This window comes from Hemicordylus capensis, chromosome 2, assembly GCF_027244095.1.
Source record: "Hemicordylus capensis ecotype Gifberg chromosome 2, rHemCap1.1.pri, whole genome shotgun sequence".
Lineage (NCBI taxonomy): Eukaryota > Metazoa > Chordata > Lepidosauria > Squamata > Cordylidae > Hemicordylus > Hemicordylus capensis.
In genome coordinates this window covers 173,613,998-173,744,000 of record NC_069658.1, presented here as the reverse complement: position 1 = coordinate 173,744,000, position 130,003 = coordinate 173,613,998, and the positions used below count along the sequence as shown (strand labels likewise).

The window sequence follows — 130,003 nt, the reverse complement described above, 5'->3', positions numbered from 1 at the left end:
TATTGGAGGACTAGGAGCAGGGAGACCCGAGTTCGAACCTCCACATTCAGCCATGAAACTCACTGGGTGACTCTGCCGATGACTCTGAGATGGGCGCGGGGAGGCTTCACTTCCCTCCCTGGTGCTGCCGCCGCTACTCTCCCAAACACACCCAAGAGCAGCAGCCAGGCACCAAAGACACAGACAGCGCCTGCCTGGCTGTCAACAAAGCAGGAATGCAACTGGATTGAAGATGCAGTGGGTGGAGGCAGGTGAAGAGGGCCTGGACGCTGGATCTAGTGGGGATGGAGGATCCCACTGCCAGTGGCTGCTTGGCTGGCTGGTTGAGAAGACGCTCCACCCCTCTACCCTTTACATCTGCATTTCCAAGGGTTTTTCTGAAGGTTGTGTGTGTGTGTGTGTGTGTGTGTGTGTGATTTCTTTCCCCACTGCTGTCTTGTGCCCTCTGCCCACCACCGGCTCCCTCCCGTGGGTCTCTGCCATTGCCCCCCTAAGCAACTTCTTTCTTCTTGCTGTATTCTTGTGGGGAGCTTCTGAAACTCTGCCCCCGCTCAATGGAAGCCAGACGTAAACCGTAAGGTGTGCTTTGCTGGAGGATCGGGATAACACGGGTCCGTTCAGGGGCGTAACTAATGGTAGGGCAGGCAGGGCACATGCCCAGGGTGCCACTTGGTAGGGGGCGCCAAAAAGTGCCATTAAAAATTTTTTTTTAAAAAAAAAAAATAATTTAATGACAGTGCCAGTGCAGCAGCAGTCCACCCTTTGTGCAAAGGAGCACGTGGCGCCCCCTCCCCCATGAGCGGTCCCGGCATGCCCCCCCCCATTGCCTGGCTCCGGCTGGCTGCTGGGTGCCGTGGGGTCCTTGACTTGCCATGGCAGATGTAACACAGAGCTGCGGCGGATGTAACACAGATGCTGAGGCCTGCCATTCGGCCCGGTGCCGCCCACAGCCATCCCTCGCCTCGGAGGAGTCGGAGGACACACGGCAGCAGGCAGAGGGACAAAAAAACTTTAGGCGCCCGCGGTGGTGCCGCGGCGGATGTAACACAGGTGCCGTGGCGGATGTAACACAGAGCCCGACGCCGAGGCCTGCCATTCGGCCTGGCGTCGCTTCTGAACTGCAAGGCGCGCCTGCGCGCCAAAGCTTGAAACTGCGCAGGTGCGCCTTGCAGTTCAGAAGCGATGCCGGGCCGAACGGCAGGCATCGGCGTCGGGCTCTGTGTTACATCCGCCGCGACTCTGTGTTACATCCGCCGCGGCACGTCAAGGACCTTGCTTGCTGCTTGCTCACCCCCGCTCCTGCCCCATCTCAATTGGTTAGCGACGCCGGGCCACACGGCAGACCTCGGCGTTGCTCTGGTGGCAGCCGCTGCTATGGGGACGAGTCCGGACTCCGTTTGCTCCCCCGCCGCCCACAGCCATCCCCTCGCCTCGGAGGACACACATTTGTGGTATTTATTATTATTTTTATTACATTATTATGACTACTATTTTATTTTATACTACTACTATTTTATTACTATAAAATACTACCGCCCTATCCATCCAAAGGCTCTGGGCGCTTGGGGGTGGGGTGGGGGGGCGCAATTTCAGTCTTTGCCCTGGGCGCCGTTTTCCCTAGTTACGCCCCTGGGTCCGTTTAATTCAGCATCCGGTTTCCAGCAAGTGGCAACTTAGAAGCCACTAGCAGGCATGAAGGCAACAACCCTCCTAGTTGGTTCTGCTCACCATCTAGTATTTGCGGGTAGACTGCCCCTATAACTGGAGGATGCCTTTAGGCGTCGTGGCAAATGGGGGAGACTGAGGCAGCTGGTGGGTCTATCTGTCAGTTTGGAATAATAGCACTTTTCTTCACTGTGTGTGTGTTGTGCTGATGGTGAGTCCTAAATGGCTGTTATATTTGAAGGTTAATTTATTATTTCTTGTTTGCACAGTCAGACAGGTGTTATTGACTGGTTTGTTTTATCCAGACATCGAGTCCCTCCCAAGGACCTGGGATGGCTGAATTTTATCATCAATACTGTTGGTTATTATAGATATTGTCGCAAAATATAGGCTGTTCCCAGTAAAGCTGCTTTTTGTAATTGGCTGATGGTGATTTCTGTGGCCCCTATGGTGTTGAGGTGCTCTTCAAGGTCTTTTGGGACTGCACCCAGGGCGCCAATTACCACTGGGATTATTTGGGTCTTTTTCTGCCACAGCCTTTCAATTTCAATTTGTAGATCTTTGTATTTGGTGATTTTTTCTATTTCTTTTTCTTCTATTCTGCTATCCCCAGGTATTGCTATGTCGATTATTTTGACTTGTTTTTCTTTCTTCTCTACTACAGTGATATCTGGTGTATTGTGTGGCAGATGTTTGTCTGTTTGTAGTCGGAAGTCCCATAATATTTTTACATCTTCATTTTCTTCAACTTTTTCAATTTTATGGTCCCACCAATTCTTGGCTACAGGTAGCTTGTATTTTTTGCAGATGTTCCAGTGTATCATCCCTGCTACCTTGTCATGCCTTTGTTTGTAGTCAGTCTGTGCGATCTTCTTACAACAGCTGATCAGGTGGTCCACTGTTTCATCTGCTTCTTTACAAAGGCGGCACTTGCTGTTTGTTGTGGATTTTTCGACTTTTGCTCTTATTGCATTTGTTCTTAGTGCCTGTTCTTGTGCAGCCAGTATTAAACCCTCTGTTTCTTTCTTCAAGTTGCCATTCTTAAGCCATTGCCAGGTCTTGGTGATGTCTGATTTTCCACTTATATTGTGCAAATATTGACCATGCAGGGGCTTATTTCTCCATTTATCTGCTCAGTTCTTGACTTGTTCTTTCTTGTAGGCCTCCTTTGTTTCATTGGTGTTGAATAGTTTCTCGTTCTTGACCATTTGAAGTGCATCTTCTTCACTTTCCTTGATATATTCTTCAAGGCCTCTTTTCTCCTCCTCTACTGTTTGATGGACTTGCAGCATTCCTCTTCCACCTGAGCTCCGAGGGAGGTATAGCCTATTGACATCACTGCGGGGGTGCAGAGCATGATTGATGGTCATGATTTTCCTGGTCTTACGATCTAGCGTCTCTAGCTCTGCCTGGGTCCAGTCTATTATTCCTGCAGTGTATCTGATAACAGGTATAGCCCAGGTGTTTGTGGCTCGTATGGTGTTCCTGCCATTGAGTTTGGACTTGAGGATTTTTCTAACTCTCCTGATGTATTCACTTCCAATTTTTCTTTTAACTTCAGTGTGTGCGATGTTATCAGCCTGGAGAATGCCCAAGTATTTGTAAGGTTCTTTCTCTTCCAGGTTCTTGATCTTGCTTCCATTGGGCAGTTCTATTTCTTCTGTTTTTGTTGTTGTTGTTGTTGTTATTATTATTATTATATTTATTTACACAGTCAGACAGGTGTTATTGACTGGTTTGTTTTATCCAGCCATCGAGTCCCTCTCAAGGACCTCGGATGGCTGAATTTTATTATCAGTGTTGTTGCTGTTATTATTATAGGTATCATCGCAGAATATAGGCTGTTCCCAGTAAAGTTGCTTTTTGTAATTGGCTGATGGTGTGATTTCTGTGGCCCCTATGGTGTTGAGGTGCTCTTCAAGGTGTTTTGGAATTGCAGCTAGGGCACCAATTACTACTGGGATGATGATGATGATGATGATGATGATGATGATGATGATGATGATTGTAGCTCTACCATAATTAATACAAACTGGCTTTCTGCCCACACTCCTTATTTTCAAATTAACATAAATGAGAATCTCCCTTAAATCTGCCTTTTGGAATGTGTTGAAAAAGTAGAAATACCCCCATAATCTTCTCCTGTGATATTGGATCAAGGTCCACATTCATACGTTACTTTAGTCCTGTGATTGGTAGTGTAAGTCAAGTGGTGGTTGTGTGAATCTCAAACTGTGTCACGTCATGTTAATTGAAACGTGGTAAAAAAAAAAAATTAAGGTTGCATTTTCTTTGCTTCCTGGCCTTTTGGAGGGAGAAGATTTCCTCCTTAACAAGAGCCTGAGTGGCAGGGAGAGGTGGAAGCATGGGATCTTGCCCAGAGCTTGCTACCACAAGACCGGCTCTCCGTTGTGAGGATAAAATGGGGGTGATCCCCATAGAGTCATTCTGTGTTCACAGTCACACATATTTCTACATCCCTTATCCCTTTACACTTGCTGGAAATTGCTGGACACTTTTTGCTCCTTTCAGACATTCTGATGAACCCAGTGAGAGGAGTTGGATCAAATGCCCCCGTTCTCCATGCATGCACCTGAGTGTCTCTAAAGAGTCCTCGTGTGCACATGCATTGGGCTCGCTCCACATGATTGGGAATGCTGCTTTTTCAGGTTTCCTGATTACTCAAGGAGAGCCCACTGTGTGTACAGTTATGTATGCAGTTATGTGCAGTGGCCCTCTCACTGTTATGCACAAGGTCACTTGATGTTCCGGTCATTAGGTGTTGACTGCATTTGTGAAGCAGGCTGATAATGCGTCTTGGGTGATGAGCAGGATCTTAGTATGCTAATAAAACAGCACAAAGATCCTTGCAAGGCTGGCCCCGTCACACACATTTGGTGAGGGCAGAGCAGAGGCCAGATTACCATTCTCTCTAATTTTTTCCATCTGTGTGTGGTATGATTTTTGTTCCAGGTGACAGTGTGATAATGCTATTTCCACCATACTAATTTGAATATTGAAATATTATCACTTTCAGTAACTGTTTGTTGAAGTATTGCCTTGTTTTTACTATACTTTGTAATACAATAGAGTAGAATTGTAAAATACACTTCTTTTTCCTTCCATATTTATGGTGCTTAGTCATTAATAACTAGTTTCAGTGTTGATTAATAATCTGCAAAAGAAGAGAGGTGAGGGCTTGGGGGTGGGTGGGGGGAGATTAAAAAAATTTGTGCAATGTGCTTGCACAGCACATTCATTCTTTATGTGTGTGTCAGAGAGGGAGTTATGTGCACACACTGCCTTGATACTGCCGCCCAGAATAAAACTCTTTCCACTCACTCATGATAAAAATTAGAGGGAACACTGCCCAACACTCTCCCCACATACATTCCACTGTCCTCTCAGTGCCCCCAGTCTAGCCCGGCCAAAACGGTTCTGCGAACCAACTTGCAAGCCGGTTCGAAGGTGAGGTGTGTGGATAACGTTAAGGGTGGGGGAGGGTGCTCTTACCCCTCCCGCTGCGTTTCCCCTGCCGGCACTGTGTATTGTAAATAATAATAATAATAATATTCAAACAGCCTGGTGGGGCGGCAGCATACCTCCCTGCCGCCCTGTTGCTTCCTCGAACCAGAAGTGACTGGAAGTTCCTGGTGCAGGTGCGCACGTCTTACATATGTAAGACCCCTGCCATTAAAGTTATCCCCCACCCCGCCTTCGGGCTGGTAGGCGCCGGTTCCATGCACATCCCAAGTTCTTGTGAGGACAGACATAACCATGTCTACATTCTGGGCTCCTTGAAGGAAGAGCGGGATATAAATGTAATAATAAATAATAAAAATATGCCTTTTGGCAGCATAAATTTTGGGATTCAAACAGTGGCCCACATGTTCCACAGTGTAACATAGGTTGTTCCGAGCCACCTGCTCAGCTGCAGGCTCCTAAGAAACTGCGGGTGGTCTTGTGCAAGTGTGCAATTAGTTGAAAGAGTGTGCCCACACTTCAGGAGTGCAATAGTTTTGATCTAAGTAGCACTCCTAAAATGTGGACATGCTACTTTAAGTACCTGTGCTGTTGAACAAGACTGCCAGCAGTTCCTTAGGAGCCCACAGCATCACAGGCAGCATCAGAAGGAACCAACCATGTTACACTACAAAACAAAACAACAACGCACATTTTTATACTGCCCCGTACGCAACTCCCTGAGCAGTTCACAATCTAAAAACACAACAATTAAAACATTAATACAATTAAAACAGTTTAGAATACAAATAAAAACTCTAAAACTTTAAACTTTAAAACTATAAACTAAAAGCTTGACTAAACAGGTATGTCTTCAGGTCCTGCTTAAAAAACATCCACCTCGAAAGGGTCCTGTGGGCAATACATAAATCAACTGTGACAATTCTGGTTACACTTGTTGCTTCCATAATCTTAATTGTAACTGTTTAAAACTGCAGACTCCCCCCTGCCCTGTCTAAACTCTTTCCCTTCTGTTCATGTCCCTTACATTACCCTCCCATATCCCTTCAGCTGACTGTTCTAAACATCCAAACCTAACTCTTTCCTCCAACTGGCAATTCCTAACAGACTTCTCTCTAATCTTCTTTAAGGGCTTTTCCATACAGTGCATACCACTGTCTATCCAATTTCCTAACAAGTGAAATAACCATAACACAAAGCACACTGGCTGACACAAGGAAAATTGCTCAAAGTAGTCCCATTGACAAGCTAGGCATTGCCTAACATTCAATTTCAATGGGCCTCCTTTGAGTAATTTTCCTTATTGTCAGCCATTGTTTTTTACACTAAACTCCAGAGTCATCTTTTCATTGTCATTATGCCAACACCACACTATATCAGTATGAGCACCACTGCTGTCAATGCTACCTTGCAGTTAGTGCCAGGCAAAGCTGTCATATGGAGGGGCCAAAGGTCTCATACGGAGGGCTGAGCATACTTTACATGGATGGAGAAGACCCTGGGTGGTGGCTGTGGTTCTCACCCATGGTGGAAAGGCACTTATTGATACCTTGTGGGAGGATTGTCCCTGTTGCAATACTGTTAGATTTGCTTACGAAAATAAAACTCATACAAACTCAGGGCAATCTGCCAGCATAATCTCATATATCTTTGCAAGCCAGTCTAACAGCATTGCAACAGGAGCACCTTTCCCTCTAGAAAAGTGCTTGTACTGTTTGGAATTACACACTGCACCCTCATGTGGGTTATTGCTACAGCTACTCTGATGTGCTGTTAGTGCAGATAATATATGCAACTTCCCAGTTAGAAGTGCCAGTAGCAGGACACAGAACGTCCAAGGCAGGTTGCAGCATAGCCCAGCCCACACCCAAGGAACCTCCAACCGCCTCATCCCAGCCCACATACACATGTTGGTGATTCGCAGTGATGCTCAGTGGACTCAGTCAGGCCACTTAATGACTCCTCCCCTCACTCCACTTGATTGGCTGGATGTCTGCACAGAAAAAGGAAAGTGGGAAGCAAATATGCAGAGAATGTGCGGTATGCCCAAGCCCCTAACAACAGCTGCAGAAGATGGCCCTCAGCTCAGATGCTGCAATGAGGCAGGAGTTTTTACTTCTGGAACAGTCCTGGTGTGTGAAATGCAAGAGAGGCTGCCTTATGCATTTGCAGGAGTTTTCCCAAGTAGCAGATGGGCTCCCTGGCTGTGCTTTTTTGTTTGTTTCTTGGGGGCTCCCTGGCTGTTCCCATTAGTTCTTCCCTTTAAAGCTTATTTTATCCTCTGGACACCTCCAACCTATCTGGTTCCTCATTACCCAGGGGTGGAGCCACCACTGGGTGAATGGGTTCAAAGAACCCGGGCCGCTGCCAATCAGGGGCCGCAAGAGCGGCCCCAGACACACACCCCGCGTCTGACATCAGACGCGGGGGTGCTGGTTTAGCTCCTGAGCGGGGCCGCGCGGCCCCATTTGGGAGTTAAATGGCCGGTGTTGCAAATGCAGCGCTGGCCCCAACCTAGCTCCTGAATGGGGCCACACAGCCCCGTTAGGGAGTTGGATGGCCAACACTTTAAGTCAGGGAAGAGCCGCTCCGGGCCACGCTGCGAACGCAGCACCGGCCTGGCCCTAACTCCCAAATGGAGACCACACACACTGTGTCAGACGTCAGATGTGGGGTGGGCCGGGTCGCGGTGGCAGGCACACACAGGCCACTGGTGGTCTGGCTCCGCCACTGTCATCACCTCTTCAGTCTCTTGATAAATAAAGCTCTTGTTTATGAAAACTGAGCCCCCAAGAAACCAGTCAGTCAGATTTCAAAGTGCACAGGACTTTGGGGGATGGTCCACATACTCACCTGTCCATAAGCCTAAACGTGATGTGTACGTGATGCAACATGGTGTGAGGACATACGCCCACTACTGTGCACCTGACAGAAAGTTACATGTGCTTGCTTAGTTCCCATGATCTTTCTGCTCAGGGTGAATCTAAAATTGAGCAGAAGTTTGCAAAGCACATGGGCCACCAAGTGGAACTAGGGGGGCTGCCATGCTCCTCCTGATGCTCATTCACCTCATCCCCGCCTCCACCTGCTGCTCACTTTCATGGCTCCCATTCAGCCACCACCACCACTGCCAGCTTGCCTCCCTTGGCTGGCAGCAGCCCAGCCTAATGATGTCGCTGCACAGCACCTCTTCTCACTGGGATGGGTGGCGATGATGGGAGTTGTAGTCCAACTGCAGCTGGAGAACCTCAGGCTGGCAGTGACGTCATTAGGCTGCATCATGGCTGGCAAAGGGAGGCAAGCTGGCAGTGGCAGTAGATGAGCAGTTGAGCAGTGGCCACAAAGGCAAACAGCAGGTGGGCGGGAGGTTGTGGCCAGCAGTGGCGGGGAGGGGGCCTTGGCTACGGACCTTGGCCAATGTTGCTATGCCACTAATTCTGCTTCTTTTTCGAGGCTGAAGGCAAGGATCCGGTGTGTATGGGTTGTGTGTACACTTTGCTTGCTTGTTTATTTATTTGTTAAGTGTATAAGTGTATACACTTTGCTTGCTTACTTGTTTATTTAAACATATATCCTGTCTTAAACCATAGCATGATAAAAATACAACATACACACTAGAAAAGAAACAATATAAAACATAAAAAAAAACCCAACACCCACAAAACTGCATTCATTGAAACTATTTCTCAAGCCTCTGGCAGGCTTTTGCTGCTTCTTGATTCTCCAGAAGAAGTGATTGACATCCTGACTACCGAAGTGAGGGCATAAACAGCACCTCCAAGTATGTAGTGGGACTCACAGCTCTACCATGTGTTTTTGCACAATGGAGCTAGTGGACCATATCCAACCCCTGCACAGCATCCCTCCAGTGGCTGTTGCTGGTATCTGCCTTATGCTTCTTTTTAAACTGTGCGTCCTTTCAGGACAGGGGACCATCTTATTTATTTTTCAGTGTAAACCACTTTGAGAACTTTGGTTGAAGAGCGGTATATAAATTTCCACAGTAGTAATAGTAGTGGACACTTCTCCTGGAGCTCTCTCCCAAAGCTCTCTGTAGTAGTGGAAACGTGTTGCTTCCCTCGGTGACATGTTTCTGCTGCAACAGAGAGCAGGGGGAGCCGAGAAGTGCTCCAGGAGATTTGTCCACTGGCTCCATTGCACAAAAACATATGTGTAAGGGAACTGGTGGATTTGCAGGGGCTGTCCCACTAAATGCTCGGAGGTGCTGTTTATGCACGTTTCAGGAGTCAGGATGTCAGCCAGCATGTTTTTAGTATGCACTGTGTTTTGGAGATGCAGCTCCTGCATGGCATCGACTCTTGGCTCCAGCAACCCTATGGACCAATAGGGGCATTTGGGGTACAGCCAGCCAGTAAGGGCATTCCCCCTCCGACCATGCTTTCTCTACTCTTGATTCCCCTTTGTCAGACGAATAGTCTCAGGTTTCATTCTCTCACTTGGAGAGACAGACTTCCTTCTTCTCCCTTCCCTTTTCTTGTATGTAGTTAGCAATGAGGCATGTAGGTCTTGATCTATCTCCCCGATGGATTTCCCAAATAAACTTCTTTCTTTGGCACTTTAACGCCATATCTCCAGACAATATTAATTAGCAGTGCTCTCTTACCTGTGTACATCCACTGTACCAGGGGCAGATAAAGAACTATCCCCTCCCAAGCTCCCTAACACTGGAATGTCATCAGCAAGGGGCGAGCTTGAATCCAAGGTGCATTGCAGGGCCCTGAAACTTCTCACCCTTGGGGAAGTGGAGCAGTCAGAGGCACTTCCAGAGCCATAATATAACATTGTGATCTGCTGCCCCTGAAACTGAATTACTATAGCATTATTTCCCATTATGTATGAAACAGTGAGTCGGGATTGTCTTCAGGCAGGCTGCCTGGCTACCCGGCCCATATGGCAATTTTAGGGGTCCCACAAGTATAGCTAGGGGAAAGGAGGTCCATGTTTGCCCCTCTCCCTGGCAGCCCCTTGGAGTGAGGGAGATTGATTATTTATTTATTTAGTCAGTCAGATTTGTACACCGCCCCCAAACGTTTGTCTCTGGGTGGTTAACAATAACATAAAACAAGTTAGAACTGATGCAAACATCTTAGAACAATTTAGACAATCTAAAAGTCAAAAACACATTAAGACTTAAAAATTTAAAAAGCTAAAAAAAAAAGCTTGGGTGAAGAGGTGGGTTTTCAAATGCTTTTTTAAAAACTGTCAGAGATGGGGAGGGTCATATTTCAGTAGGGAGCACATTCCACAGTCTCGGGGCAGCAGCAGAGAAGGCTCGTCCCTGTGTGGCCACCAGCTGAGCTGGTGGCAACTGGAGACGGATCTCTCCAGATGACCTCAATAGGCAGTGGGGTTCATAATGAAGAGGACGTTCTCTTAAATATCTGGGGCCCAAGCCATTTAGGGCTTTATAGGTTATAACCAGCACTTTGTATTTTGCCCGGAAACCTATTGGCAGCCAGTGTAGTTCTATCAGCAAAGGTCTCTCCAAGATTACTCAGAGACCAACCTGGCTGCTGCATTCTGTACCGTGGAGTTTCTGGACTATGTACAAAGGAAGTCCCACAAAGAGCACATTGCAGAAGTCAAGTCTGGAGGTTACCAGCATATGTATCATGAAGAGAATACGGATGGATGGAGCTGGGTGGGGCTCAGGAGCTGGGGCCCCTGGGTTCTTTGAAACCATCCACTCAATTATAGCTACACCCCTGGATATCAGCTAAGGCAAGAGCTTATCTTAGATATCAGATAAGACAGGAGTGTGGGGGAGAGGGAGATACTGGCTTACATATACTGCAAGAGTATATCTGGCTAATAACATTGCATTTGCACAATTAGGATAAGCTATCTAAGCACAAAAATTGTGTGAGTTGCATTATACAAGGGTAAGCCCATTATGCAATCCAATGTGCAAACACAATGTTATGGGGTTGAGCAGGAACATCTGATTCCTCCAACCCTCAGGAGACTGGAGAATCTGGAGCATGGAGCCCATTCACTAATTTAACAGCTTAAGAACCAATATCTGCCTTCTCTAAGGCCAATGTTATTCATTTCCAATTTGGTGGTAGGCTGTTTGCTTTTCATTCCCAAGGTGGACTTGGGAGTTGTCACTTTTGATGAGATATCCCTGACTCCAAGGGATCTGAAGGAATTTCTTACCTCTGTTTTGGTATGCAGGTCACTGCAATGTTTTCTCAGTCTCAATATTTTGGAATGCTTCTCAGCCACACCTCAGCTCTGTACCCCTCCACTTGCGCAAACAAGATAGGATGGCTTAAGAGTATGCAATCTTTTGAGTTACACAGAACTCCACATCAGCCTGATGAATGATTCTGTGTACTTTGAATGCTTGCATCTTTTCACCATAATACAAATTGTCCCACTAAGATACCATTTCATCTATTTTCTTTTCATGTGTACAGTACTCAAACAAAGCAGCCACAAAGAAAAGTTAAACATGATTTGGTTAACATCCACCACCACTAGTATCTGAAAAGGAATGGAACATTTAGAGAGATACTAAGCTTTTCCTTCTTGGACAGATTGGTTAGCAGCCCTGTTGCTAGAACAGTCTGTTTGGGGGCTACAAACAGTACCCCACCATGTGATTTGGAACTACAGGCTTGCAGTCGCCATCTTGGCAATGAGCTCACGGGACCATGAACTTTACACATGCCCATATTTGGCAAAACTCTCAAGTTGGTTGCTTAGCATGAGCAAACATAGTATTACCCAACATCAGTAAAACAAGTGACTGAAAGGCATAACCCTATGGCCCCTCTTTATTCAGAGAAGGAAGCTGGCTGAGCAGACACGCGTTAAGGAGAGAGACTATTTCTCAGATAGTAAATAGTAAAATCCCCTTTCCTTGGCATAAAGGATTAGTTTCACTAATCGTCTTCACAGGAACTCAGATAAGGTTGAATACTCATACTGCATTATTGCTGCACTAATGGTCTGGCATGGACCAGAGGGAACAGTCTGGTTTCAAAAAGAGGGAAATAGTTAGGGTCATTATCTCCCCACCTGGGAGGTCTTCCTGGTGTGCAAGATAAATGCTGAGCTTGCCCATTCACTCCAGCCCATACAGGTAGTTCAAACCATTTCACTTCATTGAGTTCACACCTACTAGTGATTGAATCAAGCAATATGAATACTTTTGTCAACCACGGACCTTAGTGTATTATATGTGTGTGTGTGTGTGTGTGTGTGTGTGTATTTTACTGCCTCTTTTATCAATTTTTCTCTTCCTGTACCCCTAATTCCCTAAATAAACCTGATTGTATCACATTTCTGCCTCTTCATTTCCAGACCAAAATGTTGCACAAATTGATATGTTCCACATAGTCACATTGATTCCCCCATTCTAGTTTAAAAGTACCCTTGGAGTGTTTAGCCAGCAGCCCGAAACAGTTTTATTAACAGCCCTGAGAAGCAATAAAGGATGGCTTCATTCTATTTCATTGTGAATAGAAGAGCTTGAAAAGAAAAGCTTGGTGGGTGTATATCTGGGAGAGGCAAATAAGAAACATTTATTTTCATGTGCCTTCCTTTTTACCCATCATATGTTAGGCTATATGGAAACATATGTAACTTCACAGATTTTTGTTCACACACACAGCTTGTTTACAGAGACAACAAAGTGTGAGGGAGTAAATAAATACTTGGCAATACCTCTGCACTGTCTGGGGTGAAATATATGTATTGTGTGCATGTGGTGTGGGGTTAGAGTGCCATAAATTGTCCATTTCATCCTGTGGTTCCATTTCTTGCTCATTGTCAGAATGTGACAAAACCCTGAGAAGCTGAGTTTAGATGTCTGCTGTTGTCAGTGGCCTAGACTAGGAAGAAGAGGCACCAGAGTTCTGGGTGGGTAGGAAAACTATTGTTTCCTTAGCCACTCAGGATGTAGGTCATGATGCAGAGGAGTTGGGCACAGACACCAACATGAATACCAATGTGGGAGCCAGTAATCAGGCTGCTGATTCACACACACCCCTGCCCCCTGGGAACAATCACACCCTCCACTGAAAACCTCACCATCTCCCAGCCTCTCTAACCCACAATTGCACAGAAACTAACTTGACAATAGCAAAATGGTGCTGAATTTCGAAAAGGTCAGCTTGTCAGAAAAGGAGCAGAACTTGGGACAGTCTGGGGCTTGGAATCAGTCTTTGAGTAGTGGTGTGCGTGGTTCGGTTCGGGGGCCATATGGAACACCGCTGGACCGGTCCGGAATTCCGGAGGTTCGGAAGGGCGGGGGTGTGTGACTTTAAGGGGGGGTGGTAGTACTTCCCCCCCCCGCCGCTCTTCCCCCTCCGGAGCTGGTGCATTTAAGAAGCTTCTTGGGGCGGCAGAGTTCCTCTCTGCTGCCCCTACCCCCATCGTTGTTCATTAATGCCTGCAATCTCGAAGAGCTGGCGGAGTGCACGCACCCTTCGCGGCGCTCGCCCGCAGCGGAGACGAGCGCGCGCGCCGCGAAGGGCACATGCACTCCGCCAGCTCTTCGACATTGCAGGCATTAATGAACAACAACAGGGGCAGGGGCAGCAGAGAGGAACTCTGCCGCCCCAAGAAGCTTCTTAAATGCACCAGCGCCGGAGGAGGAAGAGCGGCCGGGGGGGGGAGTACTACCCCCCCTTAAAGTCACACCCCCGCAAGTGCCGGACCACACTGCATTCGGACCATGCACACCACTATCTTTGAGCTGTTGGAAGTCCTGCAGCTTTGTCCAACTAATCTTGGGCTAGATGAACCAATTACTCATCCTAAGGCTGCTCTGGCAATTCATCCATCCTCAATGTTCCCTGGCTGTAAAATGGAGCTAATAGTTGGTGTGTTTGTGATTAAATTACTGCTGGATTAAGTAATGTTGTTTAGAGGAAGAAGGCAAAAGGGCAAGCCAAGGAAGAAGCTTGTGAGTCCACGCCAAATCATGACCGCCAAATCATGACAGCCAAATCATGGTTATATATGAGTGAAGCCAAACCTTGAGGTGTTGTGATGAATGTCACTGAAGAAAAGAGGTCAGAGCTGACAGGCTCTTGGCTTTGCTACTGAACCCCACATCTGCCATTGCCTAGGCAGCTGTGGTGCCATGGAATACTCAAGAATATTCAAGAAGTACAATCTCAGGAGTTAGCAGGCAGGCACTGGCTGAGGGACAAAGGACCCATGGCTGACCCTTGCTACTCTGGTGACAAAAGATGTTAGCTGTCAGTGTGGCAGCCAAGAAGGGCTTCAAGCTACAGCTGCTTCCTCCAAAGTAATGCTCCCCTAAATCTTGTGGGGGTCTACCACAGTAGCAGTGCAGAGCCACTTCTTGGCAGCCCTGGTTCTTCTTTTACCTATGCTGCAATGCTTATTTCATCACTGAACACAGCAGTGAGGGTGCAGCAGGTGCATTGTATTCTGGAGGGATTGTATTATGAGGGCTGCCAGCAAATGTGGTGGAAGGACCTGCCTTAGCAGCAGCAGTCAGGAATGCTCTTCAGTCACTGATGGCCACCATCTATCTATCTTTCTTTCTTTCTTTCTTTCTTTCTTTCTTTCTTTCTTTCTTTCTTTCTTTCTTTCTTTCTTTCTTTCCAACAATGCAATGCCCCTCCACTACATCCAGTGACACAATGGTAGGACTGCTGAATACTAAGTTAATACGTCAGAGATGCAATGCTCATATTAACTCCAAACTCTCAACAAAAAGTGCTTTTATTGTGCAAACAAAGGAAAAAACCCTAAAAGTTGTTAAATATAAAACCTCATTTAAATAAAAACAACTGAGCACAGATGAAGACCTTGGTTCCCCAGCTGTTAAATTCCTTAGACATAATAACACACAGCCCCCTGTTTGGTGGAGAGATAATGAGTGGGGGGGGGGAGAAGGGGCAACACCTGATTCTTCTCAGAGGCTAATAAACTTCATGGCATCACCCAGAGCCTCCTGAGCATTAATGTCAGGTCTCAGTTTCTCTATAAATAATGCTTCCTTGATTTTCCTTCTGTGTAGGTTCCTTTCAGTCCCTAAAAATAGATATTTTAGTGGACACTAATTGGCCTTCATGCTTAATCCTCATATGCACTGACCAGGGCTTCATTCTCTTTGCACAATGCCTCATATCTGCTAGATGTTCTTTATATCTTTTAGATTGTGAGCCCTTTGGGGACAGGGATCCATCTTGTTTATTTATTATTTCTCTGTGTAATCCCTGAGCCATTTTTGGAAGGGGGGTATAGAAATCGAATAAATAATAATATCTTTCAATGACCTGCTGGATTCCCCAGTATAGAATGAAGTGCAACCTAAGCATTGAATTTTATATATCACTAGTATTTTTAAGCCCGTTATAATAATGGGCGCTAGCTTTTTTTTTTGCCCCTTTAATTGTTCTTCCCTTCTATTGGGTTTTTTAAAAAAATTTCTGTCTCTCTGTCTTTCTTTCCTTTCCTTCCTTTTCTTGCTCTCCCTTTCCTTCTCTCTTTTTTCTGTTTTTTTTTAAATTTTTTTATTCTTTTTGTTTTCTTTTTCTCTATTCTTTCTATAATGGGTGTGTTCTTTGGGGCTGTTGGGTTTGTTTGTTGGTTTTCCTTTTTCTCTTTTTCTATCTTTTGTTTTTCTCCCTTTGTTCTTCACTTTTATCTCTCTTATTTTTCTTTCCTCTCTCTTTTTTTTTTGTTCTTTTCTTTCCCTTCTCTCTCTTCTCTCTTTTTCCTTCTTTATTTCTTTTATCTTATCTATTGTTCTGTCTCCCTCCCTCATTCCTTGTTTTTGTCTTTCGCTGTCTATCTGTCTTTCTGTCTGTCTGTCTCTCTCTCTCTCTCTTTCTCTCTGTCTTTGTTTTCCTCCACCCTTTTCTAATTTTCCCTTCCCTCTCTCGTATTTTTCTTTCTTTCCCCTCTCCCTTGTCCCTCTGTCTCTCCTTTTTCCCTCTTCCCTTTGTTCCGCTTTCTTTTGCTCTTTCATCTCCCTTATTTAGTTCTTACATACTTATGAAGCTATTTTTTGTTTAAATAATATTCTTTATTTGTTCAACTATTTTTTAAACTTAACTTTTTTTTTGTGTCCCCCCCCCCAACCCTCATAGTATTTCTTTATACAACACATTTCTTGTGAATATTTGTTCTGAGCTTGCTAATAGTCTTCCTTGTTCTGGGCCTTCCAGCACCTTGACCACAGCGTCTGTAAAACTTCTGACTCTCGATAATGCCACATATAACTGTCCGTGGCTGAATACTGGCTCAGGCAAATAGATTCCAACCTTTTCTAGGGTCTGTCCCTGTGATTTGTTTATTGTCATAGCAAAAGCCAATTTTACTGGGTATTGTCGTCTTCTCAAGGTAAATGGTAAGTCTGTGCAGGATGGTGCCAAATCAATTCGTGGAATAAAGACCATGTCTCCCTGTGCCGATCCTGTAATCACTTGCGCTATGATGAGATTTTTTTCTAGGTTTTTCACAATGAGGCGGGTGCCATTGCATAAACTTTCTTGGTGTTTAGATTTCTGAGGAGCATTATTATTGCGCCTACTTTCAGGGTGAGGTTATGCTTAGGCATTCCTGTTGGTGTTTGGTCATTGAGGAATTCAATAGGGTAGTTTTTTGAATCCTCTTTGGTGGAGTCATCTATTGTGTCTGCGCTGAGATACGTGATTTTTTCGCCTTCCAAAATGTTGAGCACCTGGTCATTGATGGTGTCAACATCATTGTTCTTAGGGCAAAGGATGGATCTGTTTGCTATTTTGGGGACGTTGTCCACAGGAATGTTGTCTCCGAAAATTTCTTTTACGATATCCTCTGTGCATATTATTCTCGCAGGGATTTCTATGATGTCTTCTGGTAATCCCTCAATGCGTGGTGTCTCTCCATTGCCTACTGTGATTAGCCACTTGCTGAATTCTGTGTCATTGGATCGTATATTGTTTTGTAGCTTGAGGATTGTGAATGTGGGCCACAGCGTATTGAATTTTATGCAGGCTTCAACGATATGTGTCTGGCTACCGTGTGGCACCACCAGAAGTGTTTGTCGGAAATCTCCTCCCAGTAAAAATACTTTACCGCCCATGGGCTTGTTGTTTTCCATGATCTCTCTCATTAGTTTGTCTACTGTTGTTAGTGCTAGAGTGGGTGCCATTGTTGACTCATCCCAAATGATTATTTTTGCTGTTTTTATATTTTTTGCATCTGTAGAATTGAGGCGCATGTTTGACACAGAGTTTTCAAGTATAGGTACTGGCAGTTTGAACTGGGAGTGGTATGTTCTGCCTCCTTGTAGTAGGTTGGCTGCTATTCCTGTGGAGGCTACAGGGAGTGCGACTTCACCTTGGCCACGCACTGTGCTGAGTAAGGTCTTATATAAGTAAGTTTTTCCACTGCCTCCTGGCCCGTCCAAGAAAAAATAGCGGTGGCTAAGCTCATCATTTTGGCTTGCTGCTATTATTTGCTCCATGGCTGTTTTTTGCTCATCATTGGAGGTTCTTGCCATTTCCTCTGCTGTTTGATTTTCATAGGCTTGGTTGTATGTATCTGTAAGCTGTTCTGTATTTTGTATGGTGTATGTCAAGCCAAAGTCTGTGCATTTTTTTCCATGGAGTGTTAGAATGTTGGCTATTTCTTGAAGGGCGAGGTCATGGCATATTGTGCACTCTTCATTGTGTTGTATATGTTTATGGACATAATCCTCAATGAGGTATTGTTCATATTTTTTAAACAGTTCCTGCATGTTTTGGAGGGATGCAAAGACACAGATATAGGCAAACAGTTCTCTGATTTGTTTGGGCATGCTGTATTGTGCAGCATCTTCTAGTGTACTTTCCCACACTTGCTCATCATTTATGAGCCCTCTTGTTTTGGCAGCTTCTTGGAAAGTTGGGTAGTCATTTCCATTTACGCTTCTGAGGTTTTCGTAGGATGTTGCTCCTGGTACATGCAACACTAGGAGGCGTAGGCAGTAGCGCTCTGGGTCTGATGGTAAATTTACAGAATACATTCTCCCGATCACTTTGTCTGCACCACGTTGTCGTAATTTCCAAGTGCAGTTTGCAGAGTCAAAGACATAATGTAAAGGAATGTCTGCGTATAATATGCTTCTAGCTTTCTCCTCTTGTTGATTTAATTTGAACCATGCTGTCAAATGTGTTTCGCGACTTGTTGCTCGCTCGGTTGCTGCGCCAATGTCATCGGGGTTGAAAATTACTGCCTGTTCGTTTGGGAGATGAACTGCTAGCCTGTGAACTGTATGGGATTGGTGATGCATCTCAAATCCATTTAGACGCCATGCTGCTTCTGGTGCGCTGACATACCTTGAATCCATGTAGGTTTTGATTTCATCGTGGTTCAAAGTGTCTTGTTCTTGGATTACTACTTTTGCGCAATTGTGGCCCTTGTATACGTATTTGAAAAGGTATTTTACACTCTTAACTGAAGTGCAGACTTCAACGTTGATGTGGCAGTTATACTTCAGGGCTAGAAATGGATTATACGGTACAACCCAGCTGTTAACAATTGGTTTTCCGTTCTGCATTTTGCTTTTGCCAGTGTTTCTTCTTCTGTATTTGGGGTAACCGTTTCTGTTTGCAATAGTTTGTTGCTGGTATTCTTTTGGGAAGTCCTTAGTGCATTTCTCATTTGACATACATGGTGAATGCCGATTGTGTGTTCCACATGGTCCATGGATCATATGCTTTGTTATGATTGCATATAGTTGAGGAGTTTTTTCAATGTTTGGGATTTCTGCAGATACTATGTTGTCTATGAACGCTTTGGTTTTTGGTTTATAGTTTTCTGTTAGGATGAGCAATATGTGTGCATGTGGTAAACCTCTTTTTTGGAATTCTATGACATACACAATGGCTTTGGGTGGCCCAAAAATATGCTTCTTGCAGATGTCATCAATTAGTGATCTTAGTTTTAGGTGGAAGACTCTTGCCACTAAATCAGATCGTGCTGCAGCAGATTGGCCATGTTGTAGGTTTACAACAATTTCTTCCCACTTGGGGTTGCATGTCATGGTAATGAAGAGATCTGGTTTTCCGTACTTTCTGACAATTGCCATTGCATCCTGATAGTTTTGGAGCATGTTTCTGGGGCTACCTGCAAATGAGGATGGCAAAATAAACGTCTTTCCGGGAATTAGGCCTGTTGCATTGGCTTCTTCATTTAAGTGGTCCATTAATCCTGAGTATTTCTCCACTCTCAATTTGGGCTGATTTTGCCGGACAAAATTGAGTCTGTTGGCCTCTGTTTTGACATATGCATCTACTATGTATTGTTGCGTTAGGCGTCCAGCATTTAGGAAGGCATTAAAGTCGTCTCTGATGGATAGACGGTAGCCATAGTACTGCATCTGGCTGACTCGTACTCTTGGTGCTCGTGGCTGTTTTGTTAAATCTTTTATGGCTTGTGGCCTAAGTTGTAAAGGTATGTCTACTCCCCAGCTTTGTTCTCCATAGGGGAATAGCAATGGGTACACCATGGGCTCTAGATTGGGATCTAGGACACTAATCCTTTGTGTTATTTTCTGGTCTGGTTTGCCTGCACTTGGTTTGCAGTGTATTAGTAGATCTCTTTCCAGTGGTGGTTCTCCGTCGTTATTTTGGAAAATAAGCACTACCTCATTATGCTTTGGTGCATTATAACGTCTTGGGTCATTTTCACGATCTTGGACTATTGTCAAGGTCACTTCCTTAATAGCATCACCTGTCTTGTTGGCATCCTCTTGACACTCTCTTTCTACCTGGTGTAGCATTTTGCAAGCTTCAGCAAATGGATTGTTTTCTGCCATAAGTGTACTTAGTGCTTGCGTAAGTTGAGGTTTTATTTTTGTGTTGGATTTATTTTGCATTCTTTTTTCTGTGGCCTCAGTGGGATCTAAGATGTATAACTGCGCAAATTGTCTTTCTTGGCCCTGCTGTGGGTGCAGCGTGCCTGTTCTGTGGCAAATTGAGCCATGTATCCGGAAGCAGTGCGGCCCATGGCCAGGTGGTGTAACAATGTTTGCTCCCATGGAGGCAAATGCTAGGGCACTATTTACTGATCTGACATTTTCCATGAAGTTCCTGCTGTGTTGATCTTGGCCTGTCATAAGCTGCTGGATGTATGGATTTGTTTTAATGGGGGGTAGATCTGCTTTTCCCTTTGAGCAGCAATGTGTAAATTTTCGATCTGTGGGTCTTTCTCCCTCAAAATGTTTTGCATTACAGAATGCACATCTTTGATCTAAGTTGCCACATGTGTGTGGTTTTATGTTGTTCTCTTCAATATTTGCAATGTCTTGTAGAATTGTTGCTGTGTCAATTGCTTTTCGTGATTCTTGGGTGTGTATTCTTTTCTTATTGGTCAGTTGGTGTCGTTGCTCCTATTTTCTGGCTCTCTGGTTGTCAGCGTGTTGTCTTTGTTGTAATTCTCGTTCTTCCGGAGTCTGGTTTGTTCTTTTTTTCCCCCGTCTTTGTTTTTTTTGTGATGTTCATTTTTCTTTTGTTCATCTGTTCTATCTGCTCGTCGTTGTTTCTCTCTTGCGGCCCTTTTTTGTTTCTGCTGTTCCTGCTTTGTTATAGTTTCTCCCTCAATATGCTGTCCCTCTGTGCTTTGTTGTCTATGTCTTATGCATTTGTCTTTCTGGTTATGTTTCTGTTTTGCGGTAGCCTTGTTTCTCTGTTTGAACTGGTTAATGTGGTCAGTTGTTTGTGCTAGGTTATGTCTTTGCTCCTTGTAGTTTATATTGTTGATGTCTTTCCTCCGTTCTGACTTTCCAACTGTGTGTGGTTCGACATTGTCTTCCTTAATATTTGTGTTGTCATATGGAATTGATGTTGTACGTAATGATGCCCTTGGTTTCTGGTTTTGGACCCTTTTCACAAGGACCACTTGATGTCGTTCTAAATGTCGTTTTGCCAAAGTCTGCTCTCTTATTCTTGCTCTTTCTTTTTCTGCATGTTGTTTTCGTTGTCTTTGTTGCTCCTCTGGGGTCTGGTTTGCTCTTCTTTCTATGCGTCTTTGTGCTTTTTTGAGTTTATCATTTTCCTTCTGCTCTTCTGTTCTATTTGCTCGTCTTTGTTTCTCTCTCTTTTTTTGGCTCAACTGTTCCTGTTGTGCTATTGTCTCTTCCCTGATATCCTGCCCGTCTCTTATTTGCTGATTTTGTCTTCTGGGTTTGTTTGTTTTTTCCTCGTGTTGTTTTTGGGTGGCCATGTTTGTCTGTTTGCTCTGGTTCATGTGTCTTTTTAATTTGGAAGTTTATGTTTGTTCTCTTTTTTGACTTTTTCCTCTTGTTGCTGTGTCTTTTATTTATGTTTTTTTTTCTATTTTGTTTTTATGTTCTGTAAGGCAGAGGCACTGCTTTATGTGGTGTTTTTTGTTTTAAGTTATGTATCCTTTATTTCTATTTTTCCTGATGGGTGTGTTGTGTAGTTGATATGTTTGGCTTATTTTTTAATCTTTGTGTATGGCTTTTGGAATCTGCTGGTAATTAGGGGTGGTCTGCCCTTCCAAATTTCTTTCTTTTTAAAGGCTGAGTCAAAGTCTCCTGTGCTTTCACTGGTTTCTGAGAGGAGGAGTTTGGCCTTAAGTGCTGAAGTGTAAAATGTTTTATATTAATAGCTGTGGTGTGTTATGTCATGGCCTGCAAGGCAGGTTAATTTGGCTAGTTTTTTTCCCTTTTTCTTCTAGTTTTTAATATATATGAATGACCTGGGATTTTGTCCCTTCATGGGCATTCTACAGTTTTCCTGGTTTTTATTTATTTTATTTTTAATAGCTTTCCTTCCTAAAGCTTCTCCTTTTCTTCTTTTGCTTCTAGGTTTTTCCCACTATTCAAGTTATTTCACCTCGTTTCTGTGAGCCTCTGTGGCCTTCTTTCCTGTGCTGTTCTGTGATGTCTATGAAGCTTAAGAGGCAAGGAATGGCACTTTCTCTGAAGGACTTCCCTTCTGGTTAGCCTGTTGGCTCCCCACAGGGGTTTTTGGCACCTGGCTGTTTTTATGGTTTTTTGAGGGCAATGTGGAAATGAGGAGTCGGATATCGTGGGCAGCTGCTCCTGTGCAGTATTGGCGGTGAGGTAGTAGCGACCGTTGGTCTGCTTGTCTACCACGCGCCGCCGTTATTTGTGGTGACTTTTTCCCCGCCCTTGGCTGCTGGGGAGGGGGGGGCATTTTTCAACATTGCTATTGGTCGGACAGGGAGAGGGGGAGGGAATGGCGGCTGTGAGCACTTTATTTTATTACTCATTTGGCTCTTGGGCGGGGGATGTTGTGTGTGTGTGTGTGTTTTTAACATGTATGCTTGTAGCTTTGTTTGGTTGGGGGGGGTGCTTGTGTGCGACTTTGAGTGGTGTGCTTGGGCGCCAGGCTGGACGCGCCATTGCTGCCTCTGGGCTCTCCGTGGCCGGGCTGGACCCGCTGCCGCCGTTGATTCATCGCCAATGCCTCCCTGTGGCTGGTCCGGGTGCGCCGTCGCTGCCTCTGGGCTCCCGGTTGGGTGGTGAGTGACGGCCCCGCCGCCATCAGTGCCGCCCACACCCACCGTCTTCCCCTTGGCCCCGGCGTCCAACTTTCCCGGCCCCGGTGTCCTCTTCCCTCCCACCTCCCAGAGTGCCACCCAGAGTGCCGTCCCCGCCAGCCAGATTGCTGCCCGCCCGGCCCCGGTGTCCTCTTCCCTCCCGCCTCCCAGAGTGCCGGCCGGCAGCAATAGAACCAGCCAGCATGGCCGCCTGGTGTCGGCGGTCGTGTCTCCCTGGGACTGTTCTGGGCATGCGCTTCGTGCATGCCCAGAACAGCCCAGGGAGACACGGACGCAGACTCCAGCGTTCTAAGGCACGAACACACACTCAAGCTTCTTATTATAGAGGATACCTTTCTCTCCACAGTTTCCTCCCCCCTGTTCACAAATTTCACAATCCTGTACATCACATCTCCTATCATACACTTTAGAGTTAACTAACAATTGTTTAAGTGTCATTGGTGCTGTGCAAACCACATTCACCTTAATTCCCTGTCTTTCTAAGATTCTCTGGGTTTGCCGTGTAAATCTATCAGTAATGAATGGTATTTTAAGTACTGGCAAACCCTTAATGAATCTAGCTCTTTTCCACCACTTTAAAACAGGCAGTTCATACTCATTCTTCCTAATTAGGGTTTCTCTCTAGATTCCTTTTGATGTTCAGCCATAGAGACATCCTCTGCCCTCTTTATCACATTTTTCATAGTTTGTATTTTCACTATTTTAGGGTGTGCTTTTTGATTCTTTAATAAAATGTCATTTTTGACCAATTTTCTGTACCATTTGGTCTCTAAATGATTAATTTCCATATCTAGAAAAGAAAGCCAGCCCTCCTCACTTGGTTTTTCCCTCATGAGTCTTATACTCCCTCCCATATTCAAGTTCTCAAATATTTCATCTGCCTGCTTTTCTGTGGAAGTAATAATCAACTCATCTATGTACCTTTTATATAAAATTACTCAGAACAGATGCTTTTTCTCTCAACGGTATTCATATATGAAATAGCCAGTAAAAGTGCTAATCTATTGCCAATTGCTAGCCCCTGTCCTTGCACATAGTATTTTCCATCAAATTTAAAGGTGCTACACTGCAGGCATACAATAACATTGCATTAATATCATTAATCGAAAAACCACAGTTGTCAATTACATCATAATTCTCTTCCAATAACCATAAAAGACTCTGTTTTGCCCCTTCAATGTCTACATTTGTGTACAGTGCCTCAACATCAAAACCGTGAAGTTTATTAGCCTCTGAGACGAATCCAGTGTTTCCTGCTTCTCTCTCCTCTCCCCCCACTCCCATTATCTCTCCACCAGTCAGGAAACTGTGTGTGTTATCATATCTAAGGAATTTAACAGCTGGGGAACCAAGGTTTTCAACTGTGCTCATTTGTTTTACTTAACTGAGGACAGTATGTCACACTGAAACGTCTTACGTTTTTGTTTACCAACTTTTTGTTTTTTTCTTTGTGCAATAAAAGGTCTTTTTGTTGAGAGTTATTGAATAATAGTTAAAGAAAGATGATGACACATCAGCACAGCTGCCTACTCCCTGCCATTAAGGGGGATCACAAAGGCACATGTCTGGGATGAGGACCTTCATAAATCTGGTGCTGGCACTGAGTAATCTAAGTGAGAAACCCAGGCGTGGAGCCTGACCGCCAGCGGGCCGTGTGCAGCCGCGGCAGCAGCCCTGCTTACCCTACCCCCTGCGTCTGACATCAGATGCGCGGGGCGTGGTCTGGCTCCCGAACGGAGCCCGCAGCCATTTAACTCCCAAACGGGGGCTGCGCGGCCCCCGCTCGGGAGTTAAACCAGCACCCCCCGCGTCTGACGTCAGATGTGGGGGACCTGTCGGGGCCATGACGCCCAGCCCCTGATTGGGTGCGGCATGTGTTCTTTGAAGCCGTTCGCCCAATGGTGTCTCTGCCCCTGCAGAAACCATCAGCATAAAGGAGTCCAGGAACAGAAAAATATGTATTTGAGCAGTTGGTGAAAAGGGATGCAAAAAAGCAGGACTATCACATCATGTTAGGCTGTGTGCATGAGGAACAATAAGATAAGTAGAGTGTGTGTGAATGGCAAATGGAGAGAGACAAAGCATCACAAACAGAAACTATGCCCACACATTTTACTGTGGAACAGGGTCCTGGAGTAGTCATCCCTCACCAACTGCTAGGGTTCTGTTCTGGCAAAACCTTGCCATTGACAAATTCACAGTTGGCAAGGAATTAAAGTATATGACAGGGGTTCTCAACCTTGGGTGCCCAGATATTGTTGGACTTTAACTCCTATAACCCCCAACCAAAGGCCACTGGGGCTGGGGATTCTGGGAGTTGAAGTCCAATAACATCTGGGGACCCAATGTTGAGAATCCCTGGTCTGTGAGAGGGGGTTAGGGGAACTGCGGCCACAAAAAGACCTAAAAATAAAGGGGTGTTTTTTTTTAAAAAAAAGGCTAAAAACCCACAAACAAATCCTGTAATATTGCCAAGAGCCACCAAGAAGAATGAGCAGTTGAACCTCTGGAAATTTTTTTAATCCACACCCCCCACCCCCACCCAATCACTCAAGGGCATTTTTAAATTGGCAAGAGACAGCAAGGTCTGCAAGGGTCACCAAGAGGAATGAGCAGATCAAACCTCTGAAAACACCCCCTCAAATAATTGAAACCTCCCCCAAATCACTAAGTTGGTATGACTGTGGTTGGCAAGGGATGACTGTACCTAGCACTGTCCTTGGGGCTAGTGCCTGTGTGTAGGGATGTGCACGGAACCACAGAGGCGTGGTCCATTGCCGGCGGGGGTCTCCCTTTAAGGGCGGTAGGGTTTGCACTTACCCCTCCTGCTGCTTTCCCCCTGCCGACACTCTGTTTCTGTGAAAAGTTTTGGGAGAGGCAGCGTTCCTCCCTGCCGCCCCTGCCCCTGTTCTTGTCCAGAAATACTGGAAGTAATGAGTGCGCACACACCCGCTGCCGCATGCACCGCACATGTCACATGATGTGTGCGTGACGTGCGCGGTGCATGCGGGGGTGGCGAGCACACACATGCTCGTTACTTCCAGTATTTCTGGACAAGAACGGGGGCAGGGGCGGCAGGGAGGAATGCTGCCGCCCCCCAAACTTTTTACAGAAACAGAGCGCCGGCAGAAGGAAAGTGGCGGGAGAGGTAAGTGCCCCCCCCGCCCTTATATACCCTCCTGCCGTCGGCCCGGCCAATTTCAAACCAGTTTGGAGGCCTCTATAATGGGCTCCGGACTGGTCCATGCACATTCCTACCTGTGTGTTGCCCTCTGCTGCGAGAAATATCCCTGGTGGCATGAAGGTGCATGACGCAGAAACCTCATTGGTTTGGGGAGGGGGCATCAGGAGGCTCTTTTAATTCCCTGACATTTTCCTACAAAGATAGAAAAACAGTTCTCCTTCCCTGAACTGACTCCTCCTGCCGTTTTGTATCTTCAGAACCTCCATGTAGTTATTGAGGATTACAAATAGGTAGATCCATTTCCTCCACCACCACTGAGCCCTATTGGGAACTCAAGAAGTTAAAAGCTGCCTTTCTTAAACAGTGGTGCTGAACATTAAATTATATTTCTAGAAGCAGGGCACCCCCTATTGTTTAAAGGGGGCACTGCATTCTGCAGTTTGCACTGAATTTTTGTGCACAAATATTTTGGGGATGGAAGGAGTGTCACAGAATGTCCACCACAACATTTTAATAACCTTTGTTCTCTGCTGCTCCCAGTTTTTGTAGCCCCTTACCCTGTTTCCTTGGCATCACTGCCCCCCTCCCAGCTTTCTTCTTCCTAAGTGATCCCATCCAATCATGGAAAGATTGTGATAATATCACGGCATCATTTAGCCAGTCAGATTTGGCTACAAAACTATACCATTGAGGGCATATAAACAATGCTCAAATTATGCGGCTTAACTAAAACCTCTGGCCACTGTTCCACCCTGACTCTTATTTCCTTCATGCACGTCTTCTGCTTCTCTAGCAGAATCTCAGCCTTCCTTTGTGTGCCTCCATGTCGTTCCCTTCGTGGCAAATATATCAGCTCTAGTGGGGCAAAGCTGGTTCAGGGCTGCAGCATAGGGGGGCGGGGAAGTTAAACCCCCCTTCCACATGCCATAGCCCTGGTCCAAATTCTTCTCCCACATACAGTAGCAGCCTGTACTAACACAAGCTGGAAACAGTAGTGGCTGGTGGGCCTGGGAGCAGAGGAGAACCCAGTCACCGAGGCAGGGGCCTACCCCCCAACCCCTTGCTTTCCTCCATGCCAGCAGGTTTGTGTATTTACCCAAGCCTGCCAGCACAGAGGAAAAGAGAAGGGTGGGGGGGAAGCAGAAAAGCCAGGGCAAAAGTAGAAAACAATGTTTGCTGGGGGGGGGGGGCAGAAAGCAGGGAGAAAAACAGAAAGAGGGAGAGAAGGGAGAAAGCAGGGATCGCATCCCCCATCCCACCAAACAAACAAGCTAGTAAAAGGGCCGACTTTCCAGCAGCCAGGGAAACCTTCAGAGCTGGGAGCTTCCTCCAGCCCCGCCTCCCTTGCCTGAAACCTCTTCTTCTTTGGGTCTTAGTGGCTGGAACAGCTGCTACTCAGGCTGCTCCAGCCAGTCTGATTCCTAGGGGGCTCCTCCTGGCACTGCCCCCAGGAAGAAGCGGGGGAAACACATTAAAGATTTACTCCCTGAAACAACCAGGAAGGACATTTTTAACCCATTATTTTAGTTCCTCCTGGGAGCTGTGCCAGGAGGCAGGTGCATAGCAAGGTTGGAGGGGGCCCAGAGACAAGATTTTAAAACGGGCCCCTCGCTGATATACACACACAAACACACTTCACAATATATCGTGCACTCACACTCACATCCCCATTATGAATACGTTGAATATCTAGTTCACATTGAATCTAGTTGTTTTACTCTCTGCTCCTGCCGATCTCCAAGAGACTCAACATAATTCAAAGGGGGTGCAACATGGGCGGGTGGGGAGTCGTGTGATGTGCCTCTGGGGGGGGCCTCGAGGCAGTAGGGCCCGAAGACAACTGCCTCCCCTTGCCTAATGGTAGTTATGCCCCTGCCAGGAGGAACCTCCTAGGAATCAAACTAGCTGGAGCGGCAGCTGTTTCAGCCAGTAAGACCAAAAAAAGAAGTTTCAGGCAGGGGAGGAAGGGCTGGAGGAAGCTCCCTGATCTGAAGTTTTCCCTGGTTGCTGGTAAGTCTGACCTTTTACTAGCCTGTTGTTTTTGTGTGTGTCGGGGGTGGGGGGTGCATAGCCCCTCCTGCCCTTACTGACTAGCCACCGCTGGATGGAAGGGTGGTAAACATGCCCCAAGTGTTTGTGTAATGGCAGCCACCCCCCGCCTCTGCCTCCTGGCCCCGCCCCGGCTGTAACTGAGCCCTGAGGGCTGCTCATTCGCCTGGTTGGAAATTCTGCTGCCCTACTGGATGAATGACCAGCCCACATAGCTGTTAAAGCTGGGGTGGGGCCAGAAGGTAGCAAGATTGCAGTTGCTGGTAGCCAAGCAGCTGCGGCTCATTTTCTGCCCCTTCAGGCTCGGACTGGCCCACAGGGCAACAGGGCATATTCTCGGTGCACCCCACCTGTGGGGTGCCCCTGTGTCCCGCCGCACTCAGCAGCAGTGAATACTCCCACCCTTAAGTACCCGTTCTGCTCAAAACCCGGGGCCCTCCCCACATACATTCCACCACCCTCTCAGTGCCCCCAGTCCGGTCCTGTGCCCCTCTAGCTTGTTTGTACAGGTTCCTACTGCCCACACCTGGTTTTATCACAAACAAAAACAAGAAGCACTGGAGTGTGAATAAATGAGAGCTGCGGGGAGAGTTCAGTGTTCTTCACCCCTGCTCTCCTTCCATATCTTAAATCAGACCCCACCCAACTTCCTATGTGACTGAGGAAGCTCCAGGTTAAAACAAAACACACACAGATCTGCAGCTGTTGTGTAGTATGAGGGAAAAACCATTATTTTAAAGCAGAATACAAAGTCGCCCTTGAAGATGGAAGGTCAGGGTGGCTCTGCTGCGAAGGAGAGAGGGGGATGCCCTCTCAGGCAGGGCTGGCCACACAAAACTGGAAATTAGGTAGGGATTAAGCGGCACATGGGAGTGGCAGAGTTCCTGGTGGGGGTTGTCTGCTGAAGGACCCCTCAGAGCTGTGCACACAAGGACCCTCCTTGGGGCGGGCAGGCAGAGGGACACTCAGTCACTTGTGGCCCCTGCAAGATAGGTGGCTCTTGTTCTGACTAGGAGGAGAGTTCTGCACAGGATTTGCAACACACATTTCTGTTTGGCCCTTGGAGTGGCAAGGGATCCTGGCTAGGTCTCATCCCCATTCTCAGCCCTGTTTACCCAGACAGGCCCTGAGAGTGGTCGCTGCAGTGCATTGGGTTGCCTTCCTCGATATCCCAGCATCTGGCTGACAGCCTGGAGAAGCTGGTCGTGGTCCCTCTCCATTCCAGACAGGCGGTGCTCCTACAAGAAAGAAGAACACTAGAGGGTGAGTTGCTTGTGCCCCAGCATCTCTCATCATTAAGCACTGAGCAAGTGGAGAGGGCTAGATCTTCAGTTGGAACTGCATGCCCAGAATGAGGTTCAACAGAACACCCAACAGAACTGAAATCCTTGCAGAGTGGTGTGCAGTGAAACTGGCTGGTGACCATTTTGCCAGTAATCATCAAATGGGGGTGTCATGGATAAACACAATACTGGACTAATCTGGCCTTCCTGCTTGACATGAGAGGAGCCATTTTTGTGCCAAAGCTACTTGGATGCTGGAAAGAATAAACTTTGTGCATATGAACTGTTCAGCAGTTTCTCTGTACATATATCAAGGCTTTACATGCCCCTGATGAGAGACCAGTCTGACCTTAATGAGGAGAAAGGACACAAATAAGCAAAATAATATTTCTGTCTCCACTCCGAACAACATGTCAAGGACTGAGTAACAAACTAAATGGCTTGCTTTGAATCAGGAGGGGCAGGTGGAGTGGAAGTTCTCCATTTAGGTGAAGTGCTCCAGAGCACACACAGAAGGAACTTTAATCATTAGCTGACCAGATAGTCAGCCAGCCAGCCTAGGGCTGGCTGAGAAACTGGACTTTTAAAGAAACAGGGTAGACTAGTCACCTGTTTCAAGATGGAGCCAGTCTCTTTTGAGACTAGAAACAATAGCTTTGAATTGTACTTTTTATTTTAAAAAATGCTTTTTGAAATGCCAGAGCACTTCCCAGATTATACGCTCAACAGTGGCAAAATGCTTCGGTTTGGGCAAATCGCATTCAAAAGGTAAATAGCAAAGCGCCCAGCAGGGGGAGCAGTCTCATGAAAACTAACAACTGGAAAATACAAACACCTTTTCATGCCAGACATACAACGTTATAGCAATAAATTGCAGCGATTAAATCTGGAAAAAAGGCATTGGAAATGTGAACGGCACCCTGCTGTCATCGTAGGGACGGCAGTGTCATAACACAGGAAGTGTGGAAGCACAAGGAGATACGTCGTGACCCCACTGCAGGGTCTAATCTGGAAAGTGCCCAGGAGGAGCTAAAGAACTATCTTTTGTATGGAGCTAGAGTGAGCCTTTTGGGGCCAAAATATTGTTTCAAGTGTCTTTTCAGACTAGGGGAGAGGGTTTTTCAAGCCTTGATTGTTTACTGATTGTTTGTTTTCAAAGAAGTTCTGTTTTAACTTTTGCATTTATTTTGATGCAAGCCTTTTTTGCAATGACAAGTTGTTATTTTGATGCTAGCCTTTTCAATGTAAACCGGTTCTTCTTTTCTACAAAGAACCTTTTATACCAAACCTCTATATTATGATGTTTGTATTTGATTTTGTTAGACAATAAAAGCTATGTAGAAAAGAACCCATGCCTATAATATGTCCAAACAATACCCTGGCAATGTCCAGAAGGTGTTTGTCTGCATCAGCTGTGGGGCTTGATTGGGATAAAACAAGTTTCCTGCAGGTAAGCCCTCCCTATGTGGAAGAGTCTCTTCTCAACATGTGTGAATTGATTTCTGGAGTGAGCCAATCTGCACCCAAGCACCAACATGGAATTCTGAGGCTTCTGAGCTCCATTTTTTGGCATGTCCTTCTGCCATCTCTGGACCTCTGTAGGAAGTGCTCTGGAGTGGTTCTCCATCCCTTTTCTTCTTCCCTTGACCCCTGGCCTGATCAACAGCCTTGAATGACAGAGGGCTCTTACCAAGTATTTGGTCTTCTCCTCACTGGCTTGAAGCTTCTCGCAATCCTTTCTCCAGCTGCCCTCCATACTGTACAACCTGAAACAGAAAGTAATATTGGTAGTACTTACTTTGAAGGCTCTTTCTCCTCGGTGTATGGAAGGTATCCTTTAACATGGGTTGTCACTTGCTTCCATTAATCAGAACAATCCCAAGATGCCCCGGCTATGTTCTTCCCAGTTCCGGGACCGTCTGGCAAAACTGCAACTAGGGTAGACTCCAGAGGTAGAAACACAAGAATATGAAGAAAGGACACAACGGAACACTCAATGAGAGAAAGAACTATTACAACCGTAGAACAACAGGCAAACATGAAAAAGGTGCCAAGGGCAATAGAACAAACAGGTGTTCCACCACAACAGATAACAGGTGTTGCTCTGCCCAGATGAAAAGCTTGTCGGATTCCTCCATCAAGTAGGAACGCATGCCCCCTTGGTGGTTGATATGTGCTTTGGCAGCCATATTGTCCATCCTGATGAGCACATGCTGCCCTTGTACAATGGTGTCTATGCACGAGATCATGTTTCCCAACAGTCTTGCAAGCATTATCAGGTCTACTGAGGGCAGAGCTAGGATCTGGAGTGTCTGAGATTGCAGTTTGGCTTTGGGGTTCTGAGAAAAAGCCATTCATTCTCTGTTGTGTGTCTGTGGTCACCCCTAGATGATCAATTCAGTGCGAAGGGAGCAGCAAACTCTTATGTCTGATCAATAGATCATCTAAGTAAGGATAAATGTGCAGCATTTGCATACTTATGTGAGCCACAAGCAAAACCAGGACTTTGGTAAACACCCTTTCTCTGGGTGTCAATGAGCTACTGAAGGGGAGGGCTCAGTACTGGAAATGTTGCTGTGGATTTGAGAATCTGAGAAATCAATGGCCTGAACTATGGGATAGGAGAAGGCCTTGCAGGCCAGTGGGTATCAGGTGGCCTGTCCCTGCTATGATGCCTCCTGGGGAGATCATCTGCTCCTGTCCTAGGCCCTGGCACCTCTGGCATGGCCACATGGTTCTGGAGACTGCTGGTCCTCAGAATCAGACAATCTGTTCCTGAAACTGTGTCGCCTCATTGGGGGTCTGGGACAGAATCTGCCTCTTTCTGCAGAGCTAGATAAAATGGAGGATTGAGGCCTTTCCTGCTTAAAGTTGGAGCACCCCCTGGAGGGCATTGGAATTACCCAGTCATGGGAAACAAACACTGGTGGGCACACTGTCTCCACTGGCAAAACTGGGGCTGGTGGTTCCCTCCTCCATAGTTCTGCAGCCACCAGTTCCTTAATTTATTAAGAGAGGTATAGTGATAGCCTTTCCCCATGCAGTGGAGGGCGGGCGGGCAGAAAACAACTCCAAAAGGGCCAAGGGGAGAAGGCCTTGTGGAGGAGGCAATAGAGGATGGGCTGAGGGCAGACCATCGAGGCCACATTTACTCACAAGTAGCTCCTGAGTAATAGAAGTAATGAGTGCTGTGGTGATTATTATAGGCCGCTGTGGAGGAACATCTGCCTCTGACAAGGAAGACTCTGCATGGTCATCTTCCTGCCATTTGTCATTCTCCGGCTCCGACAAGGCCGGTTTGGAGTGATGAGAAAGGGCAGCAGCGTCCTCATGCTCCAGCTACTGGAGGTGCACATCTGAGTTGGTGGAGTCTCCGGGGGCGGCTTCATCCGGCGAGGCCTTCGTCGCGCCCAATGTGGTGGGGAAAGCGGGCTCTGATTGGGAAGGTGGGCTCTGTCTACGCCACGGAAGCCCCTGCTCTACAGAGAAGAGTGTGCAGCTGAGAAGCCTGTGGTTGGGCCCAATGGTGCGTATCACAACCTTTGCAGTCCTCCGAGGGCAGGCTGCGTGTTTGCTTGTGGGCCATTAGGATGCAGTCCCTTCTTATAGCACATTCTCTTTCCCACTCTGCAGCAGCCATTCAGTCCTGCTCTTGGTCCTCGGATAGCGAAGCCATTAGCTCTGTGCGCTGCATGGCACGTACAGGTGAGGAATAGAGAAGTAGAAAAAAGTAAAATGGGGTGTGTGTTTTTTGGGGAAATGAGGCAGGAGCCAGTGAGGAGGAAATGAAAGAGAGACAATGTGAAGAAAAGCTGAATTAGAAGAGAGAGAGAGAGAGAGAAAAAACAATGGTTACAGACTGGAGCTCTTTCCAGGTCCTGTGCATGGGAGCAAGACAGAACACTGGTTCAGAGAGTTCTGGGAGGATTGTGGCCAGGGGCATCTTGAGATTGCTCCAAATTTGCATAAGAATCTAATGGAAGCAAATGGGTATGACAACCCATGTTAAAGGATACCCTCCTACACTGGGGGAAAAGAGGAGCCACTATGGTCTAGAAATATCTGCGGGGTTCAACCCCCCTTACACACACAAACACACACCTCTGTGAAAGGAAGGATCCCCATTATGTGGGGAGCTAATAAAAGATATGAATGGAATTTCCAAATACCAATTTATTCTAAAATGAAACAAATTTCTGTGAGAAATATTCCAAGGGATCCAGGTGACTTCAAAGGATGCTATACTATTTCTTAGTGCCATTTGCTCGTCATTTGTTGACAATCCATGAAAAATCCATGGAAAACACATTTTGAAAAGAGATGGGTTTTCAGTGGATTGTCATAAAATGGCCAGAAGATGGCACTAAGGAACAGGGTGACATTGTTTAACATTATCTGTATCCCATGGAATGTATCTCATAGAGATTTGCACTCATGTTAGAATAAATTGCTGTCTGGAAATCCCCAAAGACAGTCACCAGCTTATCAGAGTCTGTAGCCATTTAGTATTAGCAAGTTAAACTCAATTTTTTCTGGCCTGTAATGACCTCTATTTCTTCTTCTTGTATTTATTCTATTCTTCCATTATATTACCAAACTCCTATATTGCGTACATGTGATTCATCAATTTAACCAAACTAAATCCACAAATTCTTCCTCTCCATGCAGTGGCGTAACTAAGGAAAACGGCGCCCAGGGCAAGCACTGAAATTGCGCCCCCCCCGCCACCACCACCCCCCCAACATACATCTGACTGACACACATGTTTCAGAAAACTTTTATTTTAAAAATTTAAAAATTTTAAACAATTACCAATATTATACATGTGGTCAAGCTCCTACCTACCACTTCAGATTTATTTTTTTAAACTATCCAAATTGTGGGGCTATCATTAATTTGTTTGGATAGCTCAGGTTAAAATGCTGGAAAACGACAAATTTCAGTATGCTGGGGCTCATGAAATCCCCAAATATTATGCGGAGTTGTACTTGGAAAAACTAAAAGAAGTGCCTGTCTAATTCTCTGCTATGCATTGTAGCATCACGATTACATAAGTTTTAAAAATAAATGGAGAATTTGACTTTTTCCAGATACTCTGAAAATAATTAAATGATATGCAGAGTAAACTGTGTCACTGCTTGGAATATATTCTAGTATTTCAGAAAGACAGTAAAAATGAGAGAAAGAGCAAGAAACTCCCAGTGGGCCTTAATACTAAGGATTTCACATTGATTCAAAGACAAACTGACCATTAATAGCCATATTATTAAGACATCACATTTAACTCACTTATCACAAGAAGCAAAGTAAGAGCAAATGGATACAATCTTAGCTCATAAACTTCAGCTCAGTATTCACAAGCCCTTATTCTCTGTACATAGTGCCAAACTGAATATGTGTACAGTGACATATTATATTAATTTTTTTTAAAAAAAAATTACATGTAGCCCCTTCTGGGGACATCTTAAAGGCTGTGGGGGGTCTGCAAAGTTTCCCCCTCCTCCCACTGGCCTCTAGGGCCTCACAGGCACCATTTGAGCATGTGCAGTGGTCATTTTTTTAAATATATATTTTTTAAAAATGGCTGCTGAAAACAAAATGGCTACTGTGCATGCTCAAATGGCCTCTGCGAGGCGTGGCATGCCCTACGGCCTCACAGAGGCCATTTGAGCATGCCCAGTGGCCATTTTGTTTTTGGTGGTCATTTAAAAAAATTATTTAATTTTAAGAAATTGCGCCCCCCCTTCAAGTGGCGCCCGGGGCACGTGCCCCCCCTGCCCTCCTATAGATACGCCCCTGTCTCCGTGTATCCCTTGACCGCATCTCCTCCAAATCCCAAGACATGATGATGGCAGAAAATCTAAATAGGATCTCTTACCTGCTGCTAAGCTGTGCAAGGCAGCTCTCAGTCTCCTCCAGCCTCTTGCAGAGGGTCTCTTCCTTCTCTTGAAACTTGCCCTGTTCCTCTAGAAGCATCTTATTCTGGGCAGTCAGTTTCTCCAGCTGCTCTTCAAAGACTTGCTGCTTCTCCCTGGCAGCAGCCAGCTCTGTCTGCAGCACTTCCATTTGCTTCCCATACTGTACAAAATACAAAGTCAGCATGTTAGATTAGCCAGGGCCTTGCAATTTCCTGCCGGGCTGCCCTACACGGCTGCTGATGGGGCAGAAGTAGGACGTCATGGTTAGGACAAGGGGCTTAGGAATCCCAAGACACACTCCTAGTCCAAGCAGAGGACTGGGAGCCAATCAGCAGCCACAAGAGAGGAGAAGAGCAGGATGGGGAGCAGATGCCTCGGGGTCTGGTCTGTTCCATCTGAGGGATGTTATGGGCTTTTTTGCCCCAGTGAGAAAGTGAGAGTGAAATCTGCTGGCCTTGGTTGCATCCTCTTAATGGTGTTTGCTTCATTAAGATTCCCATTGGTTCAAAGCTTGTTTCTGCCATGAACACACGAGGAAGTTTTAGGCCACTTTTCCTAAACCCCTCATCTGTAATATGGGGATTACATGCCCTTATAGCAGGGGTTGCCAACCTTGGCTCCCCAGATATTGTTGGACTAATGCAACCAATGGCCCCAAAGACCATTGTGGCTGGGGATAATGGGAGTTGAAGCCCATCTGAGGACTCAAGGTTGGGAAATCCTCACTTACAGAGTTGTTGAAGGATTACCAGGTAGTGAAGCCATCAAGCAATCTGTTGCTTTTTTATTTTTGCCTAATGGACCAGCATGGCTACCAGCAATTTTTTGCCATAGAAATGCTGTTATCATCATGAGTGATAGTAGTAGTAACAAAATTAGGAATTTTACTTATTTGTTTGCTAGAGACAAAGAGAGAAGGCCTACGATTACCAAGAATTGTGTGGAAGAAAAGGTCTGTAAGAGCAGGAGGGTCACCACCAATGTTACATGTTGCAAATGGTAAACTGCCCTTTGCACATGTTTCAGTAACACATGTGAATGCATACCTGTGATTTTGGTTTGTGGGATATACATGCTTTTTAATGCAAATTAGCATGCAGAAAAATCATATTTCTCAAGATGTGTGCCTTTCATAATTCTGCTTGCCAAATGTCACAGACAGAAGCTCCCACAAGGTCTTGAATCTGCCCACAATCATATCCTGCCACCCTTCTTGGTGACAATTTCCCACATGTAAGATTATGAAGTGGGTCACCTTAAGTGGTGCAGCGGAAAAATGCTTGACTAACAAGCACAAGGTTGCTGGTTCGAATCCCCACTGGTACTATTTCGGGCAGCAGCAATATAGGAAGATGCTGAAAGGCATCATCTCATACTGTGCGGGAGGAGGCAATGGTAAACCCCTCCTATCTTCTACCAACGAAAATGACAGGGCTTTGTGGGTGCCAGGAGTTGAAATCAACTTGATGGCACACTTTACCTTTAAGATTATGAAGCACCATCATGGGGAGGGCCTCAAACTTAAGTGGGTAAGAGTTTTCGAAACGTTGCGAAATGTGCAAAACGTTTCGGATACAAAACGTTTTGTACCCAAAACAGCCTGTTTCGGGTGTTTTGTAGACAAGACAAAACACCCATTTTCCAGATCCAAAAGTTTTGTATACAAAACAAAACGTCCCTGTTTCAGCTACAAAATGTTTTGTTGTTTCGGACCTCCATTTTGTGGTGATCTCTAAGTCAGTCTCCATTTTGTGTTTGACATCTCTTTGAATTTCCCACCCTTCCAGCCTTTTGATCGGTGACCTAAATCATGGGCTGACCTGCTGACAATTCCCTCCTTGTTCCCCATTGGCTCTTTTGCGTCTTGCCACTCTTTACTGACCCCACATTGGCCAGGGGAAGGGTTGCTAACCCATGGGGTGCTGGGTTCTGTTGTTTCTGTGGTGTTCTGAGTGTAGATTCTCTGGTAGCATATGAGAGTGGATTCTTGTTTTTCACTCAAAATCTCATATGCTACCAGAGAATCTACAATGAACACCTCAGAAACACAAAACCCAGTACCCCAAGGGCTTGTGGGTATGGAGGTGGTTGGCACCCTATGTGCACTACACAACCCCTCGCTCTGGGAAACCCCAGTGCCCCCCAAGTGGAATTATGGGGCTGCTGAAACTTCCATTATTCCCTATGGGAGAAATCTTAAAAGACACATAAACTTCAACAATTCACAAAAGATCAGCCCTTTGCCCAATGGAGAGGAGAACTGGTCTTGTGGCTGAGCATGACTTGTCTTCATAGCTAAACAGGATCTGCCCTGGTTGCATATGAATGGGAGACTTGATGTGTGAGCACTGCAAGATATTCCCCTCAGGGGATGAAGCTGCTCTGGGAAGAGTAGAAGGTTTCAAGTTCCCTCCCTGGCTTCTCCAAGATAGGGCTGAGAGAGATTCCTGCCTGAACCTTGGAGAAGCCTCTGCCAGTCTGTGAAGACAATACTGAGCTAGATAGACCAATGGTCTGAATCAGTATATGGCAATTTCCTATGTTTCTAATTCTTTTGAGATAATTCTGGAAGTTTCCTTACCCCCACTGGACATTACCACCCAACACACTCCACTCTGGGTCATCCCTTTCCCCTTGATTTGAAGCGATACATTTGCTGGAATCCCCATTATTCCCTATGGGGAAATTCTTAAAGATGTGTAAACTTTAAAAATTCACAAAAAATCAGCCCTTTGCCTAATTCCTTTGAAATTTGGGTGGTAGCTTCCACCCATTGGACACTACCACCACCACCCACTCTTTTTGCCCTGGGACCCTTTTTAAAAATCCAAATCGATTCGGATTTGGAAAATTCGGCTACAAAACAAAACAGGGCTGATTTGGATTCAGAAAATTTGGGTACAAAAGAAAACGGGGGTGTTTCGATTCGGATACAAATCGAAACAAGAAAATTCCAAAATGCACACCCCTAGCTGCAAGCATATTATTCCAGAACTTCATGAGCTGCAATGGCTCTCAGTCCATTTCTGGGCCCAACTCAAAGTGCTGTTTTTTTAACCTTTTAAGCCCTAAATGACTTGGGACTGGGTTACCTGAAAGAGCACCTCACCCCATATGTCCCTATCCATACCTTAAGATCTTCTTCAGAGGCCCTCCTCTGGGTGCCCCTGCCAAACGAAGTGAGGCAGGTGGCTACCAGGGAGAAGGCCTTTTTGGTGGTTGCACCCCATTTATGGAATAGCCTCCCCAGTGAGGTTCGCTTGGGTTCATCACTTTGTTCTTTTAGACACCAGGTAAAGACCTTTTTGTTCACACAGGCCTTTTAAATTTGGGTTTTCAGATTTGTTCTGATTTTTAACTAATTTTAAAATTAGTTTTTATGCTGTTTTTTAAATTGTATTTTGTATTTTCTTTTACCTTTTTTGTCTCTTATGGTTTAATGTGTTATGTGTTTTTATTGTATGTTTTAATCCTTCACTGTGAGCCACCCAGAGAACAATTTGTTATGGGGCGGCTAACAAATAAAGTTTATTATTAGTATTAGTATTATCATCACATATCAGTTGTTCCAGCTACATGTTACCAAAGAAGGAGAGTTGGTGGAGCTAGTGGAGTTATGGTGAGCTCGCCCATAAAATGTGGATTGGACCTTACAGTGGTGCATGCAGTCAGGAGCCTGCCTGATTCTCTGAGAAGACTTCACTACCTGTTCCAGTGGCTGCATGGCATACAGCACCCTTTGCGTTGCAGCAGCCTCCTCAGTGTGACGCAGCCAAGGCACTGTAGGCTTCCGAGGCAGTGAGGCAGATGGGTGGAGCTTTGAACACTCCTGGAAGACAGGTACAGTTATCAGGTGGATTTTGAGAAAGGGTAGGGACATGACAGAACTTCAGATCCCTGTTCCATGGCAGAATAGAGCATCTCTGATGGACACCTGCTCACAGGGCTGCACCCAGGTAATTTTGGTGCCAGGACCTGAAGGGCTTCAGAGGCCTCCCCCCGTGCCCCTTGCCACGAGTTTAAAAAAAAGTTAAAGATTTTTACAGCGGCGCCAAAAATGTCAATAATTCTAGCTGCCATGTGGGGGTGGGGTGAACCAAGCAGGCCTCTCCGACCCCTGTGGTGGCGGCGGCGGTTGGAGTGGCAGCAGCCACTGGGCCCGACTGTTAGGCCCAGCGGTGCTTGAGAACTGCGAGGTAATCCAGCGCGCCTGTAAAGTTGGAATAGAGTGTCACACAAACCCTCATGTCATGGGCTTGTGACACTCTATTCTAACTGTGCAGGCGCCCTGGAGCGCCTCGCAGTTCTCAAGGGCTGCTGGGCTGAACAGTCAGGCCCAGCAGCCACTCCTGCTCCACCTGCTGCCGCTGCCGCCGCCACCACGGGGATGGGGGAGGCCTGCTCAGCTCACCCCCCCACCCCCGGCCACACACATGGCAGCTGGAATTATTGAAGTTTTCAGTCCCATGGCTCAGCACTGAGGGGCAGGCACGGGGTGGCAGCAGGAGCCCCCCCCGGGCCCTTGGAGGCCCCCCTAGACCTTGGGGGCCATGGACCGGGGCCCCGAGGTCTGGGGGTAAGAGTGCCTCCGCCTGCTCAACCTTTTCTGGAAACCGGAAGGGAGTAATGACTTTCCTGAGTAATTTGCTTCTGTGCATAGGAGCTAGTTCTGCAGGGTCAACTGAGACAGGAAGCTCATGTGGAACAATGAGACCGGATACCCTGGTGCCCAAATCTTTTCTCCTAGAGTTGGGTGAGATCTCTTGGCAGAATTGGGGACAGACCCTGCCCAGCAGTCTGGGATGGAGAGGTGCTGCTTGGGCTGTGTGTTCCCCTCCTCCTGCCAGTGCGGCAGAGAACAGCAGAAGTCATGAGATGCACTTCACTCACCCACTAGCAAGGCTGCTGGCATTAAGGGTCAGTAAATTCGGACACTAGCTGAGGGAACAGGGCCATCAATGGGCCCATGGCTGACCCCTGAAACACTGGTGAGAAAAGATGGCAGTTGCCAGTGCAGCCACTAAGAAGCACTCCAAGCTGCTGTTGTTACTATCAAGGTAAGTCTTCTTCAAAGCCTTGGTAGGGTTTACCTTAGTTGTGGCTCAAAGTGCTCTTCAGCAGCAGTGCTGACAGCTGCCATCATGTTTTACCTATAATGCCCCCACAGTTGCATCCAATGATGCAGCAACAGGGGTGGGAGCATTCGGGGGGGGGGCAGAATATGGTGGCCTTCGGTGCAGCTGCCCCCACTCACTAACAGAGCCCACAAAGGCACTTGGCCAAGAGTCACTATGAATCAGAGGTCTGGAAAACAGGACCTACATATTGAAGGAACTGGGTATGTTTTGTCCAGGCATAATAGCACTCTTCAAATACCTGAAGGGCTCTCACACTGAAGAGGACAAGGACTTGTTCTCTACCCTAGAGGGCAGAACCAGATCTAAGAGGCTTCAGTCACAGCAAAGTAGATTTCAAGGTCATGTTTGATCAGTTGAGAAGTCCAGCTGACACCCAGGTTACCTGAGAGGTCTTGTTGCTGCTACTTCCATATGGGTAGGAGGTGCCAGGCTGAGGGCTGCTGCCAGGGCACTCAGCCACATGCTCTGTGCTGCTCTGCTTCTGCAGCCGCCTGGCTGCCTTGCTCTGGGTTGGGACACTCTGGGTACGCTGCACCTTGCTCCTGGGCTTGACTGGCTGCAAAGGGACCAGTGGCTCCTCCTTGCCTCGGCCCTTTTGGATGCTGGTCATAGAGTGGCTCTTGATCAGAGGGCTGTGTTTGCCCAGCTCCCGTGGGGGCACAAATCCTGGTTTCAGGTCTGTCTGCCTGAAACATAAAGGTAGGGCTAGGCAGGTAGGGAGTAAACAAAGGGGCATAACTCCAAAGCATAAGAAAAGCTCTGCTAGATCGGGCTCAAGACCTATCTGGTCCAGCATCCTGTTTCACACAATGGCCCACCAGATGCCTCTGAGAAGCCCACAGGCAAGAGATGGAAGCATGCCCTCTCTCTTGCTGTTGCTCCCCTGCAACTGATATTCAGAGGCATCATGCCTCTGAGGCTGGAGGTGGCCTATAGCCACCAGACTAGTAGCCGTTGAGAGACCTGTCCTCCATGAATTTGTCTAAACCCCTTTTAAAGCCATCCAAGCCTCATGGCCATCACCACATCTCATGGCAGAGAATTCCATAGATTAATTATGTGCTGTATGAAAAAGTACTTCCTTTTGTTGGTCCTCAATTTCCTGGCCTTCAGTTTCATGGGATAACCCCTGGTTCTAGTGTTGTGAAAGAGGGAGAAATATTTCTCTGTCCACTCTCTCTACTCCATGCATAATTTTATACACCTCTATCATGTCTCCCCTTAGTCACCCTTTTTCCAAATTAAAAAGCCCCAGATGCTGTAGCCTTGCCTCATAAGGAAGGTGCTCCAGGCCCCGATCATCTAGGCCCCTTGATTATCTAGGCCCCTGACCATCTTGGTTGCCCTCTTCTGCACCCTTTCCAGTTCTGCAATGTTCTTATTAAGATACAGTGACCAGAACTGAATGTAATACTCCAAATGTGGCCGCACCATAGATTTCTATAAGGGCATTATAATATTTGCATTTTTATTTTCAACCCCCCTTAATCATGATTCCTAGCAAGGAATTTGCTTTTCACAGCTGCCACACACTGAGTCGACACTTTCAGTGAGCTGTCCACCATGACCCCCAAGATCCCTCTCCTGGTCAACCACCGATAGCTCAGATCCCATCAGCATATATGTGAAGTTGGGGTTTTTGGCCCCAATATGCGTCACTTTACACTTGCTAATATTGAACCGCATTTGCCATTTTGTTGCCCATTCCCCTAGTTTGCAGATCTTTTTGGAGCTCCTCACAATCTGTTGTGGATTTCACTACCCTAAATAGTTTAATGTCACCTGCAGATTTGGTCACTTCGCTGCTTACCCCAACTTCTAGAAGATCATTTATGAACAAGTTAAAGAGCACTGGTCCTAGCACAGATCCCTGGGGGATACCACTTCCCTCCATTGTGAAAACTGTCCATTTATTCCTGCTCTCTGTTTCCTGTCCTCCAATCAGTTATCTAGCCACACATGAATCTGTCCCCTTATCCCATGACTGCTAAATTTACTCAAGAGACTTTGGTGATGAACTTTGTCAAAAGCTTTTTGGAAGTCCAAGTATACTATGTCAACCAGATCACCTTTATCTACACACCTGTTGACACTCTCAAAGAACTCCAAAAGGTTGGTTAAGCAAGACTTGCCCTTGCAGAAGCCATGCTGGTTCTCCTTCAGCAAGGCCTGTTCTTCTATATTTTTAACAATTTGGTCCTTAAGTATGTTTTCCATCAATTTACCTGGCACAGAAGTTAAGCTAACCGACCTGTAGTTTCCCGGATCTCACTGAACCCCTTTCTGAAAATTGGAGTTACATTAGCTACTTTCCAGTCCTCTGGTACAGATCCTGATGGTAGGGACATGTTACATATTTTTGCTAGGAGACCAGAACTTTCACATTTGAGTCCCTTGAGAATAGCTCAGGCCTGAACTGAGCTGCAATGCATCACCACAAAAACAGTCTTCCTTTGTCCCCCTGACTCATAGCTGGGCTTACCAGAGGGTAGGTGGTGGTGGTGGGGGGAGTAGTTAATGTTTCTTTTTAAATACTGCCAAAACTTGCACTGAGCTTGCACGAAAAAAATAGGCTACTGCTCTGAGCGAGAAGGGCGAAGACTAGATTCCAAATGGGGGGTGGGGGGGAGCTCCTTCCACAGGGCTCAATGAATTTGCTTCCAATTGGCCCTGTCTCTAAACAGGTGGGAGGATCAACCCATCAACAGGATACACTCCCCCACTGAAGAAGAAGTCTTCCCTTTTATAGCTTCCCTACCTTTACTTGTTAGCTATGCTGGCATCCTCCTGAACTTGATGGTACTTTCTCGCCTTCTTGGTATACACTCCAACTGAGCTTCTATTTCTTATGGTTTTAAATAAGTTCCATGCTTTCTGGAGGGATTTGACCCTATTGGCTTTCCCCTTCAGTCATTCTATTTCTATTTCATTCATTCGATTTCTATACCGCCCTTCCAAAAATGGCTCAGGGCGGTTTACACAGAGAAATAACAAACAAATAAGATGGAACCCTGTCCCCAAAGGGCTCACAATCTAAAAAGAAACATAAGATAGACACCAGCAACAGTCACTGCAGGTACTGTGCTGGGGGTGGATAGGGCCAGTTACTCTCCCCCTGCTAAATAAAGAGAATCACCACATTAAAAGGTGCCTCTTTGCCAAGTTAGCAGGGGTTAATTTTTCAGCTTCTTTCAGCTTCCTTTTTACCAGTTCCCTCGTTTTTGAGAAGTTTCCTCTTCTGAAGTCCAACACATCTATGTTGGATTTCCTTGGCAATGCTCCACTCACATATAAGCTGAATTGGATCACTCTATGGTCACTGTTCCCTAATGGTTCTACAATTCTGATATTTTGCACCAGGTCCTAGGCAAGACTCACGATTAGGTCCAAGGTCACCTTTGCTCTGGTTGCTTCTGTGACCTACCCTTCTAAGGCACCGTCATTTAGCATGTCTAGAAATCTGGCCTGTCAATACCGGCTTGTGAATTTACCCAGTCTATGTGGGGGTAATTGAAGTCATGCGTTCTTATAGCTCAGTCTCTTTTTGATGCCTTTCTAATTTGCTTCTCCAACTCCAGGTCACTCTCAGTCTCAGCACTTTGATCCGGAGGGTGATAGCACGCCCCTAGTAAGACATTTCCTTTCAGTCCTATTCAGTCACCCATAATGATTAATAATCACCCACAATCATTATGTCACCCATAATGATTCTGTTTGAGGACTCCAGTCCATATAGGTTTTCTAGCTTATTGGAATCTATCTCTTCTTTAATATAGTGCTACTCCACTTCCAGTCGTCTCCTCCCTGTTCTTTATGTCAAGTTTGTATCCAGGAATAACAGTGTCTCACTGGTTCTCACCATTCCACCAGGTTTCCATTATGCCCACTATATCTGTTTTCATTAGCAACCAAGCACTCCAGCTCACCCAGCTTGGCTCAGAGGCTTCTGGCATTGGTATATAAACATCTATACACCAAGCCACTTGCCTGGTGTTAGTGTGTGCTATCTCCCTTACTGTCATTTGACCTTTTTGACCAGCTGTCATGTGCTTCCATCTGCTCTACTCTGTCAATATGCATCATCTGAATCCTGAATCTGAGCTGCTACTCCAGTGTAGCACTAACTGATCCAGAGGGACAGCTGACTTTACTTTCTCATTCTAGTAGACATGATGGGTACCTACAAGCAGTATTTTGCTTGGGAGAAGAGAAGAAAAACTAAATTTTGTGTTTAGAGCACGCAAATCAAATGCAGTATACAATTGCTTTTTTGGCATAATGGGCTCAATGCTGCTGTTTTTAATTCTAAATCAGATTTTTATCTCACTTTTTTCAGAAAAGGAGTATGGGCAGGGGTGAGAGGTGATGTAAGAAAAATTTGAAAACACCACCTTGCCCCTACTCAAAAGTAGGCCTGTCCACCTACCACTGCCCAAACCACAAGGAAAGGAACCCACTTAGGGTAACTGAGTCAGTATCAACTAGAGAAATGCCACCTCAGCACCAGATGTGGTGACCAGGCAAACCCCAAACTCAGTTAAAATCCATTTGCTGAGCCTTCTAAAAGGCAAACTATCTTCTTATTGTCCTTCTTGTCCATAGTGAGCCAGCAACTGTCCTTACACCTTTGATGTTCAACTTGAGAACTTTTGTTGAAAAGCAGTATATAAGTAGTAGTAATAGCAGTAGCAGTAATAATAATAATAATAATAATAATAATAATAATAATAAGTGTAGCTCTCCCTCACAAGAGCATTGATAGTGTGTCCCACAAATACAGTCCTTACCTCTCCTCTCTGTTGGGGCCAAGAGGTACAGAGACAGGCACTGGTGTCCCTTCCTGGATGGCACGGAGGATGGTGGGTAGAGGCTCCAATCTTTCTTGTGTCCGCTTACAGATAACAGAGCAGAAATGGTTGATGCAAAGAGCCCAATCACAGTCCAGGGAGCTTGCAGCAAGGAGGTAATTGGTACTGCTGGCCTGGCCAGACCAACAGAAGAATTTGCAATCTGTCTGGCCATGGCCAGCTCTGGCCACTGGCAGTGAAGGGTCCCACTCATAGCATGACCAGCTGAATTTGGCAACTCCTATAACATACATTTGTATGTTGCATTGAAGTCTCTCTCTCTCTCTCTCTCTCTCTCTCTCACACACACACACACACACACACACACACCCCTCACCTTATTTTTTAAAATACCCCCATTTGTGCAAACCTCTCACTTACAAGGTATATTTTTGAAACAAATTTTAAACTTCAAAATTTCAAACCTGATATTTCTGTGTCTTCACCCCCACTCCATCAAAGCACAAATGGGGGAGGGGGAACCCAATTGAAAAAGAAGAACAAAAAGGAGACAATCTCCAAGTACATTGTGCTTTGGGGAGAAAAAACCTTCTTCAGGGGCTGTCTTAGTGGTTCACACATTCTGATGGGATCCTACCTACAGATCTATCTATCTATCTATCATCTATACATACACACACACCCCTCTTAGTGGCAGTTTAAGCTTTTTCTCCTTGGAATATATTGGTAAGATCCCAGTAGAGTGTGCGAGCCATTCAGATACCCTGTTGAAGGATTTTTCCAAAACACGATGGGCACAATAAAATAGTGGCACTTGGAGAAAGCATTGTCTCCACTTTGTTTTCTCCCCCGCCCTACACCTCAACACAAAAACTGTCCCCCTTACACACATGTATCCTCAGGTTCCACTGTTCCCATATTGCTCTCCTTGTCTGACCCACTGCCATTGATTGCCTATCCTCCAGGTTTTACACCCTCACTCCATGACAACATTGGCCAAGTATTGGCACCTTTGTGTGAAGGAACCAACACAAGCCATTAATAAGCTGCAGCAGGGAAGGATGCAGGACACACAAGCAGCCTGGGGGACCTTGATGGTGGGCTTTGAAAGATGCAATTTCCCTTGTAGATTCAGCCCCACATGTTGGCTCCTCCTGGGTTGCTGTTCCCTTTGCCACCTTGCTATCAGGGAGCATCAAGTTGAGATACACACACAGGCAAACACAAAGGCAAAAGCAGCTAGTACCTTGTCCAGAGTAGAGAAGATGTTGCAGAGTAGGGAATGCAGAATGGACAACTCCAAGGCTAGGTCAATGGAGTCACCACAGGCAGCCATGTGGATGGCACTGCCAGGGCTCGAGACACTAGTAAGGAATGACTTCATCATGTCCCAGTTGCGCTCCAGAAATGCATTCATGAAGCTCATGTAGGCCTCCTTCTCCCCAAACCTGCAGGAAAGGGAATGCCACACTAGGATGATGGTGTCAGGTGTGGCCAAACCCTGTGGACCAAGCAGTGGCTTCCTGTTCTACCAGGGCTGTTGGGCATGGATGAACAGTGGCTCTGCAGAGTACAAAAGATCCCCACACCGCACACTTTCACTGGTAGTGTCACTATCACAGAGGCACATCCTGGCCTCATACTTTGTGACTTACTACATCTCTATAACTATGAAGGCCAGAAGAGTCACTTCCCTGAGTGGTGAGATTCCAGGGACAGCACTCATGGTTTTAGTTTCCTGTGGATGAGAGAGTATTGCCTCTCTTTAGCTCTATTCACAATTGTATTAAATGTATGTGCAGTCTGCATACATATATACCACTTTGTACACACACAGTTATTCACACATTATGTTCAGTACACAACACATACTTCCTATCTGTACACTGCATTTGGGGGCCCCGGTAGCCAGGTTCACTTTTCACATGACTAGTACCGTCATTCATATAAAAACCATGTGCATGTGTATAGATAACTGTATACATGTACAACATAATATCTGGAAATTTCTTTAAAATGCGCTTTTACCAAGATGTGTACACCTCTGGAGAGAAGTACAATTATGCTTTTTGTTCCGTATTCTGCATGTGCACAGAAACATACCTAGACATATATATGCTCATGTCCTGTCTACAAATCTGATTTGTTTCCTTGGCACCCAGCCTAGATTGGTACCCAAGCCATTTCTCAATCCCCCTTCTTGGACACAGCCAGGAAGCAGTTACTTACGTGGTAAAGTTTGCCAGGTTCTGGATAACCTTGGCCACCAGGGTGAGGGTACGGGAGGTGTTGTCATCTGGATATTCCTGAGTGAGGCCAAAGAGGCTGGGTGACATGATGGCTGGACACAGGAAGCGCAAAAAGAGGGATGCAGAGATGAGCCGTGGGCCAATGTCTGCCTTGCCTCGTAACTGGCATGCCTCCTGCCAGGCAGTGAAGACCTCACTAAGCTCAGCAGGAAAGGAGCTGCAGAGAGAAAGCAAGGGCTGACTCACAAGCAAGTCCAAAGGCAGACATTTGGTGCTAAAAGGACCTATGGGTACTCAGACATGGGGTGGTGGGGAGGCATCAATACCGAGCCTAAATACAGATAGCCTAATATGTTTACAGTTATTTAATGGTACTAAGCACTAATCAAATAAAAAACAATCTTAGAGAATATTATATAAATGTAATATAAATAAAGAAAATTCAGGGGTCTGGAATCTCCCTGATGGGCAAAGTCACCACAGGATGCTTTTTGACTATGGCCCCAGCTGATACCAGCACATCCTGAAGAGAACAGACCAAGGAAGGACCCTTGGCTAGGTCATGAGGCCATTTGGGTGTGGTGATCTTTTGCAGCAATGCACCAATTGTTGGCACAGTGACTGGTCTCAGGAATTCTCAAACAGGAGTCATCATCACAGCTCCTCAAACTGGCTTAATCCAATCTGCTGGAAACCCTTCTCCTCAGTCCCAGATGAGGGTGAACTTCTTGGCTTGCACAGTGGTAATAGAATGGCATTCTGCACATGCTCAGACAAATTCTCTTTATTACTACTAATTCTGGCCTTCACACCACAGAGGACCCTTGCTCAGAGCATTGCCGTTATTTCACTGGACCAGCAGGCTGCCCACTAGAGGGGCCACAGGGGTTCTAAGATTCTATCTTCTTTGGCCCAGTAGTCTGTGCAAAAGAAGCATAGGTCTTCCTGTGCAAAGGAAGCCCCAAATGGAAGCCCTCCATGGGGCCCAATGGGGAGAGTTTCTCGACTGCTCAAGCACTCACTGGCTAGACACAGCAATCCTCTGAAAGACTTCTTCACAGATCTGCTGCAGGTTGCTGCGATTGTCAGCCAGGTCACACGATTCACACTTGCTGGGGTCCACTTCACAGTTGTCCTCCAATGTATAATATTGGGCTATAATGTCACCTGCAACACACCCACACGCATGTCAGCTGCAGTCACATGCTGCAAAGATGGCTGTTGATGCCACTGGGTGTTTCCAGGGCTACAACCATTCCGCACCAGACCAATGGCATTTCTAAACCAGTACCCTGTCACCAAGAGCAAACACCTCAATTCTTCACTGAGTCTACCACAGCACATTCAGAACAGGGGGAGTTGTCTTATACTGAGAGAGATAATTGACCTATCTAAGGGTCAAATGACGTTTCACATTAAATGCACAACTTGGTCCTGTGTGTGTCTTTGTTCGCATAATCATGGAGGGATCAGGACCGCTGCATGTGTGTATGTGGGAGTAATTAACCCTTTACCGAGCCCACCACATACGCAAAACTGCTATTGGGCACATTAGCACCAGTGACAGCTTCCTTCCTGAGGCTAGTGGTAGGTTGAGGGGGAGCATTTTTACTGGGACTATTATTATTTGCATTTATATCCCGCTCTTCCTCCAAGGAGCCCAGAGCAGTGTACTACATACTTAAGTTTCTCCTCACAACAACCCTGTGAAGTAGGTTAGGCTGAGAGAGAAGTGACTGGCCCAGAGTCACCTAGCTAGTATCATGGCTGAATGGGGATTTGAACTCGGGTCTCCCAGGTCCTAGTCCAGCACTCTAATTACTACACCACGCTGGCTCTCCTTGACTATGGCACAAAGGGAAAGGATTAAACACACCCTCCCAACATGCCAGTTCCAATCCTAGCAGATAAAAATATTTCAGTTCTGGAGAAAAGGCGAGTGTGGAAGCAATCATGGACCCTTGTGCTTATCAAGCACACTCATGTCAAAACAGAGGTGCTGCAGCCACCTTCAATTTTCCCATTGGAAACTAAGTGCATTTCCTGTAGCAGCTGTTGTCCTTCATTGAGGGGGGTGTTGGGTGGCAGGAGTTTCTAAGAAAAGCAGAAAGAGGTTCAAGTGTTACCCTTTTATTTGTTGAGAGCCAGCGTGGTGTAGTGGTTAGAGTGCTGGACTAGGACTGGGGAGACCTGAGTTCAAATCCCCATTCTGCCATGAAACTAGCTGGGTGACTCTGGGCCAGTCACTTCTCTCTCAGCCTAACCTACTTCACAGGGTTGTTGTGAAAGAGAAACTCAAGTATGTAGTACACCACTCTGGGCTCCTTGGAGGAAGAGCGGGATATTAATGTAATAATAATAATAATAATAATAGATTTATAGCCCACATAGGGCCTAGGATTTGAAAGTGGTATGGGGACCGGCAAGTGATTAGAGAGGGGCCCAAAGTTTATCTTACAGCACCTGTCTGTGCTATCATTAGTTGCAGTGGTCAAGGTTTCCACATACTGATTTCTGCATTGGGCAACAAGAACTACAGCCCAAAAGAACACTCTGGAGCTTTCCTTCACAATAAGGCAGCCTCCAGGGAGACAGAAAAACTCACTGGTTCCTTCCTCCTGTAAATGCCAGACTTGGTCAGCTATTGCCAGTCACCTGGCCACCCAACTTACTCAGTGTGGCCAGCAGGTATGGCCCTCCCACCAGCTTCATATACTCATCAATGGCCTTGGTGGCAAGTGTGTTCTCACGGAAGATCAGTGCTTCCCGTTCATCAAAACGATCCAGCTCTGCTATGCCCAAGTCTATGAGGAAGGCCTGCAATGTCAGATGGAAAAGAGTTAGTAGGAACAAGCCCTGCTCTGTTTTAGACATACTCTGGCCCTCACTCCTGCAGCAGCAAAAAGAAAAAGGGGGAAAAAGGAGTGCATGGAGCAGGGTGGATCATTCAGTGGGCCTGATTTCTGAGACACCTTAGCAGCCACAAGGAAAATTCTATTTCACTTGAAATCCTAAAAGTAAAGCATACGGTAACTCAGTGACAGAGTATCTGATATACATACAGGCCCTGGTATCTCCAGGCAGAGATGGGAAGGACTCCAGTCTGAAATCCTGGAGAGCTGCTGCCAGCCACAAAGGCAATACTGACAGAGAGAGCAATGGTTTGATTCCAAATAAGGAGGTTTATAGGCTCAACATTATTGTAAAGAACTTCTACATATCAATATGTTCTGGAATGTTTATGTTCTGGAATTGTCCCAATGTTGAAACAGTTTGGAATGAAAGATTCCAAATATAGAAGAAATAACTAGTTACCAATGACCTATAGATCCACTGAATATTCTGTTTTACAATAGGGCTGTGCACGGACTGAGGTTCGAGGGCCGGTCTGAATTCGGACCAGTCTGTAATCCGGCAAACTGGTTTGGCCAAACTGTGAATCAGTCCAGTGGTTTGTAAAGACAATCAGGAACTCATAATACATTTAACTGCTGCCAAATGGTTATTACCCCACAAAATAGAAAAATGTCAACCCCCACAACTTTGGGTGAGTAGTGAAAGTTTGAGTTACTGTGAAATTTCTGAATAACATTGATTGAAGACTGTGAGCCCTTTGGAGACAGAGAACAATCTCCATTTTTTATTTATTTTCCTATGTAAACTGCTGTGAAAACATTTGATGTGCTAATTGTATCAGCATCGCTCCATCGTGGTTATGATTATTAATTGTCTTAATATAGACCTTTCTTTGATAAAATGATACTTGCTTAATCACCTATACAAAGTCTTATATTACCAAAAGAAAACCACAGGGCTCTGTGGGCTCTAGGAGTTGAAATCAATTTGATGGCACACTTTACCTTTACATAAGAACATAAGAACAGCCCTGCTGGATCAGGCCCAAGGCCCATCTAGTCCAGCATCCTGTTTCACACAGTGGTTCACAAGATGCCGCTGGAAGCCTACAGGCAGGAGTTGAGGTCATGCCCTCTCTCTTGCTGTTACTCTCCTGCAACTGGTACTCAGAGGCATCCTGCCTCTGAGGCTGGAGGTGGCTTTTAGCCCTCCAACTAGTTGCCATTGATAGACCTCTCCTCCATGAAGTTATCCAAACCCCTCTTGAAGCCATCCAAGTTGCTGGATGTCACCACGTCTTGTGGCAGAGAATTCCACGAGTGGATTATGCGTTGTGTGAAAAAGTACTTCTGTTTGTTGGTCTTAAATTTTGTGGCAATCAATTTCATGGGATAACCCCTGGTTCTAGTGTTATGTGAGAGGGAGAAGAATTTCTCTCTATCCACTTTCTCCACACCATGCATGATTTTATAGACCTCTACCATGTCTCCCCGCAGTCTCAGGTGCTGCCAATTAAACTTTCAAAATCTACTATAGGTAGATGGCAAAAGATTTTAAACCTTTTTATTTTTGCCGGGAAAAGATCTAGATTTTGTAACAATGCATTATATATGAAAGTACAACTGGGTGGTATTGGAGTTCTAAATTTAATGGCCTACTATGAAGCCTCGCATCTTAGGGATATTTTGTGGTTAATAGTAGACCCGGAATTTAAATACTGGGTGAAGGTGGAGGTTCCTGAAGAACATCTAGGTAATATTAAAAATTTAGTATTGATATTTGAATTTATTAAGAGTTCTAAATCTGTCATAAATGCGTTTTTATGAACCACTTTTAAGATCTGGGGGAAATGGCATAGAATCTTTGCCCCCCCCCCCCATTTTCCCTCTTGTTATCCATTTGTAGTCATTCTAAATTTCCAGCTTTAGACTCACCCTCTCAATTACTTGGTGTCTTTGGAGGTGTTGCAAATAGATTAAAGGATTTTTATTATTTGGATAAGCCAATTGATTTTGAACCAATTCAGGAGAAGTTTGTGAATAAGCATTACTCTTGGTTAAATTTTCTTCAGTTTCAGTCCTTTATTTTACATCCTGATATGGTTAAGCAGGCTAATAAGAATTTGACTATGTCTGAGGAATTAATATTAAAGGCTTCAGAAGATTCTAAGGCATTTATTTCTAAATTATACAAGATTCTAATAATTCAAACATCTGATCCATTAATTGGCCTTAAATTGGCCTAGGAAAATGACCTACAACAAACTGTTAGTGACTCACAATGGAATGGAATACTGAAATGGAAGCTGGTGTTTTCTACCTCTTCCTGAATTAGAGAGAGAGAATTTTGTTAAGCTCTGTCACAGGTGGCATTTGACACCTTCTAAATCATCCCACATTAATAAGAGTTTGTCCCCGCTATGCTGGAATGGCTGTGGAAATAGGGGAACATACTTCTATTTATGGTGGTCTTGTTCCAGTATTTTGTGCTTTTGGGCAGAGGTATTTTTAGAAATGGGTAAAATTACACAACAGAGGTTAGATATGAGACCAGAGTTGGCTCTATTAAATGTATTTTTCAGGAGCTAATTTGGCATTATTGTCTAAGAATCTTATAGTTAGATATGGTCAGATTTTATTCTGTTCACAAATCAAGATAATTTTAGTCATTCTCCTCCATCTAATTATTTACATACCTGGAAGGATGGTTAATGGATGTCATTATGTATCAGTTTTACTGTTCATGTTTATGTATTGTCTTATTAAAATAAATATTTAAAAAAATGTCTCCCCACAGTCATCTTTTTTCTAAACTAAATAGCCCCACCAGGTGTTGTAGCCTTGCATCATAAGAAGGGTGCTCTAGGCCACTGATCATCTTGGTTGCCCTCTTCTGCACCTTTTCCAGTTCTACAATGTCCTTTTAAGATGTGGTGACCAGAATTGTACGCAGTACTCCAAGTGTGGCCACACCATAGTTTTGTGTAAGGGCATTATAATATTAGCAGTTTTATTTTCAATCCCCTTCCTAATGATCCCCTTCTGCACTCTTCTTAACCTGTCAAAAAGTGACAGGTTTCAAATACTTAAAAAGAATTAACCATGCTAAAATTCTTCCATTTTATTAACACAGTCAAAACTCTATTAATATTGTCCTAATTTGTTGTTATCATTTCCCACTTTCTATTATGACTTTTGTTAACTGAATGCAAAAAAGTTTTTAAAGGAACATTTATATACTGCTTTTCAACAGAAAAAAGTTCACTAAGCCGTTTATACAACAAAATAAATATAATAAAAATCAAATAAAACATACTTGGTGGTAGAGTCAGCACAAGAACAAAAGGGAAATCCCAAACCCTATTGAAATTAACTAGCCCTTTAGAGTAACTACCAAGTAGTACTACTCAGTAACTTCATCCAGATGTCAGCCAATGAAAATACTGGGAATGGGACCATCGCTCGGTGGTAGAGCATCTGCTTTGCCTGTAGAAGGTCCCAGGTCCCATCTCCGGCATCTCCAAGTAGGGCTGAGAAAGACCCCTTGCCTGAAACCTTAGAGAGCTGCTGCCGGTCAGCATAGACAATACTGAGCTAGATGGACCAATGGCCTGCTTTGGGATAAGGCAGCTTCCCATGATCCTATGTAAGCAAGCACTGGGCTTTCCTAGAAGTCCCTCCCAAGGCTAGATATGTTATTTGGACATAGATTGTTGGCCAAAGCAGGCTCAGACTGGTGGTTGCAGGGGAGTGGCAGAGACAGGGCTGCTGTGCCCCAAATCCTCCGCAGCTAGCACATTCATCAGCAGTGAAGGATACCTTGGCCTTGCCTGTGCTGTGCAACACACGCACCAGGACCCCAGTCAGCTCCTCCTTGTCCCTGGCAGTGAGGGTGTGCTCCAATCCAGCGCACAGTTCCCGATAGTGGAAGGTGAGATACTCGGCAAACTCTTTGTACCGCACAATGGGCAGCACACAGATGTCGCAGTAGCGTCCTCGTAGCCGGATGGCGGGTGAGCTGGATCTGTCCCTGCCCAGGGGGTACCATTTCTCCAGTGGCTGGCGTGCAGCAGCCATATTCTTCAGGGGGATGGCTGGGCTGGCCAGGGTGCTGCCCTTGTGCCGCTGCCCCTCTTCCTCCAGCACCAGGCAAACTTGCAGTTCCGCAGTGGGTGGCAAAGTCTTCAGGTCAAAGTGCTCGCCCCAGAAGATGGTTCCAGTGGAGCTGACATGCTTCGTGGTGGTGCGAGCATAGAGGGCCCCATCCAGACGGAGCTCACAGAGGTAGTGCTTCCTGGGAGGCAGGTCCCGGGCTTCATATACCCAAAGGCTCAGTGTACGTTCCATCCATTCACTGTTGTCCTGGGAAAATGATATAGGGAGGGAGTTACTAAATGGAACCCGGTGCGTAGTTCATGAAAACAAATCCAACAAAAAATAAATAGGAATAGATGGAGGCTTGGGCTCCTTAATTTTTGTGATGGCCCCTTTTGTTAGTGACTCACATACAATTCAGAGAAACATGGGTGGTTCAGCATGGCTGATTTGTGCCTGCACTGTTGGAGATGGAGTTCCAGTGCATTGTCCTTTTCACCAATTATCCTAATGACCACTACAGGCATTAGGAATAGAGGTAGCTAATCAAGCTTTCCTTACCTGTCTCTGCTTGCCTCTACTCTATGACCCCCTGCTTTGACTTTTTAGGTACTTACTTCCTGTAGTGAGCAAATCCTCTTCCTTTCCTCCTAGAGGGAAGGTGGAAACATCTCTCTCTCTCTCCCTACCTATTCATTATGTAGCTGATAGATAGGATAGGTTTTTCCTGTCTCAAATGTAGGGATGTGCACGGATCTGGGTAGGGGTGGGGTGCATCTTTAAGCGTGGGGGAGGGTGCACTTACCCCTCCCTCTGCTTCCCCCCCACTGGTGCTCCGTTTCTGTAAAGTCCATCAGGGAAGCAGCATACTTCCCTGCTGCCCTGTTGCCCCATTTACCGGAAGTACTTGGAAGTATCCAATGTGCCTGCGTGCGCCATGCGTGTTGTGGGCGGGCACATACATGGTGTGAGCGTGCGCATGACAGACACAATGGTTATTTTTGGTTAATTCCAGTAAAGGGGGCAACGGGGTGGCAGGGAGGTATGTCGTTGCCCCGAGAGACTTTTAAAAAATGGGGCACCAATGGGGGAAAAGCAGAGGGAGGGGTAAGTGCACCCTCCCCTTCCCTTAAAGATGCACCCCCTCACCTTCGCACTGGTGGAACCAGCTGCTGTTTGAACCAGTTGCGTGCACATCCCTACTCAAATGTACTTCATCAATAAATAAATTTAGTTTAGACTCTTCAGCGAGCTCCATGCGTGCTACTTAAATAGCTGCAACAACTAAACTCTGCACTCTGTAACTGGTGTGGTAGCTTCCTTGGTGGTTTGCTAAATAACCACAAACCCCAACAGGGTTATGGGCTCAGCAGCCCAAGAGTCTGCAGCGAGATTTTCCTTTAAAGTGCAGCTGAGTGAGTTAGTAAGACAGCATGGATCTACAGGGGAGCCACGCTGCCCTTTCCAAGTGGAATGGAAGGAATTACGATCAATGGATTATGCAAAGTGATGCCCTCCTAATGGCAAAAGGATTTAATGGAGCTCTCACAGAACCAGGACCAACTGATGGGGCAGCTGCCCAAAAGGAGTGGGATTCAAAGAATGACAGAGCATATGGCTTGATTCTCCTAAATGTAAGTGATGATTTACTAATGCATTTCAAGAGACTAAAGTTGCCTCAGAGGTGTGGGATAAGCTCAAGAGGCAGTTTCCCCCAATGCCGCTGTCCTTTTAATTCAAAGGATTTGCAAAATGCAGCTGGAAGGAGGAGGGAACCTTTCAACCCATATAAATGGCATGCAGGAGACTCAGAGATTACTTAAATGACATGGATCTACTTTGGATGATCAAGTGTTAATTGGTTTGATTCTGAGATCTTTGCCACAGAGTTATAATCATGTGAAAATGGCACTGGAGGTTTCAGATAGTAAGCTTGAATTGGAAACTGTAGTTACACGCTTGCAAGATTTCAGCCTGAAACAAGGAGATAAAGATTCTGCAGCCTTCTACAGCAAACAGAAGCATTGTTTCAGCTCTAACAAAGTAGGGCATTTGCATGCTAATTGTCTGGAGCCCAAAGGTGGGAAAGGTAGAGATAACTCCAGAGGAGGGAAACCTGGTTACCATGACTACAGTGATGGCACACAGTCTGTGAATGCAAAAGGAAAGAGAATAAGCTTTTCTAACTGACAGAGAAGCAAACAGCATGCTGGTTTGGAAGAACAGGACACAGAGAGAGACAGTCAAATGATCAGGACTTACAATGTAGCAAGCAGGAATGAAAGGTATGATTTTATTGTTGATTTAAGCGCTACCCAAAATATTCTGAATTTCACATGAACCTACTTCCACATATACACCAGAACTGAATGGTGCAGCAGAGAGGAAAAACCGCTCTGTATTAGAAATGACCAGATGCATGTTACATGATGCTGGCTTTGTAAATAAATTCTGGGGAGAAGCAGTGATGACTGCAAATTACTTGCAAAACAGATTGCCAACCAAAGCAATAGACAAGACACCGTTTGAACGATGGCATGGGCACAAACCCTTTCTAAACCATATCAGAATATTGGGATCAAAGGCTTATATGCATATGGCCTTTCTGGCCAAAAGGGATACAGAATCCTTGATCCTGTAAGTGGAGAGGTCAGAATTCACAATGTGGTATATTTTGATGAGAGACAAGGGCCAAATGGAGGTGATGTACCAGAACTTGTACCAGAATCCCAGGTGAAAGAGGAACCATGTGAGTGGATCCTCATGAAGCTAGAGCCAGACAGTTAACCCCAAGAATCTGTGCCATAACCAGAAGCAGGTTCAGAAGGGGCTACAAATTCAGAAGGGGCTGCACAGCCTGAGTCAGAACTGAGGCGCTGCCAGAGGCCCAACAAAGGGGTTCCACACAAAAGACTCTCACTCATGACAAAAGAAGGAAAGATACAAGAACCCACCATGTGGCAAGATAATAGAAATGATGCCTGCAGCTGAAGCATGCAAGGAAGCAGTGTGGATACACCAGCTACTATTGGACTTTGGGATTGGGAACCAAAGCCGACAGCAATATTTGAGGATAACCAAAGTTGTATCCAGACCTCCCAGATGGAGAAGATGAAGTCTCAAACTAAGCACATTCCCATGAAGTATCACTATGTTTGAGACATGCAAGAAAAAGGGGTAGTCCAGTTGGAGTACTGCCCAACAGAAGAGATGGTGGCAGATGGATTGACTAAGCCACTGCCCAGAGACAGATTCCAGATGCTTCATGAGAAGATGGGAGTCGTGAGCCAGTATGACAGGCAATGAGAAGGGTGCTGGATATGGAGTTCCAGTGCATCGACTTTTTGCACTGCCTATCCTAATAACCACTATAGGCATTGTATTTCACCAATAAATCAATTTAGTTTAGACTCTACAGTGATCTCCAGGAGTGTTACTTAAATAGCTGCAACAACTAAACTCAGCACTCTGTAGCTGGAGTGGTAGCTTCCTTGGTGCTTTGCTAAATAATCACAAACCCCAACAGTGGAACAGTCTGTTCCACTGGGACTTAAAATCATACAAGTGCAGATGACCAATACTACTTCCATTATTTCTAATCATTTTCATTATTTCCACTGCTCACAACGCAACTAACTGGAACTAGTTAAACCAGCCTGGACCTGGCATCCCTATGTGATCACATCCTGTCTCACTGCTTGACTTCTGAGATGAGTCCCCCTTGAACACATATCATCCAAGCACAAGACCTGTAGTGCCCAGGTATGAGAAGGGCAGGGAGGCATTCTTAGAGGCTGCCCAACAACTGTGAACCTTCATCCCCTGGAGTTCGAGCATGAGCTGAGATCTGCAAGGTTTTTTTCTTCAGTCTCAGACTGATGAGATTATCCTTCTATGTTGCATTTTTAAATGTTTACTTAATATTTTATCTGACTTTGCTTTGAAGTATGGTTAATTCTTTATCAGACCTTGGGATGGTCAGGATAAACATTCAAATGTTGCTGCTCCAGGTGAGACAGGTTGTAGTGGCACTGCGAAGATATGCAAGGAGGTTCAGTGGTGTGGTCCACTTTTTCCCTTTGGACAAAAAGGGTTTTATAGGATTCTTATACTAATACATATAAAGAGTCTCATTTTAAACCTTTGTAACCTTGTAACCTTGTTTTTCACAATGACCTTGTAACCACCTGCATGCCTGTATTCATATTTTTCATACCTGTATGAACCTGTTTTGCTCTTCATATATCTTTGTACCAATTAGTACAGCAAGGCAGAGACAATGTTTTCTTAAAAACATACTCCCTAGTTGACCATTTGCCGAAGGGACGATAGAGAAGATGCACAGCCAAGGGCATTATCTTGATTGGAAGGTTTTTGGCAGATGTTCCAGTGTTTGGGTCTCACCGAAACTACTGATAAGGTGTACCCACCAGAACATCTTCAAGTGTTGTTTATGAGTTCTGTAAAAATATAAAAAGGCTGCAGGACACCCCAATAATTTGAACCTCGGCGTAGACCAGGAGTCTCAGGAGGTGCTATGCAACCAACCAGCTTCCGGGGGTCCGTCCATCGTCATCTGGGGTTCCTGATGAGCAGAAGGGATGTATGGGTATATCCTTTGTTCTGTAATCCTCTTTGGGTATTATCCAGTTTTATCTAATAAAACTTCTTTGGCATTTACCCTGGTGTGAGCTTATTGCCTCTGAATCCTAGAACCTGTTGGACACTGGTTGGCCACCGGTGCCAATACACAGGTGCAGAGTGTGGGGTGAAGAACAGGGAAGGTGGCTTTATGCAGGGCATAGGCTAAGGTCATACTGTGGGTGGGGAGGAAAGAGAATGGGGCAGAATCAGGAAATATGGCAAAATATGGGGTCTGGTTCAAAGAACACACAATGAGGCATGTAACATGGTGTGAAAACAGCAAGGCGTGAAGAGGTAGGAATGGGAGACAGGGTTTGGGGCAGAAACAGGACAAAGAGGGGGACAATGGCAGGAACAGAGCAGAATGAATTAGTGAGGCCACACCATAGGGAAGGTGGGGGAGCGGACCACATTGAGAGCCGGGGTATGTACTGCAAGCAGCACAAAGCAAGGTCAGGATGCTTTTACCTTGCTGGGCTGGGCAGTTCGGCGCAAGTCCTCCATCCAACGGGTCCTCTCTGCAGCAGATGCGCAACTGAAGCAACGGCGCCCCTCAGCACTCAACACCTGGGAAGGGGATGATTGTGTTTAGGGCCAACCCTGGCTAGCTTGCCCTCTGCTCCCCTGATGTGGCAGAGCCCCAACTGGAACTGCACTCTGCTAATGGGGGACATGGAGAGCAGCAGAGAGGAAGCTGGACTGAGTTCCTGTATCAGTGCTAGAGCTTAACCCTCACCTAGGCAGGGCTGTCTAGAGCAGGGATTTTCAGCATTGGGCCCCCAGATGTTCTTGGACCTCAACTCCCATAAACCCCAACACTGGAGCTGGGGATTATGGGAGTTGAAGTCCAACAACATCTGGGGACCCACACGTTGAGAAACCCTGCTCTAGAGAGCTCTGCCAGGGTGTGGAGCCTGGGGCAAATCAGCCAGTGCAGGGGCCTCTCCCAGTTGATTATAATAGGGATTAAAAGAGCAGGGCCTGGGGTGATCACCCTGCTTTCCCTGCCCTAAGGACAGCCCTGCACCTAGGAAAAGGTGTTTGTATGGCTACATCCTGTGAAGGAAGGCAGTCCCAGTGCCCTGATTTTATACTTTCTCCAGATGGTGTTCTGCCTGTTCTACTGGGCTGCTTTCTAATTCTACCAAGGTTGGCTCTAAGCTAATTGATGTGCTGTGTGAAAACTGAAATTGGTGACCGCTGCCCCACGAGAAATACAAGTTTTATTGGTTTTGCCCCAAGTATGGTACCCCTGAAGTGTGATGCCTTGCTCTATCACACAGCTCACACACCCCTAAAACTGGCCCTGAATCCTATGGGTCCAAACCCAGCAGAGAAACTTCTCATAGCCTCTCAGGTAGCCAGTCAGTCCAATGGACAGAACAATAGCAAAAGAATGTGCTTCAGCTCTGAAGATAGCTTGTTTGGCCTGGAAACTGCGTTCCCCATATTTTCCACAGCTGTGGAAGAAAGAGCCCCTGAGCATAAGCCGAAGCCATTCACATTGCTAGGTCAACTGACACAGCTCTCACCCATCTGAAGTTAGGAGGGTGTGGCTTCCAGGCAACCTTCAACCAGCATCTCTTCTCTTTCAAAATGATGCCAGGCAGACAGCCAGGTGGGTCCTCAGCTCCAAGGACCACAAGATTCCCTTACCTCAAAGCAGTACTGCTCTCCCAGAAGGCTGCTGTGAAGTGGGCGGATCAAGACATCCTTCTCATTGCCCAAATCCAGGATGAGAGCTGGGCCAGGCTGGGCCTCCCTGTAGGCAGTGGCAGAGAGACCAGGAAAGATGAGGAACAGATAGTATAGACATGCTGTTGATTCTGCATCAAGATTGGCTGGTTTTTATACTTAAACATCATAATATTATAACAGATTCCTGTATTTCTCCAAATGCATTTTCTAGGATATGCTTGGTACTTTTTTGTTTTTAAAATTTAGTGAATTATTTTGCTACTAATGTGTAGTTTGAATGTTATTACAGGTAATCACTGGCTGCTGAAGTCTATTATTTATGCTGCCAAAATATAATTTACTAAGTACATACAATGGGCACTTTTTCTATTATATTTGATAATATGCTTGGAGGCACAATATGTATGCGAATTGTCATTCATACACTTCATACAATTCATACAATTAAATTGTCATTCAATTTTTTAAAAAATGAATGACAAATATTTGTTTGTTTGTGTGCTGCAGTTGTATACCACAAGTATGTATTTATGCATGTAACTACAGCTGTTGCTCCTTGCTTTGTGCTGAGTCAGTTGACCTTCAACAGTCAACTGATCCAGGATCAGTCCAAAGCCATCATCCATCCCAGCCACATGGAGATGCTGCATTCATTATGAAAAAAATGATTAGTCATTTTTAGCGCTCATTTGTAAAAGGAGTCTCCCTGCCTTCTAGGGTTCTTGTGAAGACAAATACGGGTTGAAAATGAATGGGTGCATTAAAAAAAAACCCCATTATCAATGAAAAGCAGTTTGGTTCTTCTCCAAAAGCTGAATAGGGTTAGGCAGACCTCTGATTCTGCTGCGGCAGCAATCACTCTCTCCTTAGTCCTTCCTGTGTAAAACATCAGCTTCAGGGCTTACCTGTCGCCATCAGCAGAGAGCCCAGCTGAGGAATTGGTCTTGGCCTGCGTCCGCCCCTTCCGGTCTCTGATACGTCTTAACAGCATTCCCTGGAAATGAGGTGAAGGTGAGGGTAGAATGAACTATGAGGAGCGTCTCTTGCATGCTGTTCTGCCCTTGGACACAGCAGGGAAAGGAATTATTGGTGTAAGGCAGGGTTTCTTAACCTTGGGCCCCCAGATGTTGTTGGACTGCAACTCCCATCATCCTCAGCCACAAAGGCCATGTCTGGGGAAGATGGGAGTTGTAGTCTATCTGGGGGCCCAAGGTTAAGAAACCCTGGTGTAAAGGATTGATCAAAGCCCAGCACGCTTTCTAAGATGGGGCTCCCCAAGCTACCCACATCCCAGCTCTACACAGGTCAACTTGTGTCATATAGTCCATCCTTTTCTGAGAGAGAGAGAAAGAGAGAGAAATTAGCATCTCCCTCCTCCACCTTCTTGAGCACCAGCCTGGGCTCCCTAAACCTACTACAGGCAGGCAGAGGATCTTGGTACCTTGACATTGCTGAGCTGCAGCCCAGAGGATGCCTCTTGCAGGGGTCTTTTTTCAGAGGCCTGTGACTCTGGGAAGCTTCTTCTTTCCATGGACATTTCTGTTGGGAGCAAAGTGGTCAAAGCGGAGTTGAGCCAAGTGGACTGACTGGCTGCCAAATGTCATGTGGGCTTCAGGAAGCAGTTCTTGGATGGCGGGGTGGGGGTGGGGATGCCCTGGCACAGACTAGCCCATAGCATTCACCTCTGCCTTTGTTTTGTGGTCTAGAGCAGGGATTCTCAATGTTGGGTCCCCAGATGTTATTGGTCTTCAACTCCCATAATCCCCAGCCCCAGTGGCCTTTGGTTGGGGATTATGGGAGTTGAAGTCCAATAACATCTGGGGACCCAACGCTGAGAATCCCTGGTCTAGAGCCCTTTCCTAGCCTTGTCTGAGCCATGTGGTCAGAAGTGCAAATGGAGGTTCACAAATATTCTCTGTCTCAGAGCTTTTGAAAAAACATTTATCACACAGGGTTGCCAGCTCTCATCATATGCCAGGGAAGACGGCCCATTCCACCAGCTCATTAAAAGATCACATTGGCCAGGTTTAGAACTTACTGGTGCAACTTTATACTACTGAATAACGCATCGTTGCAGTTGGTTGAGCAGCTCCATAGCACCCTAGTGCTCAGATCATGTGGGCTGCCTGGCTCATATGGTTAGGACTGCCAACTTTTGATTTCAAAAACAGAGGCTCTTTGAGGGTGAGGCTGGGACAGACTATAGTGAGTCTTGGACAGAGACAGGATCAAACCTGGTGCTGTCACTTGGCAGGTAGAGTCTGGAAAGTCTGGAGACAGTGTCAACTGAAAAAATCTTTAGCACTTTATATTTATATGTATTTATTTATTGTTGCATTTATATACCGCCTTTCGTTAAAAGACAACCCCAAGGCGGTTTACAAAAGTTAAAACATACAATAAAAAGACAATTAAAATATTAAGCTAAAAAAATATATAAACAAACCAAGTTTAAAATCTATAAAGTACAAGCATAAAAACAATACAACAGGTAAAAACACACAGAAGCAGCAGTAAAAACAATTATGTAAAGGCCTGGATAAGCTTTCTCAAAGCCGTGATGGATTCCGAGGAGCAAATGGCCACTGGGAGAGCATTCCAAAGTTTTAGACATGACACTGAACACATGGCAAAAAGGAGGAGTGAGATCACATGTGCCTCCCTGCTCCCAGTAGCCATGCACTCAATGTAATGTGTGCATAGATCCCACATGCATGTTATGTTTCACCTGATGTTATGTTGCACCTCTACCACTCTCCCCCACTCCACCCACACATTCCATGTCATGCCTGAAAAAGTCTTTGGTTGGGCTGGTTCTTGTACTTGCTGTGTCTCCCCAACTCTAGTTAGATGCCAGCAGAGTCGGCCCAAGGATTTTTGGAACCCCTCCCCACAACATCCCCCCCCCATTCAGACAGATACATTTTTTTGGAATCAGCGGGCAAAGTTTGTAATATAAACTTTCAGCATGTAAAAGTAGTGACAGTTAAAAACTTAAAATCTGCTGAATTCCTGCTCGTCACATAATGGTGACACAGGAGCCTCGATAAGGAGCCCAGAAAAAGAGGACAACCCTAAAAGAGATACAAAGCTATTGTAAACTACCAGCATTACAGGAACAACAGTGATGCACAGTTCAAAATCCTGTGCAAAGGGATTTAGGACGCACATGGGTTATTGGAAGAAGCAAAAACAGGAAAGCTGACTTTTGCATGTCAGTTGTTCCTTAAACTTTTCCTATTATTTGTGAAAACAAATAAAATGATTGTTTGGTGGGGATGTGGGTGGGTTTTTTTTGTTGCTCTAAGAAAAACCTAGTCTTACAGGTTGGTCCATTTCATTCTCTTGAAAACCACATATGGCCACTTACAGCAAGACATATTGCTGATCTTTGTTGAAGCCAATCTCAGTATGGGGATCCTCCCCTCTGCAGTAGTTAGTAAAAGTGCAGTTCCTACGACTGGGAGCCAAACTATTTCAGTTACCACTGTGACCCACCATATTCTGCATGGACAGTTGTGCCTGCTGATCATGGAAGCACCCGCCATCAAACTTATGGCGTTCGCCAAATGTTTTAAGCATGAGTGACCTGCCAGGGAGGATGAGTGAGTCTGGGGAGGAAGTCCAGCCTCCAAAAATAACATCTGAATAGGGCTTTTGTTCACTAAAAAACTATTCTAAACCTTTTCTCCCAATATCAATTAGGGATCAGTTTTCCCATTCAGAAACTCCTGACAAGAAGGGACTGGTGAATGAGGCACCCCTCCGCTAGGATCAACACAGGCTAATCTTCTCCATTAGGATTTGCTCCGTTATTAATGCCCTCTCCTCACATCCTCCAGTCACTTCCCTGCTCCCAATCCATCCAGAAATCCACTGAAGTCTCGGAGTTCCCCAGTGGGACCCACTGAGTGTCATGCTTGTCCCCCTCAAAAATGACTCCACTTTCAGCAAAAGCCCCTGCCCCATCAGTTCCCTAACAGATCCCCATTGCAATTCAGCATTCAAAGAAAAAACAGATTTGAAAACTAACATTACAAAAAAAAAAAGAAGAAGAAGCCTGTAATACTGAGGAAGAACTCTGTATGACATGCAGGCTTGCCTAATTGTACTTTGAACATGGTCGAAATAAGATGGCACTGCCCTTCTGTTCTGTGATCTGTAGTGTGCTTGACTGCTCCATTCTGGTCTTTCCCACATTAGCAGCCAAGCTTAGCTGGGGCTAAGATGACAATGGCACAACAGCTAGCTAACCAGCACATGAGAAGAACATGCATGGGACAGGAGTAGGATCCTGGAACGCTACAAGACAGTGCATTGGCACGATTGCAAGCTAAGCAATCACACATGTGGGCAAGTGAGAGGGCAAACAAATGACAAGACAAATCCTCTCCAGGAGGGAGGGCACTTTGCTGAGGCTGCATTGGGAGGGCTAGGGTGATTCGCTTTGGTGAAGTGGCACTAGTGCCCCTTAAAAGTTGGTGCTTCAGGCAGCTGCCTAGGCCACCTCTATGGACAGGCCAGCCTTGATTGTGGCTTGTGGCTGGTGGGCATCCCTGCTTGAAGTTGGTTTCTACGCTAGTGCTGGTGGCTCTTGTGGAGGTTGTGGTGACTCAGGTGTGGGAAGTTCCAGGTTAAGACTTGGCCTAAGGCCTAAGACTAAGACCATGTCAAGACCTAAGTTGCCTGCACTATTCTTACTATAAATCCTGGAGTTCTCCTGCCCCAGATTCCCATTTTGCAAGTCCTCTGGGCAGGAACGCTCTCTTTCACTTGTTTGCGTAGTCTAGGTCTTATTCAAAATTTATTACAACATTTTTACTCTGCTTTCCCACATCTCAAAGTGGCTTACATCCCACCCACCCCCCCCAAAAAATTACAAAACAAAATAAATACTCTACAAAATCCATCTAAATGAACAACTGCATCTTAAAACTAGCCATGCCATAAGATATGCAAAGCAAAAAGCTTACACATATGTCAGAACAGGTGGGCATTATATCCCTTTCTAAGAGCAAGGAGGGGATGTCCTATGGGGTACGTGCAAGGCTGCAGAGGGATTTGGGGACAGGGAAGTTGGGTCCCCCCTTCTATTTTTCAACAAAGATAGTTGGGGGCCCCACTAGGGCAGGGGCCCCTTGGATTCCCTGTTGGCTAAGTGGGCAGCTCAGATGGTTAGCTCACAGGGGGTATGGACCAGCCATACCCCAGCAGATTGGCCCACTCATGAGAGTGATAGCTTACTGGGCAGAAAACTGCTTGCAGTGGCTTTGGGATGGGCCTGGCTGGGGTGCTCTGCCAGGGTCTCCCCATGGCAGTTAGCTAGCCCAAACAACCTTTGGGATAGCCCATGTTATACTAACTTCCCACAGTGAAGATACCTGAAGTAGGACCCTTGATGAACATTTTATTTAGCAAAAGGGCTCCTATAAAGAGAGACTGTTTCTACGGCATATTGTTTCAGTGCTATGCAATGCAGGCTTTTAACTTGCCTGGTGGCTGGTAAGTGCTTTTTAGATTATTGCAATTGTTTTATTTATTTAGGCACATTTTAATACCGCCCCATACGCAAGTCCCTGGGCGATTCACAATCTAAAAACACCACAACACAGTTAAAACATTTTAAATTACAGAAAAAAACTCTAAAACTTTAAACTTTAAAGCTATAACCTAAAAGCCTGACTAAACAGGTATGTCTTCAGATCCTTCTTAAAACCACCCAGAGAAGGGGAGGCTAATTTAATCAGGAAGCACATTCCAAAGTCCTGGGGCAACCCTAGAAAAGGCCCGGTTTCAAGTTGCCACCAACTGAGCTGGTGGCAACCACAGTTGGACCTCCCCAGATCTTTATTTAGCACATTTTTGTTTTTATTTTGACTTGAATTATTGCATTGTGTTTTAGTTTTTTTTACAAGTCATCTTGTTAGTTTAATAATGGAAGATGGAGTATATAGTAAAATAAAACAAAGGGATCAACAAGGAGTGTTAGCCTTCATGAAGTAGTAATGCTGCCACCTAGTGGTGCTATTCTGGAAAGAACATAAGGTTTCAGATTCCCTCTCTGGCATAGTGCCACAGGAAACTGCCATATCCTAAGTCAGTCCCTTGGTCTATCTGGCTAGCTCAATATTGTCTACACAGACTGGCAGCAGCTTCTCCAGGGTTGCAGGCAGGAATCTACTTGGAGAAGCCAGGGAGGGAACTTGGAATCTCCTGCCCTTCCCAGAGTGGCTCCATCCCCTGAGGGGAATATCTTACAGTGCTCACACTTCTGGTCTTCCATTCATATGCAATCAGGGCAGACCCTGCTTAGCTAAGGGGGCATGTCATGCTTGCTACCACAAGACCAGCTCTCCTCTCCTCGGCATCTCCAAAATAAGGCTGTGTGTGAGAGAGAGATTCCTGCTTTTAACCTTGGAGAAACCACTGCCAGTCTGTGTAGACTGGCAATACTGAGCTAGATGGAGCAATGGTCTGACGATGTGTAAGGCAGCTTCCTAATGTTCCTATGGTAGAAAGCAATGCTCCCCTCTAGTGATAGTGATGTGTTCAGAAAACCAAAGAAACTCCATGTTGGCCCAGAATACCTCATTCTAACTTAAAGTAACCTGGCCCAGCTCAGGGACATCACTGCCTCTCATGATTGGCGTCATTATCTCTCTCCAGCTAAAATGTATCTATGAAACTTGCTGAGACAGCCAAGCTTCCCATTGTAAGAAAAACAGATATAACCAAATAAGGAGAAATCACCAGATGAACAATGAATCATTCGCATGCGTACTAGATACTTAGACCACCATTTTATTGCCACGTACACTGTGTCAAGGGTGTCAGCATCATTCAGATTGTTTGTATAAATGTAAGATGCACCTGTAACCAAACTGTAATCGGTTTGAGAGCGTGAGCCTATTGATTACCTATTGCTAAACTGCAGTAGCAATAAAGCCTCTAAATGATTCCCACTGAGTCTGTTTGATTGACTAAGAGGCAGACCCAGGGACAAACCATATTCACATCAATTGCGTCAAAGTTAATCTAATCAGTGAGGGTGTGTCCAGACTGCAATAAATTGTGGGCCTCCCGCAATTTGCCAGCATGGTGTGACTGGCACGAACAGGCTCAGACTGGCCCACAGGGCAACAGGGCATATTCCCGGTGCGCCCCACCCAGGGAGCTTGCATGATTCTGGCAGTGCCACTAGCCAGCTCTTGCATTCCGTGATTTTAACCATGCTGCTTTTGTGGCAATTATTACAGCTTTAATCACTAGATGCAAGAACTGCCCAGCAGGTGGCACTGCCAGAATTGTACATGCTCTCTGCTTTATGTGCTGTCAAAGAATAAGAAAACAGAAAGGAGGAGAGTAAAAGTCTGTAGGACTGTGTGTTCAGCCAGTCAGATTGCATTGGCAACTTGAAAGAAAGCCTGCAATTTACTGAGGTCTGCACATACCTGGAATCTATGTGGGGCTTATTAACGGGTTCAGTTTTATTGAAGTTTACTAGTAAACTACAGCTGGACATAATGTATGTATGAAAAACTGCTGCAACTAACAGAAAAGTACTGTATAATATTATGATGGCATTACTCACCCTAGACTCTGAAATACTGTTGCAGTTACGGGGATGAAAGGTTTGGGATGGGGGGAAAGTGTGCAGGGGATGAAAGCAGTGTTGGGGAGGAGTTGGATGTTTCTATCTGATGAGAATGGTAGGAGAAATACAGAAACAACAAACGTTTTGTCACATCTTGACTTGAAAAAAGCACCCCTGGATTTTAGATTAACACCTAATTCCACTGCTTCTGTTTAGGGAAGGGAGCCCATATGAACCATGTGCTGAACCCAATCTGAACCCTTTCCGGTATTTGAAGAAAAAGGTTTTGTGACTGGAGAGGGGGTGGCCTTTTGGGTACTCAGGCACACACATCTGTGTGTCCATTATTCTCTTGGTGATTTAGTAACCATTAGACATTAAAACTTGACTCTTGTTGCTGCCTGTGGTCTCTGGCAGAAGGGTTATTACCGCTGTTAGATTAATTTGATCTAACGAATTAACCTGTGCTCAGTCCTAGGGATGTACACGAACATGTTCAGGAGGCAGCGGGGTTTCCTTAAGGTGCAGGGAGGGTGCTCTTACCTCCCCTGCCGCATTTCCGACAGGCACACGTGTGTTGCCACTGGCTGGGGCTGCAAGGAGGGATGCTGCAGCCCCGCAGCAGCATTTTTTGGGAGAGCGCCAGAGGAGGAAATGCGGTGGGGAAGGTAAGAGCACCCTCCCTGCGCCTTAAGGTAACGCCCCCCCCCACCTCCGAAATGGCTCAAATGCCGGACATCTGAACCGGTTCATGCACATCCCTATTCAGTCCTGATACGAAACAGGGATTTCCCCTAACTTTGAGATTTCAGTTGGTCATCAATAGCTAGAGTAACAAGAATTGGCACTTTACTACAATTTTTAGGAAAACAAACATGGCTGGAAAACTGGAGAAGGTAAAAATGCTCCCTATTGGCTGCCATGATTATGACATCACCGGTCTGTAGCTCCAGCTATTGCTAGCGAAGTTACAGCTACTGACTCAGTTCTAGTACTACCTTCTGCCTCTACCAAACTTACTCCTATTACACACTTCTAGAGACCCTAGAAAGGCAAGGAGGGATGGAGGAGAGATCCTTCATGCCTGCCATTTCCCACCCACCTAAAAACTACTTTGACAAGTGCTGTTCCACTTTGATCTCTGAGCCTGGCATGAATGGGGGACTTGCAACACCTTGCCCTTGCCCTTGTGACCAACAACAGCAGCAAACATTTACATACCGTGTTTCCCCGAAAATAAGACAGTGTCTTATATTAATTTTAGCCCCCCAAAATGCACTAGGGCAATTAGCGGTACATCAGAAATTACTGCTAGGTCTTACTTTTGGGGTAGGTCTTACTTTCAGGGAAACAGGGTACCACTTTTCAACAAGTTTCCAAAGCTGTTTACAGAGAGAAATAGTAAATACATAAGATGGCTCCCTGTCCCCAAAGGGCTCACAATATAAAAAGAAACATAAGATAGACACCAGCAACAGTCACTGGAGGGATGCTGTGTTGGGGGTATGACAACACATGTGTTGTCACTGCCCCTTCAGATCTGGAAGTGCTAGCAGAAGATGGACTGCAATATTCTATTTTGAATTTGACAGAGCAAATAATATGTGGGTGGGTGTCACTGGACATGAGGACAACTATGTTAAAGATGGTGAAACTATGTCATTGCACACAAGTTCAAGTGTGTGTGTGTGTATATAAATACATACAGCAGCCTCTCAGAACTCACCACAGTTGCCCAGTGAGTACAATAAGCTTGTCTCTGAAATAGAACTGCTGGTTCGTTTCCGGCCCTGGAGCAGACCCTAAAACAGTAAACAGAACATCATGCACAGAACCTGCCCTCTTCCCTATTTAAGTGCACTACAGCCTGCCCTATGGTCCAGTGACATTTTTGTGGTGCCAGAGAAGAGTGCTCAAAATGGATTTCCATGCCTTAGGAAGGAGGGCAGCATTAAGGGCAAGAGGACTCTCCAGCTATTCTGAAATCCTGGTAAGATCTCTTTAGTAGCTGGCAAACTAAGGTAATCTACAACCACTGCTGCAGGACTCATGTCCAAGGGTCAAAGGACAACTTCTCCCAGGTAGCAAACTGAGTCCCTGAGCTGAGGATGCTTAGCCTGTGTATTATACTGCCTCCTGTACATGACCCATTAAACTGGCTGGGTGTGCCCAGAGAGACCCCCGATCTCCTTCATTCCCACAATTCTGTATAGAGATGGCCTCACCTCCTCATCTCTGCTCAAGAGCACTAGTTGTCGATCTAGAAGAGACACATTCGATATATCCCAGAGAGGAGCCTCAACAGCTGGAGTTGGAGCCAATTGAGTCAACTGGACTGCAGAATCCTCACCTGAAGGAAGAAAGATGGAGACATTACGGAGAATAGTTGGAGAAACTCTAGCTGGAGAGCCTGACAACATAGACCAAAGTCATGGAAATGGGTACTTGGGTGACATAGCACTGCATCCATGAAAGCTTCTTTTGAGATGGTTCAAAGGATGGGCTTTTGTTATGCTTGTGATCATTACTTATGGTGCCATATGATCTAGACTGTATGGGCTAAATGATCATATGGTGGAACCAGGTTGGATGGCCTTCTGGTAGCTCCACAATGTTATGGAGGCCTGTCTTCTTACTAGATTTGTCTTGAATAATGAAGCACAGCCTGGCATTTTCTGGACTACGTGATTTGCAATGGGTAAAGCATTACAAAGTGCAATGGAATAGGGCAATGTTGTGAAATCAAGACTTTAGAGTTGTCCAGTGCTGTGTTGTAGGCTGATGGCCATTCATATTTTCCATCCAATGTGTTTTCAAGGCAGGGGTATCCATATTCTCCTTGAAATGCATATATCTGCCCAATTTGGGCCAATTGAGTTGCGGGGAGGGTGAAAGGGAGAAGCGTTCCCTGGAACAGCGTTGCAATTGCTCCAAATAATAAAGTTCCTTCCATCTGTTTGGGCGGGTTTTTGGACAGCTGGGCACAGGTGGCCTCTCTTGGATCTCCTGGGTTTGCACAAGAAAAAGTTTCCCATTTCTACTCCCCACCTCCTCTTCCTCTTTCCTAGGACCAATAACAAGCAGCTCTGAGGTACAGTAGTGGCAGAAGGGGAAAAGAGGAGGAGGAGGAGGAGGAAAGGGAAGCAGCAGCATGTTGTTTCAGTTTTGGGACAACCTGTGGAAGGAGCAGCTTCAAATTTCTCACCTCTTGACCCCAGCAAGCCTTTCCTTTTGCCCCTGCCCCACTGCTGAAGTTTGGGGTGTGAAGACCTGAGAGACTGTGTGTGTGTGTGTGTGTGTGTGTGTGTGTGTGTGTGTGTGTGTGTGTTTGCAAATCACCTGGAGAGTTTCTGAGATCTTAGAAAGTGCAAAGGTTGTGGGCCGGGGGGGGGCAGTGAAGGTAACAACAACAACAACAACGAATAAAATCCTACACTTGGGTGGTAAAGCCACATAAACCGATGGAACAGGACCGGTGGCGGAAAGAGCCGGAAACCCGGACCACAAGGAGGGAGGGTGGCGGGAACCCCCAGGAAATGCCCAAGTTTTCTCTCTTGGAAAATGCACCATTCCCTAGACTTTCTCCCTTCCTTTCAAGACAGGAGGCATCTATATTCTCCGAAACAGATTTCAACTGGAGCCAATGGAGTCACAAAAATATAAAAGGAAAAACCCAGGGAAGGCAGAGGGGGAAGAGGGGGGAAAGAGAGCGTGGGGAGAGCCTGGGGGCAGATGAGGAGCAAATGCCAGAGCAAGCAAGGAGGCGTCTCAGATGGTGAGCTTGTTTAGTTGCTCCCATTTCCTCCCCACAGCTGCCTTGCAGGAATGAGCCTCTCTAGCTCTTAGCTGCCTCCAGTGTGCGTGGCCGGGGTGAAGAATCAATGGCTACTGCGGTGGCGGCAGCAGCAGCTGCTTCGCCGCCTTAGCTGTACAGTGTGAAGCGCCCGCTGTCCTACTCCCTTCCCCCCGCCACATAGTCAAATAAAAATTATTTCAGGAATAAAAATAACCGTCCACACCACACCCTGCTACAGCACACAAACTATGGGGTAAGCCTCCCTAAAATGGAAAAATACAGCTAGTTTCCTGCAACACATTTACAATGTTGTAGGGCTAAAATGAAAAAATAAAATCCAAAACAAGAAATATGAACAGTACCCTGCCAACACTGATATCATAACATGGGCAAAATGGAGGGGCACTTAGTGAACACGTTACAAATCTGTTGTGGCACGTAATCTGGAAAACGCCCCTGAGACTTGCCTTAACTAGGTCACAATTGCAAAATAAGTGAAGCTGTGGGCACTGAAGAGAAAGGCTTCAGGACTAGTACTTAGCTGTCCTTGACTGTTGTAGCCTTCCTCTTCCTGGGTGCTTTCCAGGTTAGCTGCTCAGCAACAGCAAAATGCTTCCATTCAGGCAAATCACATTTAAAATGTAAATAGCAAAGCACCCAGCAAGGGGAGCAGTCTCGTGAAAACTAACAACCTGAAAAAACAGCAACTTTTTTATGCTGGATATACGATATTATAGCACTATATCTCAGTGAATAATTCCGAAACAAGGCATTGGAAATCTGAATGGCACCCTGCTGTCAGCGTAGGGACCGCAGTGTCACAACACAGGAAGTGTGGGAGCACACTTCAAAGAAACATCGTGACCCCATTGCAGGGTCTAATCTGGAAAGCGCCCTAGCTGGGATTTCCAATCTTCATCTCAGCAGCAGCAGCCACTCAAGCAAAGGGAAAGGAGGGGGTGGCTCCCTGTGGGAATGTTCAGATAGCGATTGGGAGCTGGGAGGGGTTGGCATCACCATCTACAGCAGAAAAGCACAAGCCCATAATCTCCTCTGCTCCCTCCAGATGCCTTCAGCGATTTAGGATGGCAACCCAGTTTTGGCCCTGGGCAGTTGGTGCCAGGCTGACAGAACAGCAGAACCGCCTGCATTCTGACACTGAAAACATCACGGAAAAATCTTTGAAAGACAGCTCCAGCCCTACCTACTCCCACACCAGCAACCCAGCCCACCCCACCCTCTTCCATGGGTGGTGCTTGGCCAGTTTAAGGATCCTAAACAAACTTTGCATAATCCTGCCTTTGAGCAACTGGGTGCAGTTCGTGGAAAGGAAACTCATATACCTGGAGAGTATACAGAGCTGTCTTTATATATGATAACTGCTGTTAGAATGCTTTATGCTTCTTATTGGAAAACTCACTCATTACCGACGCTAGAGGAGTGGCATCTTAAACTTTGGGAATATGCCTCAATGGCTAGAGAGCCAGCGTGGTGTAGTGGTTAGAGTGCTGGACTAGGACCGGGGAGTCCCGAGTTCAAATCCCCATTCAGCCATGATACTAGCTGGGTGACTCTGGGCCAGTCACTTCTCTCTCAGCCTAACCTACTTCACAGGGTCGTTGTGAGGAGAAACTCAAGTATGTAATACACCACTCTGGACTTCTTGGAGGAAGAGCGGGATATAAATGTAATAATAATAATAATAGAATTACTTCATATATTCAAAATAAATCAGAAGATAAATTTAGCTTTACTTTGGAACCTTTTATATGTTACAATTTGTCACAGGGTCGGATACCTCATCCGAGATTCGGATTTTCTCTGCTATTGTATCCATGAATGGCTCTTTTATAATCTCAGCGTTGCTTAACTTTTTAATTATTCACTTGTTTGGACATTTTTAAGTGGTGTTTGAAAGTTCTAACTGGACTGTGAGTGATTAGGGTATGATGTTGATATGATAGAGAGTTGACTCCTGGATTGATGTTCAAAACATATATGAGATGTTAGATACTACATATGTAGTATCTTTTCTCTGTATTCTTTTTTCTTGATATATTAATAACAAATTATTTTTTTAAAATGAAATCTACACCAACTAACACGTAGATTGAGTTCAAAATAAATGTTTAATAGAATGTTTTTGCATAATCACCTTGCTTCACCAGCATACTCTCTAGATACTTTGGAGTATTACCAATACTTGAGCATTTCTTGCTGACATGGGACAATAGGGGGACAAAAAAGAGATATGGGTCTTTTGAACGGGTGTCACAGTGGGATGTGAATGTTATCATGAGACCAGTTTAGTTTAGTTTATTACTATTAACGATCAAAGATCAGCAAATTATCACGAGACCAAGAAAGAATAACAGTATCTATGCAGAGTCCAAACGTTCCTTACCCCCTCGCCCCCACACACACTCTGCCTATCACTAGCAACCTTTGCACACTGGCTATATACTTCGAGATTTTTTTGTGATCATTATCTCCATAATTATGAAGACCAGAAGCATAGTGCTTTGTGCTCCCCATTTACCTGAGTGGTGAGAGATTCCAGGGGCAGAACTAATGGGTTGTTGCCTGTGGACGGAAGGACACTGTTTCTCTTTAGCCCTTTTCACATGTTATGTTCATCATACATAGAATCTGTATACAGTGTACAAATGTACAGGTCTGCCCACACACACACACACACACACACACACAGTTATTCACACATTATGTTCAACACACATACACACTTCCTAGGTGCACCCTATCTTATCTGAGAGGGCCTGTATCCAGGTTCATATTTACAATGGATACATGTACAGTCATTCACAAACAAATGCATGTTAGCAGAGTTGGGTTTGGGATAAACCACTCAGAATCATAATTCATAACTGCAAGAAACTTTACTTAAAATAAGAAAAGCGTAGCTGGGTTACATGTCTGTTTGAATGGAAAGAGAGAAGTCTGTGTGGGTCTGCCTATGTGACTAAAAGCTGGTATATACATAATCCACTAACATATGGATCCCTCCACCTTCCTTCAGGTCTAAAGGTAAGATTAACCCTTTACTTTCTGGCTAGGAATAAGCCAGTTGCTACTGAAATCCCAACAATACATGCGTACAATGTAATGCCTGAACAGGGCTTTTCTCTCAGTGGAAGATTTATTCCAAAAGCCCCACTGAGGGGTGGCTTGTGGAATGAATGGTCAGGAACTGACATCCTGCTGCTGAATAAAGAGATGCATATCTGGACTCTCACCAGCCACTGCTTTCAGAATTAGTCAAGGCCCAGGTGTCATGTGGTAGCAAGATGACTCAGTTGGGGGCCATCTGCAAGTCTCTTGAGGCTCCGTGCTGCAGTGGCATGCACAATAGCAGCTCACGACACTGCCATTTAGAACGATGAAGCTGTGGATGGCAAAGCAACCTCATTAATGCTCTAACTTGTGCTAAAGTTGTAGCTAACCATGTCTCATAATCTTAGCCATCTTTCCCTAGGATATCCCTTGGAATGGGAGCATTCACAAGCTTAGTTCCCCATGCAAATAAACCCAAAGCCAGTGATTTCACCACATAACTACCATATTTTGAAAAACTGACTCCCTATGAGAGGAGATGAGGTGGCAGCTTGTGTGAGAGAGATCTCTGCAGAGTCTTTGGAAATCTAGACAGTGTTTGTCTATTGGAGCAGCTATGCAATACTGATTGTGTTACCATGGTACCCAACTAATGCCATCAATAACTTGTAATAAAAGTATAGATACGAATGTGGAGTGTTCCAGTGGCAGCACCAGCAAAGAAATTGAAGGGGGCACAGAAGGGGCAAAGTGCATGTCTGGGTGGGTGAGCTGTTAGATTTCTGAAATAGAAATCGGAAATAGAAATTAGGGAACAGTGACCATAGTGTGATCAAATTCAGCATATATGTGAAGAGAGAATCACCAAGGAAGTCTAACACAGACACTTTGAACTTCAGAGGAGGTAACTTCTCCAAAATGAGGAGTTTGGTGAAAAGAAAACCGAAAGGGAAAATCAAGCAAATCACTTCACTCCACAATGCATGAGTTTATTTAAAACCACAATAACAGAAGTCCAGTTAGAATGTATACCAAAACAGAAGAAAAGTACTACCAAGTCCAGAAGGATGCTAGCATGGTTAACAGGTAAATTCAAGAGAAGAAGAATTCTTTCAGAAATTGGCCTGACCAAATTAAGAGAACAGAAAGGAACTCTGGCAAAAGAAATGCAAGGAGACAATAAGGAAAAGAGAGTTTGAGGAACACTTAGCTAAAAGCTAAAAGGGGGATAACAAAGACTTATTTAAATATATCAGAAACAGGAAAACTGCCAGGTAGACAGTTGGCCCATTAGATGATGAGGGAGTAAAAGGGATTATTAAGGAGGATATGGAGACTGCAGAGAAGCTTAACATGTTCTTTGCATCTGTCTTCACGGTGGAGGACACTGAGCATATACCTGTGCCTGAACCGAGCTTCTCAGGGACAGAGGCTAAAGAACTGAGTCAGACAGAGGTGGAGAGATGACATTCTAAACTATCTGCAAAAATTAAAAAATTAACAAATAACTATGGCCAGATGGCATCCATCCAAGGATCATTAAAGAACTCAAATGTGAAATTGCCGACCTCCTTGCAAAAATATGTAACTTATCCCTACAATCGGGTTCTGTACCAGAGGATTGGATTGTTGCCAATGTAAAACTGATTTTCCAAAAGGGATCCAGGTGGATCCAGGAAATTACAGGATGGTTCGCTTAAAGTCTCTGCCAGGCAAATTGATGGAAAACATTTTCAAAGATAAACTTGTTAAGCATATAGAAGAAAGGACCCTGCTGAAGGAGAACCACATAGCTTCTGCAAAGGTAAATCTTGCCTCACCACCCTTTTGGAGTTCATTGTGAGTGTCAACAGTTATGTGGATAAAAGTGATCTGGCTAACATAGTATACCTGGACTTTCAAAAAGCTTTCAGCAAGGCTTCTCATCAAAGACACTTGAGAAAACATAGTAGTCATGAGATAAGGGGATAGGTTCATTTGTGGATTGGTAACTGGTTGAAGGACAGGAAACAGAAGGTAGGTATAAATGGGCAGTTCTCTAAATGGAGGGAACTAAGAAGTGGTGTCCTCCAGGGATCTGTACTAGTGCTTTTTAATTGATTCATAAATGATCTAGGTTGGGGTAAACAGCAAGGTGGCCAAATTTGCAGATGACACCAAATTATTTAGTGTAATGAAATCCAAAAAAGATTGCGAGGAGCTCCAAAAGGATATCTCTAAACTGGGGAGCTACCTGGGGCTTTTTAGTTAAGAAAAAAGGACAATATTTTCCAACATGATAGAGGTCTCTAAAATCATGCATAGTGTGGAGAGACAGCAAATTTTCTCCCTCAAGCATAACACAAGAACCAGAGATCATCCCCTCAAACTGATTGCCAAGAAATGTAGGACCAACAAAAGGAAGCACTTTTTAACACAACACAAAACCTGAACTGGCAGATTTCCTGGACTGTCAGAAACAGAAGGGAGATCAATGTAGTACCAGCACATCCATATGTATGATCAGATTCACTTCTGGACTGTTTTCATAACTTTTGTGCAGGAATAATCTTTATTTATACTGCCCATTGGCAATGACATGATCAGTAGTAATGATTAGCATTCATATAGTGCTTCTGAGAGTTTGTCCCACTTTGCACAAGCTACCTGAGAAACTCTTACAACAATCCTGTAAGGTAGGTCAGTAGTAGAATTATATTCCAGAAGGCAAGGGACTGAGACAGACTAAAGAATCTAAGGCCAAATAGTGAACATGGCAAAGATGAGATTTTCTGGTTCACAGCTCAATGTTTTTCCCACTAATACTGGCTGACATCCTGACTAAATTTACTTGAGAAAGTCCCATTGAAATTAATTTTCAATTAATTAAAAGGAAGTATCTCAGTGCAGATACTTCCATATATTGAGCAACAACATCAGCTTTATACTGGTCCGTGTTCTTCAACCCTCTTCTAACAAACAGGAAACAATTGATTCTAAGTCTCACTTCCTTTCCTCTTTTTTTGAAATCTCTATCTCTTCGAAGCAGCAAATATAACCTTCATTTGCAAAAGACCCAATACCTTACAAATGGCTTAGTTTGGGTTTTTTACAAGATTTATTTTATTATTATTATTATTATTATTATTATTATTATTATTATTATTACATTTATATCCCGCTCTTCCTCCTAGGAGCCCAGAGCGTGTACTACATACTTGAGTTTCTCTTTCACAACAACCCTGTGAAGTAGGTTAGGCTGAGAGAGAAGTGACTGGCCCAGAGTCACCCAGCTAGTTTCATGGCTGAATGGGGATTTGAACTCAGGTCTTGAACTCGGGACTATTGTATTTATATACTGCCCCATCTAAAATCTCTGGACAGTTTACAAATTAAAACACAATAATTAAAACCTTAAATCATATAAAACAAATTAAAATAACCATCAATAAAACTTTAAAACATTATAAACTAAAAGCCTGATAAAATAGGCGTGTTTTCAAGAGTCACTTAAAAACATTCAGAGATGGGAAGTTCTGATTTCATCTGGGAGCATATTTCAGAGCCCTGGGGCAACCCTAGAGAAGGGCCAGTTTTTGGTTGCCAGCAAATAAGCTGGTGGTAACCGCAACCGTACCTCCCTAGATGATCTTAATAGGTGGCAGGGTTCATGAAGAAGAAGGTGTTCTCCTATATACTTTGGGCCCAAGCCATTCAGCTGTTCTTATATACCCTAGGCCCAATGTAATAACAAGCACTTTGTATTTTGCTCAGAAACCTCTTGGCAGCCAGTGTAGTTCTTTTTAAAAATAGGAGTCCCTGGTAGCCCAAAAGACCAGACATTCTGCACCAGAGTACTCACAAAGCCAGCCCAACTTAGAGCGCATTGCAATAGTCAAGCCTGGATGTTACCAGCATATGCACTACTGTTTTAAGGCCTCAGCTGACATATCAGCCAAAGCCAAGAAAAAGCGCTCCTGGTCACTGCTTCAACCTAAGATATCATGGAGAGTTGTGTCCAGAAATACCCCCTGACTATGTACCTGTTCTTTCAGGGAGAGTGTAACCCCATCCAAAACAGGTAGGTCTAAACCACTTCCTAAGTTCCAACCTCCCACAATGAGCACCTGTCTTGTTTAGATTCAACTTCAGTTTGTTCTCTCTCATTCAGCCTATTACTGATTCCAGACAGGCATGTAGGGTGTTATCAGTACACTGATACCACCTGCACCAACTCTCCTGATGATCAATTCCAGAGGTTTCATGTAGATGTTAAAAAGCATTGGAAATAGAACGGAGCCCTGTGGGACTCCATTCACTAGCTCTTGCTTTGAAGAGCAACAGTCTCCAAGTGACACCATCTGGAACCTACCCAAGAGGTAGGAGTGGAACCACTGCAAAACAACCCCATTCCCAATCCCTTCAGGAGGTCCAGAAGTATACAACAGTTGATGGTATCAAAAACCACTGAAAGATCTAACAGAACCAACAGAGTCACACTCTCCCTGTCAATTCCTAATTGGAGATCATCCAACAGGCCAACCAAAGCAGCCTCCACCTCATAATCCAGTCTGAAATGGGTCCAGATAATCTGCTTCTTCCAAGACTGACTGATGATGAGAAGTCACCACCCTCTCAGTCATGGGTGCCCAACCATGGGAGGTTGGGAAAAGGTCTATATAACTGCCTGACTCTTGAGGGATCCAGTGCAGGTTTCTTCAAGAGTGGTCTGACAATTGTCTCCTTGAGACAAGGAGGCATCCTGCCATCCCTCAGAAAGGCATTAATGATTCTAACAAGACCCTCTCCAATAAGGGTGGTAAAGAGTCCCAAGCAGCTTGTCTACATCCTCACGAATCACAAACTGATGATGTTTTATCTTAATGTTCGTGAAGAGCTGTATTTTGAAACATTCATATTCCTATAGAAAGTTCAGCTTTTCTCATTTGCAAATGACTCATTTAGGACGTTTCCTAAGGCCAAGTATGGAAACGAGAAGCCCTCCTATAAAGGTACTGAAAGCCACAAGTGCCTTAGCACTCATATGCAGTACTCTCACAAAATGGTGTCTCAGGCTGTGTTCAGATGCACATAACCTGAGTTATGGAAGGTTATTTCCTACTGACATACAGTACAGTTTTCTCTTCAAGACTGATCTCAGGCAAATCCATTTTTCATACTTGCAGCAGAAGCAGGCCATACAGAACAGACATTCTCTGATGACACAAAGTTATTCTCCCATGCCTGCCCCAGCGGGCTTAGCCTGCTCTCCTCGCAAACCCCCTCATGGCTCTTCTCACCGATCGTGAGAAGAGCCTCAATGACTGCCTGAATCAGGGGTAGAAACGTAAGAGAGACTACTACATCAGTGTTCAATTTGCTAGCCAGTATGTCTGTCAGAAGGGTTGCCGACAGGGGAAAGAAGCTGAGCAGGAGCTATGTGGCGGGGGTGGGTGAGAGATCAGTAAGCTTCTATTCTAAGCTACATCTGTATGTAGACTCAGTCACAACATAGAATGTGATGGGAGTGGGGGATAGCCATTTGTGGACGAAATATTGTGCTGCTGTGTGCCACATTTTTGAAAAATAAAATGGTTAGATGTGAGTCCTCACACTGGAGTTTAACAATTGAGTAGAGCAAAACTCCCCAATACTTTGTTGTTTTAAAACCTAAAGAATAAAATATAAGCTTTTAAAAAGTTCAGAAAGTGATAGTAGTGGCAAAGGGAGAGATTGGATTACTCATCATTAAATCCACTAATATCAAAAACATCACACACGCCACACAACCACATCCCATAAAAGTTCTATCTCGAAGGAAGATGTGTGGGCAACATGCAACACATGGAAAACAAATGCTGATTAATGAAGCAAAACATGGATCAGATAGAAACAGCCTGTCAATGAAGTGAGCAAAATCACTGCCTGTCATTTATAAGGAACCAGTAGGTGAGGTAGAAAAAGCATTGATGCTTTTGAACTTTGGTGCTGGAGAAGACTTTTGAGGTTACCATGGACAGCCAGGAAAACAAACCAATTGATCAAAGAACAAATCAATCCAGAATTTTCACTCGAGGCACAAATGAACAGGCTCAAACTATCATACTTCAGACACATTATGCAAAGACCCAGCTCCCTTGAGAAGTCTATAATGCTGGGGAAAGTTGAAGGAAAGGAAAGAAGAGGACGACCAGCAGCAAGATGGATGGACTCGATTACGGCAGCAATGAATGCACCACTGAGAGACTGTAAAGGCCAAGCTGAAGACCGATCATCTGGAGAGAATCTATCTATGTGGTCACTAAGAGCCGACACCAACTTGATGGCACTTAATCAAACAGTCAGTCAGTAGCTGAGGTCCGTTGTTGACTGGGCAAAGTCATTTTTGCGTAGATGCACTTAAAGGAAAATTCAAGAAAGAGAAGTAAAAGAACACTTGGAAATTTGTAGGATTTCAATTTCAAATATTATCCATTTTATTGAATAATGACAATATATGGCAGGTGTTCTCAAGCTGGGAGCCCAGTCGGGACTCCTGGGGTCCCAAACAACTCATGGGAGAGCTATTGGGAGGGCAGGGGCCTTGCCCAACATATCCAAGGTGTGGAGATGGTCAGGGATAGTGGGAGGCAGATGGAGACAGAATCCAACAACTACTTGGCTCCTCTGCCACTCACAAAGCCAAGGCACAGTAGTGGCACTTATTTGGCTGATGGCCCAGAGGAGACTGAGTTAGAGAGAGAGAGAGAGAGAGAGAGAGAGAGAGAGAGAGAGAGAGAGAGAGAGAGAGAGAGACTTGCTAAAGCTCATCTAGCAAGTGACCAAAGAGGTGCCATTGCTGTGCCTGTCCTTGATTCTGTGAGCAGCGGATGAGTTGGGTGGTTATCAGCTCCTGTCCCCCGTTTGCACTGGTGGAGGAAGCCACCCGTCGGCCTGTGTCCCTCGTGCCAGCGGCCTCCCAACCACGTCCCCTACGTCTGACATAAGATGCAGAGGATATGGCTTCATTCACAAATGGGGCCGCATTCCCTGTTTGACAGCAAATACTGGCCAGCACTGCGTTTGCTGAGTGGCTGGAAGCTGCTCTCCTTGCTTTTAAAGGCAGGGAAAGCGTTCCTGGCCGCGCTGTGAACGAGGTGCTGGATGATATCTGCTCCCAAACAGGGGGTGCGGACCTGTTTGTGAGCGAAGCCATACCCCCTGTGTCCATCTGATGCAGGGGGAGCGGCTTCGATAATGAACAGGGCCACGCCCCCCATTTGGGAGCAAATACCACCCAATGCTGCATTCACAGTGCGGCCAGGACTGCTCTCCAGGCAGGGAGAGCAGCTCCCGGCCATGTTGTGAATGCAGCGCTGGCCGTTATTTGCTGTCTTATGGGGAACGCAGCTCCGTTTGTGAATGAAGCCACACACCCTGCTTCCGATGTATGATGCAGGGTGTGTGATTGGGGCACCAGGCACGGCTCCTGATTGGTGGCGACCTGGGTTCTTTGAACCCATTTGTTCAATGGTGGCTCCACCCCTGAGCATTCACCTCGCCATGCCTTGAAGAAGCTTGAACAGCTCTTTGCTTTACATTCTCAACAGTGTCTCTTCCTGAATTTTGGATTTGCATGCAAGCAGAGTACAAAGAATTAAGTGAGAAAGGCACGAAAATACTGACTCCCTTTGCTTGATTCCTACTTGTATGAATCAGAGTTTTCGTAGTTGCTGCTGCTAATGAGCGAATATCTAGTAACTTGGGGTCCCAAATTAGATTGGCAGTCTCAAACATAAAACTCAGGTTTGAAAAACTAAGTAGGAGCAAGCAAGCTCATTCATCCTCATTTAAGAAGTAAATGTGCTTTATTTATCTCTACCTAATCAAATCAGTGGCTGACATCCTGACTAACAAAGTGTGTGTGCTCCTAACATCAATGAAGTACTGGCCCCTGCACTGGTCTGCCCTGCTACCAAAGGGTAGGCACTCTTCCCCTCATGTGCAAGAATGCAAATACTTTTCAGAGCTTTTCTGCACTCTGGGAGCACTCCAGGAACACTCTGCTTGACTGGAATTGGAAACACATTGCTGCCCTCAGCAACATGTTTTTGGTCAATGCATCATTAGTCAGGATGTCAGCCTGTAACTTTAAAATGGCAGAGGAGCAGGGAGAGAATGTTGCTTTATATATTATTTTAGGTGATCACAGTATCAAAAAGTCTGAGAACCCCGATATATAGTAAATTTAAACCATAGTAAACTTGAATCTGAGAAAGATCAGCTTTTCTTGGGCAGGATGTCATTTTGGAATTATTCATCTGATTATTGAGTGTTAAAAATGTATTGAGAACAATAAGTTAAAATATGATTATATTCAGAATTCTGTTTGGTTTTTTTAATCAAATTTCCCCCCAGGAATATGCCAGTGTTAAAAATAGTGCATTTAGCTAATTTAAGTGGCAGGAGTGTTCATGCAAAATTTGGTACCTGTAGGTAAACAGAAAGTATGCTATTCAGAATTCCTTCAAAAAGCAAACAAAAAAATCTTTTTAAATTTTACCTGAGTGTATTCTGATGTAAAAAGTAGAGCTTCAGCAAATTTCATTGGAAGGATTGTGCAGGAAAAATTTGGTATCTGTAGGTCATTGAGAAAAGTATGACTTTATTTTACACAAATTCTTCAAAATATATAATAGATTGTTGAGGCCACAGAAAGAAAAAAGAGTGCATATTTTGCTGTGATATCCAATCAGAAAACAAACAAAACTGAGGCATGTTACACATACCTGGGACATAAAGAATTGCTGGGAAGACAAATGTTGCTGCCTCCCAGTTAGTTATTCGCATATGTAGGAAGTATTCTGCAGAGCTCACTCAAATATTCTGGAACAGACAGGATTGTTTTTTTAGTGGTCCATGCTCATGAATTACTCACTTTTATATGCTGTCAGACAAACATACTTCTTTAAGGCTTAGCACATGCTAACGTAGAAAGAGAAAAGGGGTGGGGGGAGGAAGTCTCAGTGGTGTCCAGTGTTCCCTCTAACAGGGATACCCAGATGTTGTTGACTACAACTCCCATAATCCCCAAGCAAAAGCCATTGCAGCTGGGGCTTCTGGGAGTTGTAGTCAACAACATCTGGGAATCCCTGTTAGAGAGAACACTGGTGGAGTCTGACTGCAGCTCATAAAAGAAGAATCTAATATTTAACTCTAATGTTACCACATCTCCCTTCTAAAAGTACAACCCTTAACATAAGCCTCATGCAGACATTACAAAATCATCCCGCTGTAGCCGTGTACAGTGGGGCGAAGCAGAGAGGGGGGAGCCCTGCCTGCTGGGGATTGTCACCGGGGCGGGGCAGAGAGGGAGCGGGGGCTCTGGAGAGATGGAGCATGGCGGTGTGGGGGTGGGGGACCTGCTAGGGAGTCAGCCCTTTTCCTCTAGCTAACCCTCTCCCTGTCAAACTCCTTTAACGGAAGATCGGTGAGTTTGGAAAGAAGCTGAATTATCGGCAATGGCCCCTCCACACATCACAGAAAAGCGTCAGGGCATAACGCTTTTGTTTTTTTAAAAAGTCGCTGAAGATAGAGGATTTTTTAACACCGGACATAATTCAGGCTAAGTCAGAATGCACAGCCATAATTTGGGGGGAAACTGGTCTGTACTGGTCCCTGATAGCCCTCAGCGACTTCGGGGTAAATGAAGCTAATATGTGGACTGGCACACTTCATTCCGGAGAAGATTCGAACTAACAGCCATGTGTGTAAAAGCTCCTGGCTTCTGAGGTTGGAGTATGTTTTTCTCTGCCAGACACTGCTGCCAATCTTCTCTTCTGGATCAGACTCCTCAGTTTTTCCATAAGATGCCATAGATAGATTTTCTTGTCATCATTTTATATAGTGGTTAGTGCTCTAGAAGAATTACACTCTTACTCACTTTTATTTCCAATCAAACCAACATGCTTATTTATTGCTGGGCAGAACATATACTTAGAAACATAAAGGAAAAAGAAAGACAAATCCAAGGGTGGAATCCATTGGTTATGGCCAAGCCCACAATAGAAGGTTCTAGTGGTCATATTAATGCAGGGATAAATGGATTTTAATTTGCAGCTCAAGAGTTGGAATCAAACCCAAAACCACATTGAAATGATAAGGCTAAAGGATTTGGTTATCAAGGGCTGTGCTACGTTGATGATACCACTGATAGCTGAGAATGCGGATGATCTGCAAGCCCTAGTAATGAAAGTCAAGAAGCACAGTGAAAAAATGGGACTACGACTAAATGTAAAGAAGACTAAACTAATGACAACAGGTACAGCAACCAGTCTCAGAACTGATAATGAAGATATCGAAGGGGTAGATAGCTTCTGCATTTTAAGATCGATCATCAACAGTAAAGGATCCAGCAGTCAAGAAATACGCCGCAGACTACCACTTGGTAGGGTTGCAATGAAGGCCTTGGAAAGGATATTTAGATGCCGCGACGTGTCTATACCCACAAAGATTAGAATCATTCGGACAATGGTTTTCCCTGTGACACTCTATGGATGTGAAAGCTGGACTTTGAAGCAGCAAGATAGAAAAAGTATTGATGCTTTTGAACTGCACTTTCCCCAGCACTTTTTTGGTGTTGGAGAAGACTCGAGGCACAAATGACCAGGCTCAAACTATCATACTTTGGACACATTATGTTAAGACCCAGCTCCCTTGAAAAGTCCATAATGCTGGGGAAGGTTGAAGGAAAGAGAAGAAGAGGATGTCCTAGGTGGATGGACTCGATTATGACAGCAATGAATGCACCACTGAGAGACCTTAAAGGCCAAGTTGAAGACAGATCATCCTGGAGAGAATCTATGTAGTAGCCAAGAGCTGACACCGACTTGACAGCACTTCAATTATTGGTAGGTTCAAAATGCTGCTGCCACTACCCCTCTTATCAACAGAGCTTGAACCTCCCTGAGCTTGAGGTGCAATCTCAGGGAAAACTCTGTTTCTTTTGCTATTGGATAAGTACAAAAATCTTCCATGTGCAAGCCTACACGTGGTGAGAAAACTGAAAGCTTCTGAACATTTGAGGATGTATTTGCACCAGAGAAACCCCCTTTGCCCACTTCACCTTTTCCTGAGTTAAAAACCAATTCAGAGAGGCTTGTAAAAAGAAAAGAACTTTAAAAAAAAAAACCCAGTTTTATTCCATTACTATAGACTGCTTCCATCTGAGGTTTTCTCAGCTTTTAAATATAGTTAAGAATTCTTCGTAGGGTTACAAAAATAGGTTGCCTTAATGCATGCTTAAATGTATATAGAGTCTTTTGCAATGCCCTAGGTAGGATGGGTATAGGCTCACCAATCTCCTAATGAGAATTCAAGCTTCCTGCCCTCCTGTCTTTCGAGGATCTGCAGAGTTATTCTTCTGCAGCCAAACTCCATGGCCACATGTCCTCCTGTGCACTTCCAGCCTAGCTTCTTCCAACAAAGAACTCCCCTCTTCCTGGCAACAGCTTTCTAGGTCTCACCCACATGGCATGCTGATTGGCTGAGCCCTGGTGTTCACCAGCCTGTCAGCCAAGACAAGGGTTTACTTCTGGTTAACTCTTTAGAAGGAGGGAAAGCTAGTCACTACACCATGCCACTACCCTTCCCACTGCATCCTGAAAGAGACCTGTTTGCTTCCTGCACAATAAGGCCTAAACGTTATTATTCCTAGAACCTAAGAGGAGGAGAGACGTTATTGTGCAGCTGTAGAGGTTTATCCTCCAAGCATTGGGTGTGGGGGGGGGAGATACAGGCAGTACAGATACAAGATCATATTATTTTATTCTTGACATATTAATCCAAAATGCTTAACTCCCTCTGGTTGCTTTTGTACAATAACTAATACAGATTAGAACAGTTCAGGGCATTGTCAGCTCAGCTAAACCAATCCAAAGCCTGTGGCATGATTAAAGGGCGCAAATAAAGCAAATGTGTCTATCTCTATGCTCTGTTCTGTAAAAGTAGACCTGGATTTAAAAAAAAATTCTGCTGACGATGATTATACTGAATCATGAACCTTAGTCTTCTATTTAGGTCAATATTGTCTATACTCCAGGGTCTTTTCCTGGCCCTTCCTAAAGATATCAGGGTCTGAAACTAGGGCCTTCTACATGCAAAGCAGGTGCCCTATAACCATCCCAATATTGTATTTTGATTGGGTGTCCAAAAGGATGCTAACGTTTGTTAAAGCATAACTGCACTGGACTGGGGATGAGGGAAGGAATATTTATGGGCCACATTTGGTCTTCAACCAGCTCTACACCTCAGCTGGGCTGTTCTTGTTCGGTCCAAAACAATGCAGCAGCTCAGCCCAATCTATTGCAAAGTTGTCCTGGGGTAGAGTTGTCTTACCTTTGCTTGCTTCCTTGGTCTCCCTTTCAGATCGGGGTGTACCCTCCTGGTTTTTCCGATGGGACATGGAGCGCAGATACTTCCTCAGACTCAGCTTACTGCTGCTCTCTTGGGCCTTGGGCATCTTGGTAGGAGCAGAGAAAGCCCTCTGGAAGACAGACCTCTTAGCAGTGACTTTGCTATCCAGGTGGGCCACTGGGGCTGGCTGCTGGTCATGGCTGGGCACAGGAAGATCACTGTCTGGCTGGCTTTGTGCTCGCTTCCACCTCTGCAGCTTGCCTCTGTGCCTGCTGCCCCCTGATGCATCATGAGGACTTGACTCTGGCACCTTCTCCCCATTCTGGGGAACTGTCTGCCACCTGTAGGTCCGCAACAAGGATGGGGCCTCTGTTCCAGGCCTGGGTCTATGGGGTGACTCCATCTGCCAAGCAAGAAAGGAAAGAGAGGGGGTTGAAGAAAAGCAACATCCCCAGAGCCTCACATGCCATGTGACTCTTTTCAGGACACCACAAGCCAGAAGCAACCACAACCTTCTCACCTCCACCCCCACCCCCCAGCTCTTGCTGTCTTTTCTAACTCTCTGACTATCTGGGCAATGACCCTGAAGACACAAATTCTCTGGAATCTATGTACTGAGCAAAACAGAAACAAAGAGATACCTGCCTGATCAGAGTAATGGAAAGATGTCGTCTTCCCCACCTTGTACCCAGAAAATGAGCTTTTCTGCCAAAGAATTGCTCTTCGTAGTGTTGGAGGAGTAACACAGCGACATCCTGCTCCTATCCATCCATGGCATGTGGCTGGGGGAGTTCCCTGACTGAAAGATGCTGCTGCTGCTGCACGATATCAACTACATCTAGGTTGCCAACTTTTTTCTAACAGGGCTTCTGTGCCTATAACAGCAGAAACAGAAAACTAGTGGGCAACTCTATATTGCCATTCACTTGCTTGGGCACTTCCTGTGATGAAAGAGCTTACACTGCAGACTTGCTGATTGTAGCCTGCAGACCAAGATCCTTCAAGCTTGCAAAGCCTGGGAGTGGAGTCTCACCGGAGCCCTCCTGCCTTGGGATGGTCAAGAGGAGGCTCAAAGTGTTCCTCCTCCAAACCCTGCAGATTGTGGCTGAGCTCCAAAGAGCCATGGGTGGAGCACTGTGTGAGGCTTCCCTGTTGAGCAACCAGCTCTGCCCTGCTTAACAGAACCTGTCTTACCACATCCCTTGCACGCTGGGAATCTGTACTGCCTGGCCTCCTTGTGTGGTGCCAGGACCCGAGAAGAGACTGCTGACTGCACAGCGGCCGGGGGGGGGGGGAGAGTTACGTGTACTGACAGTTCATTTCCTGCCCTCCTTCCTCCCTGCTGTGGGGATTGTTTCCTGCAACCTCACATCCCTGCTAGGTTTGCAAGCAGTTTGCTGCTAGAGATAAAAATGACAGGGCTAGAATGTGGGGCCCATAGGAATGGGGGAGAGGCACTTTGGGCTCCTCTCCCCACCCCCTAATTTTCTAACAGGAGAATCTTGGCTGAGTCACATCTGCTAAGCAACATGCTTAAGGGCATCTCTGTGCAGGATATTGCTTAGAGTTTCAGATGTGCTGTGCTGAGCTGATCCTGTGCTGCATGGCAAGCCCGGAAGCCACTAGCTGTTGGGTGGGGAGGAGTATAAGTAGCACAATGTAGTAACACAATGTAGTAGCAATAGCAGTAGTGTGGTGGATTTTTTGTCCTAGAAATTTCTGCACTTTCACTTGTCCACTAACGCCCACAACCCAAAGCACAAGTTGCTTGTAAGTGGACATGTCCTTACTCACTTAGGTGTAAAGTAACTTGGGTAGGTACTCTTCAGTGGAAAGTGCTCCCCCTACAAACTACATGGACTAGTGCAAGTCCTTGGCATCTTCTACTAACTAGATCTTCTACCCCTAGCAGAGGGGTTGCCAGCCTTGGGTACCCAGATATTGTTGGATATTTACTCCCATAATCTCCAGCAACAATGGCCATTGTGGCTGGGCATGATGGGAGTTGTAGTCCAACAACATCTGGGGAATTAAGATTGGGAACTCCTGGCCTAGTGATCCCACACAGGGAGTCTAACAATTCTCCTCAGAAGCATCCCCTGCCTAATTGCTAAGTTTATTCAAAGTCCAAGTTTACAAAGTCATCCAGATCACCTTGCCAGATGTCTCTTCAACAGCTCCTGGGCTGAGAGTAGTATTTCCTCTCAGGCTAATGACATGGCCCACACGAAGCAATGGGATGGCCTCTTCCAGGAATCCCGAAGGATGGCTCTAAAGAGGCTGATTCACATCTACAGTCTCTCTGCACTTGTGCTCTTCAACTTCCCTCAGGTCCCTCAGAATTCACAGTCCCCTTCTCCCGATACCTGTGCCCACTTGGGTCACTGGAGATGCTGCAGCAAAGGGTTATATGCTTCTACTGCACCCTCTTAGCATACCTTCAACACCTAGCCCTTGAGACACCCCACCCCCCGCAACAGCTAACCCCTGCTTGCCGCTGTGGCATGGAGCCATCCTTTGGTTACCTTGGCTTCTTGCTGTGCTTCTCTGCCTGCTCTGTCTTCTCCACCTCTCTGTCTGACTGATTTCCTCTCCTGTTCACTCTGTGCTTTGCAAGTCTCCAACCATGTGATCTGCAGCAAGATGGTAATCTCCTCACCTCACCCTGCCTGAGTGTGAGGCTGTCTTTTCCAGCGTGGGTGCTTGAAGCTATGTTCTGTCTGTCTGGTTTGGAAGGTGTATGGGTGCTCTCAAGCCATGGGATCAGGCTGCTGGAACGGAGCTAACCGATCCTTCCACCAAGTCAACATCCTCGGCCATCACAAAGCCGGTTATACATTTCACATCAGTCCCCTCTCCACAGTGGCCTAGCAGAGCTAGTATCTTGCTGACAGAACCTGGGCCAGCCTGTGTCCTCAGGCTTGCTGCACTATGGGTGCATTGATCTTTAGATAGCCACAAGCACATTTCCAAGAAATGGCGAGAGATTTTGCTTGGGCCTCTGCGATCTACCTCCAGCCTAATGGGCACTTTTAAAAGTAAACAGGATTCTTGAGAGTTTGGATGAGTAAGATACTGGAATGAGAGCTAAGATTCAGATTATCTAAATTAGAGCTCAAGTTTGAAGTGAAATTCACTGGTGAGTGAAGATCCATGACCTGATGTTAAGGAACGAGGCCTAGACCTCTTGGGTTTCTGTAAATAAGCCCCTGTATTGTATCATGTATTAATATTCCCAAACCTCTTCTTGTAAATAAGCCCTGATAAATGAATTGTGTTATATTATATTCATCAAAACTCTACAGTATTGTAAATAGGATTTCTGTGTTTGCAAATCCCTGTGCACAGAGTAGGATGCCACAGTCAAAAATTCATTCTTGGTTTTCTGTAGTTTCACTTTTGGTTTAGCATTTTGACATTTGATTTTTGGAGGGAAAGGAGATTGCGAGAAATGGAGGGGGTTTTTGTTTGTCCTAATTGGATGGCTTAAAAAACTGTTGGGTCAGAGAAACTGTATATTAATTTTATTTATTGTTACATTTATATACCGCCTTTCATTAAAACAATCCCAAGGCGGTTTATATATTGGGAGTGCTTTGAGAGGGAAGTTAGTGAAGTGAACAGAGAGCTGAGAGACAGAGGACTGGAAAGAGATGTCAGGAGAGTCCGCTTGAGATGGAGGTTGCTGAAGAAGAGAGAGTCCTGGAAGTCAGGGAGAAGGCGAGAGAGTCTTGGAAGCCAGAGAAATCAAGTCTGCTTGAAAGAGTCAGAACTGAAAGTTGAAGAAGACCGAGAGTCCTGGAAGTCAGTCTGCTGGAGGGAGAAACCTAGCTGAAATCACGAAGAAGAAAAAGAAGAGCCAGGCTGGATTGAGCCCCAGACCTGTGCTGTAATCAAAACCACCCAGCAAGCCAGAAGCTACTGGCTTCCACACTACTGAGGTTTTTGTTGTTGTTTTTGAAGAGCTGTTGTAGTGGACCAAGGCATACCAAAGGTCCACTTGGTGGCAGCAGTAAAAAGGTTAGGCGGAATAGCGGGGCTGTTCCTCCACACCTGATCAAGCAGAATGCAGAGGAGCCTGAACTGGATCAGGTTTGCTGCACTGGAGCAGATGGTAGTTAATGGCCTGCTGTTTTCCCATTCTCAAGTGCTTCCCTGGAGTTATATATCCTGCAGGAAAAAACAGAGGTACTCATGAGACCCAATACTACCTGCAGTACACAGAGTTTACTGTGAGATCAGTGAGTCACACTTCAAATGTGGGTTCTACGTTGGGAGAATCTATGAACCATGCCATTAAAGCTGTATCTGAACTGGCTCTAAGGAAGTATTCAGAAGCTCACCTCCAGTTCTCCACGCTGTTAATCACACATCTCCATGCTGAAAATCATATCCTATGGGAACTTCCCTGCATTGACAGTCACCATAAGTGGAAAGCTTCAGATGGCCAGGCTATCATGCGAGGGTACAAAGCATACAGGTTGCATGAGCCTCTGAGGATCTACCCCAATTTATACCAATTTAGCACTCAAGTGTCTTCAGCCCTCAGAGCTGCCATTCAGAAGAATTTATTTCTTGAAAAAAGAGGTGTTGGAGCAAACGCCTCCCAGTAAACCACAGACTCTGGCCCAAAGCCCTCCTCCAGAACTCTTTGGTAATTGAAAGGCTTTCTGTACATGTTCAGATGCACCCTGATGTTGAGTATTACTTCAACATGCTCCTGGCATTGGGTCTAAAGAGCTGCAGTTCAGATTAAGCCCTGTTAAGTAGCAAGTGGCTTTCATCCTACATGGAGTGCTAAATCAGCCAGGATACCTTGAAGACTGCTGATGGCAACAGCAAAAAACAGGGTCTTACACTTTTACTGGAAGCCATAGAATGTGGACCCATGCATGTCATTGAACTTGAGAAAACAGGAACTGCATTTAATGGAAGCAGAGACTGTCCCACTCAACACTCTAAACTGCACTCTGCATTAGCCATAGAGTAGGGATGTCAACAAAATGGATTTTGCGTTCCATTCTGAGCTAGGAATGGAATGTAAAATCTGCAGGATGTTCCGTCAGAACAACCGCTCGAGCGGTTCTGAGTTGGAACCTACTGAGTGCCATTTTGGGATCCAAAATGATGCTCTTCTGGCCTCTGCACACGTAGACAAGAGACGTGAGTTTTGGGCGTTATAGAAATATTGTAAATAAATAAATAAATATTTGTGTGGTAGTGCTGACCACACAAATGGCTGCCACGTGTGCACAGAAGCCAGAAGAGCGCCATTTTGGATTCCAAAATGGCACTTGGAACACTCGGAATGTTCCAACTTGGAACAGGGTCATTCTGATCCAAGCTTGGATTATTTGAAGGGCATTCTGTTCCGAAATCAGATCACTTGAAACATCTCATTTCGAGTCAGAACATTCTGGCTGCAGAACATACTGCATATTCCTACTATAGAGCTGTATGAAATGTGTTCAATGCAATGTCTAAGACTTGAAAGTTTTTTTCCACTGAGTGCACTGCATGATTTACCTAAATTGTTGTGGCTTGCTCAAAATAGCTGTGTGTCTGTTTCCTCTAGCAGTACTTCACTGCTGGCATTTTTTTTTTTTAAAAAAAGCACCTCGGTATTTCCAGCAATGTCGAGACAGAACAGCAGAGCTTCAACAGTTCCTTTCTCTGCCTGTCACTAGCAGCAGCAGTTGACTATGAAGTGATACTAGATGGCCATTCTTTTGTTTGCTGAGCGGATTTCTTGCTGACTTTTGACACATCCCCCCCCCCACTTTGTTTGAGCAGTAGAAGTGACAGGAGCGCATAGGGAACAATAGAGAAATCCAGGACTTCATTGTTGAAATGCACAACATTGTCAAAGGTGTCCCATCCCCAAAACAAACCCCTTAGAAGCAAAGATATCATCATGTAAATATCACCAAGAGTTACATTGCAAGCTGTGAGTGCTGAGACTGGGTGAGGCTATTCTCATGATGGGAGAAAAATGGGCTAAAGGAACCCAGCCCGGTTTTCTCCCATCGTGAGAACCACTGGGCTTGCGGGCGAGCCCAGTGGTTCTCTGGAGGATAGTTAGAGTGCTCCACTAACTCAATTTCCCCAATTGTGGGTCGCCACGTGTGGCTCCATGCCGCAGTGACTTGTGAGGAGACCCCTGCCGGGAGGCGAAAACAAGGCTCCCAGTGTTGGGGTCTCCCCAGAATGTTCCGTACACACACGCGGGGCATCCTGGGACTTCTGGGCCCCCGATCCCTGCAGCCCCTACCAGCTCCATGATGGAGCCGGTAGTTGCGTGGGCGGCCAATCCGGCCACCCAGCAACGAGTGGCTGCTCATCTGTGGGGAGAGTGGGCTAAACGCACTCTCCCTTCCGAACCCTCCCAGGCTCTACACATGGATCACGTGTAGAGCCTCAACCACCCAGCAATACAATACAGTGTAATGGTTCCCTCCACTAAATTTTAGAATTCAATGATGCTCTCCTCATGAGCAGCCAACCCCAGGCTTAGGCAGTGAAGCCAGGGCTTGGCTGCCCATAATAACTGCCAGGATCCACGCAGATCCCCGTGGTGCCTTGGCGCCAAAGCCCAGCTCTTATCTGAGGTTAAGGGCACAAATGCACCCTTAACCCAGCTGCCAGGATTGTGTGTGTCAGTGTGAGCACCTAGAGCATCCATACCTTGGGAGAGTCCCGCAGTGCACTGTGCTTGTTGCACTGTGGGATACCCAGAGGCTGGGACAGCGGGTCCCTCCCAACCTCAGAGCAATCCACACTGCTCCGTGATGCATAGAGCAGCAGGGATTGTGTGGAAGCATGCTCTGCACTTCCGCCAGGCAAACCATAATTGTCTGGGGGGAAGGCAAGGTTTGGGAAGCCTCCTCACCCCTGCCCACCTGGATGGGCGTGTGAGATGCCCCACTGTTGTTGACTGTTACTCATGCAATACCTGGGGGCGGGGGGCAGAAGCAGTGCTCTGGCTGTTACAGTTTTCCTTAAAAAATACTTTGAAGTTAGCTGAAAACTGCATTCCTGGAAAGAGTCTGAAATGCACTCTCATTGGCAGATGTGGATAAAAATAACCAGGAAGCTGGAAACTGCAGCATTCCTAAACGTCAGCAACAGGTTACTGCTGTCAGCTTGGCTCACGTCTCTTCTAGTCTCTTCTAGTCTGTTAAAATATTTTCCAAATCTGTCATCGCTAGAACACTTTCACTCATACTACGGGTGGGGGGAGAAAATGGGCAACCTTACACCCTGCCTTGAGCCTGCTGTGATGCAGGAGAAACTAAGGCATGTCTTGGTTCAGGATACCTCGGAATCATGAATAGAGCTATTAAGAAACCAGGATCCTCAAATTGTTAGCCAGAACTATTAACTTCAGTGTGCTTACGCAGCAGGGAAATTACTTGACTAGCAAGCCAGAGGTTGCAGGTTCAAATCTCTGCTGGTATGTTTCCCAGACTATGGGAAACACCTATATTGGCCAGCAGCAATATAGGAAGATGCTCAAAGGCATCATCTCATACTGGGCGGGAGATGGCCATGGTAAACCCCTCCTGTATTCTACCAAAGAAAACCACATGGCTCTGTGGCCGCCAGGAGTCGACACCGACTTGACGGCACAACTTTACTTTACTTACTTAACAAAAGGAGATGGCCAAGTTGCCATTTTGTAACAACACTGTGTTGCAGGGATGGGCAAACTTGGCCCTCCAGCTGTTTTTGAACTACAACAGCTGGAGGGCCAGGTTTGCCCAGCCCTGCTGTGTGGCCATGTCATGATGCTCAGCCTGGAAAAGCATGGTGCACCATCCATTTCTAGTTTCATAGAAGCCACAACATTTCAGTCAGGTGCAAGCCACAACTGCCTAGAAATTATCCAGAGTTACAGAATATGAACTCTCTCATAAGCAACCTTCCCTGGATGAATCCTGGATGTGTGTGCTGCGGTATTTTCCTTGGTACAGGTGTGTGTTGGAAGGAGAGAGTGGGAGTGAGATCTCACTCACATCAACGCCCACAAGGAAGAATTTTTTGCATGATGATAAGAACAGCGTTGGAGGAAGAAGCCTGGGGCTCCAATCTGCAGCTGTGATGAAAGCAAGGGAGTGTCCCCTCCCCATCCAGGGTAGTAGTTTTAGGATTTCTCACTCAAGATACAGATGTAACTACTTTAACCCATGCAGAGCATCTGCGTGCTAGTATTTCATTGATCCCCTCACCCTTGCCACAGCCCCCTCACCTCAGTGATCTCTCCACCCCCACCCCTCCTGCTCCTCCATCCTATTGCTTCTGTCCTCTTCAGCCCTCTTGGTCACTCCTCCATCCCGTTGCTCCATCTCCTTCACCCCTCGTGGTCACGGCTGTGGCATTGCCGGCACGGATTGGCCAAGCCACAGCCCCCTAACCCCAGATATCTCCCCACCCTCATCCAAGCCCCACTCCTGCTTCTCCCCACAGGAGCAGCAGCAGCAGTTGACTGGGGCTTTCCTCGCTGCCACCGCAATGGCCACTCGTTCCCCTCAGGCTGCTGACAGGCCCGGGCATGCCCTCCCTCCTGCTGTTACTCCCCTGCAACTGGTACTCAGAGGCATCCTGCCTTTGAGGCTGGAGGTGGCCCACAGCCCTCTGACTAGTAGCCATTGAAAGACCTCTCCTCCATGAAGTTATCCAAACTCCTCTTAAAGCCATCCAGGTGGTTGGCTGTCACCACATCTTGTGGCAGAGAATTCCACAAGTTGATTATGCATTGGCAATCAATTTCATGGGATGACCCCTGGTTCTAGTGTTATGGGAGAAGGAGAAGAATTTCTCTCTCTCTCCACTTTCTCCACACCATGCATGGTTTTATAGACCTCTATCATGTCTCCCCGCAATCATCTTTTTTCTAAATTAATAGCCCCAGGTGTTGTAGCCTTGCCTCATAAGAAAGGTGCTCTAGGCCCCTGATGATCTGGGTTGCGCTTTTCTGCACCTTTTCCAGTTCTAAAATTTCCATTTTTAGATGTGGTGACCAGACACAGTACTCCAGGTGTTGCCACACCATCATTTTGTATAAGGGCATAATAATATTAGCAGTTTTATTTTCAATCCCCTTCCTAATGATTCCTAGCATGGAATTGACCTTTTTCACAGCTGCCGCACATTGAGTTGACACTTTCAACGAGCTGTCCACCATGATACCAAGATCCCTCTCCTGGTCAGTCACCGACAGCTCAGATCCCATCAGCGTATACTTGAAGTTGGAGTTTTTCATCCCAATGTGCTGCATCACTTTACACCTGCCAACACTGAAGTGCATTTGCCACTTTGTCGCCCACTCACCCAGTTTGGAGAGATCCTTTTGGAGCTCCTCACAATCCATTTTGGATTTCACTACCCTAAAGAGTTTGGTATCATCTGCAAATTTGGCCGCCTCACTGCTTACCTCAACTTCTAGATCATTTATGAATAAATTAAAAAGCACCGGTCCCAGTACAGATCCCTGGGGTACCCCACTTCTTACTTCCCTCCATTGTGAAAACTCTCCATTTATACCTACCCTCTGTTTCCTGTCTTTCAACCAGTTAGCAATCCACACATGTACTTGTCCCCTTATCCCATGACTGCTAAGTTTCCTCAGGAGTCTTTGATGAGGAACTTTGTCGAAAGCTTTTTGGAACTCCAGGTAGACTATGTCAACTGGATCACCTTGATCCACACACTTGTTGACAGACTCAAAGAACTCCAAAAGGTTTGTGAGGCAAGATTTACCTTTGCAGAAGCCATGCTGGTTCTCCCCGAGCAGGGGCTGTTCTTCTATGTGCTTTACGTTTTTTTCCTTGAGAGTGCTTTCCATCAATTTGCCTGGAACGGACATTAAGCTAACCGGCCTTTAATTTCTCGGATCGCCCCTGGATCGCTTTTTAAAAATCAGTGTTACATTAGCTACTTTCCAGTCCTCCAGTACAGAGCCTGATTGCAGGGATAAGTTATATATTTTGGCAAGGTGGTCGGCAATTTCACATTTGAGTTCTTTGAGGACTCGTGGATGAATGCCATCAGGCCCGTTGCGATTTGTTTATTTCCAGTTTTTCCAGACAGTTTAGAACATCATCTCTCATCAGTTCTATCTTACTCAGTTCTTTAGCCTCCATCCCCAAAGAGCCTGATTCAGGAACAGGTATATGCTCAGTATCCTTTGCTGTGAAGACGGACACAAAGAGCTCATTGAGCTTCTCTGCAACTTCCATATCATCTGAGGGATGAGTTAGATCTCCCTGTGCTGGATGGGGTTACACGCCCCCGGAAGGAGCAGGTACACAGCTTGGGGGTACTCCTGGATCCAGGCCTCACTCTGGTATCTCAGGTAGAGGCTGTGGCCAGGAGTGCTTTTTATCAGCTTAGGCTGATTCGACAGCTGCGTCCATTCCTAGAGGAGGATGACCTCAGAACAGTGGTGCACCAGCAGGTAACCTCCAGGCTTGACTACTGTAATGCGCTCTACGTGGGGCTGCTTTTGTATGTAGTTCGGAAACTTCAGTTAGTTCAAAATGCAGCAGCAAGGCTGGTCTCCGGGGCAACCCGGAGAGACCATATGATGCCTGTTTTGAAACAGCTTCACTGGCTGCTGATATGTTTCCAAGCAAAATACAAAGTGCTGGTTATTACCTTTAAAGCCCTGAATGGCTTAGGTCCAGGTTACCTTAGAGAGAGCCTTCTTTGGTCTGATCTCCACCGCACGCTAAGATCATCTGAGGAGGTCCAGCTCCAGTTGCCACCAGCTTGTCTGGTGGTGACCCAGAGGCGGGCCTTCTCTGTAGCCGCTCCTGGACTGTGGAATGCGCTCCCTGCAGACATCCGTAATTTGAATTCTTTATTGGAATTTAGGAGAGCCCTAAAGACCCACCTGTTCAGCCTGGCCTTCCAGTGCTCTTAAATGGTTTTAAAGGGTCTTTGATGTTTGTGAACCACCCTGAGCTATTTTGTAAGGGCGGTCTAACAATCAAACAAACAAACAAATAATATCCTCCTTAATAATCCCTTTCACTCCCTCATTGTCTAATGGTCCAACCGCCTCCCTGGCAGGTTTCCTGCTTCTGATGTATTTAAAGAAGTTTTTATTATCCCCCTTGATACTTTTAGCTAAATGTTCCTCAAACTCTCTTTTCGCCTCTCTTATTGTCACCTTGCATTTCTTTTGCCACCTTGCATTTCACTGCCACACTCAACTTTAGTCGATTTTTTGTAATTGTTTTTATCTTCCATGTTCGACTTTATTGGGCATTGTTGAAAAAAAATGTTTTCTTTGGCTCGGTGAGCGACTAAAGTTTCGATAAACTACTAAACTATGTATCTGAAGTAAAAAGTCATTGATTTGCAAAAGAATACTGTAAAGAGCAGTACAAAATATTGATAAAATGTCACGTAAAAGATTGTACATTATGATGTCTGACCCTGAAGATGAAATATTTTTCTCAATCATTCCTTCTGTTGTGGCTATTTATAAGAAATTGAAAACTTTTAAATTTTTTAATAAATTTTAAATTTATAAATAATTTGCTTGAGTCTTAATGTCTTGTCAGTTAAGCAATGGAGGGCACCGAGTGGGGGGGGCACCATTGTTGAGCTGTGCTTAGGGCATCAGTTGCCCTGCTCTTAGCAGACACGCATGCCTGGGCAGACTCCACTGTGTTTTGCCTCTGTGCACTCTGCTGTAATAGAAGGATATCTCTTACCAGAGAGAATTCCCAACAGAGGGGAGGAGACCAGCACTTTTATCCAAGACACTAAATCCCCCCAGTGGTCACTATGAGACCACTGCACTATTATTATTTTATTATTTTATTTATTTGATTTATATACCACCCTTCCGAAATGGCTCTGGGCGGTTTTTAGGCCAGGGTCCTAGCTTCAACATCTCTCTCTCTTTCTCTCTCTCTTCCTTCCTGAGTAGGCTTCTAAGATCACCACCCAGCATTCTGTGTGTGTGTGTCTGTGTGTCCCCCACTATCAACTTTGCAACGCCTGAACCAATATGAACCAAATCGGGTACAGTTGTAGGGACACATAGGGACACCTCAACAGCGTAGTTTGTGATGATGTCATCCACCCCAATCCAAGATGGCGGACATGTGAACTTTTGAGGTGCAAGTGCGCTAACTTGTGAACCGCCTAACCAATTTGAACCAAATTTGCTGCACATGTAGGGACACATAGGGACACTTCAATGACATAGTTTATGATGATGTCATCTACCCTAATCCAAGATGGTGGACGTGTGAACATTTGAGGCACAAGTGTACTTTGTGGACTGTCTAACTGATTTGAACCAAATTAAATAGAGTTGTAGTGAGTGTGACACACAGGGACACCTCAGCTGTGTAGTTTGTGATGATGTCATACACCCTGACTGAGAGCCAGCATGGTCTAGTGGTTAAAGTGCTGGACTAGGACCAGGGAGACTGAGTTCAAATCCCCATTCAGCCATGAAACTCACTGGGTGACTCTGGGCCAGATGTATCTCTCAGCCTAACCTATCTCATAGGGTTTTTCTGAGGGTAAACATAACCATGTACACCTCTATGGGCTCTTTGGAAGAAGAGCGGGATATAATTTAAAAAAAAAAAAAAAGATGGCGGAACCATAAACTTTTGAGGTGCAAGTAAGCTAACTTTTGAATCGCTTAACCGATTTGAACCAAAATTGCTACAGCTGTAGGGACAGATAGGGACACCTCAATGGCAAAGATTGTGATGATGTCATCCACCACAATTCAAGATGCATAAACTTTTGAGGCGTAAGTGCACTAACTTAAGCACTGTCTAACCAATTTGAACCAAATTTGGAACAGCTGTAGTGAGAGATACACAGGGTCACCTCAATGGTACAGTTTGCAATGATGTCATCCACCCCAATTCAAGATGGCAGCCACATGAACATTTGAGGTGCAAGAGATCTAACTTGTGGACCTCAATTTCCACCAAATCTAGTCCAGATGTAGAGACAGTGAAAGGAAAGTAGGCTGATTAGTTCTTATAAAAACTTGTTTATATATAGATTCTTCTCTCCTCTACAATCAAGCATATCTTCCGACCAGTAACAATTGCATTCCAACTGACCTTAATAATCACAGACTACTCCTCCCTATCTGCATATGGAATCCCCACTGCACCAAGGTGCTTCTGCTGTGTTACCTCCGATTGGTAAAGCACCAATTGCTTGCCACATCCTTAGCCTTATAGAGAGAGAGATGTGTTCTGAGTGAGGAAGTCACTCTAGGAGCACAGTCCCTACGTTCGTGTCAGATGAATCATTTTCTTCCTGGCATCAAGGTAAGTTAAGTCACTTCTATCAATATGTCTGGATGTGCCTGGAATATTGCCTTCTCTGGGAATAATGGCCATAGGTGGTATTGTGATGCGACAAAGAAGTGCCACGAATGTACCACCAGTACCACGTGTGCCTGTGGATTTTACAAGAATCCTGGCAGAGATTATTTTAAAGGGGAAAGTTTTGCCGGGACTCTGCTTTAGAGCATTTTTAGCATACCCATTAATCCAGGCTGGAATCAGAGCTTGCACTTGTCCAGAAGAAGGTGAGGAGCATGATGGCTCTTCACCAATAGATTTTCCAAAGAACTCTCTCAGAAATCTTGAAAACTTTGTTTTGAGTAGCTACCCCAGGGCAACACTTAGCCTATACCTGTCAGGTTGTCCAGTTCATCACAATTCGAGGCACTTTACCCATCTTTCACGTCTCATAGCAGGGGTTCCCAACCTGTGGTACTTCTGTTGTTGAGGAACTACAACTCCCATAATCCTCAGTCATAATTTATTGTACCTGGGGATGATGGGAGTTGTGGTGCAGCAACATCTGAAGTACCACAGGTTGGAAATCCCTGTCTCATAGGAACTGGAAGCATCTCCCCGGACTTACATATCCAGAACCCCAAACAGCACCCCTTCAAAGAGTATGCTGTTTGGTTGCACAGACTGCATGCCCTTCAGTCTGGCCCTGGTGGGGAGGGTGGACTTCACAGGCTCCCTGGGACAAGAAGTGGGGAAGCTGCTGCAGGCAGCCTCTGTGCACTTAAGGCAGCCATGAACAGCTGAAGGCACTATTGGACCCTGATCCATTAAGAACACAGGTGTTGGTTATTAACTATAAAGTAATAGCTTGGGTCCAGGGTACTTAAGAAAGTGCCTTCTTTGTCATGAACGCTGCGACCTATTAAGATCATCTGGGGAGGTCCGATTATGGTTGTCACCAACTTGTTTGGTGGTGACTTGGAACTGCGCCTTCTCTGTGGCTGCCCCAGGGCTTTGGAATATGCTCCCTGTGAAAGTAAGATAATCTCTATCTCTGATTGCTTTTAGGAAAACCTTCAAGAGAAACACACTTGTTTTCTCAGGCTTTTAACTCAAATTAAAATAACTTAATTTTAAACTGTTTAATTGTTTTTATCCTATGAAATTGTCTTAACTCTTTTATTCTGTGAAATTGTTTTAATTTTTTTAACTTTTATTTTTGTTGTTTGAAATTGTGTACACTGCCTAGAGATACAGGCAGGCAGTATATAAAAATGATAAGCAAGCAAACAAACAAACAAAAATAAGAACTGCCCTGTTTGGAACAGCCCAAGGCCTATCTAGTCCAGCATCCTGTTTCACATGGTGGCCCACCAGATGCTCCTCGGAAGCAAGAGCTGAGGGCATGCCACTTCTCCTGATGTTGCTCCCCTACAACTGGTATCTAGAGGTATCTTGCCTCTTAGGCTGGAGATTGTTACTAGCTGAGCATATTCTGCCTGGCTCCCAGTAGCCTCTCTGTTTACAGCTGCATCTCCAGGTTTGGAGATTGCACTTTTGCTATGCTCAGGAGCTGCACCACAATGTAATCTCCCAGTTTATGTTACGCACAGGGGCGTAACAAGGCTGGAGTGGGCCCAGAGACAAAATTTAAAAATGGGCCCCTCGCTGATATGCACACACACACACTTCACAATATAGTCATGTGACTTGCTTCTGGGGGCCCCCTCAAGGTGTGGGGCCCCCCAGGCAGCTGCCTCCCCTTGCCTAATAGTAGTTACGCCCCTGGTTATGCATGGGGACAAGTCGCATAGTTGGCAGTGGACTGGTTGCCCCTAGATTTGGCTGCAAGCAACACAAATTGCAATAGGGATTAGCTTCACACACCCTCTCTCTGTGTGGGGGCCTGACTAAGCGGACTCCAGAACTAGCTATTGCAAGTTATCTGGCAACAGAGGTCATTTTGGCCTTATGATGAACTCTAAAACTCCCCTCATCCTTGCACAAGAGAGATAATACCTCTTGCTAATGAAGCAAATGGGCTAAGAAGGGAAAGCAGATAAGACATGCGATGCAGTAGCCTCCATCACATAAGGGTTGAGTCAGTGACATAGCTTTGAAAGTGTGCCTATTGAAACTTTTGATAGAATTATTGGGAGAGTCAGTCCCAACACAAGATATTCTTTGATGCACCTGTATGCTCTAGTTTTCATTACAATCAGCCTTGCACACAATAGGCTATTCACATCCTGTCCTGCCCAGGAAGCGCGATCAGAAACAATAAATTCTGAACAGGTCCATCTTGGCCCTTCTATTCAGCAAAGTATGACAACAGAAATGTGCCCCCGTTTTGGGATATAAGTATCCCTAACTCTATGAGCCAGTGTGCTTCCTTGTGTATTACACTTGGGACTCCATCAGATTGCAACAAACAAGCAACCTTTGTGCTCCTTTGGTCTTGCCACCTGGGACCCCACTGCAACAAGCACTCTCTTGTGTTTCCTCGTGTGTTACACCTGGGACTCCATCACAATGAGAACTCCAGCAGATCACCTTGGTATTCCACTCTCCATTGGGGCCACCCCACCTGAAATTACTAACCTGCCTGGCCCATTTGCTGTCCTCCTCACGCCAAGGCTCATTGTGTGTCGGCTTATTTTGCCTGTTTTTAGATCGGTTCCCCTGCCGATCTATCTAGCTGGCCTCACACTGGAACTTTCCTTGTGAGGAACCCCACTAACTCCTTCAACTCTCCTGCTCTTCACTTCACCTCCCTGGACGGACGCTAGACTCCAGCTGCCCGAGTTAGACCTTCGTGAGGACAGGTGATATAGCCTCTTGCCTGGCTCTGTCAGGGCTAAATCTATCACTTTCCCTTGTTTTTGTAACCTTACCCCAGGGGTAAGGTTACAAAAATAAGGGAAAGTGATAGAAAGTGAAGTAACTCTATTTTGCCCGCCTGGGAATTTACACATAATCTGGAACTTTAAGCTAAAAAGTGCCTTACAACAGTCCATTTCAAAACATATTTGTATTACTCTTACGTTAGGACTGCCTAGCAATTTAGTCTTATTGCTCTTATTATTTTTCTTCCAACAAACTCCTTTTTAAAAATTAAAATCTATCTTCAAGCTGGTTTTTTAAAGTTCAGATGCTTGCACAAATAAAAACTGCTTGGAACTATCCCCACTTTTGAGCTAAATGCCCCACATTCACCCGAACTGGGGGTGCTGTCCAATCACCCTTGAGGCAGTTCCATCAACAATGTGCCTATAACCCTCAGACTAGTAGACATTGAAAGACTTGTCCTCCATAAACTTATCTAAGCCCATCTTAAAGCCATCCAGGCTGTTGATTGTTCACCACATCTTTTGGCAGAGAATTGTGTTATGTTGAAGGCTATCAGGACTATCTGATAACAAAGTGTTTGCAATCTATTATTGTATCCTCCTTTTAAAAACAAAACTCCATTGCATTATCATGAAAAACTCCTGCCCTTTTTTTTCTCCCCAGTGTAGAATCCAGAGGATTAAGAGTTGTGATACACAAGGACAAGGCAGTAAAGTAAAATCAACACATCAGGAGTTTAATAAAGCCTGTTTGCCTGTTTGTACATTATCTGCTACACACACACACATACACAGACCCATACACCACCACCACCCCCCCACACACACACAGAGAAAGAGAATCTAGGACTAGACTAGGTTGTAATCTAAAGCATTCTACAAATCTGGCCTGTATCAAAGAAATGATTTGTTACAAATGCCCACCCACAAACCTTGCAATGATGTTCCATCAGAGGCGTAACTAGGGAAAACGGCGCCTGGGGCAAGCACTGAAATGGCGCCCCCCCACCGCGCCCCCCCCTTAGGTTTTTCCTCACAAGCGCCCGCCGCCGCCGCCGCCAAGCCAGGCCACTGACTGGCCGCCAGGCACCAGCAAAGCAATGGGGGGGCGCAGGTGGCGCGGAAGGGACCGCTCGTGGGGAAGGAGGCACCGATGCACTCCCTTGACTGCTGCAGCGCTGCTGCACTGAGCAGGAAACATTTGTATTAAAAAAAAATTTTAAAAAAATTTGGTCATGGCGGCGCCCCCCACGTGACCAGAAAAGATGGCGCCCGGGGCACGTGCCCCCCCTGCCCCCCCATAGTTACGCCTCTGTGTTCCATTCAATTGATCAATAATTTCAAGTTACACCCACTAGCTTGTTGTTTTGGTTATGGCACTAGTTCTCCTGAGTGAACCCTACTGGATGCATAGCTGCCTATATCTGTTGGGAACAGAGCCAGAGGCTGCAGAGGGAAGAGGTTTCCCTAGCAGCAAACTGATCCAGTAGGGCACCCATGGTCACCCATGGAAAGATGTGCTCACGGGACACAGGTCCAGGTCCAGATACATGCTAAAAACAAGCATTCTGAGCAAGCATGGTAACACAGAGGGAGAAATGTTTCACACTGTCCACGAAAGATACGAAACAAGGAGCATTTTTTGTTTTGGGGGGGGGAAATGTATTAAAAGAAAATTTGAGTCCAGTCATATGGTGGGGAGTGGATATTATCTAAAATTTGCCTTAATTCCTTAATTTCTGAATTATGTCATTTATTGCCTACTTTTCCTCCAGGAGCTCGGACAAAGGGTGCTCATGCTGTCTCCCCATTCCATCCAAACTCTGTTTTTCTTTTTCTTTTGGGAAGCTTTGGGGGCATTTTTAAAAAATGCTTGTGGCTTGCGCATGCACAAATGAACCTCCCTTCCATTGCAACCTCTAGCTTTTAAAAATATATTTTGCCTCAAGCGGCCACCCAGGAGCATCGTAGATGTGCTCGCTTGGTAGCCATCAGATGAAGACCCTCATTCCTGGTCTCGCTCTCCTCCGTCTTTCACCGGGGGATTGACAGTGGAATCTTAGGTGTTGAGTGTCAAGGTGGATCTCTTCCGTATGGGTGTTGGGCTACATTTCTTCTGCTTCACACAGAAAGGGCTGATACTGTGAAGGAACACGGAAAGTTAATGAACTAATTATTGCAGCTCATTATTGGCATGGGGAGGATGTATCTGAAAAAGCTTCAGGTGGCTAGCTGGCTTCTCAGGGGGGCGTAGGGGCAGAGCTCAGAGGAAGCTTCTTAGGTTCATGCAGACGAAGAGGCAGGGAAAGCGTTCCTGGACATATATAATTCTCGATTATCAAAAACTCCCTGCAGTGCAGTTTAAAAGACAAACAAACTAGCATATAGAGGAGATATTCTAGACTAACCTTCTCCCTGATATGCTTGCTACATGGAGGAATTTTTATTTTCATGGGGAAACATTCCAACCCTGTGATCCTTAACTTGCAGCGATATAGTCCAGCAACGGTTTTGCAGGTTCACCAGCTTTTTGTGTGAAGAAGGCCTCAGTCAAAGGCTTCCAGCCCCACACCCCCATGAAATGGGCAAGGGACCCAGGTTTCTCAATGAGTGGGTGTCAGGAGCGGATCTTACCTATGTGCAAAATGTGCTGTGCTCACCTTAAATTTCTCAGTCAGCCATGTTGTCTCTGTCTCCATTGTGTCCCTACTGCCTCCTCCCTGCTGCTCTTGCCTGCAGTCTGCTGCTGCTTTAAGAGTTGTGCAGGTGGGCAACAGTAGGAAAGAACAAGTGAAAAGCCCCAGATCTTTTAAAATATTAATATTAACAAGGCAGGAGCAAATAAGCATGCTCACTTTGTTATTACAAAGTAGTCGGTCCTAGGACCACCCTGTGAACCAGAGAGACTAGGCTGATTGACTCCTCAGGCAGTTGATCAGAGGGGAAGTCTTTTTCTTGTAGCTACTCAGAAGAATCCAATCACAATTTTGGTTGGAGGGCTGGCTGGCTGTTGGTAATTCTGATTGGTTGCTGGTTTCTTTGTGTTTGTTTGGAGGGAAGGAATGCAACTTCTGCTTTCTCTCCCTTGCTCTGTGATCTGATCTGTATGCAAAGTGTTATGGCCCATTTCCAAAATGACATGCCATAAAATATTGGAAGGAACAGCAAACTGTAAAACTGGACTGACTGGATTAGAAACTGGCATAAGAAGCCATAAAGTTCTTTTAGGGCATATGCATGGATTTCTGAGTCCAAACTGCTTTTCAAATAATTGCAGAAGTGGCTTTTCATGTGGGTGTGATGTAGAGAAGGAATGGATTATGTTGGATTGAAAATAACTTTAACAATCCATTTGCTATGCAGAGAGCTAACCAGGTTTTTCATTACTATGTTCTCCGGGGGTTATGGTTGATTGGGCATGGATTAAGGAAGTGATCTCTATAAAAAAGCATTTGTTGCTTGCTAGGATGAATAGCCAGGGCAAAGAGTGGCACCCAACTGTTCAGCAGGCATGTAGTGGGGAGAGGGTGTCCTCATGCATCTTTGCTTCCCATGGTGAACCACAGGAGATGGTTCATAGTTGTTGTTGTTGCTGCTGCTGTTGTTATTGTTTATTAGTAGCATCCATTTTTAAAAAATAATCAGTCAGATAGAGCTGCCCTGGTGACTGGAGAATGCATTTACTCTCCACAGAAGCAGCCTTTTGTAGCTGGTCTGTGCTTAACTTGTGGTTTGTACAGTTCTTTTCCTGTGTGTTGATGTGCTTGGGTTTTGATCCTGCCATGCTGGATACAAAACTACACACTACTGTAGTCCTGTTAAGTACTATAAAGCAACTCATATTTTCCATATTTCTTTTTATATCTGCTGATGAGCAGCAGAGTGTGTGCTTTGTGTGTGCTTGTATTTTGATCCCACTTGTTAGCTACAAATCTACACTTTGTGAGTTATTGCTAAGGCACCCACCTAGTCCTGGATCCACCTCTGCAGCTGTGTCAACATACAGTGTATGGTGCACACACTCCACCTGGCTGTCAGGAACACCCTTGCCCTTAGGGAACTGAAGGTGTCCAGGGAACAGGATCACTCCCTGCCGGCTGCTGTTGTTGCCACAGCCACGCTTGTCGAGAAGTCTCGCAAGATGGTGGCCCACTTCCACCGCAGTGAGAAGTCCAGGAGCCTGCTTCATGAGAGGGAGAGTGACCTCGGGCTTCTACGCCATCTCATCCCAATGGATGTAGAGACGCGGTGGAGCTCCACCTTCCTCCTGTTTGAGCGCCTGCTAGAGTAGAAGAGAGCCTTTGGCGACCTGGCGAGGAACAAGTTCTTGGGTGTGTGCGACCTCTCTAATGCTGAGTGGAAGCTCATGTCTGAGATGGTCTCGACACTCGAGTCCTTCCTTTTTGCCATGAAGAGCTTGTGTGTCAACACCACTCCTCTGAGCCAGGCCCTGCCCACAGCTCTCAGACTAGAGGAGATGATGGGCGAACTCCAGACTTTGCTGACCATGCCAGAGGGGCATGCTCTGGCTGGAAGGCTGAAGACTGGGGTGGCCAACTGGCTTGTTGGTGTGCTGGGTGACAGGGAGGAGTATGTCCTTGCTTGTCTCTGTGACCTGACCATCAAGGGCAATGTTGTGAACGCTGCTGACTTGCCCAGGTGGAGGGACCTCCTGGTTAGGGAGTTAGGGAGGACCAAGAGAGACAAGGAGGGTGGTCCGGGTGCACCCCACCAAGTGACCCACACCTAGCAGGAGCAGCAGTGTGGCAGCCAGGTATCAGCTACCCCTTCCCCATCTTCTTCCCAGTCTAGCATCATGACATTCCAGGCAGCGGCGCTAATGCAGCAGGCACTTCCTCCTGCTAAATCAGCCCAGTGGTTTCAGCGGGTGTGCCTTGGCGCCTTGCCCAGTGTGCGGGGGGCTCGGCCTACCAGGCCCACCAGTGCTGAGCAATGCATTGCCCAGTACTTAGAGGAGCCTGTGGAGGAAGACCCAAGATGGACCATGCGTAGTTCTGGACGACCCACCGCCAAGTCTGGCTGGACCTGCCAGTGGTTGCTGCGTGCCTCCTCTCCTGCCCACCAACCAGCATCCAAAGCGAGCAGGTGTTTTCATGTGCTGGTGATGTGGTAACACCCACTCAGTCCTGGTTGGACCCTAGTGTGGTCGAGCAGTTGGTCTTCCTCAACGTCAACCTCCCCCTGCTGGGCTACCCTGAGCTGGAGGTTGAGCTGGGTGATTGGTTGGCCTATGGTTGAGCCATGGTGTTGGTCACCTGCCTGGCAGCAGCCTCTGCTCATCCCTCCCCTCCCCCTTCCACCTTCTTCTGATGTGACAGCTGTGCCAACCAAGTTGCAGCGTGCCCACTACTAATACTGTGACTTGGCAACTTATACACCCCACCCACAGGTGTAACCCAATGCTGAGCAAGCCCCTGGTTCCACCTGACCACAGCATTTGGGGGCCGTGAGCACACACACACATATACTATTACTAGGCACTGGCGGTGGTCTACATGTGTTGTTGTAAATATGTAAATTCAAAAAAACCTTGATTTTAAAAAATATTTACAAAAATCTTAATTTTTTAAAAGATGAATTCAAAAACAGCTTGATTTTTAAAAAGATAATTGCAAAAAAGCTTGATTTGATTGTTGAAAAGATGAATGTATAAACATGTTGATTGATTGTTCAAATGATGACTCTTTGAAAAGCTTGATTTTCTATTTATATAAACATGTCAGTTTTTAAATGAGTTCTGCTGCTAGTGGGGAGGGCACTGGGACTGTGCCCAGAAGAATGTCTGTAAATATTTATCTATTTATCTATTTATTTAACATATTTGTATACCTATGCTGCCCCCTCCCTCCTCCCTTCTCATTTGGTTCTGCTGACACACACACATGCACACACCAGACACGCATGCACTGGTCTGGCACCATGATGAGAAAGTGGTCTCCCATCAAAGCACATAGTGTGTATGTGGCCTCCGACCCACTCTGAGCTGGACCTTCCTCTCCCTTTTCCTTCATGTTTTCCTTCAGCAGCAGTGTGTTGGTGTGTTGTTTTTGCCTTGCCCCTAAATTATTTGCAGTTTGCATGCCAGGTTGGTTTTACTGCCTTGCACTGTCTAGTTAGGTCTTGTTGGTTTGTGGCTGTTGCTGTGTAGCTAGTCTGTGCTGTTGTGGTGTTTGGTTTGGTCCCCTTGGCTTTGCAGTTCTTTCTGTGGTTGTTTTTTGGTTCCCAGTTGGCTGACTTCTTAGTTGTGTCACTGAGTGTGTGGGTGGGTGGCATGCTATGGGTACAAAAGTGGAGTGGGTGGTAGGCATCCAGGGGTGCCTACCACTCACCAAACCCCAAAGCAATTGGACACTCCTGTGATTTTTAGTGAATTTTTGAAGTATTTTTCAATTTCCCATAGGGAATAATGGGGATTTGAGGCATCTCCAGACCCCCCCCCCATTGGGGGGTGCCAGGGCACCCCAAAGTAGGTCTGGGGGTACAGTAGGGCTGGCCTCCACCCCCCAAGGCACCCCCAAGTTGATAGGAATTATTATTTATTTATGAATGTTTACAGAATTAATGTTGGGCTCCATAGGAAAGCATTGATAGACCTTTCACCTACTGACCTAGGTAACTAAGGCTCAGGCAATGGTTTCCAATGGAATCAAAATTATTTTTTTAAAAAATTCTTGATTAATCAACAATAAATCCTATCAACTTGGAGGTGGCTTGGGGGGTGGAGGCTGACCCTGCTGTGCCCCCAGACCCACTTTGGGGTGCCCTGGCACTCGAACCAAAAGGTTCGAGCAAAACCAAAATTGAACCTTCCCACCCCAGTTCAAACCCAGTTCAAATTCGAACTGAACCGGGCAAACCGGTTTTGTGCACATCCCTATTTGGGACCTGAAGGTGGCTAATTTGTTCTATTGGAATTAGATACCAAAGTAGATACAGTTTGGTTTGCCATTTTGATTTCAGAAATTCTAGAACCTGGGCAGGGCCTCACAAGGAAACTAGAGTGAGAGTAATCCTCACAGTTTCTGCTTCTGCAGTGCGGCTGCTGGCTGAACAGAACCTGTGGTGTCCTCCTCTAAAGGAGCCATGTACATGCACGCTGCAATCTCTCTTGCTTGGCATCTGAAATGTGCCACTGGACCTACACTCATATGTACTAAATGAAAATGAGGCTGCTGATATTTTCTCAAACATACTCCCCCTCGCTTTTAGCTAAAAACATTCTGGCAACTGGCTCAGAGGTTAGAGAACCAGCCAGGTTGGTTTTCTCCTGACCAGTTGGCAATTCTAGCTCCACCAGCAGGGCTGCAGAAGAGGGTGTTCGTGTATACTTGTGCAATTCAGGACTTCTTCAGTATCCAGGAAATATGGCATAATATTTGCCAGTCACCATTCCTTCAAATAGTGAATTTGGTAGCTTCATGCCAACTAGTAATGCAGTGAATCTGGCAGAGGCGTATCTAGGGAAAATAGCGCCTAGGGCAAGCACTGAAATTGCGCCCTTGTCCAAACAGGAATGATGGGACTTGTAGTCAACAATATCTGGAAATCCCTGTTAAAAGGAACACTGTACCATCTAGGCATGGTTGTTGATCAAAACCTGAAAACATGAGCCATCTCTGTAAAAGACTTAGAACAACAGTCAGGAGTTATGTGAGGATTCCAAGTGTCATTTTCTCTGTCTCATATCATGCTTTTTAAAAAACATGACTTAGTCCTAGACTAGAGGATCACCTGCCCAAATAGCCAGCAGCAAAATAGGGGAAGAAGAAGGTGGTGGTGGTGGTGGTGGTGGTGGTGGTGGTGTGTGTCTATAAACCAGTGAACGATTCCTGCCAGCCTTTGTCTTATGATGACTGTTGGCTCATGATGGGGTATATGTGCATTCACCACACTAGTGCTTACTTTGACACCAGGAGAGAGGAGGATACATTAGTTTGCCACACTAGATAGAGGAATTTTCAACAGGAGCAGACAGCCAAGTTCTGCCAGGGCCAAAACAAGCCCCTGCCAGACTAAGAAATCATTGTAATTTGTGTGGTCACACATGGGTGGTGAAGGGGAGCAGGAGAACATTCGCCATCCATGGGTGCTCTTTCTGGGCCTTCCTGACTGAACGCCATCAGGTATAGAGATAGAATGCAAGTACATATCATAGGAACACAGGAATATAGGAAGCTGCCATATACTGAGTCAGACCATTGGTCTATCTAGCTCAGTATTGTCTACACAGACTGGCAGCAGCTTCTCAAAATCTGCAGACAGGAATCTCTCTCAGCCTTATCTTGGAGATGCTGCCAGGGAGGGAACTTGGCAGCTAGATGCTCTTTCCAGAGCAGCCCCATCCCCTAAGGGAAATCTCTTACAGTGATCACACATGTGGTCTCCCATTCATAGGCAACTGTGGCAGACTCTGCTTAGCTAAGGGGAAAAGTCATGCTTGCTACCACATGTGGTCTCCCATTCAAATGCAACCAGGTTGGACCCCGCTTAGCTAGGGAGCCAGGCCATGCTTGCCACCACAATACCAGCTCTCTTTGCTAGACCAGCTCTCCTCTCTATGCAAGAACATCATCCTCTATGCAAGAACATAGCCTGGGACTCTAGTCCGATCTAGAATGGGCCCCATCCATATATGCTTCTATCCCTTCTGAAAATAAAGCCAGCTGCTCCAGAACAAATGGAGGCAGGCCCATATTAGAACTGCTTTGAATCAGAGCTTCATATGCTCAGGGCCGGATTAATGTAGTAGCAAAAGTAGCAAATGCTATGGGCCCCGCGTTTTCTAGGGCCCCCCACAGCTTGTTATCTTATCTCAGTTATCTGGCTCTGCAAGAGCTAATAGATTGAGCTAACCATTAGCGGAGGGGGCGGGGACGCGGGACTTCCTGAGCAGGCATTGAAACAACGCTACAGTTGCAGAAGCTGAAAATCAGTGAGTTTATGCAGGAGGCTCCCTTCTCTTTCAAGTTTCCTCCATTCTACCTGCTCTCTTGTCTTCTGTGGATGCTGCTGTTCTGCTCAGTCTGCTGAGCAAACAATCTCATTTCAAAGCGAACTAAGCATCGTTTTCCAATCATTCATTCATATTTCCAAAAGTGAGCAAAAATGGAGGGGGATGCATATGGGGGATGTTTTGTGAAATGGGGAGATATCTGGCATAAAATCACTCTGTGTGTCTGTGATTCTGCTGGTGGCTGTGACTGATGTTTGCTTTGTTTATATTATTAAATCCTAGTAAGAAGTTGGGATGACTCCATATATACCATCCTGTTGTCTAGTTTGAAATGGCTTTAGTGGTTGCATATATATTGGCTAAGGCTAGTAGGCAACTTCTCTTTCTGTTTGGCATAAATGGCATTGAATGGGATGCATTTATTGGAGACGTGGCTAAACGTCAGCATAAATATGAATATGTTGTATGCACATCATGCATATATGTGTTTTGTCATGACACTTGCATCCTGCCCTTCCTTTAAGAGGCTCAGTGTGCATGATTCTTTCTTCCTACTTTTATTCTTACTACAGTCCTGTGAGGTGGGTTAGGATAAAATCTTTTGCTGTAAATTGCTGTTGTGGTTGCTTAATTGGTTAAATGCCTGCCAATAAACAGCAAACTTGGCCTAATAATTAACAACCTATAACTACATAGCCACCCCCAGTGTTCCCTCTAACAGGGATTCCCAAATGTTGGGTAAAAACAGATTGAACAATCTCACTCTAATGAACATTGAACATGAACTTCTGCATGAAATAGACATTTCAGATATCATCAAGAAATTTGCTCATGCTAAATCTAGAAAAGTAATTTCTAAATTGTAGTTTTCTTACTTTTGACATTTGAAATTGATACCTACAACATGTAAATGTAAATAATAGTATTACTGAAATGTAAGACATTTGCTGTATTATCTAGCTGTAAAGCAAATGAAAAAAATGAATTACTTTACTATGTAAGTAAATAATTTATGTTTTAATATTTATGTTCATTTTAAAAAATTTGGGGCCCCTTCATAATATATGCTACAGGCCCCGCACTAGCTTAATCTGGCCCTGCATATGGTCATAGAATCTGCACTCGAGGCTCTGAGGAAGAGAGCTGGTCTTGTGGAAGGGAGCATGGATTGTTCTTTTTGCTATCAGGGTCCATGCTGGTTTGCTTTTGGATGGGTGACTACATCCAAGAGCCAGCGTGGTGCAGTGGTTAGAGTGCTGGACTAGGACCGGGGAGATCCGAGTTCAAATCCTCATTCAGCCATAAGACTTGCTGGGTGACTCTGGGCCAGTCACTTCTCTCTCAGCCTAACCTACTTCACAGGGTTGTTGTGAGGAGAAACTCAAGTATGTAGTACAGGGATTCCCAAATGTTAGGTTCTGGGCTCCTTGGAGGAAGAGCGGGATATAAAATGTAAAAATAAATAAAATACATGGGAGCACTCTCTGCTGTAAGATATTCTCCTTCAGGCAGGGGTGGGCAACCTTGGCTGTCCAGCTGTTGAGGAACTACAACTCCCATCATTCCCAGCTAAAATAAATTGTGATTGGAGTTCCTGGTATCATTTCTGAAAATGCCCTTTCTTTATGTCCCTGGGGACCTTTTTCATTGTGATTTCTGCTACCACAGCCTGATTTTGGTCCAGGGCAAAGTAAGCAGCTTCTTCCAAAATCTGGCATCATCTCCTTTACGCACATTTCTCCTATGATCATTGGACTGACTTGAGCAACTCAGATTCTCAGGGGAGACATGACCTGGAAAGCAAGCCAATGACCGTAAGGCAAATTTGCATGGGGGGTGTCACTCTGTGGCTCCAAAGGATTGAAGAGCCGACATGGAAGGTCCCACCCTGTTATCTGATGGGTTCAGAAAGCTCGCTCTTCAAGAGAGAGCTTACTATGGCCCAGGCTCTGTGCTTTGTCGCCAGACCCCGGCCCCCAAGAAGACACGGACAACAAATGTAGTGGGTAAAAAGGGTCACAGCTTTATTGATAAACTATAATTGGATTAGCGGACTGGATAGGGCTAAGCCCACCTCCCCAAGACAGTGCGGGGCCTAGCAATGACCGGGTTTGGACTACCGCGTCCTCCCCCGTGCCTTGCTTGGGTGACACACCCTGGCTCAGGAAGGCAGCAGGTGGAAAACCTTCTCCCTTCCCTTCATGGCCAACCCCCAAGGGGGCCTGGATCCTTCCAGGTCTTCGCACACCCCGGACCACACAGCCCATGGGTATGTGAAGCACCTGAAGCAGGTTTCATGGCGAATCGTCCTACCCGGGCCGCACAAACCACAAGGGAACGATTGACCAATCACCCATTTTGACTGTCCAAGGGTGCTCACCGATGTTCCATCCCATCTACTTACCACCCATCCCGCACTGTCCCTGCCAAGCCGTGACCTAACTATCTAACCATTGATGCTAGGGTAGCAGGATGGAGTAGGTGGGGAAAAACCCCCAACATGGCCAATGCGTTGGGAGCCAAAAATTCCTACTTGGCCCCCAAGGAGGGCAACCAGGAATGGAGGAATCACGCTCCAAACTGATCCTTCGGGGTGGGGAGCTGCCGGAGCAGCAAACTTAGCCCCGCCCACCAGACGCTGAGGCCCAATCTGGAGCCTCTTGGGGCCCGTGCTAGGGAGCTGGGACAAATCGCCCTTCCCCCAGCACGAGGCCAGGGGAAGGGGCATTCTTGCCCTCCTCAGTTATTACTCAGGTAAGGGAGTAGAGGACTCTCTTAACATTGGCTTCCAGGCCAGTGACAAAGAATCTATTTCTATTGTCTATTTATGCTTCAATCAAGGTCCAAAATATGTCTTTCTCTACCCAAGAACATAGTCTGGAACTCTGGGATGGTTTAGAGACAGGCCCCGTTCATATGCGGTTTCATCCATCAAGAAGAAAATGCACCCTCTGTAACAAATAAAATTAAGCAGTGGAAGAGGGTGGTATATCCTCCCAATGGCCATTTATTGCCTTTCATTTTTCATTCTTTTTTGAGATTAGCTAACATTTATTACAGTCCACGACCAGAAAACAAAAACAGAAACAAAAAGAAAAAATATATACAATTACAGGAAATGAATGCAACTTATGGCAACTTACATTACATCAATTTATGGTTTTACGTTTACATTAAATCATGGATCAAGTTTGGTCTCATGCCATTGAGGTCAACCTTGACCTCATGTCATTGGCTGAGCTCAGGTATCACCTCCTCCAGTGGAAGAGTTCCATTTCGACCACAGCCAATGAGCGTGAGCAGATTTGCATGGTGGACCATTCTTCAGTTCCTGGGGGATGTAAAAAAGAAGAAGGAAGATTCGAGACAGATCTACACTCTTGCCTCACCTTTCACCACCATGCCCTGGTCTCTGTTTCTCCTCACGTTTCTCAGTTACGCCTCAGGTAATGGTGAGGAGGATGCAGTTTGCATAACCTGAAGCACAGACCTCAGAGCAATTGATGCTCTGTATTTAAGGGAGAAACCTAGCGATGATGTGCTATCTGAGAGCAGGGAGAAGGTACTAAGGCCATGATTGCTGTTTTGTGTTTCTTGTAAAGGTGTCAGGACACAGCCAACGGTGAATCAGCTGGCCACTCAGTCTGTGTCCCTGGGCCAAACAGTTTAACTATCCTGCACAAGACACAGTGGTAATAACTGGGGTGACTACTTCTACTGGGATCAACAGAAGCCTGGACAGGCCTCTCGCCTTCTGATTTACGACAGATCGGTTCACTGGGTCTGCATCGGGGAATACTGGCTATTTAACCATCACAAACATCCAGGCTGCAGATGAGGCCAATTATTACTGTGGGGCCAGGGAGTGGAGTACTGCTGTGTATCACAGTGGCACAGGCAAATGAGGAACTGAGACAAAAACCTTCATTCCTCCTTCTCAAAGTGAGGGCTCCCAAACCTGAATGTGTTCTGTGCCTGCAACTGTCTCCTTTAGAGGGGTTCTGCTTTGCCTTGTGCCACTCAGGGCCAAAGTGCGCATATGGTTAAATGCAGAAACCCTGGTCACATATCGAGGTCATTCACACAACCCAAAACTGTGTTCTACTTGGGTTTGGGAGCTATCTGTGCTCCCAATTTTTGGTTGTGGAGAAGCGATTGTGTGGAAGCAAGGTAGGAGGAAAAGCTACCCAGGTTTTCCTCCAACCTTGCTTCCACACAACTGAAAATTGGGAGTACACACAGCACCCAAATCCGGGTAGAACCCAGGTAGAAGGAGGTTGTTATTTGAACAAACAATCAATCAATCAATGTATGTATCTTTAAAAAAAAAATTGCAGTTGCCTGGCTCTCTCAATTGCAAAGGAAATTAACATTTATGTAATGATTGTAAGGAGTCCGTACATGTGGAGGAAAATCAAAGGCCTTGGCGGTTACGTTCTCAAAATGTGTTTAAATAGGACTTGTATGGCTATTTATTTATTCATGACATCTATGAATCATCTCTGAAGATCAAAAAACTCCAAAAGGTGTTTAGCATAAACTGTAAATTGTGTGTTCTGTTTCTTTATTTGAATCCTACATTACTATATAGCTTAGATTTGAAAAATATTTCATCTCTTCACCTACATTACCTTGGAGAAGCTGCGAACAGTCTGTATAGAAAGGAGTGAGCTAGATGGACCAGTGGTCTGGTTTAATATAAGGCAGCTTCCTATGTTCCTAGAGGAACACGTATTTTCAGAGAGGTTATAAAGCTCCAAGCCACCTAATCGCACAGTGGGGAAGTAACTTGCCTAGGGAGCCAGAGGTTGCCGGTTTGAATCCCCACTGGTATGTTCCCTAGACTATGGAAACCACCTCTATTGGGCAGCAGCAATAGAGGAAGGTGCTGAAAGGCATCATCTCACACAGCGTGGGAGGAGGCAATGATAAACCCCTCCTGTATTCTACCAAAGAAAATCACACAGGGCTCTATGGTCGCCAGGGGTCGCCACCAACTTGACAGCACAACTTTACTTTACTTTATGAAGCTCCAGCAGAGCCAATGATCACAGAACAAATTTGCATCAAGGGGCTTTTCTTCAGCGATGGAGGATTTAAGGAAGGAAGGGGGAGATCCCGCATGGTTCTCTGTTGACTTCAGGCAGTTAAACTGCTCTAGAGAGCTCACCATGGCCTGGACTCTGTTATTCTTGACGCTTCTCAATTACTGCTCAGGTAAGGGAATGCAGGGCCCGCATCACATTGCTCTCAGACCACAAAGCAATTTATCTTCAGTATTCATTGGGAAAATGATTATGTGATATATGAAGGCAGAATTAATGTACGGATATCTTGACTGTTGGTTTCTCTTTTTTGTAAAGGTGTCCATTCCCAGGCAAGTGTGACTCAGCCTGCCTCCCAGTCTGTGTCCCTGGGCCAAACAGCAAAACTCACCTGCACGAAAAGCAGTGGTGGTCACTGAGGCAGCTTTTACTGGTATCAACAGAGATCTGGACAGGCCCCTCGCTTTGTGCGCTGTAGTGGTTGCAGCAGAGGAGAAGGGATCCCAGATCGGTTCACTGGTTCTGCCTCTGGAGACAACGGCTATTTAACCACCACCAATATCCAGGCTGAAGATGAGGCCGATTATTACTGTGCTATCTGGTATAGCACAGTGGTACAACTGAATGGGGAACTGAGACAAAAACCTTCCCCTGTCTTCCCCTGAGCGGAGAAGAGAATCAGAGCTTCCCTTGCAGTTTTCCCAGAGGTGCACCGAGGTGATTTTGGAGCCTGGAACTGAAGGCCTTTGGAGCCCCCACCCTCCACTGCAAGTTAAGCACCATCCCTTACACACACACACACACACACACACACCATGACACATGCAGTATCATTTACACGTGGGTTCTTTAGAACACAAACAGAAATTGAACTCACAAGTATGTATGACTAAAAACCAGTTATATTTATGCAAATATGCATTATCAGGAACATTTCAGCACGTGGCGTAAGATATTTCCATCATACATATTTCTTTCCCCACTCCCCCCATTGTCTTTAAAGCAGAAGTCAACTCCGGTGCAGGCAACAGTCATGCTCGGTCACCAGGAAAACAATGGGCCAGGATAGACTAAAATGGATGTTGGGGACCCCAGGATGTGTGGAGGCCTTGGAGTTCACCCAGAAATCCAGGGGTAAGAGTGCCTCTAAATGTTCCCTCTGATCTTTTTCATCTGTGCGCGGAATGAGTTTTGTTCCGAGTGGAAGAATCAAGGCAGTGTGCGCCTGATCAGCACACAAAAGTGGAATCCTTGTCCCCAGCCCCCAGCCCAAGAAGACACGTAGACTTAGTATGGGTAAAAGGGCCACAACTTTATTAACTGTAACAAAAGACATGGCGGACTGGAACACCAGGTGATTAATCACCCTTAGAGAACAGTGCGGGCCAATAGGACCGGGTTAGAACTCTGACGTCCTACCCAGCACCTTACTGGGCGACACACCCTGGCTCGGGAAACGGGCAGATACGCCCCGCCCAATTCCTTCAAAGCCAACCCCCCCTTTCGTAAGAGAGGATCTGGATACTTCAAGGTCTTCGCCCACCCCGGACCGCTCAGCCCAAAGGTGGGTGAAGTCCTGAAGCAGGTTTCATGGCAATCCATTCTCCCCGTGCCGCACAGGCCACAAAGGAGCGATTGACCAATCACCCTTTTAAATATGCAAGGGTGCTCACCGATGTTCTAACCCTCGAATTACCACCCCACCCGCACTGTTACTGCCATTGTGACCAGCCTAACTCTAACTACACACCTGGAACACAGAACGGAGTAGGCGAAAAAAACCCCAACAGTGGCCAATGCGTTGGGAGCAAAAAATTCCTACTCGGCCCCATTGGGCGACCAGTCGCTAGACCCGCTCTGTACCAGGGAGGGAGGGAGGGGAATGCCTGGCCAAAACTGAGGAGAACGGGGCGGGGATCGGCCGATCCCGGCCAAAACCCCACCCCCTAACCCAAAGGGCCAATCGGCCCGCTTCTTGGGCCTCGTGCAGAGCGGGACTGGGACACACTCCCTCCCCTCTGCACGAGGCCAAGGGGAGGGGGATTTCTGTAGTCCTGAACACGTAATGTAGGTTCTCTTTCAGTCCATTACTGCTGTCATCGGAGTCATGGGGAGAATGAAGTCCACCGAAGGATTCGTAGAAGCCAGCCTTGGGAGCGTCTCTGCTGTTCTCCAGCCTTTTCAGGTCCCCTTCCATCTCCAAGCAGTTTACATAGATAAAATATGAAAGGCGGCTCCCAAAGGGCTTGCAATCTAAAAAGGAAGATGGTAGACCCCAGCAACAACCCCGGGATGGGGACAGTTGCTCCCCCCAATCCGCTAAATAGAAAAGAATCACTGAACAGAATTGATTGAACGGATCAGGACAGAGAAACAGAGATATGGCATGCATGCGTCACTCTTAAAAGTTGCAGTAACAACAACAACAGCAATAACAATAATAAGGATAATATCTTTGAGGTAAAAAGAGCTCCGATGGATGGAGTGCGCTGTCCTTCTCTCCAACACTGTTTTCCAGATCTAACATTCTGACCAAGCAGCAGAAGTCTGCAACAATAAAAGTGAGACCTCATGCAGGTAGGGACCTATCTGTCCCGCAACCTCCCACCCACTGTGAAGCGAATGCATGGTTAATGGTTTTATTTGGGGAGAAGCATCTCCATCATTAACACATAGAGAAGAGATCCATAGCAATTTGAACAAGCAAGCTACCTTTAAAAAGGAGAGGCCTCTGGAAAACTCTGGCGACGCTGAAAATTAGGGATGTGCATCTCTGGTTGGAATAGCTTGGAAAAGAATTCAAGTTAATGCAAAAAGACATACATCCAAGTCAGTTGAAGTTAGGATGACTTCCACAGTGGCCGGTAGTCAGGGATAATGGGAATTGTAGTCAAACTTCTACAGGAGGGCCGGAGTGGTGCCGCCCTGGACTATGGATTGCCACAGTTGGGATACCTACTCTTTATCATTCTGGTCAACAGATTGCAAAAAAAAGGAATACTGTTGAACTGCAATCGGTGCAGAAGAGGGAAACTGAAATGATCAAGGTGCTGACCCTGCCCTTACTAAAGTGCATGTGACGAATGTAGAGTTTATTCTAGCTTTCGTCTTAACTTCTCCCAACCTATGTAGGAGAGTCACTAAGAAATGTAAGTGCCAAACTTTTAAAAAATTTTTAAAAAATTGGCATCTGGTATGGAAAATGCCCAGTACAGATGGGGTTTCATCCAACCAGTCAGGCCCAGTTACTCACCCCATCCTCACTACAGGACTCCTGCCACCTTTGGTGATCTGCTTCCTCTCCTTAAGCAGGTGCATTCGCCTCCATTCACTCTGTTGTCAATTTCTCAGGCCGGGCGTTCTCGCAATCCATGTGTGAAGAGTCTTGAATGCTAAAATGCTAAGTCTGCTCTGGCTTTGGGGCCAGGAAGAGGAGGAGTCATTTTTTACGGCTTGCTCTTTCCCCACTGCATGAGGTGTGTGGCCCAATTTCATGGTGCCTGGGGAAACTAGAGCCTGGTATTTTGCCACATTTGGAAAACTTACTGTGTATCGTTCCGGTCACCAGATTACTAAAAGGGGATACTGTCAAACTGAAGAAGGTGTAGCAGAAGATGGAAACCGAAATGATAAAGGGGCTGATCCTGCTCTTCCCAAAGTTTGTTCTTCCACTGTAGAGTCTCTTCTCTCCTTCTTCTTAGCTTCTCCCAACCTTTGTAAGAGGGTCATTGAGAAATGTTAGACTGCCTTACATTTATTTACTAATTCGGCATCTGTTATGGAAGAAGCCCTACACAGATGGGGCATCATCCAACCAGTCAGGCCCAGTTACTCACCCCATCCTCACCACAGGACTCCTGCCGCCTTTGGTGATCTGCCTTCCTCTCCTTAAGCAGGTGCATTCGCCTCCATTCACTCTGTTGTCAATTTCTCAGGCCGGGCGTTCTCGCAATCCATGTGTGAAGAGTCTTGAATGCTAAAATGCTAAACATCATCTTCAACAAAGACACAACCTTCCAAAAGGCTTTTTGTGTCTGTGCAAGATAGCATGATTTGCACCTAGGCTGCAGCCACCTTTCTTGCTGACAAGGCAATCAAACTATTTCTTTAATCAAGACAGTTCTCAAAACCCTTGCATGACACAACCAATTTAAACATTTGCATGTGAAATGATTCCTTCCATGTTATCAATAGACAGAAAAACATCAGAAGCTTGAGCCCAGCATTCAAAATCAATGCTTTCCTTGAGTAAGGAATAAGGATCCGAGATGGCCATGAGTGCACTAAACAAGAAGTCATCTCTTCATGGGTCACTCAACACGTGGGACACAGCGCATATAAAACACGCAACGTGATCCATTTGATTCAGACTTGATCAAGAGCATGAATAAAAGTGGGTGGTCAGTCGATCCAAATTTTACACTACACCCCTGGCTGAAAAATATGTCCACAAGGCCCTGACAGAATTTAAAGACACCAATTGTCTTGCCCAATTGAGCCATTGGAGATTCCAAGCTCATGGGACTCCAGTCCACTGGCTTAAAGCTGCCCAGACATGGAATTTTAAAAAAAGATGGTATCGTGCCCTATTCACTCTACGGGAACCTAGAGATTGTGTGCTCAGTCAAGCTGGGGGATGCAATTTAAAAATCGAGGCCCACACAGGCCCTGATCTTGCCCAATTCCTTTCAGAATTTAAAAACCCTAGAGGTCTTGCCCAATCAGAATACAAATGTCAATATCAAGCTGGGGGATGCAATTTAAAAATCGAGGCCCACACAGGCCTTGATCTTGCCCAATTCCATATACAATTTAAAAATCCTAGAGATCTTGCCCAATTCGATCAAGACAGAATTTAAAAACCCTAGAGGTCTTGCCCAATCAGAATGAAAACTTAAATGTCCAGACACACATTGTGGTCCGAACCTTGCCCAATCAGTCTGGGAATATCTCTTGTGCCATAACAGAGGCACCCCAAGATGTGTGCCCTACTGTTCAACATCTCCTGGCATCAATGAAAATTGTGGTGCTTTAACTGTCAAAAAGAGAGAATAAACCCAAGGTGGTATGCAAGCTTACTGGGGTATAACAACAACAACAACAACAACAACAACAACAACAACATGAAGCTGACCTTGTTTCCAGTTGTAGCTGTTCCTCAGAAGTAACTGTGAATGATACAGACATTGTGTTAGGCAATGTTCTGAGTACTTTTTCATTTCACCCTTTGGCCAAAAGCTTGGGGCAATGTACATCCATCTCTTCCTGTGCTCCCCACTCATGATTTAACCTCACAACTGTCTCATAACGCAGGGAAAGTAGCAAGAGATTGCTCAAGTTTCCCCCATGGACCTTTAGTCTGGGTGAGATTTGGAAGCCAAGTCCTGATCAGATACTGACGCCTGGCACATCGGTTGGGATGCTTTGAATGCTGCAAGGTCAGGGCAAGATGGCAACCCTGAGGGAGGAGAAGACCAGTCATACTGTTCTCCCTGCTCAAACTGGGCCAGGGTTCCAATGCTTACTGTGGCTGATCAAGGCCTGCTTTGAACAGGGTTGGTGGGCCAGTCTGCTCTGGCTTTGGGGCCAGGAAGAGGAGGAGTCATTTTTTACGGCTTGCTCTTTCCCCACTGCATGAGGTGTGTGGCCCAATTTCATGGTGCCTGGGGAAACTAGAGCCTGGTATTTTGCCACATTTGGAAAACTTACTGCGTATCGTTCCGGTCACCAGATTACTAAAAGGGGATACTGTCGAACTGAAGAAGGTGTAGCAGAAGATGGAAACCGAAATGATAAAGGGGCTGATCCTGCTCTTCCCAAAGTTTGTTCTTCCACTGTAGAGTCTCTTCTCTCCTTCTTCTTAGCTTCTCCCAACCTCTGTAAGAGAGTCATTGAGAAATGTTAGACTGCCTTACATTTATTTACTAATTCGGCATCTGTTATGGGAGAAGCCCTACACAGATGGGGCATCATCCAACCAGTCAGGCCCAGTTACTCACCCCATCCTCACCACAGGACTCCTGCCGCCTTTGGTGATCTGCCTTCCTCTCCTTAAGCAGGTGCATTCGCCTCCATTCACTCTGTTGTCAATTTCTCAGGCCGGGCGTTCTCGCAATCCATGTGTGAAGAGTCTTGAATGCTAAAATGCTAAACATCATCTTCAACAAAGACACAACCTTCCAAAAGGCTTTTTGTGTCTGTGCAAGATAGCATGATTTGCACCTAGGCTGCAGCCACCTTTCTTGCTGACAAGGCAATCAAACTATTTCTTTAATCAAGACAGTTCTCAAAACCCTTGCATGACACAACCAATTTAAACATTTGCATGTGAAATGATTCCTTCCATGTTATCAATAGACAGAAAAACATCAGAAGCTTGAGCCCAGCATTCAAAATCAATGCTTTCCTTGAGTAAGGAATAAGGGTCCGAGATGGCCATGAGTGCACTAAACAAGAAGTCATCTCTTCATGGGTCACTCAACACGTGGGACACAGCGCATATAAAACACGCAACGTGATCCATTTGATTCAGACTTGATCAAGAGCATGAATAAAAGTGGGTGGTCAGTCGATCCAAATTTTACACTACACCCCTGGCTGAAAAATATGTCCACAAGGCCCTGACAGAATTTAAAGACACCAATTGTCTTGCCCAATTGAGCCATTGGAGATTCCAAGCTCATGGGACTCCAGTCCACTGGCTTAAAGCTGCCCAGACATGGAATTTTAAAAAAAGATGGTATCGTGCCCTATTCACTCTACGGGAACCTAGAGATTGTGTGCTCAGTCAAGCTGGGGGATGCAATTTAAAAATCGAGGCCCACACAGGCCCTGATCTTGCCCAATTCCTTTCAGAATTTAAAAACCCTAGAGGTCTTGCCCAATCAGAATACAAATGTCAATATCAAGCTGGGGGATGCAATTTAAAAATCGAGGCCCACACAGGCCTTGATCTTGCCCAATTCCATATACAATTTAAAAATCCTAGAGATCTTGCCCAATTCGATCAAGACAGAATTTAAAAACCCTAGAGGTCTTGCCCAATCAGAATGCAAATTTAAATGTCCAGACACACATTGTGGTCCGAACCTTGCCCAATCAGTCTGGGAATATCTCTTGTGCCATAACAGAGGCACCCCAAGATGTGTGCCCTACTGTTCAACATCTCCTGGCATCAATGAAAATTGTGGTGCTTTAACTGTCAAAAAGAGAGAATAAACCCAAGGTGGTATGGAAGCTTACTGGGGTATAACAACAACAACAACAACAACATGAAGCTGACCTTGTTTCCAGTTGTAGCTGTTCCTCAGAAGTAACTGTGAATGATACAGACATTGTGTTAGGCAATGTTCTGAGTACTTTTTCATTTCACCCTTTGGCCAAAAGCATGGGGCAATGTACATCCATCTCTTCCTGTGCTCCCCACTCATGATTTAACCTCACAACTGTCTCATAACGCAGGGAAAGTAGCAAGAGATTGCTCAAGTTTCCCCCATGGACCTTTAGTCTGGGTGAGGATTGCAAGCCAAGTCCTGATCGGATACTGACGCCTGGCACATCAGTTGGGATGCTTTGAATGCTGCAAGGTCAGGGCAAGATGGCAACCCTGAGGGAGGAGAAGACCAGTCATACTGTTCTCCCTGCTCAAACTGGGCCAGGGTTCCAATGCTTACTGTGGCTGATCAAGGCCTGCTTTGAACAGGGTTGGTGGGCCAGTCTGCTCTGGCTTTGGGGCCAGGAAGAGGAGGAGTCATTTTTTACGGCTTGCTCTTTCCCCACTGCATGAGGTGTGTGGCCCAATTTCATGATGCCTGGGGAAACTAGAGCCTGGTATTTTGCCACATTTGGAAAACTTACTGTGTATCGTTCCGGTCACCAGATTACTAAAAGGGGATACTGTCGAACTGAAGAAGGTGTAGCAGAAGATGGAAACCGAAATGATAAAGGGGCTGATCCTGCTCTTCCCAAAGTTTGTTCTTCCACTGTAGAGTCGCTCCTCTCCTTCTTCTTAGCTTCTCCCAACCTCTGTAAGAGAGTCATTGAGAAATGTTAGACTGCCTTACATTTATTTACTAATTCGGCATCTGTTATGGAAGAAGCCCTACACAGATGGGGCATCATCCAACCAGTCAGGCCCAGTTACTCACCCCATCCTCACCACAGGACTCCTGCCGCCTTTGGTGATCTGCCTTCCTCTCCTTAAGCAGGTGCATTCGCCTCCATTCACTCTGTTGTCAATTTCTCAGGCCGGGCGTTCTCGCAATCCATGTGTGAAGAGTCTTGAATGCTAAAATGCTAAACATCATCTTCAACAAAGACACAACCTTCCAAAAGGCTTTTTGTGTCTGTGCAAGATAGCATGATTTGCACCTAGGCTGCAGCCACCTTTCTTGCTGACAAGGCAATCAAACTATTTCTTTAATCAAGACAGTTCTCAAAACCCTTGCATGACACAACCAATTTAAACATTTGCATGTGAAATGATTCCTTCCATGTTATCAATAGACAGAAAAACATCAGAAGCTTGAGCCCAGCATTCAAAATCAATGCTTTCCTTGAGTAAGGAATAAGGGTCCGAGATGGCCATGAGTGCACTAAACAAGAAGTCATCTCTTCATGGGTCACTCAACACGTGGGACACAGCGCATATAAAACACGCAACGTGATCCATTTGATTCAGACTTGATCAAGAGCATGAATAAAAGTGGGTGGTCAGTCGATCCAAATTTTACACTACACCCCTGGCTGAAAAATATGTCCACAAGGCCCTGACAGAATTTAAAGACACCAATTGTCTTGCCCAATTGAGCCATTGGAGATTCCAAGCTCATGGGACTCCAGTCCACTGGCTTAAAGCTGCCCAGACATGGAATTTTAAAAAAAGATGGTATCGTGCCCTATTCACTCTACGGGAACCTAGAGATTGTGTGCTCAGTCAAGCTGGGGGATGCAATTTAAAAATCGAGGCCCACACAGGCCCTGATCTTGCCCAATTCCTTTCAGAATTTAAAAACCCTAGAGGTCTTGCCCAATCAGAATACAAATGTCAATATCAAGCTGGGGGATGCAATTTAAAAATCGAGGCCCACACAGGCCTTGATCTTGCCCAATTCCATATACAATTTAAAAATCCTAGAGATCTTGCCCAATTCGATCAAGACAGAATTTAAAAACCCTAGAGGTCTTGCCCAATCAGAATGCAAATTTAAATGTCCAGACACACATTGTGGTCCGAACCTTGCCCAATCAGTCTGGGAATATCTCTTGTGCCATAACAGAGGCACCCCAAGATGTGTGCCCTACTGTTCAACATCTCCTGGCATCAATGAAAATTGTGGTGCTTTAACTGTCAAAAAGAGAGAATAAACCCAAGGTGGTATGGAAGCTTACTGGGGTATAACAACAACAACAACAACAACATGAAGCTGACCTTGTTTCCAGTTGTAGCTGTTCCTCAGAAGTAACTGTGAATGATACAGACATTGTGTTAGGCAATGTTCTGAGTACTTTTTCATTTCACCCTTTGGCCAAAAGCATGGGGCAATGTACATCCATCTCTTCCTGTGCTCCCCACTCATGATTTAACCTCACAACTGTCTCATAACGCAGGGAAAGTAGCAAGAGATTGCTCAAGTTTCCCCCATGGACCTTTAGTCTGGGTGAGGATTGCAAGCCAAGTCCTGATCGGATACTGACGCCTGGCACATCGGTTGGGATGCTTTGAATGCTGCAAGGTCAGGGCAAGATGGCAACCCTGAGGGAGGAGAAGACCAGTCATACTGTTCTCCCTGCTCAAACTGGGCCAGGGTTCCAATGCTTACTGTGGCTGATCAAGGCCTGCTTTGAACAGGGTTGGTGGGCCAGTCTGCTCTGGCTTTGGGGCCAGGAAGAGGAGGAGTCATTTTTTACGGCTTGCTCTTTCCCCACTGCATGAGGTGTGTGGCCCAATTTCATGATGCCTGGGGAAACTAGAGCCTGGTATTTTGCCACATTTGGAAAACTTACTGTGTATCGTTCCGGTCACCAGATTACTAAAAGGGGATACTGTCGAACTGAAGAAGGTGTAGCAGAAGATGGAAACCGAAATGATAAAGGGGCTGATCCTGCTCTTCCCAAAGTTTGTTCTTCCACTGTAGAGTCGCTCCTCTCCTTCTTCTTAGCTTCTCCCAACCTCTGTAAGAGAGTCATTGAGAAATGTTAGACTGCCTTACATTTATTTACTAATTCGGCATCTGTTATGGAAGAAGCCCTACACAGATGGGGCATCATCCAACCAGTCAGGCCCAGTTACTCACCCCATCCTCACCACAGGACTCCTGCCGCCTTTGGTGATCTGCCTTCCTCTCCTTAAGCAGGTGCATTCGCCTCCATTCACTCTGTTGTCAATTTCTCAGGCCGGGCGTTCTCGCAATCCATGTGTGAAGAGTCTTGAATGCTAAAATGCTAAACATCATCTTCAACAAAGACACAACCTTCCAAAAGGCTTTTTGTGTCTGTGCAAGATAGCATGATTTGCACCTAGGCTGCAGCCACCTTTCTTGCTGACAAGGCAATCAAACTATTTCTTTAATCAAGACAGTTCTCAAAACCCTTGCATGACACAACCAATTTAAACATTTGCATGTGAAATGATTCCTTCCATGTTATCAATAGACAGAAAAACATCAGAAGCTTGAGCCCAGCATTCAAAATCAATGCTTTCCTTGAGTAAGGAATAAGGGTCCGAGATGGCCATGAGTGCACTAAACAAGAAGTCATCTCTTCATGGGTCACTCAACACGTGGGACACAGCGCATATAAAACACGCAACGTGATCCATTTGATTCAGACTTGATCAAGAGCATGAATAAAAGTGGGTGGTCAGTCGATCCAAATTTTACACTACACCCCTGGCTGAAAAATATGTCCACAAGGCCCTGACAGAATTTAAAGACACCAATTGTCTTGCCCAATTGAGCCATTGGAGATTCCAAGCTCATGGGACTCCAGTCCACTGGCTTAAAGCTGCCCAGACATGGAATTTTAAAAAAAGATGGTATCGTGCCCTATTCACTCTACGGGAACCTAGAGATTGTGTGCTCAGTCAAGCTGGGGGATGCAATTTAAAAATCGAGGCCCACACAGGCCCTGATCTTGCCCAATTCCTTTCAGAATTTAAAAACCCTAGAGGTCTTGCCCAATCAGAATACAAATGTCAATATCAAGCTGGGGGATGCAATTTAAAAATCGAGGCCCACACAGGCCTTGATCTTGCCCAATTCCATATACAATTTAAAAATCCTAGAGATCTTGCCCAATTCGATCAAGACAGAATTTAAAAACCCTAGAGGTCTTGCCCAATCAGAATGCAAATTTAAATGTCCAGACACACATTGTGGTCCGAACCTTGCCCAATCAGTCTGGGAATATCTCTTGTGCCATAACAGAGGCACCCCAAGATGTGTGCCCTACTGTTCAACATCTCCTGGCATCAATGAAAATGTGGTGCTTTAACTGTCAAAAAGAGAGAATAAACCCAAGGTGGTATGCAAGCTTACTGGGGTATAACAACAACAACAACAACAACATGAAGCTGACCTTGTTTCCAGTTGTAGCTGTTCCTCAGAAGTAACTGTGAATGATACAGACATTGTGTTAGGCAATGTTCTGAGTACTTTTTCATTTCACCCTTTGGCCAAAAGCATGGGGCAATGTACATCCATCTCTTCCTGTGCTCCCCACTCATGATTTAACCTCACAACTGGCTCATAACGCAGGGAAAGTAGCAAGAGATTGCTCAAGTTTCCCCCATGGACCTTTAGTCTGGGTGAGGATTGGAAGCCAAGTCCTGATCGGATACTGACGCCTGGCACATCGGTTGGGATGCTTTGAATGCTGCAAGGTCAGGGCAAGATGGCAACCCTGAGGGAGGAGAAGACCAGTCATACTGTTCTCCCTGCTCAAACTGGGCCAGGGTTCCAATGCTTACTGTGGCTGATCAAGGCCTGCTTTGAACAGGGTTGGTGGGCCAGTCTGCTCTGGCTTTGGGGCCAGGAAGAGGAGGAGTCATTTTTTACGGCTTGCTCTTTCCCCACTGCATGAGGTGTGTGGCCCAATTTCATGGTGCCTGGGGAAACTAGAGCCTGGTATTTTGCCACATTTGGAAAACTTACTGTGTATCGTTCCGGTCACCAGATTACTAAAAGGGGATACTGTCGAACTGAAGAAGGTGTAGCAGAAGATGGAAACCGAAATGATAAAGGGGCTGATCCTGCTCTTCCCAAAGTTTGTTCTTCCACTGTAGAGTCTCTTCTCTCCTTCTTCTTAGCTTCTCCCAACCTCTGTAAGAGAGTCATTGAGAAATGTTAGACTGCCTTACATTTATTTACTAATTCGGCATCTGTTATGGAAGAAGCCCTATACAGATGG

At 45.6% G+C, this 130,003-nt stretch overlaps 1 protein-coding gene across 1 annotated transcript; it reads right to left on the bottom strand.

Annotated features, from left to right (window-relative positions):
- Positions 1-28,620: 28,620 nt before the first annotated feature.
- On the bottom strand, positions 28,621-89,993 carry RASAL3 (RAS protein activator like 3). The gene is made up of 19 exons (XM_053297877.1): positions 89,958-89,993; positions 87,415-87,835; positions 70,418-70,542; positions 69,919-69,994; positions 62,040-62,137; positions 61,504-61,592; positions 60,557-60,662; positions 59,369-59,467; positions 53,981-54,523; positions 49,979-50,123; positions 48,329-48,473; positions 47,287-47,523; positions 46,304-46,505; positions 45,037-45,140; positions 40,632-40,935; positions 38,818-38,940; positions 35,072-35,271; positions 30,884-30,959; positions 28,621-29,148 (listed from the first exon to the last, which is right to left on the bottom strand). Exons 2-19 carry the CDS (start codon positions 87,833-87,835, stop codon positions 28,993-28,995), a joined length of 3,249 nt encoding a protein of 1,082 aa, XP_053153852.1. The 5' UTR covers positions 89,958-89,993; the 3' UTR covers positions 28,621-28,992.
- Positions 89,994-130,003: the final 40,010 nt, after the last annotated feature.

Bases quoted from the DNA above. Each gene is read 5' to 3' on its own strand.
- RASAL3 (XM_053297877.1), bottom strand. From the start codon at position 87,835: ATGGAGTCACCCCATAGACCCAGGCCTGGAACAGAGGCCCCATCCTTG. The intron at 60,663-61,503 runs GTAAGCCCTGAA...CACTGCCTACAG, and splicing joins CTCTCTGCTGATGGCGACAG to GGAGGCCCAGCCTGGCCCAG. The intron at 50,124-53,980 runs GTATCCTTCACT...CTGACATTGCAG, and splicing joins ACAGCACAGGCAAGGCCAAG to GCCTTCCTCATAGACTTGGG.